Genomic DNA, 121,896 nt, shown 5'->3' with positions numbered 1-121,896 from the left:
AAGTGAGTAGATTGAGCATAAAAATCTCTACAATCAATGTTCAGTAACATTTCCACCTAAAATTGAAAATTAGCTCGAAATTCCAGAAAATAAGATTATTCAATTGCAAACTGTTGATTCTATTAAATCATTCACTATGAAGAGATAGCAGACCTCGTGTGTCTGCAGCGCTATTGTCCTGTCACCAGCTGGCTCAGATCTTAGAATAGTAGACTTGAGATGCGTGTGAACACTAGCGTCAGTTGATCAATTTTCATAACGGCAAGGAAAGTTGTGTGAGTGCGCCACACCAGATTTTTTTGTGTTGAATTGAAGTAGAGGAAGGGTTCAATTTTAATGTTTCAATAATTTCCAGACAATGGAACAATTACAAATATTGAGACTTAACACCTACAAGTTCAATGATCCTTATTCTCTACAAATGGACAATTCTCTTCATCTCCTTCTGATAAGACTGATCACTCCTTGAACTGCCTATTCCACCGCTTCTCAACTCATAATTCATATTTGAGAGAACTAGGTATCTCACAGTTCTGAGTGTAAATGTTTTATTGCCGAGACCAAACCGCAGTAAGAATCAAGAAATAACACGTTAACAATCACGCACTAACAATAAATCAAAATATTGCCGTCTGGAATCGAATATCCTTCAAATTCAGGATTTATGAGCTCACCGTGAACTAGACATTCGAACAATGGAAAGAATTTAATTGTAGTAGAAAATCTGAGATCAATTAATCCCCTTTTTTCTAATTGCGGCTTCAGCATCCTCTTTTACCACTAGCTTAAGGAGACCATCATAACTTATTATTCAACAGTTAGTTTCACTTGATACTGGCAGCATTCCTCATGAATAACAATAATGCTTCCCATTGAACCAATGCTGACAGTTTGAAAAGAATCTCACTATTAGTGTTCTTTGTTATTTATTCTCTTTTACGTATACAGTACGAGTAGGTACTACATAATTCGAAATTTGGACAGGAGTGCTTCATTCAATTCTTCTTCTATTTTCGAATCCAGTTAATATTTTTTCAAAGATGAATTTATGTTTCACTGAGCTAAGATAAGCTAACCAATGGCACCTTCTTTTCAAACTTAAAATTGACTCCTGAAGTGAAATAGAAGTGAAGTGGATCTGGAACTGAAATGGAAAGAACTATGATTATTGGAAGACTTATGTAAGGAAGGTCTTATCTTAATATAGATGAAATACATTTCTTACAACGATAAAGCTACTGACTTTGTGATAGCAATCAAGTATTGTGGTACGCATGTAGATGGAAAGATGAGTTTTTACAGACGAAGGCATCATAAACGTCTATTACGTATTGTGTTGTAGCTCATCTGGCTACAAACAAAAATGAGTAAATTCCATGGAACACTTGTTAATAAATTCAATGATGACATTGAAATGTTATTAGCCTTTTAACCCCTTAAACCATTCAACTGTACGGTTCTTGTGATACCTTAATATTATCAACATTTAAATTAACAGTCATTTTTCAAGTTTTAAAGGAAGTTATAACAACCGTAGATATTTTGTTATGTCTTTGAACTTCTATGATGATGAGCAAGACTATTCAGGAGTTCATGTGAATCATTGTAATATTTTTATCTATTTAAAGTACGTTTATTAGAATGGGATAATAATATATTATAATTATCATCTTTGCTGGGTTTGAAGGGTTGTGAGCGTTTTTGCTCACATAAGAAATGTTTTTTTTTTTATTGCGGACGATGCCCACATGAGCTTTTTGCTTTTGCGTGGGTAATGGGAAGTGGGAGGGTGAATTATGAGATGATCGAACGTCCATGCCTATTCGATTGGATTCGGCGGGATTCGAACCCGCGACCAGGTAACACTACCAGGCTGAAGGATGCAACGCCTTATAGTTTAAAGAAAATATTTCTTTATCACAGTTATGGAATGATTCGAAGATTACTAGGACTTTCCCGACTAAGAATTAATGAAAAATGAGAAATAGAATTGCAACAAAATAATATGAAAAACGAATCTAGTTAGTCCTTTATTACATTCGTAGTAAAAATCACATTATATCCACTGAAATAATGAAAATGCGGATTTTAAATAGCATTCTACAATGCTGTCATAGTTTTCAGATGATAAAAATCGTGGTATTATTATAATCCAACACATTTATTGGAAGTACTTGAATGTTGAAACACAAAGTAGGCTACTTATAGGTATAGTATTATTGTGTTACGTTGATGTTTATGTACAACAGTAGTGGATAGATTATGTTGAATCGTGGAAAGAGAATACGAATAGAGGATTTATTGTATGGGGTAAATGGAAAAAACAACAATTTCTCAAATTGCGTTGTAATTCTCAAATAATGTTCAGATTTACTTGATAATGTACGATGAACCTTCAGATGAAAAGTATTATTGTAGATTGCAGAATACGAAAACTGAAACATTTGTATTCCCCACGTTTTCATAACGAGAAGTTATAAATTTATTTTACAAATTTGTATTACATGAAATTGTGGAATACTCGATTGAAGTCATAGGAATGAATTGTTACATAGTTTTATCATTATGATTTGCAGTCTCATGAATAGATTTGCTTTTCAACTCATCATCTTTTGACATTTCCAAAGGTTGTCCTCTGAACTCTTGAATAGGAAATAAAAGTTTCATTATGCTCTGAAAATTCTGTTATAGCTATTATATAGAACGGGTTCAGCCTATCTTGAAAGATTAATAATAAAGTTAAACAACAAACAAAACTTTGGTCATCTATTCAACTAATATAGTTTACTGAATAAAACAGAGTTGAACAGAAGAATTGACGTATTCCATCAAAACTTTAGTAACCGAACTATAATAACATAGATACACACCAAACGTACATTTCCTTGATTTTTTTGAGTTCTATTCTGTATTACTTTTCCTTTTTGTTTTGAACTTGGAGATAATGTAGATAAGTACCGTAAGCTGGTATCAAAGAAACGTCTTCATGAACTAGTTTTTTTCGAATTTCCCACTCAAAATAATATAAAAAATAATTGCGGTATGGCATTTTAACTTAGTAGAGCACTTGTACGGCTAAGCAGTATTAACACTGTAACTTGGGCTACATTAATTTCACCAAGGCTTCAAGTAAAGCAATTCAAACAGTTAATTTTATGGATGTATAACAACTGTAATACATATATTGAAAATGCTCATTAAAAATCCAATGTAGTATTTATTGAATATAACTGATTTGCACCTTGTCTTTTATGCAAGTCTCCATTATATCAATAGGGCCATTCAAATTTTCCGCCGCATCTTGCCTCTCTCTGTCATGGCTGCCCATGTTCAATTCGTAACAGGAATAGCGGCCACTCAGCCACTCTATAGTTTACTATAGTTTAGCTCGTTGTTCAATTGAGATTAATGCTAACTGAAGCATTTTGGTTGCACAAAAAAGAAATTTCAAGAGATAACGCCGAATCGACGTAAAAAATTTCAACAGGCCATTCACGGGGAATTAAATTCAACTAACGCCGATTAGGTACCTACCTACTGATATCTGTCTTCCAAAATTAGTTTTTGGTAAAAAAACTACAGAATTTAAAAGTATGAGCTAAATATATGAATGAATTTCATCCGTTAATAAAATAGAAAAGAGTATTTAGATGATATTAGCATTCAAAATTAGATTCTAATTTTTTAGGTTAGTTTTCGATCTTCTTCAACAACACTGGCGACAGATAGAACATTTTTATGGTGCATGCGTAATGAATAGTCACCGCTTCAATAACATAACCTCGCTTTTTTGCCATTTGTTTAGAATAAATTATAATAATTTTGATAACATCACTGTCGGATAAATTACAGTGTTGCCGGATTGTGAAACTGTTAAAATCTTGGTTAGCTAACCGGAAAACTTAATCAGAATTAAAAACTAACCGATCTTTGTGGAACAGAAATGAATCCATAAAACTAACGCTGATTTGTTAATCGGCGTTAATGTCCATATTTAACAGACATACGTGCAACTGGCCCATAGTTTTGAAATTTCGTTTTCCTGATGCAATGTATAGGCCTACATGTGGCATGCATTATTAATTTTTCAGCTAGAACAGCTTTTTGAAGTGCTAAATAAACGTCTACAGTTTCATCAATGCTGTATCGGCAATATGAAAACGCATGCAGTTAATATGTCTTTGAATAAAGGTGTTGATATTTACATAAAGAAATTATTCTCTTCCATTTTTATTTGATAAAAATTTCAAAATTATTCGAGCCCTGATATAATGACTGACTCACTGTACAGTCAGTCGAAAATTTTAATACTCGAATGAGGGGTATTTTGGCAAGCTGAGCAAAAAAATAAGGTCATATGCACCTTTTCGTTATATCTTCAAATGAAAAATGAGTTTTGTGGGTTGTCAAAACTCCCTCAGAAAGGGAAACTATTCAACTTACTCTATCTTTTAGTAAAATAACAATGATCATCCATCCATCTATTATCTTCTATACTATAATGAAGGAGAGAACTGGATTATACACGTATACAGGTGTAAAGTAGTATAGGAAAATTATGTTTGACGCATCATCACGTCTGAACTACTGGACTGATTAACTTGAAATTTTGCTTATAGATTCTTGCTTAACCGAGGATGGTTATGAACCTATTTTAAATTCTTCAATATTTGATTACATCAAGTTTTCAGTTTGTCAAGTTTCAATATTTGTCATGCTTTCAGTTGTTGTAAGGAAGCAGCAGAAAATTTCTCTTAAAAGGGAAATTAGAAGATAGGTATGATTGGGGATCCTTTTCGAATGATAAAAACAGGTTTTCCGTCGCACCCAAATTTTTTCCGCCATTTTGAATCCAGCTTTTTTTTTTAATTAAAAGGTGGTCATATATGATACATGATTCCGATACAGGATTTCCAGAGAAAAGGTATGGTGAAAACCGCACATCGATATCTCAAACCTTTCAAAATGTATTCTCATTCATATCTATCATCTTCTATATTACTATAATAGAGGAAAGAACTGGCTTAAAGACGTATACACGTGTAGAGGATAGGGAAATTATGTTTGACGCATCATCACGTCTGATCTACTGGACTGATTTACTTGAAATGCTGCTTATAAATTCTTAATCAACCGAGGATTCTTATAGGCCTATTTTCAATTCTTCTGGATTTCATTACGTCAAGTTTTAAAATAGACCCTTGCGAAGCACGGGTTATTTGCTAGTGTTTCGAAGCAAGTTACGAAAGAGGATGAATGCCAGGAAGACTGAGTTTGCATTTTTTCACCAACAATGTACTTTACTGTGAAAAGTTGTATTTTATCAAAAATATACTGTAAAACCTAGTGAGAAGTTGTTTCAATTTCAATTATTGTATTGTGCCTATTGTTGTTTACCATCCAGAATCAATGGTGAATACACACGAGATATTGAAGATTATTGAAGATACCGTATATTAATTCAATGAGAAATTAGGGAAACGGTTGGCTACGAGGTCGTAATCTTGGTTGTCCGAGGTATCTTGAATCTTATCTCTCAGATAAGTTGAGAGGTATAAGGATGATACTCCTGTTGGATAGGTGACCACTTGAAGAACTTGTTATAATAAATAATGTATAATTTTAAAAAAGTCGACTATATAATTGATCATTTAATGAATCTTATCGTTTTCGGAACCCTCCTAAAGCTGTAGGTTCACTCATTTCCCATTATCCTTCCTATCAAGCAAAAGCTGGAGAATATGTAGGTGCCACTCTCTGAAAAAAAAAATACAAATTTACTTCATTAGGCCTAGTTATATTACATGATAAACAAATTAGAAGAATATGAGTAGAATGAGAAGAATAAAAGGAGAGAATTAACTCAAATTCTCCTTTTATTTGAAGAATAAAAATTAGAATAAAAAAGTACATAGTATTATAGAATGGATCTTGAGTGAAATTAATTTAAAAGTTTTCTCAATTTGAATGCTTCTTGGTCAGCTGAGGCTTAGGGGATCAATACACCGTAATCTAGATATCTAAGGGGTGGCAAAATCAAAGTAATCAAGGGCGCAAGATCTCAAAATAGCTATAAACACAACTACATCACTTCTTGGTTGGATGGACGGGCCAAACCGTGACTAACGAAAAACATACACAAAATCTTTTGTGTGTATTCAGATAAAGGATAATATCCATTACCTGCATGGGAGAAATGCATGAAGATCGCAAATCTCGAAAGCACATGCTCTTTGCAAATGTCAAGGTCCTTGGTCCACCGTAACATTTCACATTATATGATTGGAAACAAAATTCTCGAATGTAATTATTATGATTAGCATCTCGGCACAGTATACGATGGAATGATTTAAATAGCATATTCTCACACAGAGGATTGTAGATATTGATGATGCCCTTTTGACAATGATTGACTGGAGTCTTGTTGTCCATGCGTAGATGAAATATGTTCAGATGTAAATTATGCGCGATTAATTGACAATTAATTCATTGAAAGTACAGTAATGTTGTGGATACATGTTTACATTTTGGAATAATAATGGGATAAAATTAAATGGCAATTGTTGGCAACTATCGTGAAATGAAGTTTTGAAAAGGTGAGAGATGTGCAACTTATCATAATTCATGATTTACTAGTAACGTATGTTATTTAAAATAAAAAACAAACTATCGTATCTCTCAATCTATGATTCCTCCTAATTGAATATTTAGATATACTCAATTATTGCCTTGCACCTTATATCATAATAATTTATGATTTACTAGTTTAATAATTAAAATCAAAAATAAACTACCATATCTCAATTTAAGATTCCTTCTAATTCAATATCGCACCTTATACTATTGATTTTTTTTCCAATAAGTACTATCAAACACACCGAACAAATCAACTTTTAGATCTGTTGCTACTTATTTTTCCTTTATATATTCTATAATATATATCTACTAGCTGGCCCGGCGAACTTCGTACCGCCAAATAGTTAATGCATCTCATTGCAAACTTTAGCTGGATGCAAACCTTAGGAGCTTTGGAGGAGCGATGCGGCATTTTGCATCGAGGTGCTTCTTTGCATCTTGCTCATAATTATTGGTTTGAATGGAAGAACTCACACACACTGAATCGGACATGGCGTCGAACGGTGTGATAAGGCAATCTCCATAAGATCAACTGTTTGTATCACCAAGCCGCGCCTCCTCAGGTGTGCTTAGACTTAGCTTAATTTGATGTACTATATTTTTATGAAAATTATCCAACAATCAGTATTTTATATCGCAATATGGACTTCCTATGGGCTTAGCTAGTTGTATAGCAGTTTGTATTTTTATATATAGTTGTATGCAGCTTGCTGGGGAATTGAATGGCATATCTCCTTGCTGCTGATTTTCCCGTGCATATTCTAAATTTACAGCATTTCGAGTTCTACGACCCAAGTTTGGATGTCGTTCGTACCGCGGCATTATTATTAAAATTAAAATCTTGTGCATCAGTAGAAAGGAATTTGAAAAACATATTATCTACGACGGCTGTTGGATGACGCAATGATTACAACAGCTGATTTTTATTTCTGTGTGTGGCCAGCTCACAATAATATTCTTCCATAAGGATCACATGTAAACTTTGAAGGACCATAGGAAAGAATCCTGAAGTCTGATCATAAATTTGATAGGCCATAAACCTGCTCCTGAACATAAAAACACAACTAAACAAAAATAATCAAATTCGGTGCACACATAAAAAAGTTATTGAACGTCAAAATTTGAGGCTCGATTTTTATTTATATAGATTAGCTCTGATAGGCATTTTCTCTGTCTATATAGCAGAAAGCACCAACTTGATTATTGTTATAGTCCTTTCATTAGAAATAGGCCTACTAGGTCTACTTTGAGTGTTTTCATCCTACTTCTTCAAAGTCATTGATATTGGAATATTGTTTGTCACCTTACAAATCAACGAATTAGCTATGAACGAGAAGTGGGGTCGGAGATTTCTTAGGAATAAAGTATACGTTTATAAGTAATCTCGTAAATTTGGCTTGGGACTGAGTATCCTTGTTCATCGACGACAAATGTATACTCAAACGTTTAGTACTATAACTAACTCATGATATTCTGAAACTCATTTGAAAAACTATTCAAATTATACATTTGATTTGTTAGAGCAAATCTCAAACAGCAAGTAGCACTAGGTACCCAGGCAATACCCAGCAATCTCATATTTGAAAAATTAAAATTCATAAACTAAGACAAACCTATGCTCGAAATGTGATACAGCTTCAAAATCCATCTTGCGTTACAATTGAATGGTTGTGCTACTATTCACTACCACGCCCTTAGCCAATCACAAGCAAGCAATGAAGGACGTGATCAAATTTTCTAATAACCAATGAGGTAATGGGGTAGCAGAGATTGGGTTGTCTTAACAACAACTAATCGGAGTTGAGTTACAGAAAATTCAACCAATGAAAAACTAGCCAATAGTATAGTAGCGTCTACGTTATCATGGCTGAATGATCGAATGATAGTTGAGTATGAGAGAAATAATCTGATAACAAGCTGCACGATGATATAGTATGTTAATTATGTAAAGTTATTATAAGCATTACTCATAATTTATGCAATTTTGTTCTAATTGTAGGCCTCTAATTGTTTTTTGGCAATGAAGGTACATAGTTTTAAAGTAGTAATATCGTTGGCATCAAGACTGTTGATAATAGTTGAGTATAGAGAGGGAATTAAACAAGTCCCAAGCTGATCAATCGGAGAATAGAAACAATCACAATCTTTTGATTGATGATTTGACTTTCGCAATTTTGATGTTATTACGATGGCTGATGGGAGATTACTACTAAAGCACTGAACCAATCACACACTTATCGATAAGAGAATAAAAATTTCGTTGTTGGTGACAGATAATAGGAGTTACATGAGAAAATATTCAATGAATCACAAGCATTAGGAGAGTAGCAGCTCTATCGTCATGACTGTAACAAATATTAATTTAGTAAGAGAGAATCACGAGCTGACCATTGAGAGAGTGGCAATTTCGTCAAATTAACGACAGCCAATAGTAAATTGGTTGTCATCATAGTAAATGTCGTCATATTAACGACAGCCAAATTAACGACAGCCAACAGTTGTCGAGTAGGAGACAATCACAAATTTAGCTATGATAGGGTAGCTGCGATGAGAATATAATACTTTCCATTATACTTTATAGTGTATTATAATCTCTCTATTCATATTAGTTCTAATTATAGTAGTTAATTTTTTCTATGGTAGCAGTTAGCAGCTTCGTTGTCAGGGTGACAGCCAATGAGAGTTGAGTAAAAGTATTTCACCAATCAAAAGATGACCAATAGGAGAGTAGCAACTCCATTGTCAAAATAACACTTATGAATAAGAATTGAGAAAGAGAGTTCAACCAATCACAAGCTTACTACTCGGGGAGCGTCAATTTCGTTGTCTTGGCAACTGTTAACAGAAGTTGAGTGAGGGAATTTTACCAATCTCGAGTAATTATTCATCGATAGAAACTGAAAACCAGTCAACGTCATAAAATAATTTTTTCACATTATGCTTATCTACTTTGACTACCTGTTATAGTATACTGAGAACTCATTATTATTCAAGCGTATCAATTCAAGTTTTTCAAAGGAATTTTCTCGCTTCTGGTCTTACAATACAACTAATTTACTGAAAAAAATTGATAAGTTACTGGTTATGTTCACTTTGAGGCTTTTGTGAGCTCTGGCTATTCTCTTCCATTTCTCATTTTTTCTCTCAGCCCTTCGCCACCAGGGAGTTTGCACCCAAGGTTCCAGGCCTCACAGGATTATTGGGAAATCCAACCCAGTGCTCCGCTAAGACTATTCTTTATAAATACAGCCCTGTACTTCTTCAAGACTATTGCTTTATAGACACAGCGCTGTGTTTTGTGAAAATTGATTTTGAAATCGCTTCTACAACCGACCTGAGGATACTTCTCCAAGATGAATTAACCATCCTGACACTGTGATCAGTCTGATCATAGGTTATTGATTGGTTATCAATTTGTTATTGATTATTAATTTCAATTGATTATTGATTGGATATAAGAGGTTATTGAATAATAGGATCATAAAACACGATTTTAAGGGTTATTCCATTGTGGGAGGAGATGGCTTGTGATAGAATATTGCATCAAAAAACCATTCTTTGAAGATGATTATTGCTTTGAGATAACTGATTACTTCATAGATCAATCACTCCCCTTTATCACAATTACTGTATAAACTAGGCTATATCTTTGATATAGTATAACTTTACCCTGTATGACCATATGAACCATATCAATGACCATATTATCTTTCTGAGCATGATACAATATAATGAGCATAGAACTAATTTTATTCAAAATAATTATTATTCTTCCTAAATGATAATTGCTCTTAGATAACTAATTACTTCATTGATTGTCCATTGTGTGGACATAGATCAACTATGACTGTCTGTCTAGTAACTCTATTTACGAGGTAGTTCTGTGACGATCAAATCTGTCTAGTTACTCTGTGGTACGAGGTAGTTCAGTGACGATCTAGCCAATTGTTCTCTCAAAGAGTGCGATGATAAATGAACATGAAGATCAGAAGCACCTTCCAGACAGGAAGGACAGAGCCTTCAAAGGTCGCCGGTGGACCATCCTCACCACACTGACACACCAACACACACACACACACACGCAGAATCCCCCATCAATGATGTTCACAGGTGGGTGGGAGTATAGACCGCACCGTACTGTCTATATAAACACTTTCACTCTCAAACACCGCTTGATGTTTTGTTCATCTCCTTCTATTATTTTCTTTGTGGTACACGGCTCCTCTTCATCTTCGTACTTTTTCTGGAAAACTCGCCAGCACACCCCGCGTGGTGTGGCTCCAATTAATAAATTGTGTACATATTTCAACCCCTAAAGTTCTCAACCCCTTGTGTAGGTTGTTGTGTGAACATGTTAAATAGACTGCACGTCTGAAGAGACTTTGTGGAGAATTGATTTTTGTGTAATCAGAAGAAGAAGAATCAACCGGCGTGAGGGGTGTGCTTCATCAAGGTAAATTGATAAAATTTTTATTATGAGATAACACTCAATTTTTGAAATATTCAAATCGTTACAATCCTGAAACCTAATGAATGATTAGATTTCATTAGGTTCATTTTTCTTTCTGGTGATAGTGGGAATTATAATATTGTATCTTTCTCATATACAGTATTTTATATTAATGCTATTTGATCATTTATATTCCATATATAATAATAATTCTTTAAGCATCTTCTGGGGCTATGCTGATTTTCTAGGGCTACTCAATATTTCTTCGACTGAATGAACTAGTACCCTTAAAAAATATGTATCACCTATAAATTTATTTTTTCAACTTCACTCAAAATATAATAAGGTTCTGGAGTTTATAAGGTTTCAGGCCATCTTCAAATCGAATCCCCTGAAAACCAATAATATCTGTAGTTTCATTAACCTTTTCAAATATCGATATTTTGTAAAGACAAATGAGAAATGTTCATGTTCATAGATCCTAGAATCAACGAATTCCTACGTAGAATTTTCTTGGGGTAATTATAGATCTCAAGAGATGCTGAAGGAGCATACCTGAAAATTTCTAAAAAGGAGAACCTTAGAAATAATGTCTTTGTGATTCAACTCTGTTTGCACAATTTCATTGTGAGCTTCTGTTGTGCATCCTGTCTTTTACATTGTTATCATAAAAATATAATCGAAATGAATTTATAGAATTATATTTATTATAAGAAAATGAATAGAATTATTTGATAAAAATGATATTTCACTCCACGCATTTAGAGTTAAGCACTCCCCACGATATAATAGGAGAAATTTGCAATTCAAGACTTCAAATCCTTATTGTGAATCCAGTGGAAATGATCCGTTCACTGGAAATGTTTTGAATCAAATCGCTTGAAAACATAAATATGATCACTAGGTATACTATAGAATCCCTATAGGACACGTTTCTCGTCGGTCCCGGCTGCTTAAAAAGCAGTCGTTAGGTCATGAGGCCCTGAAATTGATCAGATGCGACCTGAAAACTCGGACAACAGACCTGAACCAGCTAGGTCACTCTATATTATTATTATAGAAGCCCATGCGTAATCCTGGAGCCTGAAACATTTTATTCAGTTCTAACTGAAGTTATTATTTACCAATATCACAAGAGAATCGATATGTGGTCATTAATAAGATGTACTCTTATGAACAAGAGTTCGCTTTAAACGTGAAAAATAAGTTGCAATAAGCCCAGAATAGATGGAGTGATTTTCATTGGGACCTGAAGAGAGTTAAAAACAACTCTCCAATGAATGAAGCTCAGATAACTGAGTTGCATCTGTGTCAGACTTACATGACTTCTTGGTACTCCTGTTTAAAGTGTGACCGCTTGAGGCCAGCTCCAGTAACTGACAGTATTAATCGTAAAGAATTTCCTCCTCGAATATTTCCCTCTGAAACTTCAAGTCAATTAATATTTCATTGTCTTTGAATAAAGGTGTTGATATTTACATGAAGAAATTATTCCCTTCCATTTTTATTTAATTAAAATTTCAAAATTATTCGAGCCCTGATAGAATGACTGACTCACTTGTACAGTCAGTCGAAAATTTTAATATTGGAATGAGGGTATTTTAGCAAGCTGAGCAAAAAATGAGGTCCTATGCACCTTTTTGTTATATCTTCAAATGAAAAATGAGTTTTGTGGGTTGTCAAAACTCCCTCTGAAAGGGAAACTATTCAACTTATTCTATCTTTTAGTAAAATAACAATAATCATCCATCCATCTATCCTCTTCTATACTATAAAAAAGAAAATTACACCTGTAAAGTATAGGAAAATTATGTTTGACGCATCATCACGTCTGAACTACTGGACTGATTAACTTGAAATTTTGCATATAGATCCTTGCTCAACCGAGGATGGTTATAGGCCTATTTTCAATTCTTCAAGATTTGATTACATCAAGTTTTCAGTTTGTCAAGTTTTCAATTATTTGTCATGCTTCCAGTTGTATGGAAGCAGCTGAACATTTCTCTTAAAAAGGAAATTAGAAGATAGGTATGTTTGGGGATCCTTTTCGAATGATAAAAACAGGTTTACCGTCGCACCAAATTTTTTCCGCCATTTTGGAACCGCCATTTTGAATCCAACTTCTTTTTTCAATTGAAAGGTGAGAATATGATAGGCTACATGATTCCGATACAGGATTTCCAGAGAAAAGGTATGGTGAAAACAGCACATCGATATCTCAAACCTTTCAAAATTTATTCTCATTCATTTCCTTTATTATAGTATAGAACTGGCTTAAACACGTATACACGTGTAAAGGATGGGAAAATTATGTTTGACGCATCATCACATGGACTACTGGACTGATTTACTTGATATGTTGCATATAAATTTTCAATCAACCGAGGATTCTTATAGGCCTGTTTTCAATTCTTCTAGATTTCTATACGTCAAGTTTTCAGTTTGTCAAGTTTTAAAATAGACCCTTGCGAAGCACGGGTTTACCTGCTAGTTATACATAATATAATTATAATACAATATTGTATTCATCAATTATAAATCATTCACACTTTTCGATCCATTTATCTTAATTTTTTGTTCCACTGAGTATACTTACTCATTTGTTTCAAAACTAATGTTGAACCAAAACTTCCATGGATGGGTGACCGCTTGTTGATTACATGAACTTCAAGTCATGTCCCCCTATCCCAGTGGTTCGGAACCCCCCGAAATTTCAGTTTCTCTGATTGAAAACATTGTTATTACACAACTATTGGTTGTCTACTAGCAACCAGAATGACACCAAATTAGCAAGAACACCTTTTTGATTTTCTAAACTTTAAATTTCAATATTATTCTTACTCATGTCTTGGACTCATGTAGGAGATATCCTCAGAAACATTATTAGTAGACTCTCTCATTTTATATCCATTTACCAACAACATTCAAGTATAGAAGCAACAGACTTTGACGCTAAAAACTGTTTCCGACTTAGAAATTCAAAGATTTCTTGATTGCCTCCCGGCTCCCAGGATTTGAAATTAACGTCCTCACATCTTCTATTTTCTCGACATTGTTATCGCACAAGTCTCAGACTCAAGCTAGAGTCATCCTCAGGAAAAACTCTGTAAACATCCTCAGTAAACTCTGACAGCTGCTAGCCAGGATGTCCAGGCATCACAACTCTCCAATTAGGCTATTTAACGTTTAATTTTGAAGATCCTCCAACATCCATGAAATTTCCCTGAAGCCTCAGCATTAATAGCTCCATTCATGGCTATTTTTGTTACCTTTCGAAATATTTTAAGACCTAATATTCTCTGTTCTTGATTTCTACAATTTTTGATTCGTACTCGTATAAATATGAATAAAATACATTCAAATATTTTTCCTGATAATTATAAGACCAAGGCTTCTATCTATTTTAATGTTATTATAGAGAATTAAATTTTAAGGAAGAGTAGCAGATAACCTTTGCTCTGGAAGGGCCTAGTTAAAAACTTGACAAACTGGAAACTTGACGTACTGAAATATTGAAGAATTTAACATAGGCCTATAACAATTCTCGTCAGATTAAGAATTTGATCTTCTTAAAATGTATGAATTCAGGGCTACTCATATTTATTTATAAAATATAATTATAGTACCCTTTTTTGAAGTTAATCAAATATTTTTTACTTTCAATCTATTATTTTATTAATTTCAAAAAAGGTTCTATAATTCTATTTTATAAATAAGAATCTAATATACGCAAAATTTCAAGTTAATTAGGCCAGTAGTTCAGACGTGATGATGCGTCATTCGTGAATTTCCTATCCTGTACGTGAATAGCCAAATTTTTCCTCATTATATTGTAGAAGGATCTTCATAATTACCTAATTACCTATCATAATTAGAATTAACCAATCAGTAGAGACTATCACTCAAGGAATACTATGAACTCGGAAGTGATACAAGACAGCGGTCCTTAACCTATGACTTCCTGCAATTATTGCAACAAGTTCAAACAGATGAGATGAACATTTGTCAAAGTTCTCTCGAGGTAAATGAGTTACGTAGTTTATACAACACTGGTTGTGGGAGTACTAAAGCCTACTAGGCTTATAATGCTTAGGCGCTGCATGTTGTCTTTGCTTGCGCACTTTTTCAACTTTCTAAGGTGCATTTTACTCCCTCTTATTCTCCTTCTTCTTCTTCTTCTTCTTCTTCTTCTTCTTCTCTTCTTCTTCTTCTTCTTCTTCTTCTTCCTCTTCTTCTTCTGTTTCTTTACGTAAGTTGGACGCATCTTGAGTAAATTTATCTTCACCAAAGATGAAGCACAGCACAAGTTGGCGTCTATTTCGGTATATTTTATATGGCGGAGTCAGCCACGCCGTAAGTGCAAACTCATCTCCACATATCCAGGCTCAGATCAGGAAGTTCGGTGTAAGACTCTTTCTTTTATTGGGCAAATCAAAACATCAAATTGTTGTTGTATTTTTCTCCAGAACCGGTTAAAGATGGTTGCATCAGGGGGTCAATGAGGGGACTTCGGGGATTCTTCAAAGTTATCTGAGACTTATTCAGTTTTTTGCATAAAATTGTGATAACACCTTCTCATAATATCTGTTATTGCTATTGGATAATATTGATTTGGGGTATCAGTGAACATTATTTGTGGAAAATATTGATACTGTCATCTCAAAATATATTGTCTTGTTGCGAAGTATTTTGTAAACAGTGGACAGAATTTGGGTCGAGTTATGAAGATAGACCGGATTATACAACTGACAAATAGTGACATTCACGTTATAATATCAATGGAAATAATAGGACGGACGGCCGAGTTGCCAATTCGCTGTGTCCACCGCCTTCTATGGCTGTGATAATCTAAGTTATACCGGTATTCAATGATCTAATGATTTTTGTCAATGATGATAGATCCTATCTCAAATTCGTCAAGAAAATTTATATCTTAATTTTTATAAATGCGATTGAAGTTTGAAGCTCATTACATTTATTTACAGCGAAAGATAGATTTGGCTGCGATTCGGAGCTGGAAAAGGATGGAGTTATGTGCTTTGTCTAATCACAGACAAAGATAGCAAACCAATGTTAATCAGGGGCTGACTGTAGCATGACGCTCACTAAGGTTCTATTGATACTATTCGTGTCTGCGATGCCTTATGAAAAAAGAGTTTGTAAACTCCTTTCCAATTAGGAGCTACTAGCCGTCAGGCTCGCTTCGCTCGCCATATCCGTCTAGCCAGGGGGCTCCGCCCCTGGACCCCCGACTGAATCGTCCAAAAATGAGATCAGCGGGCTCGCTTCGCTCGCCTGCATGTAGACCTCAGCGAAGCCTCTGTACCGAATTCTGGACCCCCGACTGTAATGTCCAAAAATGAGATCAGCGGGCTCGCTTCGCTCGCCTGCATGTAGACCTCAGCGGAACCTCTGTACCGAATTTGAACGTATTATGTCAATTTGATCTCGAAAAACACCTGTTACTATATCGGCGTATCTTTGGCGAACAAAATTCTTCCACCTCAGCTAAACCTGTGTACTAAATTTTTTTAAATATATTTCCATCAATTATTGAAAAAGGTGAGGTAACGCAGAAAAGCTGAGAAAACGCTAATTTTGGGCGTATCTTTGGCGTTATTTCAAATTCCTTCTAACACAACATTATTGCACCCCAGCTGAGATTAAATTTGAACATTTTCTGTTTATTTGTTCTCAATAAAGCTGAGAAAACGCTAAAAAACGCAGATTTTGGGCGTATCTTTGGAATTTTTTCCAAATCCGTTTTATTGCGCCTCTAAAGGGCAACTGAACACACCTACCAAATTTGAAATGTTATGTCATGTTTTTATCATATGTTAGGACGATCCAGTCGGGGGTCCAGACTAAACGTCTGGCTAAACGGATATGGCGAGCGAAGCGAGCCTGACGGCTAGTAATTTAATATTCCCAGGAATTGAAGTAGCAGTACCCAATCAATTTTTCCGCGATAAATCAGTACCTCCTAAATAGGTATTTAGGAGGTACTGGATAAATTAGTATTTAGGAGGTCCTGGATAAATGCATTTCAATCTTCAACTTGGTGCCAACCTAACAAAGCCAACTCAACTTAATGCCAACCTGACAAAATTTTAATTTAGTCACCAGAACCACTGTTTCGAAGGGGTACTCTCTTTAGATTATAGTTCTATATTAACATATGGTATGGACATTTTAATTATAATTTTAAAATATTGGAATAAGGTGAATATCATGCTAAAAGAACTTTAAACCCTTAAAAACCACCCTTAGAGTTAAAATATCGCCAAAAGATTTCTTAGTGCGCCTTTAAAGGGCCAACTGAACATACCTAACAAATTTGAACGTTTTCGGTCCGGTAGATTTTTAGTTCTGCGAGTGAGTGAGTGAGTGAGTGAGTCAGTCAGTGAGTGAGTGCCATTTCGCTTTTATATAATAAATAGATAGATAGATTACATTAAAAGGTATAATAGAATAATACAACAGTGTCCACATGGGGGGATCCCCAAAAAGGTCAGAAAAGGACAGGTAACTAGACTGCCTATATGGTTTCAAAATAATCATATAATTGAATTCTAGATAAATCAAATCATTATCACACATTTTATGATAGCCGGATTTGAACTCTTTTAGCATTTTAATCTCATTAAATAAAAATGGAGTGAGATTCCGTTCTCATTGTGTGGAATGAAAGAAGGCTTCTTAAAATGTATGTATTCAGGGCAACTTATTTTTATTTATAAAATAGCATCATAAATATTTATAGGGTACTATGATGCTATTTTATGAAAAAGACTATATCTATTTCTAAAAAATAAATTTTCTTCATATAAAAATAAAATGGGTATAAATATAACAACTTATTATTTTGAGTTATGAGTAGTATTCTGAATTGAGACACTACTTTAAATAAAAGTTTTTAATGACGATAATTTGATTATCTAATTAGGGTAATTTCAGAGCTTTCAAGCAATCGAATATCCTGAATACTCATGACAATACTCTATAATATGCACTTGAATACATAATAATTAGAGTTATTGAGTCATCACTAATCAAATCATGGAATAAATACAGGGGATGGAAATAGACATAATTGAAGCTCCTATCTTCTCAATATATTTGATTGGATAAGATAAATTTGATTGTGTATCTCCATTAATTTGAAACGTGCGACATTTTACTTTGCTACTCAACTGTATTAGAACCTCACTCATTCTCTCTCTCTCTCTCTCTATCTATCTATCTATATCTCTCTCTGAGTGAGGGCAGAATTTGTCTCCTAGGATTAAAATGAAGGAAGCAATTCAATTTTATTCACTCTCTCTCTTTCTCTCTCTCTTGTTTTGATTGATCAATTAATCAATTAATCAGTCAACAGTCAATCTCTCTCTCATCTCAGTGCGGTATTTTTGAAAACGTTCTTAGCGAAGCACGCTCTAGTGAAACATTCAAAATTATCATTCTCTACTGTCAATGAGCTAATAGACGACTTGATAAAAGTATAAATAATAGAAACAATGTTCATTTGAATGAGCAAACTCAAGTCTGTAATAAAAACACTACTTCTTAACCTTTGAACTCATCGCAAACACGCTCACGTATTGATAGATTGAACTCGACTCGAGTAGTTGTGAAATAGTTCAGCTCAGTCGTTCATTGGAATAAGGTAAAACCTATACATTGTGTTCCCTTAAAAGGAAAAATCAATCGGGTTCTCTCCATTTAAACGTTCACCTCAGATTAGAGTGATATCACTCAGTGGCAGTGGACTATTTATAGTATATTTCCTCATACCATAGAACAGTGTGATGCACATATGAATCCAGGCCTCTTTTGTTCAATGTGAACTCATTGTTTATCAATCAGGAAATCAACACCAATCAATCAACCAGTATGTCAATAATAGATCAATGGGTTTCTTATATAGAAAATCCAACTTTTTGCAAAATTTCAAGCTAGAAACATGGTTAATCCTTCATAATTCTACAAAGATGAAATTTATAACGTAAGTCAATTTACTGTGATTAGATAGAACATTTCTGTATGAAATATGAATGAATATTATTGTAATTTCTTCTTTCGTGATAAATAATGTTTTATGCTTTTGTACTCCAGAGCGAAGCTCGGTTCCCGATATTATTTCAAAAACGAAGTAGTTAAATAAAAAAATACATGAGATGAGCACTATAGGTATTCATTATCCAATTCACCTTCAATTTCTCGGGAAAAATAAATTTTTAATTCTTTGATCTATACTGAAATAGCAGTGATATTCTAATTTATTGATATAAGTGGTTACAACTGATTTGATTACGGAAGATGAAAAGTTTGGCGTGGGAGTGAAACTCTTCGACAAACATTTTTCAAGTAGCGCTTGTTCTTGAAGCACTTATGATACTATAAACTTCAAAGCATTGAAAAAAAGAAGAAGTATCACGATAGATATTAAAATATTGTTATTTTTGAACTAGTTGCAAGCAAATCCTCAATCATTCACATAGGTCATAAAGTCGTCATATCTATGAAAATAATATGATCATGTTATTCCTGAATCATTTCTATAATCATCAACATCTATATGATACTATCCATATTAGAGAATACTGTTAAAAATGTTCGTTTGAGACAAGAAATACAAAACGGCCATAAAAGAGCCAACTTTGAAGAAGTTAAACTCGAGAAAATTTCAAGCGGGAAAAGTTGATTGAAAGAATAATAACGTTCTATAACTAACATGTAATAAATGTTCAATCTAACATGTAATAAATTTAAAGCAGGATTGTAGGTGGAAATCACTGATTTTTACCTTGAAGTAAAGTTATTTTTATTTCATACTTCAACATACTCTTAACATACTTTACGAGTTACATACTACGAGCATGCCAAGACTCATTTCAATAATCAACTGCACTCGAATTATAAATTTTCCACTATTAAATATCACTTTCAGAAGTTTGATAAGTGTTAGTGATACGTGTGAATGATATCCTGGTCATAGATCATTTGAGTTATATTTCTCATTAATAGATGGTAATAATCAAATTACCGTTTCGATGAGGCGTATAATTTCATGGCTCTTCCAATGAGTTTTTTTATATATTTGTAAGATGGTGAACTGCAAAGTTTACTATGTATAATTGAGATATCGATTCGGATTATCCATAATGTTACTTTATAAGGCTACAGAAGTTGATTACTATCAACTTCAAGTAGTAGTCCAGTAGATGAGTAGATCATATAGTGGAGCCAATTAATCGGATTAAATAGCAATCAAATGAATGTAATTGCTCAGGAAGTCTGTTTTATAAAATTGAAAATGTTGAGTTGATTACTATCTTGCACTTGAAGTATGGAATAATTAATGCCATTAATAGGTTTTATAGTTGCCTATTTCTGTTTCAAACGTCAAGACTTATCTATTTCATGATAGTCTGTTTATTTTATAAAAATTATATGAAACATATTTATCATAATAATTGTACATTATCAATAATTATATTTATTTTTCATCGATTAGATTTTTGCTACTGTATTCATTAGTTGAATTAAATCATAGGCGTACGTTGGCATACATTGGATTCCATTATTAAAAGATTCCAGTTGATGTTATTTGAATTAATCAGTAATGGTCTGGCCAGAGAATTCGAACTGTAGCGCCAAAATCCCAGACTGCAGTTCTGCCAATAGCAGGCTTGTGTTTGCGCCAGCGCAGACCGTCCAGCTGTTTTTGGCCTTGTCGATGTTAAAGCCCAGTCCATCTTGTTTCGTCAGCCCGTCTTGTTGTGCAAGACCGAATTTGTATTTTGTCATGTAATTTCGATCAGAAATTTTCTTGTAAATAATTGTTTGAGTGTAGTGTGTGTGAATTATGAATATAACAGCGTAAATAGTATTGAATTGAATTAATTTGAATCGGATTTGAATTTATAAAGAATCCAGTTTGAGCTTTGTTCGAAACACAGTGTATGACCTGCAAGTTGAACACAGAATCAACGCGAAAAGGCAGCCCGGAAATAAACCTGTCTTTTCCCAGATTTCATCCCACCCTGAATCTGACCAAAACACCTAATAAAGGTTTCGAAGGGCAAGTAGACAAGATTGGAATCAATCTGGTGAGTTTTTGCTCTTTTATTGTTCATTAATGCAGAGTTTAACTGTACAAATAACCTGGCTCAAATTGAAGATTAAATTTTGCCCCTTGTTTGTATTTGATTATTTGAATAGTAAACTACAGTCCTCTGCTAGCTCTAGCCTGAGCTTTGTTCAGAACAAGTAATAAGGTAACTAAAAGATCTGATCGCTTTGCAAAGATTTTGGGTTCAAACTGTTTATTTAAAAATAGTATTAAAAAAATATAAATTTCATCACATGCACAGAGATGAATAATAAGATTTGTTTTGGTTTAGTATACTTTTAAACAATAAACTTCTAGAGAAATTCTTTTTGGCATTGAAAAATGACAATGCCATCAGTCTAAATTTTACACTTTTCAATAATTTCTATAATTCCGAATGTCTTGATCAATGAATGACCAGGCACTCCTCGATGGATCGCGTCGTAAGCACAAACACTATGATCGTCATATACTTTGTCTAATTGTCACAGAATAAATAAAAGTTCAGAAGATTGGCATGAGTCGGTGGTATTGGGATCAGGTCACTCAGTTGACATCTAAATAATCGTTCATACTATAATAGCTCCTCTCAATCAATCACCGAAAAAATAAAACTAATTTATAGACCTCGAATTTTGAACGCAAGTTGATGATGAAACATTCAGTTGTGGATTAATGCTATCCTACAAAAATCTGGTGTGGCGCACTCACACAACTTTCCTTGCCGTTATAAAAATTTATCACCTGACGCTAGTGTATACGCGCATCTCAAGTCTACTATTCAGAGATCTGCCAGCTGGTGACAGGACAATAACGCTGGAGACACACGAAGTCTGCTATCTCTTCATAGTGAATGATTTAATAGAATCAACAGTTGCGACAGTTTGCATTATTGAATAAACACATTTTCTCGAATTTCGAGCTTATTTCCAATTTTAGGTGAAAATGTCACTGAACATTAATTGAAGAGATTTTTATGCTCAATCCTTTCCACTTAATTTGTTTTGTTTAAATTGTATCTGAAGCCTAATAATTCGGAATCTGAAATCACAATTTGCATTGATGGGGCGGACCTGCTGAAATTTTCACAGATATGGGACTTGTGGCAGTTGATAGAACTTATCAATGACTATTTTAGGTATAAATTTGATGAAAATCGTTGGAGCCGTTTTCGAGAAAATCGCGAAAACCCTGTTTTTGACAACATTTTTGCCATTTTAGCCGCCATCTTGAATTGGATTTGTTCGAGTCGGATCCTTATAGGGAAAGGACCTTAAGTTCCAAATTTCAAGTCATTCCGTTAATTGGGAGATTAGATATCGTGTACACAGACGCACATACACACACACACACACACACACACACACACACACACACACACACACACACACACACACACACACACACACACACACACACACACACACACACACCAATACCCAAAAACCACTTTTTTGGATTCAGTGGTTCTTGAAACGTATAGAAATTTAGAAATTGGGGTACCTTAATTTTTTTCGGAAAGCAATACTTTCCTTACCTATGGTAATAGGGCAAGGAAAGTAAAAACACTAGAAATTGGACATAAAATCTTTCATTTGGTTATAAGTTTTTCCAAACATTTCGAATCCAGATATCTCTGGTGTTGATATTAGATTTTATGACTTGTAAATTGTAGTCTCTCACAGCCCAGGTTTTCAAAATCCAGGGCTAGTTATAATTCGGGGTAATTGCGAATCTAGTGAAATATAGACAAGATATGATTAGCTCTTTCAAGATAGTTGGTTGGTGCAATCACATACAAATATACGAACAATATTTATACTGCTCAATTATATTAAATAATGATATGAAGTTGAAGAATATTTCGAAATATTTGAACTACATTTGTGATTTTAGTTGTTGCAATCAACCAATAATCCGATCAGAGTTTTTCTCAATTTTCTCACACCTACTCACCCATTATAATCCAAAGAGGAAGCATAAATTATTAACAATGATGATTATTACGTCGATTATGGCGCTATTACTGCATCCAGCGAGTATTAGCATTAGCACAGAACCTTCAGGCTTCCTTCCATAATGGCAAAGTTAATGATTTATATCTCCCTCTTAATAACAGGCGGCAACGTGTTTTTGCAAAGCTGCCCTGCCTTTATATCTATATTCACTGATATCACGTCCATTAGTTCTCCAGCATCTATATCTATATATACAATACATGCACTTGTTCTGTTGCTTTCATATCTGTATTCACTGTAAAAACGGCCATTAGTTCTACAGCATCTATATCTATATATGCGATACATGCACTTGTTCTGCAGTTCTTGCTGTTAAGGATCTCACACGTGAGTATTTTAAGCTTAACCAAGAAGTATTGAACCAAGAACTCTATACAGAGAGACTCTGCAGAGATTTATCTGGAATTCTGCCAGAATAAATTGTAATTACAGTGGATTCTGGTGCTCAAACCACACGTAAATCATTACTTTTCTTAAGCACTAGGTTTATATTCTTCAAATGTGTTTCCACTTTACGGTACTTTATTGTACTCATTGGAAAAAGTTCATAGCTTTGGATTATAAAGTACTGTAATAGGTAAACGCATCATATGTATCTACTCTTCCCCCAGTGAATAATACTTTCAGAATACACAATATATGATTCATGAGTTGTAAAATCGCTTCCCGGTGGTTCGGAACCCACCTTAAACGGTAGGTTCATTCATCTCTCATTATCATCCGCCTCATTGCTCACGCACAAGCCTGGAGCTCATGAAGGGCATCATCATCCACTAAAAAGAAAAAATACAAGTAATTCACAATAGTAATATTCTCAAAAAGGGTACTAAGATTTTTATTTTTTCTCTCTATTTCTATAAAAGTAGCCCTATACAGAAAAGAGATAAATAGTTTTGTTGTATATTTAGCTCCATTTCTATGCCGTTTTACTCACGAGCAAAGCTCGGCCCCCCAGATATTGAAAAAAAAGAATGAAAAGGTTTTATGTAAAGAGTGAAGAGGAAACTCGTGGTTATTATAGAAAATAAGAAAAATGATAAAATAAGAGGAGGGAAGGTGTACAGATTACAAAGCGGGATATGATCTCATGAAAAAGGATATAACGATAAGATGAGCATTATTTTGCACTCAATAATAAAACTAGCTTCGAATGCTTGAAATCCTATAAGATACATAATTTGTCATTAAAAACGGAGGACATAAATTTTGATACATTTCCACATGTGGATATTCCATGCAGACTTTCCTGACATAGCCTAATGCTCTACAACAAGGAAATAAAGTTGTATAAAATCGAATATTTATAAAGTAAAGAGGATTCTCTATTTCATATTATCAAATGAAAGGATATAGGTGAAGGTACATTCAGCCATACATACAGCTGAGCGGTTGAAGATTATTCAAATGTGTACAGTCAGGAAAAAAGGCACAGAAGGATGAGGATGAATAAACAATACAAAAAAGAGAAGAGAATGAAAAAGAAGAAAAGAGGAGAAACACGAAGAGACGGTTATGAAGAGAACGGACATAAAATAATTTATATTATTCTGAAATTTTGAAAAATATTTTTCTAACGGAACTTCCTATTTTCAACGCTGTGAAGATACTAATTTTTATTTATGAAATAGAATTACAGTACCCTTTTTTGAAATTAATAAAATAATAGTTAAAATAAAAACTAGTTTCAGTGATCCACACCATCTTCAGGTTTAAAAAATAAATTCACTCATTCTTATATGTTTCTCAATTTTTTGGAGAATAAAATTTTCAATATTTTCCCCAATAAAATGAAGAGATTCAAAAATGTCTTTGTTGGAAGAATCACTTTGCAAGTGATTCGATCTTCTTCTTCGAATCAACTACAGATCATCCTTTACAAAATGGTTAGAAGACAATTTCAGAAGTCAAAGCTTCAGATAAAAACCATAAAAAACCTTCTACCATAGTTATTTCAAAGCTGACGTTGTCATCAGATAACCACTAAGCCACCAGTAGGCCTACACTTGGTCAAATCAACATCTTCCCACACTTGAAGAGGCAGCAGTTGGATACTTTAGTTAAAAGTTACAGCAGCATCATCAACATAACTATTAAACCTGTTTGATTTTCGACCCTGATTGGTGCTGAGTAGGACAGCAGACTAGATGTTATAAAATATTATGCAATAGAGAAGACCAACAAGATAGACATGCGTATTACACTGGAGGCTTGTCGTATCTAAAACAAAGGAGTGTGGAGAAAAGGAATCTGCGGGTGAAGGAAGGGAGAGTGAATGAGAAAAAGGGAAAGAATAGAAGGGGAGAAGAGTTTGATAAATAGAAAAGGAGAATCAAAAGAGAACAAGGAAGGTTTGAGAAAACGAAAAATTTATAAAGAAAGATCGAGTCTAAGAAAGAGTTGAAGATGAAGAAAAGGTAGAGAAAATTAGACGATTACAAGAAGGTGGTAAAATATATAAAAGGGACATTGTAGAGAAGGCAAAGCAGCAAAATGACAAAGAAGAATGGATAAGAAGGAAAGAAGTGGAGCAGGAGATAGAAGATACCAATTAGACATGTAGAAAAGAGAAGCGGCAGAATGGAAGAGAATAGGGAAGGGGAAGGATAGCAAGAAATGGGTATGGGACTAATGGGAGAAAATGAGAAAAGTAGAAATTGTAGATATAAATATAAATATGATAAGAACTTATTGAGTAGAAGAAGCGACAGGAGGTAGAAGAAGAAGATGGATGCAGGAAAAGCTTAGATTGTTGGAATAAATTGATGAAATGAGATTGTTAGAAAAGAAGAGACGATGAAATGGAGAAGGATTAAATAAAGAATCAGAAGTGTATACCGTGGGGAAAATTTGAAGGAAGAGAATAAATTAAAAAACCCAAATGAACATGGGAAATCAGATTATAAATCCATTAACGTGAAACAAACTTATTTGAGTGGCAAGTAATGGAGAAGAATGAAAAAAGCTAAAAATAGAATCAAGTTGAATAAAAATAGCGAAAAATATAAATACGATGAAGTAAGCACAGAAATAGAAAACAAAAAAAAAATCAGTTTATAATCCATCAAGAGTGAAGCGGGCATATTTGAAAGGCAAGTAACGTTGAGAATTAAGATTCAGAAGAAGAAGATAAGGAAGAAGAAGACAGAAAGAAGTGAAGAAATGGGAAAATACACAAGGAAAAAAGAAGAATTCAGTTTATTAAAATATCAACAGTGAGACAAGCAAGTAAATTCCAGTGTCTATTCACTGTAAAGATTGTACAACCCGATTGACCAGCTCAATCTCTTCTATATCTGTTTAGGCATATCAGTTATATAGTTAGCATGCAATGTTCAAAATATCTGACGCCTGTCCATTGGAATAGCAGTAGTTTTATTACTAGAATTTGGACATCGAATAAATTATTCACAAATAAACTATGAGCAATAGGGTCATGGCCATCTTCTGCTAACAGGTTGATTGATATTGATGGTATTTCTGAGCGTCTAATAAAATTAAATTGCTAGTAAAAATACAGCTATTTATTATTTTATTACTAATCCACCTGTCACTCATTGGTGATAAGATATGAGACGTCTTGTTTTGAGCAATATCAGGGAACAATGGCGTAACTTGCATCCCATTCAAGGTGCGAATAGTATGTGTAAGTCGCGGTCGATGCCACGATATCACTGGCAATTATAAAAACATTTGGAGTCATCGATATAAATATAAAATATAGGTATAAAGGGTCGATAACGTGCTGAAATCTACACATCGACCTTAGGCTAGCTACACACACACACATCGATGTTTGAACGTACGATTTTTTGCTGTCCTTATAAATTCTCTAAGATTAAACAGATGATGTCAAGTTCCGTTTAATCTAATAGAATTCATAAAGACGGAATAGAATTCATAACATACAATTCATTTAATCTAATAGAATTCATATAGAACAAAAAATCTTACGTCCAAACATCAATGTGTGTGTAACTGGCTTTACTGTTCTGTTTGAAACATTAGGCTAGCTACACACTCATCGATTTTTGTTCGTACGATTTTTTTCCGTCCTTATGAATTTTATTAAATTAAACAGATGATGTTTGTCAAGTTTCGTTTAATGTGATAGAATTCATAAGGACGGAAAAATATCTTACGAACAAAAATAATTGCTAAAGTGTGTGTGTAACTGGCTTTACTCAACTCTTCTTTTCTCAAATGGTATACTACTTGTACTAGACCAATCTGATTGAAAAGGCAGCAACTAATAAGCTGAATACTATAAGAATGTCATAATTATCAAGGATGGTTCAGTTTGAATACTTTGGAGATCGGGATGGAATGTCAAGTTTTGACATCTTTCTAAAAAAACTACATCTAGTATTTCATATAATAGAACTACTCGGAAAAAATTGTTCAGATCATACGAAAAAAATCTAGGAAAGAGCATTCTACGAATTAAAATCTTCGTTACTATTGCAATGCAGCCGATTTAGTGAATTGTGAATAAATAATTAATCGGTCTTATCATCACAAATCCTAAGCTAGGAATGCAGTCCTGCAAGTCTTGGAGACTTCTGAGATGTGTTTCTGTCAATTAATTTCCTCTACTCACGAAGGGGAAGAGAGAAAGAATGAGAAGAAGAAGAAGAAGAAGAAGAAGAAGAAGAAGAAGAATTTTCTCTTCCACTCAATTCCGATCGGTGGAAATTTCCGTTTGTAGGTTGGGACTTGGATTGGTCAATCCACTCATGCAAATGAGATTAATAGTGTCAAGTGGTCTTGATTGATCTGGAAGGTCTGTGGTTGATAAGTGGTCTGGGAGGTAACAGAATGGAAAAGGCAGAAGAGTGTGAAGACGATGGAAAGAAAAGAAGAAGAATAAGAGGAGGGTAAAAATACGAAGTGATGGTATAGAAAAGAGAGAATGATTGGAGATATAAAGGAAGGAAGAAAGAGAGAGAGTGGAACAGAGAGATAATATGGACAAGATCACGAACAAGATATGCAGGAGCGAAAGAGTGCGAAAAAATTACAAGAACAGATGAGAGTTAAAGAAATGGATAAGAAACAGGAGAAGATGAAATAAGAGATTGAGGAAAAAAGAAGAGGAAGAAAAAAAGAAAAAAGAGAATGAAGTAAAGAAGGAGGAGAAGAAAAAAGTAAAAGAATATGAAGGAGAAAAAAGAAATCTCTTATGAAAAAAGTAAAGCGGATTTAGAGACATCGACGAAGATTTTTAAGAAACACAAGAAAAGGAACAGGAGATGAACGAGAATAGAGGCAAACAGGAAATGAAAGAACTAGTAGAAGAGAAGAAAAACTAAAGGGAGTAGAAGTGGAAGATTGAAAAAGAGGAGAAAAGAAGTATGAATAGTGGAAAGAGTTGAAGTACAAGTCATAGATGAAGGTAGGAATGGTCATGAAGAAGAACGTAAAAAAGGAGAAAAGGAGATTACTCTTAAAAACTAGAAGAAGAAATACAATCAAAGATTGGAAGAGTAGTTGTCAGCTCACTAAATTTCGATTAATTGTTTTGAGAAAACTATTGCATTATAAAAAATTGAATGTTTGTAATTTGTGAAGTTCAGTGAAGTAAGGCAAGTTATAGGCTTTCAGGAATCGATTACAGGAACATTGCAAATACATAGAATGCAATAATTAATAGCTGGATGATCATCAATGACGCAATTGAGTCCTGTGAAAGGTTACTCCCGAACAAAATGTCTGTAATGACAAAAATTACAAGCGAGTGATTTTTCATGGAAAAGCCTCTGCAATTTCAAATTGAATTATCACTGAATCTGTCGTCCACTAAAATACTACATAAAAAACGATTTGGTGCAACTTCAAAATGCTTCAAAAGTTCAGTCATTCAATTACTATAATCATGTCCCTGGATAGCGAAAAAATTATAATTACACTCTTGTTCCCCGAAAAACGTTTTAAAATTCAATAGCAATTACCATGGTGTCGGGTAGCATGTATTTCTATCTTCTTCCAACACATGCCCTCTTCTTTTCTCCCTGTATTAAAGCCGTCATTTTCAATAAATGTCAAGGTGAGAGTTCTTTTTGTGTAATATTTTCATCGACGCATGACGCATCTCGTAATAGCCTAGGGAATTCCTGTCTATTGCCTGATAGCAATTATAATTTCTCTGAAAGCTGGTCAATAAATTCTCTTCTCCATTCAACTGAAGCGATTGACTAGACAGAATATTAGTACAAGCTTCTATCCTGTTGTAATACATCTCAAAACACAAAGATAAAAATTGGTTGTATATGAGTATTTTAATCCCAGACAGGGCGACTTCAGTATTAAATTGTTTTGAATCAAATCTAGTTTAGTTACATCAAAATCAATTTTGTGAGATTTCTAATTATCTCATATTACACCACAGATAAACAATTTTCAATTATGGCTAGCATTTCAATGTAATCTTCTAGATTTTTATGAATGGCAGACAAAAGTGTTTGAATCGTGGCTGTTTGTTCAAGTGAAGAGTAGGAGAATATTCATTGTGTTAAGAGGGCATCCAGGATCAGATTCTAAGCCCAAATCTTCGACTTTGAGCGTTTTTTCTAATATTTTTTCAAGAATGATCAAGACGGAGTTTAGGTGGCTCTTTTAGTCTTGCGATCTAAGAAGTTGTACACTTCCCAGTTACAGCTACCATCTAGTGACAGCATTTGAAACTTAAGTCTATCAATTGTTGACCAATCAGGGAAGAGTAACAGTAGATGGATTCTGATACTTTGAAGCCACTTTTTTGCTCCAAACCCCCTCCCCCCTCTCGCCCCTCGTCCATCCTGCCTCCCCTTCCCCCCGCCCAATGGGTGGGGGGTGTTCTAAAAATAGATTTCCTCTTCCCCCTGTCCAGTGGTGATGAGGGGGATGAAAAGAGAGAGATATATCTTTCTATCTCTCTCTCTTTCTAAAAATAGATTTCCCCTTCCCCTTGACCAGTGATGATGAGGGGGATGAAAAGAGAGAGATATATCTTTCTCTATCCCCTTCCCCTTGTCCAGTGGAGATGAGGGGGATGAAAAGAGAGAGATATATCTTTCTCTAACCCCTTCCCCAGTATAGATGAGGGGGGTGAAGAAAGTGAGGGAAAAAATAATTTCCCTTTGAGGGGGAAAAATTCCCATGCTGACAGATTGAAGTGAATCCTTTTCTCTAATGCTATACTGACAGATTGAAGTGAATCCTTCACTTTATTGCTATGCTGACAGATTCAAGCGAATCCTTCACTCTACATCTATACTGACAGATTAAAGTGAATCCCTCTCTCATATCTATACTGTCATATTAAAGTGAATCCAGAGAGAGAGAGAGAGAGAGAGAGAGAGAGGTCAATGACTCTCTCTCTACATCTATTGCTTAATAATCGATTGCTATACTGTCATATTAAAGTGAATCCTTCTCTCACATCTATACTCTCATATTAAAGTGAATCTCTACAATAATCTAAGTTCCTTTACATTTTTTATCTGCAATATCATACAAGCATTTCCAAAGTTCATCGGAATTTTTAACAACAGATAATGGCGAATCATTTGTACAATCATGATGTAGATGCCCGTTGTCTAGTATATCGAACAGTTCGAATATTTCAGATAAAATTGGAAAGTGTACATTTTCTGTTTTTGTTCATGGTAAATCAGCATCTTGACATCCTGTTGAAAATTTAATATTCTTAGCAATTGAATCAAATTCGTTAAATGAAATTCCCATCAAGAGACGAGTTAATTTTTTGAATTTTGAAAAACCATAACACTGTATGTTAATGGCTTCCCAGATTTTTGGCATGTGTCTCTGTTCTATAAATTGATGAGATGCACGTGTTGTACCTACAACTTGAAGGGGCTCGTGTCTCGCTTGTATAAAAAAGATCGCACCACACGCATTGTTGTTGTCAACTCTAGCTCTAAGCAGCTACTAAACTAAAAGTGAGTAGGATATTGGAATGAAATATCATTTGAAGGCAGAAAACTTTTATCTACACATTCCACCACAACTATTCATAATTTCATCTTCAATTTTAATTAACTTATCTATACAAAAATTATGAGGACTATAATAACATAGATAGTCTCTTATGTCATTTAAATTAACCGTGCTTAGAAAAATGTCTTTCAATTGTTTCGCCAAACTATAATTTTCACGAGTTGATTTCCTAATTGCACTTCCACACTCATCATACCAATCAATACAGTTTTTTAACCTCACTTCCAACTCCTTGTCAGCAGCCAACCACTTTCTCGGATCCATGATAAGCGAATGAACAAAACTAAGTGTAGGCTGGCACTATTATAGAGTAATTAAGTGGTCTTTCTTCATTAATTGCCGACATACAACATGTATGTGCTTTATGCAGTCTCAATGCATGCATGCAATAAACACACTGAATCTCTTTTCCATTGTAGAAGAATCCATAACGAGCAAAGTTTCTTTTCTGCGAATTTGTGTACATCGTCGCCATTTTCATACTTTGCATTCGATGGTTTTCGCACATGAAATTATTTGTTTGATACATATTTTTAAACAACAAAGAATTATAATGTTGAGCACTGAACAAAGCACACCGGCCATCTGGTATATTTTTATGAATGTTACATACAGCATAACACCATGAACTAGTGAAAAAGCTGAAATCGGGTTTTGCAAAATCCTCTGTATACATTGAACGTTAGTATGTAATCTTCTTAAAAACTTTGCTTGCCCCCTCATCTCCACTGGGCAAGGGGAAGGGGATAGAGAGAGAGAGAGAGAGAGAGAGAGAGAGAGAGAGAGAGAGAGAGAAAGAAAGAAAGATATATCTCTCTCTTTTCATCCCCCTCATCTCCACTTGGCAAGGGGAAGGGGAAATCTATTTTTAGAAAGAGAGAGAGAGAGAAAGATATATCTCTCTCTTTTCATCCCCCTCATCTCCACTGGACAGGGGGAAAGGGAAATCTATTTTTAGAACACCCCCCACCCTCTGGGCGGGGAGAAGGGGAGGCGGGATGGACGAGGGTGAGAGGGGGGAGGGGGTTTTGGAGCAAAAAAGTGGCTTCAAAGTATCAGAATCCATCTACTAGTAACTACAAAATAATGATCTACAGGTGCTTAAGGGTGTAGTTAAAGTATGAATCTATTAGTAGTTTTATTGTTTTTTCTGATAAATAATAATCGATTTCTCACCTGTCATTGATCGCAAAAAGCTCAAACCTTCAAACCACAGAAATTTACGATGATCTCCCTTTTACACGACGCAAACTTAGCGCAAACCAGCCAGGTTTGCGTTAATATCGTTGTCTTGTAGACCGGGCATAAGTCTATTAATTGTTGACCAATCAGGGAAGAGTAACTACAAAATAATGATATACAGGTGATTGAAGATGTAGTTAAAGTATGAATCTATTAGTAGTTTTATTGTTTTTCCTCTAATAATTGTTGACCAATTTGTATTTAAAGTTAAAAATTGGTCAACAATTATTAGAGGAGTTACCTCCTGCTACTTATGCTTTTACTATTCGGGAATGGAATAGTGAGGGCTACTCGTATAAGCCTGTTTTCCATTTCCAATCATTTTATGACTTTGTATTTTATCATTGTTTCAAAAAAAATCATGAACTATTTCTTATACCAGTGATTATATTATAACTTTATAAGTATTCTTTTCTAGTATTCTCTCCTCAATGCTTGTACGTTTCAACATCTTCAATCCCCCTTCACTAAAACATTTTTTAACGTTTCACCATTTTCCTACTTCCTCCAATCCAACCGTTAACCTCGAAAGCATGAGGCTCTTATTAAAATTTTATCAACTCGATTTGATTTTTTTCTGTAATTTTCAGGAGAGATCAAGTGAAGAGGAGCAATGTGGACTACCAGTGCGGTTGTCCTCACTGTTTTCCTGCAGGTAATTATATTTTAATTAATTAATAAATTAATTATATTTTAATTTTAATCAATATTAGAACTTTCGAAAATATCATGGAACAGCTGTAGAACAGTTCTATGATAAGAGCTCCATTCATATTTATTTGGACTCATATTCGATATCAGAAGATCGTGCCAACATAATAATAATCTGTAGTAATTTCAATGAAACTTATGAAATTGACAGAGATTATTCTTTTCTTTAAAGCTCACAGTGTTCTTTCCGTTAGAATAGTATTGTTCGTGAAATGTAATATTTCTTCGAGAGAAACCCAACTTGAGAATCTAGAAATGAGGCACACAATCTATGAGGACCTATTACAACCAGTGAGTGAGTATATACATACATTACATTCTATACTCACTGATTACACCTGTAGTTTATGAATAATCAAGATGTTCCGACTTACAAGATTGGCTGAATGAATATATTTCCATAGCTCTTGAAACTCATCAACATATTTCTAGCAATAACAACTCTATTTCCAAACTCAACATCGTCATTATAAATCACTAGCAAGAACCCGTGCTTCGCAAGGATCTATTTTAAAACTTGACAAAATGGAAACTTGACGTAATGAAACTTTGAAGAATTGAGAATAGGCCTATAACCATCCTTGGTTGATTAAGAATCTATAAGCAAAATGTCAAGTTAATTAGTCCAGTAGTTCAGACGTGATGATGCGTCAAACATAATTTTCCTATCCCGTACGTGCATAAGCCAGCTCTTTACTTTATATAATTATTATAGATATAGTTAACGACTGCAAGAGATAGGACTGTGGAACAGAATAGTGGTGAAACTATGATAGCGCCAGAAGTGTCTCAAACACAATAGTAGGTACTACATGAACTTTTTGAAAGTGATTTGAAAAAATGTTAAAACAACAGAACTGAATCCTTATCATTCTACCTTCATTTAGAGAGACTTTTGTTTGATCCGAATGGAAATCTATTTATAAAAAATGAATGTCTGTTTGTGTGTTTGTTTGTATGTTTGTTTGTTCCCTGTAGACTTGATAACTTCTTGACATAACGCCATGAAACTTTGGGAATATGTTGTGTGAATATTGGGGATGGTTTCTGAGCAGAAATTTTAATAGGGGGGCTAATAATAATTATTTATTAATCCATTTTAAAGACATATGATTACAATTCGCCGTGCAGTTCGCTCCACAATATTTCTGCTATCCATCATAAGTGGAAAACATGCGAACATGAATACAGAAGTATCGGCAATTTTTTATTTGATTAAATTCATGTTTTGAAGAATTCATTGTTACGATTGATAAATTGATAGGAGCTTATAAATATTTTCTAATTCAAATGAAATAACTTCTGAAAAAAATAATGATTGGATAAATACCAATATTGAATTATTGTTGACCAAGAACTCAGTACATAGATAATTCATTCAACTAATTCTGTATTGATGAAATTATAATCATTTTCTCTATTGATAATCAATTTCATCAACTAACTGCAAAAAGGACTTAAATTTCCATGAATTTATTAATAGAATTATATAAATCTAAAGTGTAGGTCATAAATCTAGATTCACAAAGAGTTCAATTCTTGTTGGCAAGATAGATGTTATTCAATGCAGAAATCATTGTTATTTTACTAAAAGATAGGATAAAATGAATAGTTCTCTTCCAGGGGGAGTTTTGACAACCAACAAAACCCATTTTTCATTTGAAGAAATAATATCAAAAAGGTGCATATATAGGACCTTACTTTTTTGTTCAGCTTGCAAAAATACACCCCTCATTTTAATATTAAAATTTTAGACTAACTGTACAGTGAGTCAATCATTCTATCAAGGCTTGAATAATTTTGAAATTTTAATTAAATAAAAATGGTAGAGAATATTATCATGTAGATATCAACACCTTTATTTTAAGACATATTAACTGCATGCGTTTTCATATTGCCGATACAGCATTCATAAAACTGTAGACGTTTATTTAGCAGTCTCAAAAAACTGTTCTAGCTGAGAAATTAATCATACCTACATGCCACGTGTAGGCTTATACATTGCATCAGGAAAACGAAGTTCAAAACTATGGTTTTCCTAAACATATGTTTTTGAGATAATTTCTTTGATGCAGCTGTTTCACATTCACCATTATAAATAATATTATACAGAGTTTGTGAAAATAAAAATATTTATTGATTTCCAAAACAATACTATTATTATATAATGATAATAATTAATTATTAAAACAATACTTTTATTATATCAATAATATAATAATAATATTATTAAACATATTCATCAATTATCAGAACAATATTATTGAGGTTGAGTGGAATCAGGTAGAAAGCAATAATAGAACAGATGTTCTTTTTTGAATTTCTATCATATTATTTTGTTATTTCCAATGATTACAGCATATGTTAGAATATCACATGTCAATAAATAAATTATTTCATTCCCATATGGCACTCACCTTACCATGTTCATAACCTTACTTAATAGGATTCTTTTTCATCCTTTGAAACCCTTAGAGGCAAAATATCTCAAAATCCGTTCTTAGTGTGCGTCCAGTATGTTTGAAGAATATTTTTGCAAAGTTTCAAGTCTGTAGGACAATTAGTTTGAGCTGTAGTGTGATTTTACATCAAAATTTTCGAAAAATGCCCTCTCCTGGACCCCCCTGTGCTACTGATCGAATTTTTTCTGCATAGATCTAATTTTTTTTCGTAGCTGAACAAAAAAGTTCCTCATGACTTTGCTGTGCAATGAGCGGTTAAAAAGTACAAAATTTTTGGGGGGGCCCAGCTCCCTCAGGGGGGCAAATTTCTGAAAATCCTTCTTAGTGGATGTTTTCAGGCTACCATAAACAATCGTGCAAAATTTCAAGTTTTTAGGCTCAGTAGTTTGGGCTGTGGTGTGATTTCAGTCTGTCTTGGCTTAGCCTTTTATAAGTATAGAGATGACTGGTTTCATGCCTAGTTCTTCAAACTCTATTCCCAACACAACATCAGCTATATGAATCGATTTCATGCCTAGTTCTCCCAACTCTAGTAAGTTTATCAATATTAAATCGACCATATTTTCAACTATAACATTTGGCTGAATGGATGAATTTCCAGGAGTAGTTAGTTCTTGAACAGTTGTCGATTGGTAAAATATTCTGTATCACACACTCAACTTAACATCAGCCATATCAATTAATTTCCATGACTAGTTTTTTTTTTTATAATATTACAGTAAGTATTCCATTAATTATTATTGTAGCTCATCAATAAAACAGTAACTCTTTCTTTGACCATACATCAGCCATTCAAATGAGTTTTCTTGACTGGTTATTCCAATTCTATTCTATCAAAACAATAATTTCCAACCCAACTCAACTTTAGTATCATGAATCAATGTTCACTAGCTATTTCTCAACAACTCTAGTAGCTCTGCAACTCTAGTAGCTTTGCAACTCTAGTAGCTTGAGTAGCTCAGTACAATTAGCAACTCCAGTAAATCATCAGAACATGGTGTCTCTTCAAACGCAACATAATCAATTTTCACCAGAACCTCCCGCAACTCTAGTCCATCAATAAAACAATAACCAAAGTCAACATCATCTGAATGAATTAATTTCCACGAGGCTCTCATCAGAGTCGATGTTTTGCTCATCCGAAAGTTACACGTGATGATGAGGAGGGTATTGCACTGCACACGAGACTCGGATGAAATATTAGTTGGAGAGTTGACTAGTTTGGGGACCCAGTGCAGACTCACTTCGAACTGCCAGCAATTGTTGAATGGGAGGCTGTGACGTAAACTATGAGGAGGGCTGACAGTGTAGAGTGAGTGTCACTATAGAAAGTGCAGGACCCCTGTATTAGTGGGAGTTTCTCGACATATTATTCGCCAGACCTGGGTGAGGCTCATCTCAGATGTGTGAGCCCTATTGTTCCATGCCATCCTATAATTCAACATGTCCAATCATTCATGCTGACTTTGAACAGAGAAAGTTCCTACCATTAATTCCGATGTTCACCTCCATCCAATACATGTGTGGATTATGGCTGGATTACTATAATCATTATGATGCTAATGATTGTTATTCAGTCTATTCTATGAATAAACTTAACAATTGATTTCTTTCTGCGGAAATAATTTGTTCTCAAACCGTCAAACGCACCAAGTTACTTGATAGTTCATTTGAAATGAATGAGGTTCATACTAAATGTGAATAATATAATCCATACTAAATGAATGGAATTATCAATGTGAACTTATTACAATATGAACTTACTTACAATATTCAATTTCATTTATTCATTCATACAATAAACACATTATCCAATTAGAAGGGAGAGGACAAATTTGTGAATAATTGACCTCATAATGAATGAACTTATAGATTCATTTTTCTGCGGTGTAAATTTATTTCCTATTGTTTTAGAACTCTTATTGATTGATTGATGTAAAGGTTATTAAATCCTGAATTCCTACAATAATTTAATAATACTGATATGATATAATATAATATACTAATCCATCTTTTCATATAATAGAGTCAACCGTTTATGCTATCAATATTGACTCGCGCTTCGCGCCCTGCACCCACAGTAGGGTGGGTTAGCATTCTCCGCGCTTCGCGCTCCGGCTGGGAGGGGGCTTCGCCCGCCCAATCGCCATTTATGACTGTATAGGGTTGAGTAGCAACCCTAAAATTCACATCATTGGTAACCCTTAAATCTTGGGGTACCCTACCCCAAAATTCGTTTCGAAGTACTTGTGCTATAGTGTCAAATACTTGTTTCATGATTAATTTAGTGATTGATGAACAATTTTATGATTTCAAAATTCAGAGTTAACTCATCATCCATTTGTTTCTCTTTTTGTGGAGAGTTACTGCAGAAGGGTTGTTATTTTATCCGCTTCAGTACAAGTTAGCTACGTGGATATTTACTAATATTGCAACACGCTATTCAGTGGTAGAATGCTTCGTCGTTGACAACTCATGATTTTGGTTCTTTCAAAGTAAACGCTGGAAACCCCCATTTTGTCATTTACGATTTCCCGTGCTTGTATGAATCCCAATGTTGACAAATTCCAGTAATTTAAAAACAAACTTTAATATTCAGCTTTACAAGAAACGATTCTGATGATTTGGTAATAAACCAATACAATACCTTGAGACAATATGACTTGAGAAATCATGATACTTTGCTTGTATCAAAATCTACATCAGAGAACCAGCATCAATATTTTGTAGTCATGTTTTGAAAATCCTTCAACTCCTAGTTTCTCAATGCGAAACATCGATAAAAACCTGTTGATTCGTGTGAACATCTCAGGTTATCAGCCAAAATACCAATTCACCAAAACTACTAACATTTCCACATGATTATTATAATAATGGACAACTAATAACCTTAAATAACACACATAGAAGGTGATTATTTATGTGGTCGATCATATATCAATTTATATGTCTGCTAGATTTGCAGTTGAGTAATGGTGATGAATTATGGAGGTAGAATACATATTATGTATTTTGCTATCAATGTGAGAACATGTTTGCTGAGAATACGAGATTCGCCTTTCGTTAATATTGCCTGAAGTTCAAAGGTTATAAGATAATGAGAGCCTGCTATGGATAAGTACGCTCAATATCCTTGTTCTTGGAATCTTTATCTCTAATGGAATTTGTGATTGGAAAATTGAAGAAAAATTTTTTCATTTTATTTTTGATTTGGTTGCACACCTTTTCTTGTTTTTAAAATTTCCATTTATAGTGGAATGTGTGATGAAAAAATTAAAATAAAATTTCTTGGTTTAATTTCCGAGAAGGTTGCACACATTTTCTTGGATACAACCAACCCTAGTCCCTAGTAGCTTCGAAATCTTTATGAAAAATTTCAAGTAATAGGTTTGATAGTTCAGGAGTGATGATGCGTAAAACATGAATATGATACGTAAAACATGAATATGATTCGTAAAACATGAATATGATTCGTAAAACATGAATATGTTGCGTGAAACATATTCCCATATCCCGTGCATGTTATGATATGATATGATACGCCCCCTGTGGGTTGGGGGAGCTTTGAGTCGAACATTGTACTCAAAACTTTGTTGTAAACCAGAATACACCCAAAGTATCTCTGCTTGTCGTAGGAGACGACTAAAAGGGACCCCCTTTCCACAGCCCTCCTTCTCTTTCTTAATATGCTTTGGAACTTTTCATTTCTAGAATGGAATTTTTTTTCGTGCATGTTAATTTCATTTCTTTATTTTATTAATAGTATGGATAATACTCTGCATATTATATCAATCCATATTTAAATTGTTAATTTTCAAATCGCAGCTAGTTATGAATAAGAAATATACATATTTGAATCGTTTTCACGTACGAGGAGATAGCAAGTTGACAAGGAAAATATTCTACTTTCTCTAATAGACTGATTCCGACTCAATTTCCAATCAAAATCATCTCACTAACAGTTCACTGAATTAGTCGAAGACAAGTATGTCGAATGATGAATTTATCTATCGAAAAGATTTATATTTATTCTAATATTTCACTCACACTATATACAGAGTCTCCAATAAGATGCATCAGCTGAAACCATAAAAGGAGTGGTTAACATGACGTAATAGCCTAGAGCTATAACCAGGAAAAAATTAATCTCCAAAGAAAATAATTCGATGCATCTCCTTGAATCTCTCCATGTTTCTTACAGGGGATCCTCAATTCCATAATAACAATTATGTAATAGTACGTCAGGAGAGATACGGGACAGATTCGAAATTTATTACAGTTTTTGAACAGTGGTAGGATTTGAAATTGACCTTTACAAGAGAGACAAAATATTATATGTAATTGAATAGCATAAAAGATCATCATCATAAAATGAGGGATGATGCAACATTTGATGTGTACTTAGATCACTGTCCAGATTTAAGTTCAATTAACTTCCACTTAAAAGTGGTAGGTAGTTACCGATTAGTTATTTTATAGCATGATCCTAAAATTCTGTGTGTTATGTGCTTGAGTTATTTTGAGATACAAAGTTTGAAGTTACATAACAGGTAGATTTATAGCTTTGTTGGAGAAGAGATCAAATTACTACCATAGAGTAAATATGTTTAATATCATTTGTCCATGAGTAACATGAGTAGTAAACTCAGCCAGGATCAAAATGCAGCTAGATTCATTACGTACAATAGTTGACGGGTGCATTCAACAATTAGTAGTTGATTAGGGTTAAGATGAATGGAGTATTTATTTCTTGACTACTGTGAAACTGTACTTTCACTTGATCATTTTATTATTATTCGATGCTCTTGTTGGCTTGAAATACTATTATTAGTTGTATTTCAAGTGAACAAATGGTTTGAGGAGATATGAGAATTAAATTTTAGAGTCATGAATTTTAAAGTTGAGTGCAACGTACCATGCTATATGGATGACTCACATTCAGGTTACTCCACTTGTACGATTAAACTTGAGAACCAGTTTTAACTTGAAATTTGATCTATGGTATGGACTTGGCACCAGTTTTCAGTGTCTTGGCCACACAACTATGTTGTAATGGGATGTTAACTTTATTTTATTTTTCTATGTGTAAATAACATCTTCTATAGTTCAGCTATGATGTGGGGAAAAACTTTCAACATTCTTGATTGATCCGATACTGTCATTTTTTGGGGGTGATACGATGTTGAAAATAAAATCCATCCGTTTCAGTTCTTGAGAGCTATAAATTTGTGAAAATTTGTTTCAACACAACAAAACTGTAAAGCTGATACAAAACTGTTAAACTAACTCATCAAAGTCGATGAAGAAAAGATAATTGAAAGATGAAAACTATCATTTTGGTGCATTTTCTTTCACTCATCATTACTGATCGTGAACCACATGTTTAGTGATATTCAATACTTATAAATAATACCAATGCTTATTACAACTAATGCTGACAATTTGAAGTAGATCCCACAATTCCATGGATATTCAGATCAATAGAGATTTCTGCTCAATCATACAAATAAAATATGGTAATTTATCATCAATAATATTTATGACAGAGTATTGAAAAGTTGAAATAAGCAAGTCTTATAAGTAAATTTCAAATTAGTCATTAATTTGAGAGCTGTGTTGAGCTTGATTTTCCAAAACCATGAAATACATGGGAATTAAGATAATTCTCTAGAATCATTGGATTATGAAAATGTTTGTGATTTTGCAATAATTATTTGTTCTTGTAGTTGAAAAGTCACAATTTTTTTCATTCTTCTCCTGTTAACCTTCTTGTGTTCTCCCTCCTCCTCAATTGTATCTCTTCTCCACAAATTCTACTCCTCCTGTCCTCCGCTTCAGAAAACTAATGCTGTAGCTACGAACACTATCTTGCTCATATTGCGCAAAATGTATTGAATTTTTCAATATCATAGTTTTAATATGAATAAGTGAATTTGGTTGCTCAAGGATTATCACTTCGATTATCTTTCAACGTTTTCAATTAATCGAACATTACCATCTTCATTTTATTATTTTGATTTCACGACCAAATTAATAACATGTGCAGCTATTCACCTACTTAGATATCGTGCGTCTGTGATAACCCAAAAATTATATTACAATGTTTTCCCTTTTAGGACATTTATTACTCTATTACAGCCTAAATCTGCTATAACACCCCAACGCTCACATCTTCATGATCATGTTCACTATGATTATTTCTATTCTTTAATGGCATATTGTACACTATCTGGCATATTCACTACTCTAAAAGCCAAAGTCATAACGAGAGTCATTACTATTGTGTTAAACCAGCAAATGACCTTTTCGAACCCGGTGTTCATAGACTATATTACTATATACTACAGTCTCATTTGAACTTTCTTTATCACATTATTCACCTCTCTTTTCCTCTATGTCATGTCTCCTTACTCAGTTTTTTCACTTATAATTAGTTAAAAATATTCTTTTTATTCCATTTTTTCCTGCCGTAAACGTCACTTTACATTATATTTTACTCATATTATCTATCTCCTCCTATTAGAAAATAATATTGTCTTTCTTTTGATTTGTTCGTTACATAGATTTAACCTTTACTAGCCGTCAGGCTCGCTTCGCTCGCCATATCTGCCTAGCCAGGGGGCGGAGCCCCCTGGATCTCCGACTGGATCGTCCAAAAATGAGATCAGCGGCCTCGCTTCGCTCAAATTTTTCATTTGAGCATGCTTCATTCCATCAGAAAGTCAAAGTACTGAGAAAACGCAGAAAAGCTGAGAAAAACGTTGATTTTGGGCATATCTTTGATGAAATATTGAAGTCACCTCATCACAAAATTTTTAGACCTCTGTACAAAATTTGAACATTTTCTGTCTATTACTTGATGAAAGAACTGAGAAAACGCAAAAAAACGCTAATTTTGGGCGTATCTTTTGCGTTATTTCAAATTCCTTCTAACACAACATTATTACACCCTAGCTTAGCGTCTGTACTGAAATTGAACATTTTCTGTTCATTAATTTGATTTTGGGCGTATGTTTGGAAAATTTCCCAAATCCGTTCTTAGTGCGCCTCTAAAGGGCCAACTGAACATACCTACCAAATTTGAACATATTTGGTCCGGTAGAGTTTTAGTTCTGCGAGTGAGTGAGTGAGTGAGTCAGTCAGTGAGTGAGTGCCATTTCGCTTTTATCATCCTTTATTTTCCTATTCTTCCAATTCTTATTTCTTGCCATCTCCCTCATCATCTTCTTGTCATCATTATCTGTCTTTCCCTTTATCCTCTGCACTTTTTCTCCAGCATTATTTTTTTCTCATATTTTATGCCATCCACTGCACAGAGAATACTTTTCTTTTTACCTTCTCTATCTTTCTCTTTTCTTCCACAGTTTTTTTTCCAACGTTCTCTGTCTTTGTCCTTATCACATGCACACATTTTTTCCTAAAGTTTTGATTATCCACATTTTCTATCCTTTCCTTCATCGTCTGCACGTATTTCCTCCTTCAGTATCGTAACTTTCTTCTCACATTTTCTGTCTCTCCCTTAAACATTTTCCTTACTTTTGCCTTTTCCCACCTAATTCACTCATCCTTTTTTCCAAATTTTTTCTTTCTCCCTTTACCCTCTGCACATCATTTTCCTCCCACAATATATTTATTCTCAACATTTGCAGTCTTTCCCTCCATCCTCTGCAGGTCGTTTCATCTTTATATCACTTATATAATCTTTTCTCTCACATTTCTGTCTCCTTCTTCATCCACTGCACATTGCACATTGCATTATTTTGACCTTTCTTGAGTTCCGAGTAACTTGAATATGCCCACATACTATTCACACTATAATCACTAATACATTAAGCTTAATTTGAATATCAACTGTACGCAGAGCACCATAATACAGTTCTATACCATATTATCTACCAGCCTATACAGCCACATATAAATGTAGTAACTAAAATATCAACTGTACGCATAACACCATAATACATCTCTATACAATTTTATTTGCTAACCTATAAAGCTACATATGAACGCAGTAACTAAAATATCAACATAGCCCAATAATACCGTATTATCTGCTAACCTAGCAAGCCTAGTAGTCGGCAATCAGTAGCCTCAGCATAGATACCATCGATAAAGCAACAGGTCGTGCAACAAAAATGTAAATGTTGCTTCATCATTGCTGCCTCTAATGTTAACATTTTCAACCTGACAATGTTTCAGAAGATGCTACCAGACAAACTCATAGAAACCTCGTTAGCAGTGTTACACTGTACATTGTATTCAGTCATTGCTCCTTCTTTTTCTTTTTCTTAATCTTATTCAACTCATTCTTCTTCTACTTCTTGTTCTTGTTCTTGTTCTTCTTCTTCTTCTTCTTCTTCTTCTTCTTCTTCTCCTTCTTCTTCTTCTTCTTCTTCCTCTTCTACTTCTCCTCCTCCTTCTCCTCCTTCATCCCCTCCTCCTCATCTACACCCTCTTCCTTTTCCTCCTCCACTCCTTATTTTCATCCTTCTTCTCCTCCTACTCTTATTCTACTCACTCATTCTAGATTATAGTTGCATGCTCCTGTCTCATGAACTGTGACGTCACTACTATCTCAGTTCGATAGTAGTTATAGTACAATGAAGGTGACCTCAATGAGAGTTTAAGTTCAACTCGAAGCGACCCAACTGTAATAACTGTAGAATCAATCAATCAATCAAGAATTTTCTTAATTCCACAATACAGTAAGTGCAAAAATGATAAGTAATATAACATATGAAATACAAAATAACTTGAATTAGGGTTTCATATTATAGATTACGGAATGAGCCTACATGGGCATGGTCACTGTGGTCTGTGGGTAAACTCGAAGAACAGGTATTCCATAGAGACTCTATACTAGGCTTATCTTTCATAATAAGTGATGTCACATAGAATATTGGGAAATTAATTGAGAGGAAGTGATGTTGAGGTTAGATTTCAGGGTATAGGCCTACGAATACGGATTTGATGAGAGGAAAGGAGACGAAAGTGAGAAGAGCAGAGACTTCCCAAAAAAATCTATTCAAAAGAGCGTGAAATGAAATGAAATGAGATGAGCAAATATCGAAAGATGTGGATAACTGTATATTAATACTAATTAAGTGACTGAGAAAAATGATAAAGTTATTCTTAGGACGTTTATAGGACATGTAAGATTATTAGTTCATTTTCAAATCGACTGGAAATCCAATGTGCGGAAGAACTGTTCAAAGTTATGAGATAATCCACAAATTATTCTTTCTCACAACTACTGTTCTTGTGAGCAGTTTTTAATGTACTATCACAAAGTAGGAGAACATTCTATTTCTCTACTATTCTATTCCTATTCTCTGTGTTACTATTAACTCCTCTGTACTTTAGCCCATCCACAGCCTTTGAAATGCCTCTTCATTCGTCATTTTCAAAATCATCCACAACATTTCTATTGCGCAAATGAGAATCATTGTTTTCAAGGATGTGTAAAAATAGGATGAAATTGAAGAAGAAAAGGGAAAATACATCATTTCCATGCTACACATTAACTTCCATCACAAACAGAAATATATGTGTTTTATTACAATCACACGATTTTTATCAACCTTCCATTCTCAAAACCCCTTTCCAAAGTCGCTTCTATGCCACGACCTTTTTTCAGCCAATTGCCATAAAATAAATGAGCGTCCGGTGCGGTGAGAGTACCTCAATACCTTGACATTCTCCACGCACATCTCGATTCCCAACGAAAATGCCAACAATAAACAGTACAATAATTATTTGCATCAATTTAGTTGAGATGTTACCGCTTTCTTATATCTTTTTTATCGTTTTGCACTTTTCGGATGTCCAATTACTTATTTCAGAAGGATTGGTAGAAAAGAATAGAGAATTATGGGGACGGAGAAGAAGAGTAGGGGTGGGTGGGAAGGGGGGCGAAGGAAGTAGTGGAAGAGAAGGAGAAGAAGAAGAGGGAGGAGAAGGAGGATGAGGAGGATGGGGATGATGAGGAGGATGAGGAGGATGAGGGGTAGGATGAGGAGGAGGATGAGGTGGATGAGGAACAGGAGGAGAAGAAGGTAATATTATACAGCGTGAGAGGGAGAGAAATAGATTATTTTCTGTAATAAGAGGGGAAGGAGACTGAGAAAAATCCACTATTACTTATTCTTTTGCCCTTTTGACCAAACGGATATGACACTCACAGGTCAAAAGGTTGTACTATTATAATTTACCTGAACTTTACAGAGTACGTATTTCTCAGTAGAAGTACTGTCTGATCAGATCGTGAAGAACATTATTTGACGGCAAACTACTTTTCCCATTACCGTTAACAGCCTCTGCTTTCAATCACTCGTAAATAGCTGCTAAAAAATGCTAATTCAGAAACGGTGTTGCTAATTTTTGTTTGTGGACTTGCTGGTCTTGAGTTGATTTGCAGTTAAGCTTGTTAAGCGTTTTAGTTGAATGAATAAATCTGACAGAATTTCCACTGAGGTTAAGTATGTCCTACAAACATAGTGACTGTTCAAATGAGCTATTATTCGTGCAGAACAAATACTGAAATGGAAAAATCCATCAGTTAGTAACTGGTACTTGGGCAAGACATCAATTTCAAAAATAAAGGGTCACTAACGGAGAAGTCTTATTTCGAGAAAATTGTTTCTGAAGTAAACATTTGGACTATATTGTATTTCGCTACTCTATAGACCCAATATATTATGTATATTAACAAGAAATTACAATCAAAATCTAAGTACCTTCTTTTTAAAATTTTACCATACAGTAAAGATACCGTTTAAACTTAGATTATTTGTCTTTGATTTCACTCACAACATGTTTCAACATTGATGTCAGTTTAAGTGAGTGAATAGATAAACTATTACTCACTTGATAATTAAAACAATGTTGGAAAATGTTGTGAGTAAAATTCAGAAGAAAATGGTACTCAGATTTATATTTCTTGATAATTAACAGCAGCCCTAACAAAAAAAGGTATATATTATAAATTATATAAGCTACTTCATAGATACATGCCATCATCAGAATTGGCAGGGGCGAAGATGCACTACTGTGATGTTCCCCAACATCTCCTCGTCACTTGTTTATTACTGTCAATATAATCTCATTTTCTCTAAATAAATGATCGTTTTTTAATCTATTATATCTCCAATTATCTCAGATTCAATCAAAAATATTGTTTATGATATCCGAAACAAGTTACATAACTCCAATATTCAATTAAGAATATTATTTATCTAGTCTAATATAACATTTACGAGTGTACTGGTATAACATCTACAGCGAGATCTACTCTAAACTGTCAGCATTCCTTGTATATAACATCAATGCTTCACATGCAACCAATGCTGACAGCATAGAGTGAATCTCACTTTACTATGAAATACACTTCACATTAAATTTATTCTGCAAGCAGTCATCAAAATCCTCATCATCAGTCGTAATAGCAGACTACTGTGCATAAACAAATACACCGCGGAAAAAGGTCAAAATAAATTGAGTGCCTTATTACATGTTACGGCCATGTATTTCAGGCAACCCCGAATAGGTTGAAGATACACGTACCGTTGATGTAATACCGTATCGCCAGGGTAATAAATAATAATGGGGGGTTAATTTAGTGACTAGTACATAGTAAACAACGTGCAGTTTGATGTATTTGGATGTGTATGCATTTTTATGTAGTTGCAAGAATGACTGTTCCCATGACCTCGGAAGAATGCATCTTTCTTGGTGCACTTCTGTTACGCATCTCAGCATCTGCATTGTTCAACGTAATCATAAAAGAGAGAGAGAGAAATGGTGAGAGAAAGGAAGAAAGGGAGACAGTGGGTGAATAAGAATAAAAGAAAGAAAGAGAAATGAGAGGGCGTGATAGAAAGTGATATAAAAAGGAGTAAGAAAGAGAAAGACGGAGAAAGTGATGAGGGTGATGAAACGGAGGAATACAAAAGAGATGAACTTACGAGGAAGATAAATTTTGACATTTGCAGTGAAAATGTCAGTTCAGTTTCTATGTTTTGTTTTGATGAAATGCGGATTACGCCAATCAGTAGTGACGAGGGGCGTAGAGTATTGTTCAGTCTTTATTATTCTATGAATGGCAGTCCTATGTGAATGGTCAGTTGTATGGGTTATGCAAAAACAGAGCGGAAATATTGTACAAGAAATTCTGAGCACTTTTGAACATCTCAAGCTTAGCTTGATATCGTAATACTTTCTATGAATGTCATTAATTTACAAAATTTATTTTCTTATAATTTCTAATAAATTATTTTCTATAAAGTCTATAGTTTGTTAACACAATATGAGGGAACCCTTATTTAACAAATCTTTTTCAATAACTCAACGAAAACTTAATTTACATTAATATGAAGTTCATATCTGTAGCTTTTTGTGGCAGATTTCAGGCCACAGTACACGAACTTCTGAATGTACATGCATACCAGGCTAATAGTTGAAGTAATAGTAAAGCAGTATAACCCTGATATTAAGAATTGAGAATACCCTGATAGAAAACTACAAATAAATAAGTATAATACCACTATTATACTACAACTTCTTACTTAGTTTCGTGGATACTTAATGAATAACATACATTTTTATCTTGAATGTACTGTACCTTCAGGCAGACCCTGTTGCAGTTAGAGGTTTGTACCATTGATTAGATACGATATACTTCACAGTGAATACAGTAGCATAGTTGTCTGGTTGATAATAAATTAAATGATGTTATAATTTACAGGCAATAAGAAAAGAGAGCGAATTCTGGTGTTGGAAGTTTAACAGAAAAGTTTAAATTTAATAAGAAACCTTAAAATGAAAATTATACAACATTAATACATTGTGATCCAATTGTAATGTTAATTGGATTACAATTACAATGCTATTGCAGCAATAAATTCAAGCAATTGAAAAAATTGTGACTAATTGAATTGATGAGTTGAAGCCTTCTGTTAGCTGTCATAAAAAGAAGAAGAAGGAGGAGGATTAGTAGGAGGAGGCAATAAACATTGAAGTAACTCCTCTGTGAAATAACTGGTCACGCTAATTTCACAGTTCCTTCCGGCGCAGAGGAGCAAGAGAGAAAAGAACTAAAAGGAGAATTGAAAAAATGCTACACACTAGTAAAGCACTTTGAAAAGACAGAGATGGAGACAATGATCGAGAACCATCTCTTATCTTAGAGCATTAAATAGCCGAGATAGCCCCGCTGTTAACAATTGTTTCCTACTAGTTATCTTTGTTCTCCTTTAAAAATTCTTTTCCTTCTTCGTTTACTTTTCGGTTTTATTATCGATGTTTATCATCTGCACGATTTGAAATCCTTTGTTTGAATTCGAAGGAATGAGAAGTGAATAGTAGGAGGACCTCCACAAATTTGACTGAGATATATATTTGTTTCCGACCAGGACCTCCCTGTACTCAACTACTACAATTATTTCTTTCAACTGAATTTATTGTCTATTGTAGTTGGAGTAATTGAGATGATGGAGGAGTATTTTACTTCTGGAATTTTATTCATTCAATTGTATTCATTTCATTTTGCAGTAGAAGTGCATTATTGAAATAAAGGATAAACAAGTACGTACATCAATTGAGGTTGGGCTCAAGTACAAGCAGGTGGAGTAATCAATGCACCCGCTCTCTATAGTCTACCAAATTAACATATCGTGCTAAATTGGTGGTACAGTATCCTGCATTATCATAGAGTAAATATACCGTTTCTAGATACCTGGATTATCAATTTGTCTCTGGTATTATTATGATGGTATCGTTTGTAACACTATACTATTAATGTTCCTCGATCAGGATCCCTGGAGGGGTCCTTCGATTGCTTCTTCAGTAGGGAACTATATTTTTGTAGTCACGATTATTTCACCGAAGTCAATACAGAGATTCATTTCCCAAATTGTTCTGTTGAAGCAATATTCATTCAATCAGTCGGAGAAAATATGGTGTGATCTCCGATATTCATTTATTTATTTATTCATTTATTGTATAAAACACTATAATCATAATACAATTATGACATTGGAGGAAAAACTAGGGTGAGCCTGTACTATTTCTCTACAAAAAATTTGATAGAATGTTAATGTTGTCCAAAAGTTAAGGTTATGTAATCACACACTGCTTCGTCACTTGATTTTCGGTCCAGGAATAATGCATTGAAAATTTTGAAGGTTGATGTTACACTCTAAATGAACCGCAGAATGAATCACAATAAATTGTGTTAAAATTTTAAATGAGATATCGAGGACAGTGATGTAAGGATGAATGTAATTATTTATATTCTTGACTCACTGATCGGGAATTGAAAACCTCATTACGTCATTTGGATGGATTAAGATTCATATAGAGCAAAATTTCCCCTTAGAAACAATTTTTGTCCATTTGGATGCTTCAAATATGATATCTTGTATTTCTAGCACATTATATTGTATATATTGAAACGTATCTAGGTAGTTGAGACAGAAACTACTTGAGTTTCTATTTACATCTTTGAAACTGATTAAAGCTCTCTACTCTCACTAATAACTAGTAACATACTTCAAAACTATCTCTTGCCCATAATGGAACAGCTTTTATCATTTTCATCACCGATGGATTCTAATTTGTATAAATTATCTCTTCTCGTTATCAACAGCTTTGAAAAGGAGAGATTATAGCTCTATTAGTTGAGATATTCATCCAAACCTTAACATCTATTCATCTTCTTTATTTTTTAGGTGGAGTTCTTGATGCAATTGAATCCAAAAAAATATGACAGGGAAGGTCTCATCTCTAGTATATTTAGATTTTTCAGAGTTTCCATAACTCTTCAATATTCTAAACTTGACTTTATTGCTTTCACTTCCAAAAATTGACAATTTGTGTTTCCATATTAGTCGTTTATTGTTTCAAGGATGAGAAATTTATCAAGAATTGAGGACTCTGAAAATTCTTAGGAAAAGTTTTATAATTTGAAACTGTTCGATTCCTTCACATGACTCGACTAATATAGATAATCATGGTAAAGTACATAAAACAATTTAGGATGTATATTTCCTTTTCCAAAAGATAACACAATAAGATAAAAAATTACAAAATAAGTTTCTATTAAATTACTGTGTAATTGTTATGGTACACAATCATGTTTCTCTTCATTCAATTTTTGTCACGAGCAGAAGAATAATATATACATGTGAGTTGTAAGAGAAGATGGAAAATATCAAGCTAGGACACCAAGAGAGCAATGGTACTGTACTCTAGTACAAGGATATCAAGATAGTATAATGGTGTTAGAAATGCACGATTGCATATACTGTAATTTCACGCACAACACCCACGTGGAGAAATGAATAACGACACTTCTCTTATTCTCTCCCCAAACTAATTAAATTTGTTCAGTAGTAGGTGGGTATACTGAGAACATCATTATTGCCATTATTCTATGATTATGACAGAAAATAAGTTTACGAGAGGTTAAGAGGTCATCCAGTCAGAAACTACACAAAAATTATACCTGCTGGCGATTTGGTAAGAAAGCATTATTCCTTCTGTTACAGAAGAATATTATTCGTGATGACTCCTAGGAGAAATCAAATGAGTTATTAAATGAAATTAGTGTCACTAGTGTAATGGCATACAATTGAATTAATAGTTACGTTGATAAGGAAAGAAATTAGGCTAGTAGTATTATTTTTCATGCAATCAAAACAATAGTTGAGTAAGCTTGCTCAAGCAATAAACTCACTGATGGTTGTTCTAGAAGAGTATTGAATGAAATGAATTTTTTCAATGTGGAATTTTCATTCATAATATTTCAATTGCAACTCTATTCTTCTAATATTTCTCTATAAGTTATCTTTACTATAATAAAGGAAAGAACTGGTTCATACACGTACGGGATAGGAAAATAATGTTTGACGCATCATCACGTCTGAACTGCTGGACTGATTTACTTGAAATTTTGCATATAGATTCTTGATTAACCGAGGATTGTTATAGGCCAATTTTCAATCCTTCAAGATTTTATAATGCAAATTTTTTATATAGACCCTTGCGTAACACGGCTTTACCTGCTAGTATTGAATATGATGTTCATATGAGTAGAAAAGTGTTGGATAGCTTGTGTGTGGGTGAAACGATGAGAAATGATGAACTGATTTGAAATCTATGCGCTTCGCGGGATTCAGTCCATAGAAGTTTAATGACAAGCCTTGGCCAAAGCAGTAGGCTACGCAAAATTCAAGTTACTATGGAATAGCTTCCAAACGAACCTTGAAAGGGAATTGAAGAATTCACGAAAGAAATTGATATCTACATTACAGTGATTGGTGTAATCAGAGACGAATGAATAATAATATTCTTTTCCCTATGATATAAAATAAGAGTGATTAAATAAATAAGGGGTACAAGGGTAACTAGGTATTTGATTGCAGGGGTATAATACTATTATAGGGGTGATGAGTACAGTATAAGGGGTGTAACATTGTTTATTTCCATGCTTCCATTTTTCAGCGTATAAAAACTTGTAAAATCTCAAATAGCTTATACCAAGATATACACCGTACATGATAACATATAGAACGACTTGTAACGGTGTAATTTGGGCTTACAATATTTGCCTTTTGTTATATAATACATATAAATACTCACCAGCTCAATAAAAGAGCTCAAACCAATATCTGCTCCAAGATATTACATTCGGCCGATGCAGCATATAGATCTGCAATCCTTACCGTCACTCCCGCTGCTCCAATCTCTGAAGAAGTTGATGAGATAGAGATTGGAGCAGCGGGACCAATGTCATCCAAATCCAAAAATCCAAGTCAATGAAAAATCCAAGGCATTTTACTGAATTCACTGACACTTTGTCATGAATTATACATAGGATCCTATCAAGAAGTATTAATGAAGTATCTCCTACGTGTAGGCTATCTATCTATCAACTAGAAAGTGGGATAAAATATTATACACCATTAAAAACCTCTCTAGAGACTGCATCTAGGATTTGTAGCCTCGCTAAGTATATGGAACTTTAAATTTAAATAGATAATGGATAGAACTCAGGTGACATAGGATTTGCCCATGAATTGATAGATACGTCTGGCTGATTAAGGAGACAATGATATTCATCTGTGCAGACAGACATAGATTGCATAATCGAGCATGCACACGTGAGTGGAAATGAAGAAAAGAGAGAGAAGATTTGGAAAGAAGAGGAGAGAAGAGAAGTCATTCATCACCCAAAACGCAAATTGACGACACGCCAGAGAAACAGAGAAAGTACTTTCTCAGCTAGCTTGTCAACTTCGCCAGTCTTTGACTCGAATTCTTCTTCTTCTTCTTCTTCTTCTTCTTCTTTTTCTTCTTTTCTTATCCTGTGTTTCCTATTCGATTATATAATTTCCATCTCCTTTACATGTGCTCTTCATCTTCTTGCTCTTCTTAGTCTTCAATAATATTTCGTTGTAATTTATTGTTTCACTTGGTTTTATTTCTATGCCATATTCACCTTTCTTCCTCATTGGTATGCTATTTTCTCTCACTTTTCATACCTTATTTAATCATCTTCTCCAGTTCTATTCATGTCTTTCTGAATTGGATACTGCTCTCCCTAGATCTTCATTCCTCCCTTGAGAGCAAATTCCTTACACTCTGGAATCCTCTGTGATTCTTCACTCTTTTCTTGTTACTGTACCTCATTCTTTGATGATTGTATTCCTGTCTTCATACTCTATCATCTCCTTTTCTAACCTTCTCGTCTCCAACATTTTCATCTCTCCTCGTTATTCCATCGTCACACCCAGGTTTTCTGCTTCTTGTAGTACCTATTACTGTTCTTATTTCTCCTCATATTTTTTTTGTACATCTTTTCATCAATCACATTTTTGACTTCTTTTCATTATTTCTCTTCATCATCTTCTAGCTTATGTTAATTTCCTCACCTATCCTTTCATCTCTCTCTTCTCCTCCTGTTTAAAATTATTCATCTTCATGCTCTTTCACTTCATGTTTTTCCTCTTAATCTCCTTCCTGTTCACACTTCTCTTTCTCATCTTCTTCTTCTTCATCATTCTCATCTTCTCAAACTTCCTTCAACCTATAACACATATATAACACACGCCCACACCAATATCAAACCTGATGATAGGCGATCCGTCAACCCCATCTAATTAATATCACCCATTGTTTTCTGATATGGTGACAAACATAGCCAATAAGCATTCATCATAAACAGTGACTCTACTTAATGCATCTCCAAACGCAATTTAAAGTCGCTTACTTGGTGATAAGCTCATAATTAAGCACCCATGACTTAAAAATTGTGAGGCTTAGGGCTGATTAAGCGCGTTATGCAATAACTTGATTCGTTTAACGGTGAATTGATAAGCGTGGGATTCCCGACATAATAAGTTCACCACCTCTCATTACGGAGTGACTTTCTGCTAATGGATGCTGTTTCGAATAATCAATCTAACAGACACATCACACATCAGTTATGTAACCTTTGAATACTTTTATGGCATCAACTGGCTTATTTGCTTCAATTGAAATCAACTTTCAAATAAAATTGTAGGCCTATTAATTTAAAGAGATTTGCAAATGGAATCATTGTTTGAATATTCGAGTATGAGTTGTTCTTGGAGTTCTCCAAGGAATCCTGCACTCAACCAACTGATCCAACTAAGCTAACTAATCCAACTGTCTAAACTAACTGATCTAACTAATTAAACTAACTAATCAATTCTCCCAAAGTTGACCTCTAAAAATATTATTGCTAGGTTTTGCGAAGAGTTTATTATTGTTGTTATACATATCTCAATATAGATTAATATCCATCTTATAATTTTTGCGAGAAGTGTTTTTGAATTCTTTTAAAATGTTGCTGATATTCTCCTTCAACATATTTTATCAACTCTGTGCATATTCCATCAACATTATTCATATAAAACGGGTGTAATAATAATTAATAATTTTCAATCCAATAATGTGGATGAAAAATCAGAAGGTTTTAACAGTGCACACCCGTAAACAACATTAAAAAACTTTTTATATCTGAAGTATATTTCACAATTTGGTGAAAGTTTTCAAATCCACATACATTCAAGAGCTCAAAATCAATCAGCATGAAAAAATTGTTCAATTCGAAAATGATGAAAATCAGTTTACATATGAATTTAATTCCTTGTGCATTAATTCTGGTCACATACAATATCACTTCATACAAGTTTAGAAAAAGTAACAAAAAGAAAAGTCAATCTACTTGAAACTAACTAATAATATATTCTTCCTTATTCAGCTGATGCAATAGTGTATCCGATTTCTAATTTTAGATGGTGCAAGTACATGGATTTTCTTCACATCAATATGACTAACTTAGTACAAAAAGAGTTGAGCAAGGTAAAAATTTATCCAACACATAATATATTGGTTACCGTACATTCTGCATTGAAACAAACATTACTAAATTATTAAACTTACGTACTGTATGACACGAAGTTTATTGGAACAAGGCTCTCATAAATCTACCAAAGAACTTTGCTGAATGATTATCTGGTGTACTCTTCATTAACATGAGGATTCCATGTTTCCAAGTGAAACACTACCATTAAATTATTCATTGTGAGTCTTTTTTAGAGTCTATAAGAAATTTTACGGCATACGGTTGCCTTGTTGATGTGACTTATCTCCGATAAAGACTGAACTAACGTGAATTATGAAGGCAGAGCTAATTTAAAACTAAGTTTTTACAATTTGACTTAGAAATGGTCAAGGTGATCGTGAGTTTGAAATAAATCTATGATTTAGAGTGTGTTCATAGTATATTCGCACGTGTAAAGACTGGCCTTGAACTCAGTTTACAATGTGCTGGAACTGAAACCAGCGATTAACCCAACAGGTGATTAGATTAGATGTCTCGCAGTTAGATTTTATTTAAATTCTAAGACCGTTATGTATTGTCGTGCCGTGAGTCCATTGCGTGGTATCACATGAGCCGATTTGGTATCCTCAACATTCTTCAATATGGGTACTCTTTTTTTAACATGTGATTTGGTTTATTCTCGTTCACTTGAGAATCAATTCGAAGGAAACTTTCTCAATCTATGAAAAATGTAGATTCTATTTTGATGTTCCATTGAGATTTGAATTACTGAAAGCTAACAGATTTATTTTGATAATTTTCTTAAAAATGAATCTAAATGCAACAACTATTGAAGCCCAAGAGCTTGAATTTTACCCTTATATGCTAAGAGGAAAATTAGGTAAGTACTTAATCCTGCTCGATTCACAATTCAAATAGAAATAAAAATTTGAAAAAAGAGATTGGAGATAACTTATTATTTTAATACACTCGGGTCTTTCTTATATCAGTTGCGTGTTCCCACATTCATTAGATGAAGGTGTGTCTGGTGGGATGGTAGGGATGCTGCAGATTATTGTAATTTTTTATCGTTATCAAATATCACTAAAACTGGAGTTTCAGGTAGGAGGTAGGTTTCAAGACAGCGTAAAGCCGTAAAGTGATGCTGATAATTGATAATAGGTGAGCCGGCCTGAGGTGGTCACCTGATTAACATGAATACCGAATGACCGTCGCTTATCTAAAATGATAGGTCACAGGTCACACTAACAGGCTACAGATCAATTACTTTCCTACTGTATTTTCATTACTTAGTTTTCGAGTAATCATTTCAAATCTCTAAAACATTTTAAAATCCTTTTCATTCAAAGATAAGAATCGTCTCCTAACAAGAAAAGAATTATGAGTTTTTTGAAGTGATCCTGAATTCAGATCAGTCCAGAAAATTAGAGTATTGTTGCCAAATTCATTGTTCTCTTTCGGTATCAGTCAGAGATCTGTGTGCTCTATTACACAACTCTGCGCAAATTATTCTGGTCACGAATGGCCAGTGCAAAATGCAAACCACATTCGAATTCGCAAAGTACCTCAACAGGATGTGGAGCATGTTGAACCAATTAGTCTACAACTACATACTGTCCGAGTGTGTTGGGTCCCGAATACTGAGGAAAAATTTGAAAGAATTGAGCATAGTCAAAAGCTTTAAATAGATTAAATTTTGGAGTTTCGATTTTAGCATGTTGAAGTGGAAACTGAGAATAAAATTTACCGATTCCCCAGTTATTAATATGTTACTAAAGAATAAGAGCACAGAACTTGATTAATTTTATACCTTTAACAAATTGGAAGAAACTTATGGATGCTTTCTGTATTCTGGTACTATTATGTTATTATGTTGGTTATGGTTCGTTCAATTACGTGCAATATAATTCACAATGCATTCTAATTGTTATTGAGTAGAGCAGTGGACTCTTGGAATCGTGTGATTTTGATCATAAGATCATCAATAATCGATTCATAGTGACACGCTTTACATATTAGGTATTGGAAACTCGAAAGTATTTTTATTGATCATTGAGAAAATTTTCTACTTCTGTATGACAGGGTACAGAAGCACAAGAAGTATTATTTATTTTAATATTAGGCATATTAATTGATAGATCAAGATTATAATCAGGAAATAAATGTAGGGAATTTATTAACATTCCAGTATCAAAGGAGTTATGGCTAAAATATTTTTGTGTCTCATTTGCTATCCGTCAAATTCTTGTATTGACGTTCACTGAATATAAAAGTTGATTGTACTCACTTTTCATCAATAAATTAATTTCGCTTCGACTTGGATAGATGGAATGGGAGGTCAACTAGACCAAGTAGAACAGATAGATAGACAAGACAGATCGGATAACTGCATAGACATAACGGCATTCACATTGTTGGGATACTTTGAAATTTGAGCCTAGTGTGTCTTCACTCTCCAGCATCTCAAACTAGACAAATTTGTACCAGCATTCAATCAAATTATTGCAACCAAGATATTATATACTGACCATTATAATCTATTCTCAACCGCCATTAGCACAAAACCACCCCCTCTGAATGAACAAGCAATTTTTAACCAATCTTTGATAGTGTCCAATACCCCATCATAATCTATTATCCATTGAAGTTTGTAACTCCATGCTTCTTAGCTTCTTTCTACCAAAATTGTTTTTCTTTGTTTGAAAAAAGAGACCAACAGATTTTTAAAAATTGAGAAGGATCACTTCTGCATCTACATATTTATAACATTAACAGTGAAATTTTGAGTTTCACTACATTTACATAAGTACTTAATCTGGTGCCTAGTTATATTGCTCTGATTTAACGTTCCTGACGTGGAAATCCTCCTCTAACAGCTCTATTCTGTTCTATGTTCAATGGTGTTTAACAGTCACTTATTTCGTTCAAATAATTTCAAAGCGCTACTTGCTATTCAGCAGTGAGAACCACTTCAAACTGTCAGCATTAGTTGAATGGATAGCATTACTGTCATTTATATTAGGAATGCTGTAAGTAAATCTCACTATGGCAGTGAGTGCTAATGCATTTTCTCGCGTGAGCTACCGGAAAACTGAAGGAAGATGAGTTGGAGGAAATGACCTCGAGATGACCTTGAGCGGGATCACTCTCAAGGTCACTAGCCGTGACCTTGGCCCGGTTTCTCATCTAACGGAGCATGCGCAAACGGTTCGCGCATGTTTTCTAATGATGTGCGCTTGCTCCGACATTAGGCTAATTGCTCTTCTTAATGTTCTTTTCTTCTGTGAACATCTCTAAATGAACTTTAATTGCATTATTCGCGAACATGAATGAGTATGTCATTAGATGAGTGAACGTGGGAGCAGTTCTACCGGTAAATCATCGCGTGAACTTCCTTCCTTCAATAATTGTGTGATGCAATATATTAATATGCTTGGAGTACAATGCACTCAAGCAATGAATATTTAAAATCGCATGCATCTGTTCAAAATATTTTTGTTTTTGCAAATAAATATCGATCTCGATTAACCTGTCTCATATACCTGTCTGCTCCTCACACTGCAATGTTTCCAACGCACCATATTCAGAAGTTCAAATTTCAATCTGTTCAATTAAGTTTGAATACTTCCTGTATCAATATCAATCAAAACTGAAATCTTTCAAAGACTTACAAATCTATTCAAACCTATGTTGTTGAAGTATTTCTCAGTCAATAAATCATCAATCCAAATGAACCAGAATGGGCCATGATGAGAGTGATTTTTTTAATTTCAAGCAGAGTACTGCCTAGACAGAAAAAGAGTAGATCGAATTTTCAAACCAAAAGATTAGAACTGACTAGTTGAAATGGTATTAGCAGTGAGAATAATGTGCTTAAAAGCTAGGAGACACAATGCTAAAGTAGAAAGAATGTTGGATGAGATTCTATAATATGAATGATAGAATTACATGAGGATATTGTACTTTTATAGAAAAAAATTGAATATAATATATACTGAACCTCTCCAAATCACCAATCATAACTGTGGAAATATTTTGAACAACGGAAAAATGAATTTCAATCGCCTTGTAAAGGATAGAGGCACGGCCTAACTTATAAGGAAGGAGATATTTCAAATACTAGTATTCGAATACTTGTTTTCGAGGAATCCTACCTGAAAAAGAAGCTTGAATGACTGAGATTTCATCACTGTATGCAACAATATCTGTGCATAATATACATTTGTAAGTACTGTAGTACAATAAAGGGTAGTGAATAGTTGAAACTGAAAGCTGCCTCAAAAACTCTTTCCTTCAAATTCCTATGAATACAAGTAGTAGTTATTGATTCAGCTCTCTTATCAGCTTACCAGTTTATTGGAGTCCTGTGTATATAAGTAAAGTATGTATGTGTGTGATATACTATTAGTATATGATATGATCAGTATGTGTGTGAGTTTGTGACCCAATGACCGTTGCTGTCAGACTCTCGTCACATGACCTCCCCAGTGACCTCTTACGCAAAAGCTGGTCGTCCACTTTACCTTTTTTCGTAATTGAATTCATCGTGTAGATTCTGTTTTGATGACACCTACTGTTCGGTGAATGAATTTTTTATCGCCTTCTGTAAGATATACTCAAAAGAAACTGTCTCCATTCCATTGCCTTTGAATAAAAATATCCATCAATCCTCCCCATTCATTCAATTAATGCTGAAAGCCTGAAATGAATACTAGTATAGTTTGCTCATTGCCAAAACACTGACACGGATTATAGGATAAGATTTTTGGAATATAATATTATTATTTCTAGACTCTGAGCGAATAACTTTTGCTTGCAAAAGCACAAATATAATGATAGGTAGCTTGTATAACATCGATAACTCTGGATAATCCTGATTAGTAATAATTCTGTGAAACGTAGAATACTTTATAGTTGACTTCTTGAACTGCTCCTTAGTTGGATTTCACGTGAAATATTATCACTGTGTACAGTGATAAGAAGTTTGTCTTATTGTTTCCCATTACGAATATCAGCAAATAGGCTATTTGTATGATAAATGGTATTCGTAGAAATAAACACAACGGAAATGGACCAAGTGATTTTTTTGCCAAATGAAAATTCTCGATATTTATTTCATTATTAAATCAATACATTTTCCTTTGTTTGATCTTCTTCAATTTCTTATTGATTTTCTGAATTATTTTCGGCTCGATCACTAGCTCCAATTCAGTATTGGGATGAATAATTGGACAATATTGAACATTTTTTGAATTTTAATTAGCTCATATTAATTATTTTAATACATATTAATACAATATACCAATTAATACCAATAACATATTAATAATTTTTAACAATTATTTTACATTTCTTCAACTTGAATATTGGTCAATAATTAGATGATTTGACAATATTTTTACGTCTACAACACCAAAATTGGACAATATTTGATATTTTTCGAATTTTGAATTTATATTCCAGATCACCAGATCAACTTTCTTCAGCTTCAATATTGGACATCCATTTATTCGACAATATTGGAACTTCTTCAACTCCTATATTAGACAATAATTGAATAATCCAACAATACTGTAAAAATTTTGATTTTCGATTGATTTTATGAACTATTTTTGGTTTGATTTGTAGGTGGCCACATCTCACGAGCGCCTGGAGCTCGGTGTGGACCCTGCCGTGGAGACAGCCGACGAGTTGCTGCTAGAAGAAGGCGGGAGCCACACTGGCGACGGAGTGGTGATGATGAGTCGCCGCACACGTCAGTCACACCACCACCAACACGTGTTGCATCACAGCCTCGAGGCACAGTGTGGCCGTGACTCGGTCGATGTCTCGCTCCAGTTCGACGAGCCCTTTAACGGCATCGTCTACACCAAGGGACACTTCAACGATCCCAAATGCAGGTCAGAGATACGACAATAAATCAATAATACAGTTAGTTTTCAAAAATAATCGATCCTAAGTGCAGGACAGATAGTCAATCTATCAATAAATTATTCATTGCTCTCTCTCTCTCTCTCTCCACTGTGAATAGATGAATAGAACACTGTTGAATAGATGCATTTTCGTTTAGTGTATGTATTATTATGCATCTTACATTTTTTGTTAATTATTTTAGAGTTATTGTCACAAAGTGAATTTTTGTGACGGATAGAGAGCCGTTGTCCAGCATAAAATTAGTGAAATTATTCTATTTTAGAATAGGAATAGGATCGTCTGCCAGATACATTTTGTTAGATTTGTAGTTGTGTATACATTATCACTATTGCCGTCAACCCCTTTAAATTAGCAGCATTCGTATCATCTAAACGATAAGCGGCTACCGAGTCGGGCCAGTATCGCTCTTCATGAAATTTCTGGAATAGAAATATTGTTTACCGGCCTGAATTAGTGTAGTAATTAGTATCAGTGTCGTCATTAGCTGCACCCTTATCATCAGCACTAGTGGATTCAAACCCTGTCACATGACTAGTGGCGTGATCGTCTTTTCAGACTCCCATTGGTCAGCAAGCCCCTTTTCCCCCGGCCTCCTAACTTTCAGCGACCCGGTGTGGCTTCAAGGAGACCTGGGAGAGAGTCAGTTGTTCGGTGGTTGAGCGTGAGATCGGGTCGCGAATCTCCTCTCCTTACGACGTTACCGACACTAATTATTATTCTATCTTGTGTTAACGTAGAATATTGTAGGTCGAGTTCCGAACAACTCGGAGTTAGAATTCCCTTGTGGGTTTTTCTTTCTTGTCAGCTATTTTTCCCGAATTCGTATCACTGGGGGTGAACGAATTATTCTTGGTTTTGAAACCTGTAAGGGATCTCAAGTTTGAGCTACAAACAGTTGAGTGGGGAAATTTAGCTAGGCTTTTAAGCAAATTATTTTGAGGGCTTAATTCTTAAGTCTCGACTCTGTCGCTTCACGACGTTTAAGTTTAGTGCGGGAATTTGTTTGCTATTCTCCGTATTTAATTCTGCAGTGATTCAGGTAACTGTATGTTAGGACTGGTCACTTGTGTGCATTTCCTCTTCTGTAATAAGGTAATCTCAGTTTTTTTAGGGATGTATTTTCCTTATTAATTTTCATACTATAGAGTGGCCCTGTATTTTAAATTCACTTAGCAGTTTCTGACTTGCTGTAATTCCAAGTAGGAAAAGCCCAATCCTTTTCCTAGAGAACTCAGGTGCAGCTTGAGCTCTTCCTCGCCGAAGTTTCTAGACTGCGGCAACCTTTCTCTTTCTCTCTCTTAACTTTCCCTATTCTATAATCCTTCTAGCTCTCAGGTACAGCTTGAGAACGTCCTCGCCGAAGTCCTCAGACTGCGGCATCCTTTCTCTTACTTTCTCTTCACTTTCCCTATTCTATAATCCTTCTAGCTCTCAGGTACAGCTTGAGGACTTCCTCGCCGAAGTTTCTAGACTGCGGCATCCTTTCTCTTTCTCTCTCTTCACTTTCCCTATTCTAAAATCCTTCCTGCTCTCAGGTACAGCTTGAGAACGTCCTTGTCGAAGTCACAGACTGCGACGCTACCTGCTCTCAGGTCCAGCTTGAGAACGTCCTTGTTGAAGTCACAGACTGCAACGCTTCCTGCTCTCAGGTACAGCTTGAGAACGTCCTCGCCGAAGTCCCCAGACTGCGGCATCCTTTCTCTTACTCTCTATTCACTTTCCCTATTCTATAATCCTTCTAGCTCTCAGGTACAGCTTGAGGACTTCCTCGCCGAAGTTTCTAGACTGCGGCATCCTTTCTCTTTCTCTCTCTTCACTTTCCCTATTCTAAAATCCTTCCTGCTCTCAGGTCCAACTTGAGAACGTCCTTGTCGAAGTCACAGACTGCGACGCTACCTGCTCTCAGGTCCAGCTTGAGAACGTCCTTGTCGAAGTCACAGACTGCGACGCTACCTGCTCTCAGGTCCAGCTTGAGAACGTCCTTGTTGAAGTCACAGACTGCAACGCTTCCTGCTCTCAGGTACAGCTTGAGAACGTCCTCGCCGAAGTCCCCAGACTGCGGCATCCTTTCTCTTACTTTCTCTTCACTTTCCCTATTCTAAAATCCTTCTAGCTCTCAGGTACAGCTTGAGGACTTCCTCGCCGAAGTTTCTAGACTGCGGCATCCTTTCTCTTTCTCTCTCTTCACTTTCCCTATTCTAAAATCCTTCCAGCTCTCAGGTACAGCTTGAGAACGTCCTTGTCGAAGTCACAGACTGCGACGCTTCCCGCTCTCAGGTGCAGCTTGAGAACGTCCTTGTTGAAGTCACAGACTGCAACGCTTCCTGCTCTCAGGTACAACTTGAGAACGTCCTTGTCGAAGTCACAGACTGCGACGCTTCCCACTCTCAGGTGCAGCTTGAGAACGTCCTTGTCGAAGTCACAGACTGCGACGCTTCCTGCTCTCAGGTACAGCTTGAGAACGTCCTTGTTGAAGTCACAGACTGCAACGCTTCCTGCTCTCAGGTACAACTTGAGAACGTCCTTGTCGAAGTCACAGACTGCGACGCTTCCCACTCTCAGGTGCAGCTTGAGAACGTCCTTGTCGAAGTCACAGACTGCGACGCTTCCTGCTCTCAGGTACAGCTTGAGAACGTCCTTGTTGAAGTCACAGACTGCAACGCTTCCTGCTCTCAGGTACAACTTGAGAACGTCCTTGTCGAAGTCACAGACTGCGACGCTTCCCACTCTCAGGTGCAGCTTGAGAACGTCCTTGTCGAAGTCACAGACTGCGACGCTTTCTGCTCTCAGGTACAGCTTGAGAACGTCCTTGTTGAAGTCACAGACTGCAACACTTCCTGCTCTCAGGTACAGCTTGAGAACGTCCTTGTCGAAGTCACAGACTGCGACGCTTCCCGCTCTCAGGTACAGCTTGAGAACGTCCTTGTTGAAGTCACAGACTGCAACACTTCCTGCTCTCAGGTACAACTTGAGAACGTCCTCGCCGAAGTCCCCAGACTGCGGCATCCTCTCTCTTCCTTCCTCTAAATTTTTCCTGCCCTGTATATTGCGAGATCTCAGTTCCAGACTAGAGATCGTTCCCGTCGCGGTCCTCAGACCAGCGAGAAGCTTAGGAGAATCCTTGTAAGCCCTTCCCTATCCTCTCATAATAGTCGACATACTGACTATTAATTTAAAAGCGTTTCGGACGATTGAGAGTGATTCCCATACCCTTAAGGGCAGTTACAGATTGGCCCTTAATAACCGGCGCGCTGTCATCAGATTAGCGCGGAAATCCTGTTTAGCAGTTTCAGAATTGCTGAAAATCCTTTCGCAGCTGCAGGCTCGCGATTCAGAAATCCGACACCCGAAACCTCATCCATTGAGCTTTAGTTATCATAAAATTGTAATTGATATACTGTATTTAACTAGCAGGTTCAGCTTGCTGAGAACTTTATCGCGATTCACAGATCGCGAGTTATTGAACCAAACCCCATTAGTTACAGGAAGGAACAATCCTATTAACGAATCTCCATTCCCCAGGCCCGATAAAATATTCCCTATACCTCTAACTCGGTATACCATATCCTGTACCTTATATCACTTGCACCTCTCCAATCATATTGATCTAATACCGGGTGCGCAGGTTCAGTCTGCACACCGACAGCCCGCAGTCTCAGATTGCGAAAACCGTAACAAAAATTCTATATCATTCCTTGTTAAACTCCATCCCGAGTTCCTCCACCTACAACCTTTATTCCGGGCTTGCAGGTACAGCTTTGCTCGCCGTCAACTCGCAGTTGGCTCAGATTGCGTACTACCTTTACAAATATAATTATTTGTGGGGATCTGATATCCGGATCCGTATCCTTGGTTAAGGTTACCTCAATTCTCCCTAACACCCAACCTGAATTCCAAGAGCCGAGGGCCGAATCGGCCAACAACGGCACGGGCACACACACTTCCCTTCAAATTAAATACCTCCCGCCAAAGACAGAGGGTAAAGAATCAGGACAGGGGGAGAAGTGTAGGTCCAGTATCTCCACCAGTCAATACGGTCACCGACCCCGACCCATACCCGGCTGTAGCTAGTCCGCGTCGTAGCAATACTTCGCAATTATTAGAAAACCTAGAGGGTGGAATAGGACTTTCTAATATTATATAGAATTATTATCTAAATATTATCATATCTCTTATTATTATGAGAATGTAATAGAATAATTTATGTTATGTAGCTGTGTTATAAGTTAAGATGATTTGTAAAACTATAATTTTGTAACCATGTTACCATAGGCGACAAGCCTAGTAACGATTGTAAAATAAAATCTATCTATCTATCTATCTATCTCTCTCTCTCTCTCGAATCACAAATACAGCTAATACAACAACCAATTTGAGCGTTTACTTCAAATAAATCAAACCAATCAATCAATTCATTTTCAACATACATAATAATAAATAGATTACAATAGAATAGTTACTAAACAGTCACACTGTTCTGGGAGACTTTAATGATCCCAAGTGCAGATATAAAAGCAATTCAGCAAAACATATAGAAAACATATTCCACAATAAAACAATTACTTAAGATTTACTTCCACTCAATTTCAATGTGATGCATTCTGAACAAACTTGACATTTTCCTCACAATCTTAATGTTATATTTTTGAGAAAAAACATATACTCTGGTGCTTGCGACAAGAAAGATCAATCTCAATCCTGGATCTGCACTTGTACACTATGCTGATTGGAAGCTGACTAAAACAGTCCATGGACTAATGAGAGAATAAAAACAGTGTATATTATTCATTCTATTGGTACACAGATTCAATAATACAACTTCAATCACACTACAATTCATTCTGCTTCTCGATTTTTTATTTTTCAGTCTATTAGATTAGATTAGAGTTTCTGATTTTTGTATGTTTCAATACATACATCAGAGAAGGTTCAGCATAGAACTGCTCTCTCAATTTTTTTTATAAATGATTGATTGTGACAGATCCAAGTCATTTTATTCAACATGGATATCTACTACAACATCACCTTCATTACAACACAAATGGAGAGGTTTTTCTTACATAAAATTCAATATCCAAAATAACAAATCCTCCCAGTTCAAGAGAATGATAGGGAAATCAACTTTGTTAAACCTCTGGTTTCCTTGTGACTCATGATCAAAAATAGCTGCATAAGGAATTTGGAGGGTCATGAACTTAAATTGTGGTCAAGTAGTAACAGGGGAACCCACTTAATGTTTGGTTAGACTGGTAGTTTATCAAGCATTTACTTGCGGTTATAAGAGTCTTGCGGTTTAACAATAGTGGTAGCAAGATAATAAATCTAGTGTCTAGAAAAGAGTAAATCATAATCGTAACTACTGCGTAATATCTCAGGTCTAGCAGAAGAAGTTTGAACCTCTAGTCTACGTTTTGATTCATTGTTGACTCATCAGGAGAGAGAATACTTATTCATGAATTCGGACTTACTCGAAATTGTTCGTTACTCAGTTGCTACTGACATCTACCGACAGACTTCAGGATGAAGGCTCAAATTAACTTCAACCAATCAGTAGAAAGGAGGCGGGGCTTGCGATCTGAGCGGTTTTACTCCACCCTGCAGCTACTACCATTCAGTGGCAGAATTTGAAACTGAGTAGCGATTGATTAGTGGACAAACAGGGAAAAGTAGGCGAAGCTAAAAAATAATCAACTGTTTGAAGTGATAGAAGATATTGTAATGGTTCACGGAATTCAATGAATTTTAAAAGTTGTTTTCAATAACTGAATCCAATCACTGTCAATGCAATTTAGTCATTAGCTATCATAAACTACTGACATCCAAGATGAATGAGTCGACTCGAAATGACATTATTTTTTGTTATATTTTCCTCATACACCAATTCTCCATTTTCAATATTGATTGAGATTGAGGTTCTCCAATAAATTGAAGATATTCATAGAATATGAATCTATAAGACATGATTCTTTATTGCTTATGTCCAAAGATTGATTACCGACCTTCTCTAATTATTATTCATAATTTTTTTGGCAATCAATTATTTCACATTTCTTCACCCACGCTGCTGGTGGAAGCTCCTACAAACTTCATCCTAAACCAACTGGTTTTCCCTTGTCAAGCAGGATCTTCCCGAGAGTCGGCCCTCGGTGCAAAGGTTAAGCCTGCAGCGAAAATACTTCACGTTCGAATTCATGCACAGTTATGCAACTGACTCTATTAAATTGCAGACATCTCGGGAGATCCTCTTTCCAGTTATGTGCGAAAAACTTATGCAAAGCGCTCACTATCATAATAAGCGAGCGAGTATGATTACGGCGTCGATAGCAAAACGTGTCTCATCCCGTAAATTAAGTTTGTCTGGGACGTGTCTACGTGAGCTAGAATAACTTGGTTGTTGGCTGGAACGGTAAGCTTTCGCACAGACTGGAAATGCCATGTGAAAATGTAAGCTAAAATCAGAATAAGGTATGTGGTTTGTAGAAACCCTTGGATGCGACCCTCGGTTGGCCTACTTGCATTTGCTTTATGAACTTGAACAGCTGATTTTCTAATGTCAATGGGAATAATTGTAAACATAGATATACAATCATCTCCAGTAATATTATATTGTTGTACCATACCCAAAGACTCTTATCTTCCATTCACAAACCAACACACTCTAAAATGTATTACTGTTACACGTGCTCTAGTACATGGGTTTCCCATAGCTGAGTAGGTTAATTTCCGAAAAGAAATACAATTTATTTATATTTTTAGTAAATTTCATATATTGTATTTTTGAATATTATGTACATTTAATTGATTAGATTGTTTTGTATTTCAATGGGAATAAAATTTATTATCATTTATTGTGAAGATAAATGATCAAGCAATCAGTATTAGAAGTCAATTGTTGTTCCATTTCCATTGAATTATCCCTTCATTTATTGAAGGAATAGAGAATCAAGCAATCAATTGGAAGTCAATTTATTGTTGTTGTTCCATTTCCAGTGACTTTTCTTTCTTCACTCATTGTAAAAATAGAGAAGCAAGTGCGATAATACTATCTTTGTAGTTTGGTTGGAGATAGAATATATTGTGATATAAGTGAAAACGGTTCAAGAGTTGAAGTATGGGGCTTCGAAACATGCTATTGGCTTATTGATCTCACTAAACCATTGAATTTGATAATGCCTAATTTGTATGACTGATTTTAATCTAATATCTTATAGTATAATCTTGCCTGATTCAATCTTCTCATGAATCAAGCATAACTTGAATTTTCAGATTTCCATAATGTCCCATTCATTCATTATATGACAATCATTATAATATGATATCAGTATATGATAAAATTCCAATATTGATCGTTATGATTCATCCCAATACCCAAAACCCCTATCCAAGTTTCAGATCAACATCTAAGTTTCAGATTCAGATTCACACATTGTTTGTAGAGAAACTACCGCATTCACATCTGATAATGTAGAATGAGAAGATATTCCTGCCTTAATTGTATTACATAATAGTAAAATACATAAGATTGTTCTCCACACTTTCATGAGGGAAAAATCACAAACCGATTACTCAATGATTGAGTAGTCTGATAGAGTCATTTATATGGTAATCGAAAGTGAGAAGATGAACAAAAACTGCGGTAAGAATCTTTTAAGAAGGTAGGCTACAAGTTATTCGGGATACCTCTCAATTAACTTTTAGTACCTGCTACATTCTCCACCAAATCTGTTACTTTTAAGTGTTATCTATAATCTCCAAACTTCATTGTATGGTGTGGTACGAGTAACAACATATTCGATAATCGTATCTCAATAGAAAGTGCGGACACTTCAAAAGACTCGAGAGAGGGTAGTTATTTATTAGAGGAAGGATATTTTTATCCTGTAAGAGAAGTGGATGAAAATTACTCTAAGGGACAGTTTGAGCATGTTCTGTATGGTTATTGTCATTGGTTAATGGTTAAAATCATCAACATTATACATTAACATGATATCATGAGTATGATCATCAAAGATAGAGGAGAAAGAGTAAGGCTATGAATATGAATATGAAAATCAATGAATATGATTATCATTGAAAGAGAAAGAAGAGTAAGGCTCTCATATTCATAAATAACATAGACGATTGCATAAGAAATAAGAGGATCCAAACAAATTGATCCTACAGAATGAACTAAACAGATTCCCAAATTCACACAACATAAACAAATTCATGCTCGAGAGTTATTGATTCAATACTGTTTCATTCTTGGAAGATATTTAAAATTAGTATGTTTATCTAAATTTTAAAACGATTTTCACGATGTACAAAATGATATTCATATTCTTTGGAGATGTCACGAAGTAAATGAACTCGCTAGGCCTACAACCGAATGGAATAACCCAGTGAAAGTCTCACCGACCTTAAAAGGCTTGATAACTGTTAACCACTTGTTTGCACAAATAAGGATCAATGCACACACATTCGAAGGCAACGATGCTTAGTCAAATCCAGCTTAAACGCTTCATTTATTCAAGTCGATTTGGTTGCCAAATTCTAAAACCTGTTCCCGATTCAAAAGATGCTCGCCGAGTATTTGTTTATGTTTGTGCTATGCTAAGAGACAAAAGATGTCATCAATGATTGTTATGTAAAGGGTATCATGATTGTATCGTGGTTGAGCAGGAAAGGATGAGCTCTTTATGTGAATAATATCAATGGCTGTTATGTAAAGTTATGAGGACGTTAATAACTTGGATGAAGGGCTGTTTAAATACGTTTTGAAAGTATGCATACTATAATATCAATTGTAATACAATAAGTCTAAATCATATTTGAAAACAGCTCTGTAAATTAAAATTGGTTGGGATTTAATAAAAAAGGGTATTTGATAACTTTATCTATTGTATTTCAACAATAGATTAATTCGGTAGCCCTCAAATGTAAAGTGAGTAGCCTACTTATTATCAATTATTACTTGGGGTTGTGAAAAAATGGCTGAAATAGAGAACTGATTGATGTTCTATGTATCATTGAAAACAGAGGGTATTATAATGTGACATATTTGCTTGGTCGATTACAGTTCTAGTTTCACAAAATCATAGAAGCTATAACCATGGAATATATAATTAGAAGTATAACAGTTGTACAGTTATGAGTTACAAAAAACAGGCTGGAAAATTATGTACGATGAATGATGAATGAAAATGGTGGAATATATTCATTGGAAAATTGAGATTGAATTCAGAAATATTTGAGTTCACTGCTTAGGAGACCGAAGACGTTCCAAATTTATGAGGGTAATTTGTATCTACGAGTGAATGCTGAAGAAAATATCACAGTGAAATCCTTGAAAATCTACCATGGGAAATCAATCAATCTAGCTTAATAACCTGCATTTTCAGTTTCTCTCTATGAATTGACATTCAACATATTTTTGACCTTTAGCTCACATTCATTGTTTCTGTATGTTTCTCATAGAAAAAGCTTCTGTTCATCAAAAATGACCGTACTCATTCAACCAACTTAAAAGGTCTTGTGAAAGTATATTATATTATTCTGCTGTAGATGTTTATTCCATAACCTTTTTTGAAATCCTTCAACGAAACGTGAAACATTTTTACTATGTTCATCTAATTGAGTTGATAGACGATTGATCATCTACTCTTAAAGGGCAAGTATGACTGTTTGAGGGATATTCATTCGAAATCCATTCACTCTGAAACAATGAACGTCTTGAATATCATTACGAACAATTAAACAACTGATAATAATAGTTACTCAATGAATCATCCAACCGTGTAATATTAGAATTTGTCTGTGTAACAATAGGCTATTGAGAGATTCCATTCATAACTTTGTAGACTTAATTTTCCAAAATGTAAACGACTGTTCATATTGTAGTAACTCATAAAAGTGATTTATGGAGTATCATTTCACACTTGAGTAGGAACGCTAAGTTATTTGATGGAATGTTGTCATTGAAATATCATCACCTGAAAGAGGATCATAGATTTCCATTGGATTTTGAGCACGAAGGGATTAGAATTCGAGGAATTTTCTTCGTTCTCTGTTCAAAGTTTATGTTAGTTCAAAATGCGTTGAAGTGTTTAACTATCATCCATTGAAGAAGATACTGATCAAGGTATTGTATCATTTCAGGAATGTGTGTTCAGGAATTCATTATTTGTTTGAAAAGTAACGCTATTCAGATGCTAGATGCTCCTGGTAATTAAACGGGGATGACAGTTCATGAATCCATGAGGCAGGACATTTGAAAAGGAATAAATTTAAAAATGTTCTGTGATATTCAAAGCTCACCCGGATAATCTCGATCAATGAGTTGTCAGAAAGGTGGATATCAGACTGTATACACATCCCCCACTCCAACTATGGAATAACTGACGTATGTGTAAGTAGAGCAAACAGGATTCAGTGGATTCAGTCTTATACAATTTGATACATGACAACATAGCATTCCCTGCCAACATGGCAGATTACAGATGAGCTAACAAATCCTATAGATTAATAAACTGTAATGAACCACAGGCGACCAAACAGGAACAGCACATAAGAATGAACAGGTTATCAAATCAAAATCTAATTTTTATTTGTCTCGAAAACAATTACAATTACAATAATTATAAAATAAAGAAGTAAAATACAATATAAAATGAAGAATCAAATACTGTTAAATATAATGAAATGTAAATATATTAATTGGAAAGTCCCTGCAAGGTTCGAACAAACCTGAGCGCAGAGGAAATCAGTGGAAACTGGAAATCGTCAGCTTTTCCTGTAGTTCGGGTCTTGAAAAGGTGCCGAATTCTCAGAGACCAATATTGAATATCACTGACCTACCCAATCCATACGAACTTGACTTGATCTTGTGCCAATAAACTTAGCTGTTCACTGAACTGGTTTAGAGTTTGTTGACAGGAGTTCGCTAAATAAACTGGTTCAGTGTTGACGGATGTAGTGCCCAGCGACTACACTAGATGTCAGGGCAGTCGACCAATACCGTTTTATTAGTGAATGGAGCACACAACTCCCATTCATGAAATTAATAGTATCGCACGATTCATGAATGAATGTGTCGGGTCCGTGACCTTGATACACATTCATTCTTTTGACCTCGCCATGGATCACGTTCAATTTATTACGTTACCACTTTCTTTTGAAGACTAGAAAAATTGCTGCTCTTCGTCTTCTTGGTATTGTTTCGTTTTTCTTTTTATTCCTTTATTTTATTTTTGTTCTCTGCAGTTTGTGGAAGAAAGTCAATCGATTTCAATTGTAATAGATTTGATTGTAATTTTGATTCTGAATAGAAGCATTTGAAATAGAAGTTACCCAAGGTAATAAGGATTCAACTGACGTTAGCTTAAGTTGAGAGGTGAGACGAACATGGTGATATTATAATGGGAATATCATCAGCTTTATTACACAAGAATTATAAGCATTATTCTTTTTAGATTATCATCTCACGCGAGATGAAGGAAAGGATAATAATCTAATAATCTAAAGATAAGATAATAATCTAAAAGAATATTATGTTATCAAGCATTATTCTATTAGATTAATGCTTAATTTAGATTGCGTATCTAACACAAATTTAACATGCTTCAACATTATAATAATAAATTGATGAAAATGCAATAAATTAAAATAAGACTTATTTGGGAATTAATAGAGATTCATGATCATAACAAGTCCAATCAGTTTGCAGGGAGACATTACTCTATGAACTTGAACCAAGAAAGGGTTAAAGTGAATCTCATAATCGAGAGCCATGCATTCACCCTTATGCGAGATGAAGGAAGGGATATCAAAGAATTAGAAAATTGAGATTTTGGAAAAACTTAACTATGTGAAGATGTTTCAAACACAAATAATACGTTCTGGCCATCTAGTTACCCAAGTGGTCAAATGATGACTGATGAATGATGTATATCATATGAATCAAATTATCTCCATCCAATGAGATGTATCACATCTAATAAGATAACATAAAATAAAACATGAATATCTATAATCAAACACGTATTTATCACAGATTAGCAGGTAACCCGTGCTTTGCACCGGGAAAAATTTGGTGTTGTAAAATGCAATCTCCCGATGTCCAGGAAACATGAGAAAATAAAATAATTTTTCTTCAAAACTATGTGGATAATCACAAATTGAATTAAATTTGTTTTGATTATTGAATTAATTAATAGGAGAGGAAATAAGTCTATGTCCATCCTCGGCAAGTTAGGAGTTTTCATGCAGATTTTCAAGTTAATCAGTTCAGTAGTTCAGACGTCATTATGCGTCATTCGAGTATCACCTATCCCGTACATATTGGTATATGCCATACATGTATATTGTTTCCTTTATTATATTATAGATTATTTTGAATTACTATTTATTGCATAGTTTTCTATTGCATTGTAGCATAAAGGAAAGATACCGTCAAAATTGCATTATTCTTCTCTGATTGTAGTTATAGTGCCAAGAACTTATAATAGTGTAGAGGCTACAAGGCCAATTTACAAGGTGCACTCCACAAGCAATGAATCATACAATCTGGAAAAATAAAGCAGAAGATATAACCTGCCAAGATTTAAATCATATCTCTCCATATGAGACTTGTTCAAGTTATGTAACTGTTAGTAGGTACTCTTTGTGTGAGAATAGAATAAGTGTGTACTACAAATCACGGTATGGAAATTTCATATTCCGATTAGATTCTCATAAAGTAAACTTGAATCTTTTTTACTAAAGGCATTGGAAAATTACAGATCGCTCCACCACCAACAACAAAATAATGCCGAAGGCATTTTTAGATGATAAGAAATAAAAAATCAAAGACAGACAGAAGATGTAGTAGAAAAGTGAAAGCGGTTAACATTGAAAAAGATGTTGGATTCCAGTAACAAGCACTGTGTGATTAATACCTCATCGTTGTAAGATATTCTTTCTCAATGTCTGCTCATCATTTGTGTCCTACTCTTTTTTATTTTCATTCATGTAATACGGTTGCAGCACTGCACCTGCAACATGAATTCTCAATCAGAGTACTGTATTTCGAAAAGTCTATTCCAATTCGCGCTTGGAAAAATCGTTAACAAATTTTGTTGAAAAAATATTGAGTAATTACTCTTATCTATTTTGGATGACAATATCCCCTTGCTGAATGAATAGTTCACATTGTTAGGTAGAAAACTAACACACAAAGTATGAACATAATTAAATTTCCTGATTGACCAAGATTTCGAAGACTAAATCGAATTCATATTTATTTCGCAAAATATCTTTATCCTCAATAATTCATCTCTTTCCAAGATTCCTAGAATATCTCCCATCTCTAGTCATCAGTCACAATAAATTATAATTGCTGATGAATGTCATAGTTTCCAATATCCTAGACTGTTATAAAACGATGAGATTTTGAGCCGTGAATCCTCTCCCACTATTTGGAGAATAGATTCTGTTTAAAAATGTGACAAATTCTGTTTACACAATATGTAATGAAATCTGTTCATCCGCAAAGTGATAATATAAATCTTGTTCATACACAATGCCTTGCATTAACAACCTGGAATTCCATTTTTTCAAATCATCGATCATAATTGTTTTGTCTCTGAAAACTGTCAAAACATACATCTGCCAGCTCACTACAAGAATACTCTGCTATACGAATTCACATCCGTCCATGATATATCGAAGAAGTACTTGATTTCGAATGATGAGCTCTACGTCATGTCTTTCAGCTTGCTACAAGCTCCAATCAAACATGTCGACGTATTTCGAAACGTCAATGTCATTTTGCAGAAATGAAACTCTATCCTTTATCACATTTGAAATCTTTCATTGTGTATTGACAATTGATAACTTCTCCATAGATCAAATAATGAGGTTGTATGTATGTTTTCAATTTTCATAATGAATAATTTTTTGATAATAATTTTATAAATTAATCATGACAATCAACTGTGAGCATCTGATTTTTGTGAACAGCTCATGAAATTAGTTGAATACAGTAAATTAAATTAAAATCAAATCCTGACTAATTGATTGGTATGTCGGTTCCTGAGTTAATAGATTTTCAGGTTAGCCAGCCTCGAATATATAAGAGCAGTAAAATATGTCCATATATTACTCCAATTACGACATTCACGTATATCATGGATGAGCAACAAGAATTCAATGTTGCCTAAGACCCTAGAATCTACCCATTTGAATAAAAATACTGTTTCCAAAAAGCTCGGAAAAATGTTTCTTGTGAAGGTGAACTGTGAATTCAGTTGGCCAATCCTTGCAATTCTATAAGGCAATTAATTATCTAATGCTCCTGAAGATGACCAACAATTGCAGCAGATAGCCATCTGATGTTTGTTTGGTTTGAAATCCATCAAGCATTTTAATGAGTCAGACGCATTACTACCGGCCAGATCTCACAAACCAGATAAAAATGATGCAGTGAGGTTCACGTCGAACTGTCAGCAGCACTGTTTGAGTGGGAAGCATTGATGCTTATTGGAAGGCATAGTGACAGTTCCAAGAGAATCTCTCATGAGATAAATGATCATTAGCCCTGTTTGCGAGCCTTATAAGCCCATTGTTGTACTGGTGGTCTTCTTCCAATAGAATCAACGCTAAATTGATGTTTGAGACCTACTTTCAGAATAAGTGTAATACTTGATGAAACGAGACAAATAGAGAAGAAAAGGAGGGAGAAGAATGAGAGGAAGAAGAAGGAGAAGAGGAAGAAGACGGAGGAGATGAAGAAGAAGGAGAAGAGGAAGGAAAAGTAGAAAAGAAAGAGGAAGAAGAAGAGAAAGAAGAAGAAGGAGAAGAAGAAGAAGGAGAAGAAGAAGAAGAAAAAGAATAAGAAAAAGAAGGAGAAAAATAAGAAGAAAAAGAAGAAGAATTCTATTGAGATCTGTCTTTCAGACTGAAGGAGCTAACGATGACGAAGAAGAACTCAACGTACACAAAAAATATCTGAACTTTAAGAAGAAGACTAAAAATAGACTTACTAAGAAACTAACTGGAGAAGCTGATTGGTACAGTGTACAAATATGACAAACTCACAAGTAAAACTGCACATCTCATCTAAATACATCATTCAATAATTTTATTATCAGAAGGAGAAGGAGAAGAGAGAAAAGATGAGGAAGTGGAAAAAGAAGACTTGGGATATATGGGTGATGAGACAAGTAGAGGATGAGGAGAGAAGAGGGAGAGCTGAGTGATAAGAGGTGAAGATGGAAGAAAAGATAAGGTGAGGAAGTAGGAAAACGCAGAACGCAGAAAAGACGAAGGAAGAGCTACAAGAAGAAAATAATAAGTGTATAAAGTATGTATAAAGTAGTGTATAAAGTACGTAGGGAACTTAGAAGATTAATAATACCAAAATAGGAGACTGAGAAAAAGGAGAAAGAACAAATTATTTGAAGGCGTAGAAAATAGGATATCTAGGCTAGGAGGAAAAGATAGAAGAAGGATGAAACAAAAAGAAGAGAATGAAAACAAGAAGATCCAGGAACAGTCAAGCGTGTAATAGTTCCATTGTGAAGTCTGATTTAGATAAGGAAAAAAGAAGAGATCAAGATAAGATGAGACTAAAAGAATGGCTTTGTTGTTTTAAGTGTATCCGTACAGTGTTGGCCTAACCACTTAATAAATTGCAGTTCACCGCTTGAGAAGGTATCGATGATATACTACTACCGTCTACCAGTCATACTAACTACAGTTCGTTACTACACTTCACCATAGAATGATGAGAGAACTACAGATAACTTATAGGAAAAACTCTTTTTTCATCTTATGTGTCTTTACTGTAGTGCAGAGATAATATACAGAGTGTGGGACCCAAGTGGGCTACTTCAGGCTGCACACCTTGCATAATATCTTGATAGTATAGTAATTCATGACTCATTTATCAAAATAATATTATATTACAGGCTGGTAATTATTATTATTACAGGCTGGGACACGAATGAGACACTAGTGAGACACTATTGGTGACTGTGTGTAAAGCAGGCTGGGACATCAGTGAGACACCAATGATGTTAAGATACCAAATTGTGGTGTTCCAACCAGGTGTGATTCGAGCCTGAGAAGCATTTGAACCAATTTAATGATACATCAAAGGTATTATTTGAGTTTTCAAGGAGAAGAATTTCAACCAGGAGTAGAATGATTCTCTTCAAACAGGGAAGTTTTGTTGGTATGAATATTTATTGTGGGAAAATAAGTCCAAGCTGATGTGGATCCCAATCTTTATATTGTAGTGAAATTTCTGTTTCAAGATTGAATTCTTCAAAGAGGGAATTTTGGTTGGTATGAATTGTGGGAAAATTAGTCCAAGCTGATGCGGATTCCAATCTTCATATTAGAGTGAAATATCTGTTTTAAGATTGAATTCTTATAAGAGGAGGGATGATGATATTTTCTATTTGACAAATTCGTGACTACATGAGTTAATGTTTTTTATTGCATTGGTTCATTTTCATAATAATTGATCTGATATTAAATGCACTCTACTAAGATTTTTATTTTATTATTACTATTTGACCGATTCCTCATTCGATATAAAAATTTGAAAATCTGTTATTTGATATATTGATATTAATTCTGAAATTTCTGCTCCAATATTTACGTATACATTTATATGTTTTATCTTACAGCTACTATTATTATTATTCACATTCATTCAGTTTAATGTTTCTGATTCGCTGATATCTTTCATTCTTGTTTCATCTTATTCCGCCAATATTAGTTACAATCTTACTGATCAATCTTACAATCTTATTGATTTGATATTCCCACTTAAAAACTAAATACTATGCGGATTTCTCATTTGATATTACATTTTTATATTTTTTTTATTCATGAATGAATATTTTGATAGATTCCTGACTTGATACTTCTATTCTGCAGATTCTATTCTCACTTCTATTTTGTCCATTCACTTCCATATCTGCAGATTTAATTCCCTCTTGAAAATTCATGATTGAATACTCTTGTAGATTCTGATAGTAATATCTTACCTATATCCTGCTGATTTCTGATTTGATCTCGATAAATCCATTTTTAATATTTCTGGTAACATTTTCCACTCTCACATATTTCCTTCTACCGGATCTCTGATTCTATTCTATTTATTCAATTCATCCATCGATCGATCATTCTGTGATTATTTGCTTACGTCATTGATGAATGAAAATGAATCATTTGTTCTATCTCTCATTATGTGTTCATCTCATTGATGAACAAAATGAATGGAATAATTAATTATTGTATTTGTTTTGTAAAGATTCGTCCGATCTGTTTTATCTGATCTTTATCTGTGTTATCCTAATTATGGGTTTATCTGATTAATGAATGAAATTGATGGAATTTTATTATTTCTGTTCAGATTCGTGCGATCCGGCTCAGGCCAGCAGCAGTACCGCTTCGAGGTTCCACTGAAGCTGTGCGGAGTGAGGTCATCGCGGGAGATCATCCTCATCCTGCAGACGGATGACACCGTCCAGGAGTTGTGGGACGTCGCTCGTCGCGTCTCCTGTCCGGGACTTATCACTGGTAGGGATGACTATTATATTCTGTTATTTGTTAATTTGTAATCCAATGTAACTTCTTATGTAAAGAGTTGTGTGAACCTGGAGTAATAACTCCACTGTTGTTAAATGCATTATAATCAAATAATCAATCAATCAATCATTATACAATTGATTGCAGGGCCCGGCGGCAAACGGGAGAAGACCGTCTACTTCAAACCGATCACAGTTGACATGCTAGAAGTCACCTCAGTTGGCATGGAGTCAGGAACCATCGAATGCTGGATGGACATACAACGAGGAACCTATCCTTCGGTATTGGTTCCATTTTCCATTACTCAAACTTCCTTCTGAATACGTGAACAAAACAGAAACCTTTAAAAACCATCAGTTCTAGTGAGAGATGTTCATCTTCAAGTGGGAGTAAATTTTAAAAGTAGGAATTCCATGAATGGCAGCTTTGTTACCATGGTTCTGATCCTCAAATGTTTCTCTCGGCCCAATTTTTATGTACTTTAAGAACTTCAAGGCAACACTTTGTATGATCCAAGTGTTTCAAGTACAATACAACATCTGCGGAAACCATTAGTAAAATATGCATTGGCTGAATTTTTTGCCCTTAGAAATTTCGCGCTCTCTACGCGAACCGGGACCTGAATCTACATATCACTGCTCAAAAATATGGCTTTGCTTCATGCTTATCAATCTCAACTTTATACTTCTTCTTTTCTAATAACCCGCCCCACTTACCATGTTCACCGCCGCTCTAAATAGGTCATTTGTTGTGCGATTAAACGCTCAACTTCATAATTATGTAAAAATATATACTCACACAGAACCATAAATTTTGTCTCGTGAATAATAATACTTCTCATACATTTCTCATTGTGTGTCATTTAAATCATCTCTGATATTCATCATTTGAATGTATTATAATGTATAATCTCTGATACTCTGAATTTCCTCCAACTCTGACACTCATATTTGGTTTTGCAGCTGTCTCCCATCACTGACGTCATCAAGATAGGTGAGACACTGACTGTCCTAGTCTACATAAAGGACAGAGAGAACAAGTTTGATGTCCTGGTCCGTGACTGTTGGGCTTATGACTCCGAGGACTACGACAGTCCCGACACTACAAAGCTCCAGCTCACTGATGTCAATGGATGTCCTAAGTAAGTAAATTGAATTGAATTAATTAATTAATTATTCACTCTGTATGTGGATGTATTTTAATGAATGAATGATATTTCAGAGCTCAAAATATTTATGTGTTCTCATAGAATTAATTTGTGATTTTGAAGTTTGTTTCATGTTTTTACGAAAGTTTTATTATCAATCTATCTAAATTTAAAATAGTTTGTTTCATCCTGATTTGTATATTCATATTGATGATTTGGTGGACAAATTGAAATGGTCATAACCTACATAATATTTGGACAATTTAAGACAAAATTAGGAAATTGGAGAAGTTCTGTGCAATAGCCTGTTTTTTCTTTTCCTAGAACAGTATTGTTCACTCTAATAAATAAATTCATTGCACTCATTAAAGTAGCCTACTATGATGATCGATTTCTATTCAACTTTGGGGTTTTCCTCTAATAGAAGCAATACAATTAGCTTAAGCATAACTCTATAATTGGAAATGATGATTTTAAATATCTGAAAGGATTCATTGTTATGAATATCTTATGGAAAAATGTTTTTCGTTGCATAGAATTAATCTATATTGATAAAACAAACTAATAATGAATTTTTTGGTGCAAAGAGACTGAGTTAGTCGCGTATGAAGAATACACCACTGTAAATCTCTAAATACAGTACCTAACTTTAAGACAGTTACACACACATCGATTTTTGGACGATCGTTTTTTCACCATCCTTATGAATTCTATCAGATTGAACGGTACTTGACAAACATCATCTGTTTAATCTACTAGAATTTATAAGGACGGCAAAAAATCATACGTCCAGAAATCAATGTGTGTGTAACTAGCCTTAGTAGCGGTGAAGATCGATGCCACAAAACAGATGTTGAAAGCATGAAGAGTTATTGATATAGATATAAATAATTATATGGATATAAGGAACGCTAGCGATCTGAAATCTTCATATCGACCGTACTGTTGTGTTCGTACCCAGTAGGCTGATCCTAGAAGCAGAGAGAATATGGACAGCCGACCCAAGCCAGTGACACCAGAGCTGCCAGTTCAGTCCAGACGCCGTTCTCCCCCTGCTTGCTTTCAGTAACAGTATCCCAACGTTAGTTGACTGATCTGTCTACTAACTTTGACAGTAGCCTACTGTGAGAACACTTGATGAGGTTAGAGTTGGGCCCAAATTTTGACAAATGAATGATGTTTTTCATAGAAGAATAGAAATCTATTATACATGCAGTATGAAATACTCTCTCTACTCTTTTAATGATCACTTTTACAATTACCCTGAAAGTGCAATTTTTAAATGTGCTAACATGTTAAAAAATTCTGTTCACCTTCATTAGTACTCAAGAATAATATTCTAATTCTCAATATAATTTCTATAACGCCATAGAGTTTTCATTCGTTTTCATCTTTGGAATTTTCAAAGTTTTCTCTATGATTCCCCTTGAAAATCTTGGGAGTCAATTCTCGTGAAGATATTCTGCCTCATGTTGTGGTTCTCGGCACAGTAGAACGTTAATAATTTGCTGCATGGAGTTGATCTCCTTGGTTTGTACATGACATCCTTATATTTATTTCTACCATGACACAGGAGAAGGAGTCTATACTATAATATTTTATGGTTAATAGTATTCTTCTATAGTAAATAGTTTCGATATTTATAATTTTTATTTGTTTGACACAGGAAAAGGAAGTTGATTCATTATTGGCAGCAAACCACTCAGTCTGAGGGCAACGGAGCAACTGTCATTTCGCATACAAATTTGACAGCATTCAAGTTTCCCGACAAGCAACAAGTGTTCTTGACTTGTAACATTGAGGTGCAGTGGATAATATCAATATTTATAATCAGAAATCCAATTTCTATGATCATTCTTAAGCTGCGACCAGGCCTGCACCAAAGTTATTATACACACAACAAAATTTTAATAGCTTAATCCTTATAGGTTTTATTAGATTTAACGGAACTTGACAAACAAATATACATAATGTGAATCATGTGTATTATAATATGTAAAAACACTTCACTCACATGGGCTACTTTTAAACAAATTAATAAAAACAATATAACAATTTTCAACTTGAAAATGACCTAAGTTAGGATCAAAACTAGTAAGTTGTTGAACTATTTAAGAGTTTTTAAAAAGTATAGGGTACTACAAGATTTTTATATTGTTTTTATTAATTATTTATTTATTCACAATGGAGACAACGGGTTTCCCCAAATATGTCTCCTTTACAATAAAAATCTTACAAATTCAAATGAAAAAAATGATGAAAAATAATACAAATTAAAGATAATATAATACTTATGCAAAAATAAATAATACAGATAACGAAAATAGTACCTAACTCAAGAAATAAAAAGATTTCAAATACTCAAGGAGAAAAGTGAAAATAAAAAATATAAAGAATTCAAAAATGTCAAAACTTATTTTGCTAAAATGAAAATTGAAGAACCATTGAAGATTGACCATTGTTGATTGAAGAATCAACAAATAATAAACAAAAATTTTAAGAATAATATGCTCTAATTTAAGTATGATCTAATAGAATCTATAAGGATCAAGCTATTAACATTTTGTTAATAGCTTTGGTGTAAGGCAGCTGAATACTCTAAATTTACAGTTTGTCTTTAATTTGTAATAACTGGATTGAAAAAAATGATTTCTTAAATTTTACATGAATCAAGATATTCTATTCTATTTTGATTTCTGGAGCATGCTGTTTTATGTTATAAGTAATATTGAGGTGAAAAAGTAATTATAGCCTACAAATATTGTCAAATCCTCAAAAATTGAGTTAATTCAAAAACCATACGGTACTCAAGTTTCAACGCTATACTTGGCATCATCTTCAGTGGAAACTGAGGATTTGAAAAATACAGAATTAGAAGTGAACATATAGCAGGTGTGGTAACATTTCAAAAATACAATATCAGAGTGTGTTGACAGAAAAAATATTACAAATTGCTATAATAAAGACAAGATTCAATGTTGAAAACTAGTAAAATAAACATAAAACAAAAAAAATACAAATTTTTCTTAACAATATTAAGATCAGATTTCTAACCAACGACAAGATAGTCATGAATGAGAGGTTGGAATGGGATAATCTAAATTATAATTGTCAGAGTGAATTAATAGAAAACTATTATAAAATTCTGTAATAATGACAATTAATGAGAATTTAATATTATCAGAGTGATTAAAATTAGAGGAAACCTATTACAAGATGCTGTAATATAGATGACATTTAATGGTGAAAACCATCAAAATGAAAAAAGGATAAAATTATATACAAAAATTTATAAAAATATTGAGATCAATGAAGATCAGATCTCTAACCAACAGGAGTCATGTATAATAGGTTGGAATTTGATAACACAAGAGAATGAGTGAAACAGGTATGTTGAATATTACAAGATTAATAATAATAATAATAAAGTTTTGGTTTGCTAAATGAATAAAATAAGAATTCCTACCAATGAAATAAATGATACATCCAATGGTGATGGTGATACCTAGGCTTACTGAATGGGACTAGTGCGAGTGGAATGAATTAAATAGATCCATAGGAAGACATACAGAAAATCAAACTTACACATTATTGAACAATTAGACTATGTAGACTACTACCAATATAATCAAATATAAGATTTATATTCAAAGATGAAGGGTCAAAATACTAACTTATAAGGTGTAATGACTTCTTCTTTTTCGATAGCACTACAGCCCAAATCAAGCCCTGGCCTCCTCAATACTGCGCCTCCATCCATCACGATCTCTTGCCTTCATTCTCCAATTCCTGATGGGAAGAAGTTCTGCAGCATCCTTTGAGATGCCATCCACCCATCTCAGTCTTGGCTTTCCCACCGGTCTTCTGCCTCCCGGTTGTCCCACATATATTTTTCTGGGAGATCGAGTGTCTGGCATCCACTCCACATGCCCTGCCCATCTTAAGCGGTTCAGTCTGACATATACAGACAGGGGCGGCTCTTTATAAAGTGCAGCTAATTCATTGTTTCTTATTCGCCAGACACCCTCATCACATACAGGTCCGTATATTCTACACAGCTTTTCCCTTTGCCAGCGGTCTAGAGTTGCTGCAGCCTTGGATCAAACTCCAACCTATTATACATGACTCGTGTTGGTTAGAGATCTGATCTTCATTGATCTCAATATTTTTATAAATTTTTGTATATAATTTTATTCTTTTTTCATTTTGATGGTTTTCACCATTGAATGTCATCTATATTACAGCATCTTGTAATAGGTTTCCTTAAATTTTAATCACTCTGATAATTAAATTCTAGATTATCTCATTCCCACCTCTATTCATGACTCCTGTTGGTTGAAATTCTAATCTCTATTGATCCTATATTGTTATGAAATTTTGATATTATTTTAGTATTTTCAAGCATTAATTTTGTCGTTATTACAGCATTTTATAATAGTTTTCTATTAATTCACTCTGACAATTATATTTTAGATTACCCCATTCCAACCTCTCATTCATGACTATCTTGTCGTTGGTTAGAAATCTGATCTTAATATTGTTAAGAAAAGTTTATATTTTATTTTTGTTTCATGTTAATGTTATTAGTTTACAATATTGAATTTTGTCTTTATTATCGCAATTTGTAATATTTTATCTGTCAACACACTCTGATATTATATTTTTGAAATGGTTCTGAAAACAGTATAAATTCTATCAAAGTAATATTATTTGATTGATGAATATGTATCTTGGAACATTGTGAAGTATTCAGCATTCCTTATCATGAACTATCACTGGAGTATACTCGCCTTGGGCCCCTCAAGGCGAGTATACAGTTATGAGCCTTGAGGATTCTAAACTATAAAAATCATGCATAGTGTGTGAACATAGTTGGTGTCAAAACGGCCATAAATAACATAAGAAACTCATTTGGGGAATAAATTATTTATCAAATGTAATTAATACTCTTCAAAGTAGATGTATAGATAATACAGTGATTCAAGAAGAAGCTGACAATTTGAATTCTTTGAATGTGAATTTTACAAAAATCTTCTGATTTGCACATTTCCAATGAATGGAATGAAGGTTAGGTTGGGTTGAGCTCTGTATTTTCCTGTTTACCTGATAAAATGAGTTGTTTGAGATATGTATTATTGAAATTCAGGCACCAGTATGCAGTTGTCAGTAGTATGCAGAATATGGACAGATTTAGTTGGAAGGCTGCAAACCAATCAAACGATTGAGCTGAACTAGAAGATGCAGTACTTATTAAGGAATGATATCAAATGCATGTAAAATTTTGCTTGTTTCAGTTATGCACTGGCCAATGCTCAGGAGGATGCAATGAGCTTGAAGGTCCAAGTACAACACAACCAGCAGTGCAATGCTACCCAGGCTCAACAGACCCAAGGTGCCCTCAGATAGGAAACAGACCTGGTCCACCAACTACACTAGCGCCTATCTGTTACCCTGGATCTCAAGATCCCAGGTGTCCAAGACCACCTTCAACTACTCAAGGACCAAACTGCTACCCAGGATCACAGGACCCGAGGTGTCCAAGACCACCAACCACTACAGTCAGGCCTCCAGTATGTTATCCAGGATCCCAAGATCCCAGATGCCCAAGACCACCAGCAACACCACCACCTACTAGGCCGCCAAACTGCTATCCAGGGTCAACAGATCCCAGATGTCCTCCACCTCCTCCTCCATCAACAACATCTGGGCCGAATTGCTATCCTGGATCAAATGACCCTAGATGTCCAAGACCACCAACCACATCAGTCAGACCTCCAGTGTGTTATCCAGGATCTCAAGATCCCAGATGTCCTCAACCACCTTCAACACCTGCACCAACTAGGCCACCTGTATGCTATCCAGGATCAACAGATCCCAGATGTCCTCCACCACCAACTACAGTTCGTCCTCCAGTGTGTTATCCAGGGTCAAATGATCCCAGATGTCCAACTATAACTACTCTCAGACCTCCTCCACCAACTCAACCACCAACCACGAGTGGACCAAATTGCTATCCTGGATCAAATGATCCCAGATGTCCAAGACCACCAACTACAACCATCAGGCCTCCTGTGTGCTATCCAGGGTCTCAGGATCCCAGATGTCCTCAACCACCTACGACTCCAGCACCAACTAGGCCACCTGTATGCTATCCAGGATCAACAGATCCCAGATGTCCTCCTCCTCCTTCAACTACAGTTCGACCTCCAGTGTGTTATCCAGGTTCAAATGATCCCAGATGTCCAACAATTACTACTCCTAGACCGCAACCACCAACCCAACCACCAACCACCAGTGGACCAAATTGCTATCCTGGATCGAATGATCCTAGATGTCCAAGACCACCAACTACAACAGTCAGACCTCCAGCGTGTTATCCAGGATCCCAGGATCCCCGATGTCCCCAACCTCCTTCAACACCTGCACCAACTAGGCCACCTGTATGCTATCCAGGATCAGTAGATCCAAGATGTCCTCCACCTCCTCCAACTACTGCTCGACCACCAGTATGTTATCCTGGATCACAGGATCCTAGATGTCCAACAATCACTACTACAAGACCGCCACCACCAACCCAACCACCAACCACCAGTGGACCAAATTGCTATATTGGATCAAATGATCCTAGATGTCCAAGACCACCAACCACAACAGTCAGGCCTCCAGTGTGCTATCCAGGGTCGCAGGATCCTCGATGTCCTCAGCCTCCTTCAACACCTGCTCCAAGTAGGCCACCATTATGCTATCCAGGATCAACAGATCCAAGATGTCCTACACCATCTCCTCCTCCTCAACCTCCAACTACAGTACGACCACCTGTCTGTTATCCAGGATCTATTGATCCAAGATGTCCAAAACCTCCACCAACTTCAAGACCACCCTCCACATACCTTCCTCCTGCGACTGAACCAGTCAATACATACCCACCATCAACACCAGCTCCAAGTCGGCCACCAGTATGTTATCCAGGTTCCAATGACCCTAGATGTCCAACACAACCTCCCACAAGACCTCCCACATACCCAACACCAACAAGACCATCACCACCCACACCACCTACAACAGTAAATCCTCCAATATGCTATCCTGGATCCAATGATCCAAGATGTCCTACTAGACCACCTACACCTACAACTCCAGCACCACCTAGGCCACCTCAATGCTACCAAGGATCCAATGATCCAAGATGTCCACAAACTACTTCTAGACCTCCACAATGCTACCCTGGATCGAATGATCCAAGATGTCCTACTAGACCACCTACACCTACAACTCCAGCACCACCTAGGCCACCTCAATGCTATCAAGGATCCAATGATCCAAGATGTCCACAAACTACTCCTAGACCTCCACAATGCTACCCTGGATCAAATGATCCAAGATGTCCTACTAGACCACCTACACCTACAACTCCAGCTCCACCTAGGCCACCTCAATGCTACCAAGGATCCAATGATCCAAGATGTCCACAAACTACTCCTAGACCTCCACAATGCTACCCTGGATCAATGATCCAAGATGTCCTACTAGACCACCTACACCTACAACTCCAGCTCCACCTAGGCCACCTCAATGCTACCAAGGATCCAATGATCCAAGATGTCCACAAACTACTCCTAGACCTCCACAATGCTACCCTGGATCAAATGATCCAAGATGTCCTACTAGACCACCTACACCTACAACTCCAGCACCACCTAGGCCACCTCAATGCTACCAAGGATCCAATGATCCAAGATGTCCACAAACTACTCCCAGACCTCCACAATGCTACCCTGGATCAAATGATCCAAGATGTCCTACTAGACCACCTACACCTACAACTCCAGCTCCACCTAGGCCACCTCAATGCTACCAAGGATCCAATGATCCAAGATGTCCACAAACTACTCCTAGACCTCCACAATGCTACCCTGGATCAAATGATCCAAGATGTCCTACTAGACCACCTACACCTACAACTCCAGCACCACCTAGGCCACCTCAATGCTACCCAGGATCAAATGATCCAAGATGTCCACAAACTACTCCCAGTCCTCCCCAATGCTACCCTGGATCTAATGATCCAAGATGTCCTCAAACAACTCCTACCCCACCACAATGCTATCCAGGATCAATTAATCCACAGTGCCCCACTTATCCTACATCCCCCAGACCTCCAGCAACATATTTACCACCTTCAACATCAATCCAGACAAGACCACCTACAACACAAGGTCCTAACTGCTATCCAGGATCAACTGATCCGAGATGTCCAAAACCAATCCCAACAAGACCTCCCACAACATCTGGTCCAGTCTGTTATCCAGGATCAACTGATCCAAGATGTCCTACACCAATACCTACAAGACCACCCACAACATCTGGTCCAGTCTGTTATCAGGGTTCGAATGATCCAAGATGCCCCACACCAATACCCACAAGACCTCCCACAACATCTGGTCCAATTTGTTATCCAGGATCAACTGATCCAAGATGTCCCACACCAATACCAACAAGACCTCCCACAACATCTGGTCCAGTCTGTTATCCGGGAGCAACTGATCCAAGATGTCCCACACCAATACCAACAAGGCCCCCCACAACATCTGGTCCAGTCTGTTATCCAGGATCAAGTGATCCAAGATGTCCCACACCAATACCAACAAGACCTCCCACAACATCTGGACCAGTCTGTTATCCAGGATCAACTGATCCAAGATGTCCCACACCAATACCAACAAGGCCCCCTACAACATCTGGTCCAGTATGTTATCCAGGTTCAAAGGATCCAAGATGTCCCACACCGATACCCACAAGACCTCCCACAACATCTGGTCCAGTTTGTTATCCAGGATCAACTGATCCAAGATGTCCCACACCAATACCAACAAGGCCCCCCACAACATCTGGTCCAGTCTGTTATCCAGGATCAAATGATCCAAGATGTCCCACACCAATACCCACAAGACCTCCCACAACATCTGGTCCAGTTTGTTATCCAGGATCAACTGATCCAAGATGTCCCACACCAATACCAACCAGGCCTCCCACAACATCTGGTCCAGTCTGTTATCCAGGATCAACTGATCCAAGATGTCCCACACCAACACCAACAAGACCTCCCACAACATCTGGTCCAGTCTGTTATCCGGGATCAACTGATCCTAGATGTCCACAACCACCACCAAGACCTACTTTGCCACCTAGACCTCCACCAACATCCACTGTACCACCTAATTACACACCAGTTGTATGTTTCTGTAATGGGACCACATCAAAACCAATTGTACCTCCTCTATGCTACCCTGGTTCAACTGATCCCAGGTGTCCTCAGATTATACACTCTCCTGACTGTCCTCCTGGTTCAAAAGACCCGAGATGTCCTCAAATTATTTATCCCCCTCCTGACTGTTATCCTGGGTCTCCTGATCCAAGGTGTCCAGAATATTCACCTTCAGGTATCATTGGCACTGGTGTTAGCACTCCATCACCTACTGCCAAACCCGATTGCTATCCTGGTTCGACTGATCCGAGATGTTCTTCTACAACATCTCGACCAAGTAGCACAGTGGTGTTCCCTTCACCTTCACCCTCCCCCCCAAACTGTTTCCCAGGTTCCACTGATATCAGATGTCCCAAACCTTCACCCTCCCCCCCAAACTGTTTTACAGGCTCCACTGATCCTAGGTGCCCAAGACCTTCACCCTCTCCCAGACCTCCCTCACCATCAGAGTGTTATCCTGGATCACCAAACCCTCTCTGTCCTAGACCTGAGCATCCTTCTTCAACCAAATTCCCCCCAACATACTTGCCTCCTGTCCCATCTAGTCAATGCTTTCCAGGCAGCACAGATCCCCAATGTAATGAAGTCAATCAGAATCCCAGGATTCATGAAGAGGAATCTGAGAATGTGCCTACCAGTTTGAATCCTCCAGTATGCTTCCCAGGCAGCAGAGATCCCAGATGCAGCAGGAGAGATTCCACTGCTGGCAGCTCTGACGATCTCAGAATCCAAAATGGAGCAAATGATGACTTCCATGCTAAAGATGCTGATCCGAGATATCATGCATTTCATTCATGTGAGTAATATTGATTCTGAATTCCCTCTCATAATATTTTCATGAATTCCCCCTCACAAATGTTCACTCTATCACAACTTTCTCCAAAATTTTTCCTCATTTCAAAGTCGAATACTACTTGGTCATATATAATCATGTTTATTTCTCTATTCTCATATTAAACTCTCCAAGAAAATTTTCTCGGTTGTATTGAGTTGGACCACTAACTGTAGATCACCGACTTTTGTAAATTTAGGGTTTCCTGAAAATATTTTTTCAGCATTTTCATCATTCTGAAGTTGTGGTATGCTACAATAGTGAGGTCGACGTTATAATTACAGTGAAGAAAGGTAGGAGAACAACGTTGTCAAGTTTCTATACAAGCCTATTATTTGACTCCATTATGCCACACTGAATGTACACAGCTGTTACTCAATTCATCCCATTAAATTTGATTTCATCAATTTCAGTTTTCATTTCCTTGATAAAATAATGAATCTCATGTCAAATTAATTCAACTAATTATTCGATTCAAAACTTTGCTTCCATAACTGAAAACAGACAGATTTTTATTCTCATACAAACCTGAAATGGCGGCTATTTAAAAAGATGTGATACACCTATCTGAATTTAAAATAACAGAAATTGAGTTATAAAGTAGGTTTTCCATCTCAATTTCTCTAAAAGATCATAGCAGATAGAAATCCCATTTATAATAAGATAATTCCAATGGAAATAATCCTGAAATAAACTTTTGATATTATCTATACCGAAACCGTAGCCTAGTAGGCCTTACCTATACCGTAGGCTAACTGAAGCATGGGCAATAATGGTTAACTTTAGTTATCAACTTTTAAAGTGTCATTATATAATGACCGTACACCGTCATTATAACGTAGACCTCACTATAATGATGACACTGTGACATCAAGCAAAACAACAAAGAAAGGGTTATCATGTAGAATGGGCTTGATTATATAAATTATAATCCAAATCATATATTCAGAAGAGATTCCTACTGTATTCGAGAACTCCAATTTTATACAATATATTGGGACCGAACCGAATCTGGTAAGTAATATATCTTGATAACTGCAGTTTTCACAGAAAAATGGGAAATCTGAAAAAGTGATAAGAGTATATCATTGAATTATTTTCTCCAATTATTATATCCGTTTTACTTCTACAATGACCTAAACTTTGCTGGAAGAGTGTTAATGCTTTACAAACTTATATGAAATTCGTGGAAATTTGTGGGAACTCACTTTGTAATCGTTTTCTAATAACAGTTTCTCTTGTAAGAATTAATTGAAAGCAAGCTCTCGCTTTTGACTCACTCAAGGCCAAAGTCGTTGTCTGTCTGTGTGTATGTTCCACAATAACTTTAGAAAGAATAGATAAATTAGCTTCAAATTTTGAACACGTATTCTTCAAACCTTTTTACAAGTCAAGTCCGTTGGACAACAAAGTTTACTTACTCCTTCTCCCTTTTCAGGATATGAAAATAACATTGAAAGTACATAGGAAAAAATTTGTTCTCATTTAGTCAGCTGAAGAATTCATTACATGCAATTACTACAGTTTTTTTTTTCATTTATCAATCCATAACATCAGCTTAGGTTATTTTGGAGATATCACACACACACTCCTTTATGCGCTGACACATGATTTCAGCTGATTAATATAGGCCTACAACAAAATTTTTGTCATAGTCATTCAATCTCAGCTGTTTTCCATGCATGAAATCAAGCCGGTAAACAGCTGTTTGCAGAACAGATAAACGTATGTTTCTCATTACAGCATACTCTACTGTGATGAAACCATATGTTTTCTTTACAGTCGAGTATGTTTCCTAGTTCCGAAATAGGAACAGCAAAACTGCTACAAAAAACCACCTTCAGCGCGCTTCAGGTGTAAGTTTTGTCAACTTCCACAAGATTCCTGATTCGGAGTTTGTAAACTAGGTTATGTTTATAGAATGCATGCTTGTAGTAACTTCAGCACAAGCAGGTAATGTTTTCTATTTCTCAATTTATTCTTTTTCATATTATTATGACAAAAATAGTTTACGCTACTTGGACGTGAATGTCTTTTGCAGTGCTCAAGTAAAACATTATTCTTGCCTGCAAAAGACCCCTTCCCGTCCGTGACGTAAGATAAAGATACTATTACGAATTTTGCATCAACAAACTGATACGGGCTGAGATATCAATGTGCCGTTTTCGCCATTTACTTTCTCTTGCAAATCTGTATCGAAATAAATGTATCACATGACACCCTTCTCATTTAAAAAAATGAATTTGGTAAGAAAAATGTAAAATTTTGAGGGTCAAAGATGTTGAAGCGACAGAGTAATTTTTCATTTCATATAGGATCCCCAATGAAACCTTCTTTCAAATTATTCTTGTTAGAGAAATACTTGGCTGTTTCCATGATTTTCATCAACAACTCTGTATATTCAAAAGTTGCGAGTTTCAAATATTAAAATACAACAGTTCTTGAGCGAGTTCTCTAGCACAGGGGGTCACTAGTAATTGTTTGCGGAGGTTTAGGCTCAATTTATATAGATTATCCTCTCTTCCGTTCAACACTTGATAACTTAGTTTGAAACTGTGTAACCTGAAAATAATATCACTGGATATATTATGCTGAAGGATAATCATTCTGAATAACAATTTTTCTTTTAAGGTGGTTATTTTCCTATTTGCATAAACATCCGTTCACACTCTAAATCAATTATACTCACTTCTTAGTTAAGAGTGTAAGGTGGGTGACCCCCTCATTACGCAGTGTATGTAACTGTTCAGCACAAAAATGATATCCCTGTTTGTGCTTAACAATCGTAATAGTCCATGAATAAAAATATCTGTTCATATCTAATTTGTTTGTAAAGTTCCGTGCTATCCGAAATGTAACACAAGATAATGTAAAGTTTATGATAATACAATCTGAAGAGTGTGATAGAGGATAGAATGTAATGATTAGTCTGTAAAGAGTATTAATTTTAGTTGAGTATGTTAAATGCGATATGCGTAATCTGTTTCTCACTTCTGCTTTTCCAAATTTTTAGGGCAGTATCAAAATACCCACAACGCTCGCAGAAATCTGGTGAGGCGCAGATCAGAACATCGAGTTGAGCAAGAGAGACGAACAGACAGCGCGTCAACCGGCGAGAGAAAGAAAAGAGATCTGACTGAGATGGTTAAAGAAGAGGAAACATCATTGAACGGCAGCAGTGCTCTAATTGGTTCATTTGTCTTTGCTGTTTTCGCCGCTATTCTCGTTCTGATTGGCTATCGAGTTACAAGGATTAGACAGAGACAGAGAACAATCACAGTTGAGGCAGCTCCCATCAGATAGTGCAATAATGGACTCATGTCAACCTCGCCAACAAACCTATCAGTTGTTATGTTGTTTGAAATGCAACTAAGTGATATTTCAGTGGGAGAACCTGAGCTCATTTGGAGTTTAAGAAGATAAAACATGTGAAAAGAATGGAAAAATACATGCATCTGCTTGACGATCTGAAGGCGATTGCTATGAAACATAGCAAACATTTGATTTCACAGTTTAGCTTTGAATGTCTTGCTTTTCTTTTGATCATAGACTTGATTTCCTGTATGAATTGGTGAATAAAATTGAATCAATTTATTTTGTGGAATAAAATAGGATAAAAAGGCAGATGCAAAAAAATGATTAATTATTTGTCTCGAATTTTAGTGGGACTATTCTTTTTATGGACCAATAATCATAGAAACATCTTATCTTGAGTATACAGCTATTTCCAGAAGACAATTTTGAATCTATAGACTTTGAAATAAAATTAGTTGCTCAGTTCCTCCCTCAATTCATTGCTGCATTTTGAATGACATAACTCTATACAAACCATGACATGTCCAATTGACTCTCATAGCTTTACTTTTTTACATTTGTTTTGTATTTGTTGTAGAAATTTAGATGAGCAATATCATGAAATATGTGAGGTGTTTGCAAAGATTCATAAATAGTATACTGAAATTAAGATAAGACAAAGCAGTCTTCACTAACAATCGAAAAATTCAAATTCTAGAACTGGTCTCTATTTTCCAAATAATATTGTTAAATGACAATATCCTGAAAGAATGTATCATTTTAACATTGAAATAATAAAATCAAAAACCAATTAATGTCATGAAATAATCAAATACCAATTTTCTTCAAAGAAAAGTGCCATATTGTATTTTATAATTTTTAAGCACCATTATCTTCCATGTATAAAGGTTTTCTATCGGTGTAAATAATCAGTACTTGTGAATCATACAGGTTCATTATTAAGAATCAACAACAAATTTTCTCATCGAATGAGGAATTTTTAAGATTCTCCTTGAATGAAAATAATAATTGATGATTTATCATTCTCCAAATTGTAATTCCGTCCAAATTCTCATATACTTTGATATTATATCTATTTCAAAATATAAAATGTTGATATCTTTGTCTAGTACAAATATTTGTCTGAATCATACATTAAATGTGCAATGAAAAACTTATAGATTGATAAAAAGCTCAAATCTTGCAATGCCTGATGGGATTTAGAAAAAAGTCCCTTCTTTAGTTTTCTTCCAAATAGATTGTGACGTATTTTGTAATTCATGTATATATTACAGTGATGAATATATTCCACTGCAGCAATTTTTAAATGGTGTTTTTATTTGCTTCCAATATCATCAAACGCTTCAAGCTGGAATTTTCTCAAGGCTTTTCAATATTTATTGTGTGAAGATTTTTGCTGTTCCAGCTCATAAAAATCACATTACTGGGATAGTATATCCCAGATAGTAAATGTGATAGTAATCACATTTATGGGATAGTATGTGATGTGTGTCAATGAACAAATTTCAGTTAACCGTTATTTCAAAAGACTTAAGTTGTTGATCAACTTCTTGATAAGGGCTACACTTATTGATCTGGAAATTAAAAATCTGCGTATCCTTTTTTTGACCGAGCGAAGTGAGGTCTAAGATTCAAGTCGACGGTTTTGCATTTCTCTCTATGTTTAAATGTTTATATTTATGTTTATACGTTCCCCATTTACGGTGAAACAAAGCAATAGATTTTCATGAAATTCGACAGGTATGTTTATTTTTGAATTTCGCGTCGACGTATATATGAGGTTTTTTGAAATTTTGTAGTTTAAGGATAATATAAGAAGAAAAGAAGTCTCCTTCGAACGCCAATATTACCGTAGAAATCAGAGTATAGAATTATTGATCATGGATTATTAATTGCATGCAATGACTCATGCAATTGATATCTCGATGTACTTTGGTAAAAAATCAGCTGTCGGGTGTGCAGTTATAAACCACAGCCTCCTCTTATACTGTCATCAGAGTAAATCCTGTCTGTATGTCGTGTCGGCAAGATATCGGTGTGAAAACGGCTAATGGGTGTTGGGGTTGATGTATCAAAAATGCTAACATCAAAAGCTAATCTTCTTCAAGACAAACTGGCAACAGGTCTGCCCAAGTTCAAAGCAGAGAAAGGTAGAGAGAGAATACTATCTTATTTTAGTTATAAATTCCATGCGTTATTACATGCAATCAATAGCTCATAAGATAGTGCATAAAAATTGCATTCAATGAGGCATGCAATTAATAGTCCTCACAACAGCTTTTTACCAAGTTACATTTAGATATTAATTGCATGCAATTAATAATCCACTCGACAGCTGATTCCTGATGAATAATTCTATAATCTAATTTTTACGGTAATATTAGCGTTAGAAGGAGACTTCTTTTCCTTTTGTATTATCCTTGAAATGCAAAATTTCGAAAAACCCTATATGATATACGTCGACGCGAAATTCAAAAAGGAACACACCTGTCAAATTTTATGAAAATCTATTGCCGCGTTTCGCTGCAAATGCGGAACATAAATAAATAAATAAATGAAGAGAAATGCAAACCCGTCGACTTGAATCTTAGACCTCACTTCGCTCGGTCAATTAATTGCATTCAATGAGGCATGCAATTGATAACTCGAAATAGCACAGTATTTATTCCCGACTTTTCTCTGCTTTCAACTCTGTAAGCTTTTAATGATAGTAGCATAGTTGTTTACAACAAATTATTAGCATTGTCGGTACAACAACCCAAACAGCCATTAGCTGTTTTCACATCAATATCTTGCTGACAGGACATTATTTACTCTGATTGACAGTATTAGAGAAGGCTGTGGTTCATAACTGCGCGAAGTCTACTGTTCACAGAACTACAAATATTTTTATACTTTCATCCACATGTTTCAACATATGTCATGTCCACTCACTTGAAAATCAAGAAAATCTCACATTAAATATCGGGGCACCGAACTTGACTCGTTATTCATTTATTGACTTTTGATAAACCGAACAAAATTCTTTAAAATGATTGGGGGAGTACTAACAGGCACAGCCAAAAACTTCTTCTTTCCCGAATTTTGATTTATACACTATAAATAGTCCAGAAAGTAGGTTATGTTTCATACACTTGAATTCAGGTTCAATTTTCTGTTCAAACATTTTGAAACAAAAAAATTATAATTTATATTAAATACAAACCAAATTGAATAACAGAATAACACTCACTAATCACTTGAAATTGTCAAATAATGATCAACTTTGAAAGTTATGATATACTCTAGTTCAGGAGGATTATCATGTCAACAAATCAGATTATGTTGATCAAATTGATTAAATTGTCTTGGTAGATGAAATTTCTCGCTGATTGATTATGATTACACAGCTGGAAATAATTCTGTCTCTCTCCCACACAGACACACACATCTTCTGTTATCGAGAGACGACGAAATTATCATCTGTTTTCCAAGGATGAATTATCCTTTTAATGTCGTTCAGCGAGTTTTCCAAAGAATAGGACCTAGTGCAATCGAATCTTTATATCATAAACCTACTATGTTCCAAATTTCGTGAAAATCGTTAGAGCCGTTTTCGAGATCCGTGAAACATAAATAACCAGATATAAAAATAGCCAGATATAAAAATAACCAGATATGAAAATAACCAGATATAATAATAACCAGATATAAGAAGAACCAGATTGATACAGAAATTGCTTGCTTATTATAATAGGATATGCTGGAACATGTTGTGAATAAAAGTTTTTCAAGAGAAGGTTACTTGAATTTTTAATTTCCAGTTGAATTGTTTATGTATGTGCATCAATAATATTCTTTACTCCACTCTATTTGGAAAGCATATCAAGATAACATACGAGATGTCGGTAAAATTGAATCTGCAAAATGAACGAAGCTCAGTTAAACCTGCTATCGAAACATTCCAGAAATATATCTCTGACCAATCATAAGGGGCCAGTAGGAGGAATCACCATCAAGTGGCTGCTGTCAAATGAAGTGAATTAACACTTAATTTTAACAGTATCTCAAGTCTCTTCACTTATGAAAAAGTTCACTCTACAAACTTGATCGAAAATCAATGTAGTAACGCATAATATTAGGCTATAAGAACTTTTCTTACTATAGCAGTGATGAACGATCTGCAGAAATATTTCTACCCTAGCAAGAGTAAAGTGTAAATAAAATGGGAATAAGTACTCATCCACAATAGAATTATTAAAAGTAAAAGAGAAGATTCGTATGGATTTCGTTGGTGGGGAGTCCCTTGCAGGAAGGTCCCACTTTTCCTGAATATCCTATTATTTTAAGCGAGCAATCTCTGTATTTATTTATATGGCTATATGGTTATATATTTTTGTCCAACGGATCTCGAAAACGGCTCCAACGAAATTTGAAACATAGTAGGTCTGTGATATAAAAATTCGATTGTACTAGGTCTCTTCCCTGGGAAAACTCGATGAATGACATGAAAAGGATAATAATTATTCATCCTTGGAAAAACATACGATTACATCGATAACAGATATACGAGTTCCTGTGTGGGAGAGAGACAGAATTATGATCAGCTGTTGAATCAATCAGCTTATCTCACGAGAAATATTATCTAGAAATTTTAATCGACTTGATCAAAATAATCTGATTTGTTGACATGACATGGCATCATTTCAAATTAGAGTATATCATAATTTTCAAAGTTAATCATTTCAGAATTGGTTTGTAAACAATCCAAATTAGAACTTTTCTGTTTCCAATTAATGTTTGGACTGAAAATTGGACCTGAATTCAAGTGTATGGAAAATAGCGTACTTTTTGGACTATTTATAGTGTATAAATCAAAATTCGGGGAAGAAATAGTTTTTTGGCTGTGCCTGTTGATCCTTCCCAAATCAATTGAAAGAATTGTGTTCGGTGTGTCAATAAATAAATGTAAACTATGCTTCTATGCTTTTGTACTCTGGTGCGAAGCTTGGTGCCCCGATATTATTATTTAAGCCGTCAATGGGCCTTACGACTGTCATACTTCAGCCAGGACCGACGATTTAACGTGCTCATTCGATAACACGGGAGTGATCTGGTTAAAAAACAATTGGTAATGAGAGGATTTGAAACCGGGATCTCTAAGCTGCTAGGCAAGCACTCTATCCACTAGACCACGGATCACTTTAATAGAATAATCGATAAACTGCTATGGAATTGACGTGTTGTGAGGAAGACACCATATTTCCACGGACTTTTCTAAGATCAATTTCCTAGTTCGGAATCTAGAAGAATCTTTAATTCAAATTGTACTCGTATTTCGAAGTTTTCCTTTTTTATTTCAATTGAAATCAAATAAAAATCAAATAATATAATATCAAATTCACCAATTGAAATGGGACCAGGTTGCCTGGGATACAACTTACAAACCAGACAAATCTGAGATGTGAAGAAAGAGCCATTTTCATGAGCCAATTCTCCCAGATGCAAAATGGAAATTTTGTCGCAATAAATAAACGTACTTTGGCATGATAACGCAAGTATTCTTCCTTGAAAAAAAAACACACTTTTTCGTAGCAGGAAATGTAAAAGAAGCACTTGGAATATCTGAATGAGCACATTCACTACGTGACTCAAGTTGCTAATTTCCAAAAACCCCCATAAGTCTTGCAGATCTTGGCTAGAGCCGAATATTTCCCCTATTAAAAAACTGAAAACATCTCGAGAATTGCTTCAGATTCCATAACATATTATGGTATGAACGAGGATTTTAGATACTGAATTCCTTCTGTTCTGTAGACGATGTGATCAAACTTGCCAATAAATCGCTGAGTGATTTATTTGTTAATTCAAGTCCTAACAAAGGAATTGTTCTGCGTAGAATAAATAGGCTACTGCATGAATGGAATGTGAGAGGAGAATAAATTAAATGCTCCAATTTCTATGGTACATGATCATGGAACTAAAGGTTACTATCATGAACTATAAAGCTGGGTTTACACCAAAGCTATTAACAAAATGTTAATAACTCAATCCTTAAAGATTCTATTAGATTGAACGGAACTTGACAAACACTCATATGTTCATCATGTGCATGATAAGCTATATTCAAACTAATAGGATCTATAATGATTAAGTTATTAACATTTTGTTAATAACTTTGGTGTAAGCGCAGCTTAAGTCAAAAAGTAAGATAATAGAAAACCTGTTGATGTTTAATGAATATCAAATATATATTCAAGAATATTATATATAATATATAATATAAATATATATATATATATATATATATATATTATATATATATATATATATATATATATATATATATATATATAAGTAACTTATCATCAAAGAAAACTGGTAAATCCTCAACTATATCTCTTCAGAGCTCAAAATAATAACATAATAGCATAGAGAGACAATAGCGTAAGTTATGCTATTGTTTCTTTATGATAATAGTCTGCCGACGTAAAAAATATCACAAAATTTCAGAAAAAATATTTTGCAGAACTACTCCTTCAAATATTCTAGAAACTATTCATTCTTTTGATCCTCATACTATTTCTGAACTATTCTCAAAAATTATCATGAACCTAATCTCAACTATCACCCTCTCTCCATCCATCTCAGGCGATTAACATGGTCTATCATAGTTGATGGTATAATATTTTCTTGTTCAACCGAAATTCTCTCAGACTTACTTGAACTAAGTCTCATGAGATAAGATTCGTTACTGTATTTCTTCAGGGATTCAAGTTGAGTATAATCACATCAAACTAATAGGAGTCATTTCTAAGCTACCTGATAAAATAGAAATGGTAATGGAATAATGAATCTAAATAATTGGACAACTGGATTTTATCCTCAAATTTATTATCTGTAAAGAATAGTGAAAATATTTTGTTGAGTGTGTAGTGTAAGATTTGTTCCAAGATGGACTGGAATAGTTGTAGTATAGTTTAAAAGTGTTAAGTTTTCACTTTTTCATATTACAGACGTTACCATGATAGTCTCATGAACTAAAAGTATTTTCTTCAACAAATCGACCAAAATCTTTATCTAGGCTATTAATCCGTTTTTTCTTATCTGGAGCTTGGCGTACTTTCATGAGGCAAGATGAGAATAGCCCAGCTCACCTGACAGCCTAATAAGTTTCTTAGCCTAGTTTCGAGTAGGGCTGTGTATTGTAGTTGGATAAGGGCGCAGAATTGGGGTGTTAGTGGGGCCTTAACGAGGCGCTAAGTGGCTTTTGCCGTGCCACCCAACAATTAAGAAGCTGCGGCGCGACTTATTAAACAAATAATTTAATTTTAATAGCCATAATTGGGGCGAGCTTACATAATTGGCTCGATGATAAAAGCCGTAATGGGGTGAGGTGTTTTGAAGGAGAGGTAGGGGTAGTTTTAAGGGTGATAGGGCACACAAACTTGAGCACCTGTAGGGCTTAAGCCGCGAACGCCCTTTCACGTAAACCCGTAAACCCGCCTCCTTACAATCTAGTAATTTATGCCAGCGCGTAGATTGTCTCGCTAGCCTGGTGGGTATGATGATGACATGCACAGCTTTGGGATGGAGAAGAGAGAGAAGATGATAATTATGATGAGAGAAAGGAGGGAGGATTGAAGGAAGAGTGGAATGAAATAAAGAATAGAAGAATGTAGAGAGGTAGAGGATTGAAAACAATTGGGTAAGAGAGATTATGCAGAGAAGATGGACAGTGAAAGTGTTAAAATGGAAAGTGATAAAAAGAGAAGAGAGATAAGAATGAATAAAGAAAGGTACATGAGAAAGGTAGAAGGAAAATAGATGAATGTTAGAAGAGATGTATTCAAGAGGAAGAATAAGAGGAGCAGAGGATGGAAAACAGGAGAGAAAAAGAAGGTTGAGAAAAAATTAAAAAGGAGGAGGAAAATAGGGAGTATAAACAGACAAGAATATGTATTATATGTCATATTAAATAGGAATGAATTTGTGAGTGATGAGGATATGACACAAGAAAAGAACACGTAGGTGGCGAAGAGGTTGGAGGTGAGGTGAAGAAAACGAGAAAGCTGACAATGGAAGACCAACATGAGAATCCCAGAATCAGAAGATGGTAGTGGATAGGTGAGAAAGAGCAATAGATTTCCAAGCAGAGAGAGAGAGAAAATAATGTAGACGATGATGGAGAGCTTGGCGAGAGGAAGAAGGGATTTGAGAAAGAGGAATAGAAATGGAAGAGGAAATGACAAGATATAAAGGTAGGTAGGAGGAAAAATAATGTGAAACAAGAATAGAGTGTGTATGGAAAAAGGAAACACAGAGGTCAAAGTGTTGAAGAAGCTGATTTCTATGTAAAGTATGGGAGGGAAAAGAAAAAAGTTGAAGAAGGGAAGTATGAATGTAAAGTATAATCAGGAGTGGCTAATGATTAGTAAGAAGAAAAGAATAACATACAAGTAGAAAGGAATCAAGAAGGAGAAGAAGCAGAGTAAAATGGAAAGGAAAATAAGGGAGAGAGAGAGAGTGTGAGTGAGTAAATGAGAGAGAATGAGAAAGAGTGACTGATCAGGAGTTAGGGAGAGCAGCGTGATTTTCTTAATCACCGCTGTTGGAAACTGTTTCTTGAACGTGTCGGAGATATTCTTGTGCCACGTTTTGAATAATTACCGGTCTGCGCGCTGATAATAACCTAACCAAGTTTCAACCACACTTTAATCGCTAGTTTAAGTTAAACATGAGCTTGGTAACTCAATTCAAAATTAACTAGCTAATAAGAAACGTTCTAGTTATAGACTTTAGTTCTTCATTTTATTCTACTCTTGAAAGTTCCATTATTCTACCAACATTAAGTTGTTCAGTAACCTGGTATTTAGATTTTCCATGCTCTTGTCTGTCGATTAGTATTCTGTATAAATAGAATCCTGTAATTTTTAACAATATCATTTCATACTTTTTCCATTTATTGACGGTTTTATATACTAAGAAAGTATTATACGAGTATCTAAATACCTGCAATTATCTATTTTCAATTACTTTATTGGGCTTAAAATGGAATCTATCATGGATATTCTTCTAACATGAATTCAACCCTACTATCATTTGGGGGAAAAACTTGGAATAATGTGAGTATTTATTTGATCATTACTGTTTCAAAAATTTTAAGAAAAAGTCTGGTAGAATCATCAGATTTTATTTCTTACTCATGATTTTTAATTTCTCCAATGCACCTTTTCAATTGGTCACAGACTACAATTTGTTTCTATACAGATCTATGAAGAATAAAATTCTATATATAGTTAATGAATTATGTAAGAATAGAAACAGATAACAGCAGAGAAAACTCCTATAATGCTATTATTAATTCTGTGATAACAGTTATCGTGATGAATCAATGATATCAATGTTACAAAGGGAGAAACATTTCCCTATTACTTAATTTGGTCAAAATCGATTCAATTTTTGTTTTCTGCAAAAATGATGTACGTATATGGTGATTTTCTTTCATTGCTCCTTAGTAATGTTCTCAATATAGTCTAAAGTTATCTCTGTTTTTAGCATAGTCACATCTATTTCTGTAAAAATCAAAGCACAATGTTTGCTCTACTCTAGCAGACTCAATAATAATAGGGGGATGTAACAGAGATTTTTCATTGGTATCCCAATGACTTCAAACCAGTGTAACAATGATGTTACACTGATGTAACCGCGACCCTCGGTGTGTTTCGTGACCAGTCGATGGACACCCGGGGATGTTAACGACATGGCAAATGACACCGGACAACAGTAAACCCCCGCAACCGTGCAGTTGCATCGATTTGTGACTCCTTGTCACGCGAGCACCGAGCAGTAAGCACTGCTTATCGCGCCACTTTGTCACGTGACCAATGACCGGATGTCTTGCACTTGGGACGAAGAACCTAGTGAAATTCACTTCAAATTGCCAGCATTTCTTATCAATAACATCAGTGTTTTCCATCCAACAAATGCTGACAATTTGTAAGTTGATACCATGGGGCTAATGTCTCGGGGAACAGAGTGTGACAACGATTTCGACCTGAGTGGTTGCGCGGTGGGGGGTGGAAGAAATTGTTGTTGTTTTGAGGGAGTCGAGGGGTGATTGCTTTTGAAATTGTTGATAGGTTGTATTTCCATCACTGGGAGGAAATGAGATAGGATTACATCTAGATTTATGTTGAGTAGTTGTTGGTAGATACAAATGTAGAAAAATTTTATCTGAATACATCACGATTTTATTTTATTTTATTTTATACATCACTATTTTCTTCCCATTTACACGATTCTACCCATATTTATACACACGGGATATTAACACATGGGATATTTACCCATTTTACATACCAATTTTTTCTGATTCTATTTTAGACACCACGGCTGTCGACAACTTCAACATAAGAAACATACTGAAATATAAACTACTCTCACAACTGAAATATACAATAAATTTAAAGCTCAGGAGATTCTCATACATTGTGCAACTTCCATTCACATTTCAGCAATACTTTGCTATATTATTACATGATTGTCAAACCAGACCCAATAATATAGCTACAAGAAGAAGGGACTGTGTGGTAGGCAGGCTATATGGTAATGAGGCTATCAGGTACAGTAGTGAGACTATCAGGTAAGCTATTATGTAGTGAGGATGAGGTATGACTCATGTTGTGATGTGGTTTGTTCAACAATCATGAGCAACTCTTGACCTGCCTTGATAAGGAGACATAGTAGTTTCTGTGGCTAAGTTTTGGAATATCGTTGAACATGATTTATTAAGACAAGAAAAAAAGATTAATTGGATTTCTAAATTTGTATATTCCATCCCCAAATCATGTGAATCTGTTAGTAATAAAATGCGAGTAATCTTTGTGAATAACATGTTTTTATTCTGAGAGATTGAAAATGGAATGAAGATATAATGAGACTGATTTTGAATGAACTCAACACGACATTAATAAGAAAGCAGAAACCTTTTTCACTGAGAAAATGATCGATCAACAACATTTTCCCAAAAATAACTAGGACAGCGCACAACAGCTTCAATTAATAAGTTTTTATAGTTACTGGTGTAAATTCGTTGACAGATTGCCTGATCAACAACCCACATCTAAATTTCTACCACCCTTAGCAGTGTTACAGTGACCCTTATTTGTAGATTAGACCTGTCAGTTTCGGTTAAAATCCGAGAGTAACCTTGGTGGCACGCAATCTCAGCTCCAACTACTCTCTTACCCTCTTTCACAACCCCTTCATCTAACCTGACTCCCCCAACTTCCCCACCCAACCTTCTTTCACAGCACAAATCCACTATTTCGGACAACCCTTATTGCCATTTATATTATTCTTATCTCTATGTCTTGACCTCCCTCGTTACAAGGGTGAAACAGCTTAATTGCGTCGTAGGCTACCCTCAGGATATACTTTTCTCGCTCACCCTCGGTGCTATCTTTCGACATTTACTGGACACTCTGTGTGCAAAGAATTACGACACTTTCACGTGATAGGTTGCCACTCGTTAGGCTAAAGTTTAACAATCATTTCAGGCGGTAAATTTGAATTGTTCCACTCTGGAGATTTTAACGAGCAAACGCTTTAATTTCTCTATTCATGGCTGGAATGAATTAATCATGTCGTGAATTCAATAGTGAATGAGGATTATTCATCGTCTGAATGGTTCAATGATCATCCATTTTGATGTAATTAATCATGCAAATACAATTGCCATGGAACAATTTTTTTACTTTTTATCCTAATAAGTAAGAAGAGAAGCTTCAAATTTGGGATGTGCTTCGTTCCCTATGACCTTGATTAAAAATTTATCAAATAATAAAGACTATTGCCTAAGTAGATTGGTTTAAATGATCATTACTAAAGTCAATGCTCGAATATTTGGGATGGAGTGCAAGACAGCCCAGAAGCCATATCCATTACCCAGATATCATGGGGTACCCATCACCCCATACCCAGATGCCATTGGTCATCAGTTGTTGATCAACCAAGGAAGAGCTCTGCCATTGGTCCCGGAAAGACAGATAGATAATTATGAGCATTGTTTAAAAACAACAAATGAGGAATATCATGTAATCAACAAAACCAAATAATAATAAAGAGTAAGTTAATTAGTACTCCTATATTCCCTCACCTCACCTCACAACACCAACCAACAAGAAAGAAGGTTAAATGTTAGTAAGTCTCCATTTGAGCAACGCTGACTGTTTTGCGTGAATCAGGTCATACTAATTCTATTATTTTTCCTTACAAAACTGTCAATACATGTTTATCATGCAGAATAGTTGGTTGTTGACGCTGTCAGTGTAATTACTCATAGTGCAGGTGGCCGATCATCAATCTTAATAGAGGCATAAATAACGACCGCAAATGATGTGAATGATGGTGATGACGATGTCATTTATCGGCAGAAATTGCCTGACTTGCAGCAAATTAGGTCTGGTGAATGAACCCCAGAGTTGGCAGTAATAGTGAGGGGGAAGGATGGGAGAAAGGTGTGAAGGAAGATCCTGACGCGACGCCGCTAGATTAATTTATGAGATGTAGATAAGAGAAAGTTGGCGAAAGGTTACCCCCTGTTGAGGGGGTTTTGGCTTCATTAGTTCACCCCGCTTCGAAGGCTACCCCTCGCCTAGCACCTTTCACCACACACTATACCTGGGTCGGAAGGGATTTGATGAAGGGACTCAAGGTGAGGTTTTTCATCGTATTCATGATATTCTTATTTCTCCAATTATCAACTGTTTCTTGAATTCTTCTTATTAGTTCTCTATTCAATTATTCAATTCAATTCAATTCAATTCAATTAATTCATTCACACACACATACAAGATAAAAACAAATTAACGAAATGAATAAATTCAAAACAAACAACAACAATCACAATAAAACAAAATAAAAGAATAGTGGTGAAAAGAAGAGTAGAAGATTGAAGAATTTTCCAACTATGGTTATCCATGTACCTTCAATTCAATTGCATAATTCAATGCCCTTCTTCATTATAGTATCCATGTCAAGTATAGAACCCGCGCCCCACTTATCATGCAGAGTTCCGATAGTACCCATATTTTTGTTGGGGATATGGGAGAAGTGGTGATAGTGGGACAGATCACAAAACGGACATGTGTGGTATGCACCATTCTACTCCATTGTCATCATTGATCATATCGGAACGGAACGGGATCGGGAAGCTGCATGATGAGTGTGAGTCGGGCTTGAGGTAGTACCTTGAGCTTTGCTCAAGATTATGAAGTTATCTTGTTGTATCCAGAGAGAATGTATACTTATTACGTACTCTCTGGTCGTATCTCCCATGTCAATTTTTTTATACTTCTTTCTATATGAACACCAGTCACCATTTTCATTCTATGTTTCTCCTTTTTATTTATTTTTTATTTATTTACAATGCAAATAACACTAATGGAATAACATTGAAAGATAAAATAATAAGGTAGTACTTGTGCTATTTTTCTTACAAATTTATAGGTGACAAAGTCCAAGATAAGGTTAGAATTTCACGTGTACAATTTTTATAAAATGTTGGTCCAAAATAAACATTAAAACTATAAATTTTTCCTTTTTACATCTTCTGTAGTGATAATCAAAAGTATATCCATGGAATGGTGTATAGAATCGATGTTTGTGGATTAGATGGAATGAAGAAAGATACCTTTTTCTTAGAATGGACGTTTGAACATTTCAAACTTCGCCATTCATATTGATACATCAAAACATCCTATCATTATCTATCATTATCATTATGAAGTAATATTATTATGATCATTCGGACTAATTCTCACTCAAAACGGGCGTCAAGTTTTCTCATTTCCAATAATTTTATGATTATGAGTTTTTGTTGAATAAATTATTTAATGATTGGCCTCCATTTTCACATTATTTAATGGTTTTACAATAATTATCAATGCTACATTCTCAGATTTTATGAACCTTGCATGTACTAATTCACATAAATTAATCTAATCTCATATTTTTTATTCAATTTCCACTCTTTTCATTCTCTTCTCGACCCATGTTTTCCGCTTTCCATCTCATTCCTCGACCAAATGATTGGTTCGACCGAACAGAGGCACGCTGAAGAATGAGGTCAATGCTCCGAAGCCAGGGCCAGCTATTTCTGGTTCTGGATCATTGTCTGAAGAGACCCTCCAAATTATTCGACAGCAAATCGAGGAATCCGTGCATAATGCCGTTTCAATGGCTGTGAAGTCTATTTTCGAGGAACTTCAAGCATTGAAGGAGGAGAACAAACAGCTGCATGATAGAATTCGTGAGCTGGAGGTGTCTTGTCACCTGAAGGTCGACGACCTCGAGCAATACGGGCGCCGACATTCAATACGTATTTTTGGGATCCTGGAGAGCCACAAAGAAGACACGGACCTGCTGGCGCTTGATCTCTTCAACAAGAAGCTGAACGTGCCCATGACTCTGGCGGATGTCAACCGCTTGCATCGCGTTGGAAGGCGTCAACCACCTCAACAAGGGCAAGCGAAACCTAAGGACCGACCCATCATAGTTCGACTCTGCAGCTACTGGAATAGGAAAATGATCTTCGACGCTAAGAGGAAGCTGAAGGGTTCCGGCGTCACCATTCGCGAGGATCTGACTGCGGAGTGTCTCAAGATCCTCAACGCTGCGGCCGACTGTCATGGGCATGGGAATGTCTGGTTATCGGACGGGAGGATCAAGATCTGTATCTGCAAGGGAGGATCCAAGAGGGTCCACACAGTCGAGAGGATGACCGACCTTCAAGAAAATAAAGGTAAATTAAATCATTTCAGGATTTGATGACTAAGATGCCCTTCACTACAATAATAGGAAATTCGTATTAATACATTTCACAGTAAATATACCTTGGCATTTTTCATGAGCTTGCTTTCTGTTCTATAAATGAATCTTTTCACTGCTATTTATGATTTTATATGAGGCAATTATTTCAAACTAAGGAGATCCACATCCGTTAATACTGATTAATAATTTATCTTGATATTAATTCCCAAAACTATGTTCAATGCATCAACGACTATACTCCAGAGGGTACTTAGAGAATCATTATCTCTATTCTTACAAAAAATTATTACATCTCTTACCAAAATTATTTCCATAATTAATAATTTTCGAAATGCTGAATTTCAAATAAATTGGATGATTAACATACGTTATAGATATAGATGTAATCTATAGGTATAGATAGTAATCTCTTCTAAATTAGGTGTACATAATGATATCTTCTACTATTGCCACAGCTCGAACAATAGAAGCTCATGTGTGAAGAATTATTAATAGAACAGAGGGGTGGGTAGTCTGTTCATATGCTTATATAGGGGCTGTGTTTCATTTAACGTTATCTTAGTCATTCATCACTAAAATATTACAGTACTCAATTCACTACTTTTATCGTTATTGCAACTCCCAATAGTTAATTATACTTATAATACTATGTATAATATTTTTCATACTTCACCGTTCAATCCTATTTAAAACTATCTAAAATAATCTAGCACTTTCTCCATCGTCTCCTCTACTTCTTATTTTTCTTTCTCATTTCTCTTCTTGATCTTATATTTATAATGATTACTAGAATATTGTTGTAATTTTTATTATAAGTGTTGTGATTTTTGCGATGATGATTATTATTCTTTTCTATTCTTCTTCTTCTTTCTTCTTCTTCTTCTTCTTCTTCTTCTTCTTCTTCTTCTTCTTCTTCTCTTTCTTTTTCATTTCTTCTTCTTCTTTCCTTGATTAATTCAAGATCACAATACGATGTTCTATTTCTTATTCTGTAGTTCGGTTTCATAAGTTCTTCTCAATTTGTGCACATTCCTTCATTCTCTTCTCTTCTTCCCTATTATTATCATTATTTTCCCTGTGATTTTTTCCACTAGCTATCCAGCATGTTTAAATGTTCATTTCTCTTTCTATATCTGTTTCTCTTCCTACCTTTTCTCTTTCCATCTGATAACTTTTTACTAATATCCATATTTGATATTCGATTCTTTCCCACATTAAATATCATACTATTCCTCTTCAATTTTATGCAAATATTATTCATCATCAGTTGTATTATGTATCTTTTCTCTATTGATAACTTTCTTCAAAGATTTTTCGTTTTTCTGCTGGCTTTTTCTTCTCTTTTTCGGTTTTTACTGGATCCCTTTTCGCTCTATCTCCACCTTGAACACGATCTTCCACTACTGGATTCCATCTCTCTCTACCTTCACTTGGACCCGATTTTTAGTAGGCCACTACTGGATACCTACTCGCTCTATCACCACTTGGACTAGATCTCTCACTACCAGTTCTTCATCTTATTCACCATTAGGATTATTCATCACCGGAACTCCACACATCTACATCTTATTGTGTTTAGTAAATTTTTTGAACTAGTGTTTTAAATAGTGAAGGGAGCCGAACTGTCAAGGCATACTGAATGCACTCGAATCAAGAGACTTTCTCATTTAGGTTGAGTTCTATCAGTTGCATCCCCCTTTTTCCCGTCATGTGTCGTTCTGAGGTCGGTTCACGATTGGTCTGCTGCTTCCATGATGCCTCTCACTGACACGTCAGCTCGCTCGCCCTCAAGTAGGTATGATTATTTCAATAATAGTAACAATGACGCAGGTATGTTTCTAGCAAATAAGCTCCACTCTTTCAAAAAACTTTTCAAGGCTGCTCACCTTAACGTGCAATCCCTCAGCTGCCACATTGATGAACTCAGAGCAATCTTCCGTTTTCAGGACTTCAATATAATCGGAATTTCCAAATCATTTTTGAAGCCTAGTATTTCATAAAATTTTGTTGCATTGCCTGGATATAATCTTTTCCGGAATGATAGATTAAATAAAGCTTGTGGAGGTGTAGCAATTTATGTGAAAGATGGTATCAAAACAAAAGTTTTAATCACATCTAAACAAGAGTATTGTTCCAGACCAGAGTTTATGCTACTTGAATTATCCTTATCTAGTACTGATAAATTACTCGTTGGTATCTGTTATCACCCACCAAAAATAGGTCATTTAACAGATTTCGAAAATGCCTTGCTTTCTCTTATGCCTTGTTATAACCGTATACTAGTTATGGGGGATATGAACACCGACTTGAACATGACAAATCGTAACTTTGACTACTTTCAACTGACTACAATTTTCCAATGCCTAAACATGACTATTTTACCTCTCGATCCAACTCATCATACTAATGAATCAGACACACTCATTGACTTTCTCATTGTTAGTGATCACAATGAGGTTGTTCAAGCAGGCCAAATCTCAGTCCCAGCTACTTCTAGACATGATTTGATCTACTGTGTACTTTCCCCATAAGATACTCAAGCCAGAACAGGAAATTATCACTTATAGAGACTTCAAAAACTTTGATGAAGCCGCCTTCCTGACTGATGTGGCTCAGACTCCATGGCATCAAATTGAAGCATTACCCTCAGTTGATGACATGGTCAAGACTTTCGAGAATTGGACTTTGACTTTGTATGACAAACATGCACCTTATGTGACAAGGAGGATTAATAAAAAACGACGAGTACCGTGGATGACTGGAGACATACTTAAGATGATGGGACGTAGAGACAAAGCACATAGAAAATTTAAAAAGACATTTGACTTGAACAGTTTGATTGAGTATAGGAGCCTTAGAGTTAAACAGGAATTACGGAACTCAAAGATTGGGTACTTGAATTCGTTCATGACAAACAATAGACAAGACTCTAAATCACTTTGGCAGGGAATAAAAGAATTCGGGTTTGGCAAACAGAAATCGAATCCCCAAATTGACTTACCATTGAACAATATTAATGACCATTTCGTTTCACACTCTAACCAACGCGACGAAGTTGTCATTGCTAATCATATCGATAGTCTTGAAGAGCAGGTTACAAACTTAGATTTACCAATTACTGATCAATTTCATTTCCATCCAATCTCAGAAGAAGACACTTTCAGAGCAATTCAACGTATTCATAGTAATGCTATGGGTGTAGACAAACTTCCTATTAAATTTATCAAGAAGATGTTATTTGCTGTTTTACCAACCATTACATACATTTTCAACAAGTCACTTGAAGAAGGCATTTTCCCTGAAAACTGGAAGTTTGCTCTGGTTCGCCCTCTAAATAAAGTTCCATCACCCAATAAAGTTGAGGATTTTAGACCAATCAGTATTTTACCTGCATTGTCCAAAGTGCTAGAAAGACTCATTCATGCTCAAGTTGTAAAATTTCTAGACAACAATAGTAAGCTCATAACTTTCAATCAGGCTTTAGAAAATTCCATTCAACTGAGACAGCTCTGCTTCGTGTCACTGATGATATAAGGTTAGCTATGGACCAAAGAAAATGCACCATCCTCACCCTATTTGATTTTTCTAAAGCATTCGATACTGTTGATCATACAGTCCTTCTGAATAAGTTGGCTATTCTTGGTTTCAGTCACAACTCGTTAGTTTGGTTCAAATCCTATCTATTAGGTAGGAAACAATGTGTATCTGTCGGTGACAAAAAGTCAACTTGGAAAAACGTTATGCATGGAGTACCACATGGTTCAATTTTAGGCCCTCTCCTCTTCACTTTGTATGCCAATGACCTTTCTTCCATTATCAAATTCTCCAGTTTCCATACTTATGCAGACGACCTTCAAATCTATTTAAGCTGTCCCATTACAAAAATTAATGAACCAGTTGGAATAATGAATCAGGATATCAATTCGATAGTGGAATGGACAAAGAAAAATGGCCCTAAGCTTAATCCCATCAAAACACAAACCATTATAATTGGATATTCCCCTCTTATAAACAATATTGACTTTGAATCGATTTACAAAATTAGTGTAGACGGTAATGACATTCCTTACTGTATCTCAGTTAAAAATTTAGGAATTATTATGATTAATACTCTTGACTGGTCAGAACAAGTGAACAAAACTTGTAAAAAGGTATTCTCAGCCATGCATGCATTGAAGAAAATAACGATCTTAACGATATGCAAGTCACTCTGAATGATAAACTACAGCGTTGCCAAAATTATTGTCTACGTTTCGTCTACTCTCTCCAACGTCATGATCATATCACCCCAGCCCACATTGCTAGTTCAACATTAAAGCTACCCGATGAAAGACTTTTTCGAATAGTCAAGCTTGTTAGAGATATCTTGAAATACGGTAATCCGAACTATTTTAAAGATGATTTCAAATTTGTCTCTGAAGGTAGGAGGATAGATGCTTCACATACTAGAACCGGAGAAAGTACTTTAAGGATACCCAATCATCGAACTACTATTTCCACAAAATCCTTCTTAGTCAGTGCCTGTCGTGCATGGAATGGGAATGCACTTCCTGTTTCTATAAGGTCTATCGAGTGCCGAGCGAGTTTCATCCTGACTTTAAAAAAAACATCTTTTGGAACAAATGACTGAAGCTGTCCGGCGCTAGAACGATCACATGACAACCATTCCTCACCCATTCCACCAATATAAACCTTTAAACCTGTTATAAAACGAATTATATATATATATATATATATATATATATATAATATATATATATATAATATATAAACTCATGTTATTTCAATCATCCACTGCATACTGCTGTATATTACTGAAAGTTGATAACCCTGATCTACTTTCAGCCTACTTCATTTTATTAATCAGTTATTTGATCTTATCTACCTATATAATTATTTTACTTCATCATTTTTCTGTTTTTTTTTCTCTTAAATATTCATATTGATTAAAACTTTTACAATATTTCCATAAATAGATAAATCCTTAGTTTAATGAATTAAATTAACGTTTTGGTAGAGAGTTAGTGGGGAGGATATTTTTAATATTCTTTCCGAAGAATGGACATTGATGTGTCCAAAGCTCCGCCAATTTATGTAGATGCATAACAATTTAATTATTATCTATAGTTATTATATTTCAAATTGCTTTTTCATATCATATATAGTTCAATAATTATTTTCTTAGTCTATATTATGTAAATTCATCTATAATTTTGCTGTATTGTAAGCTATTGTATATAAGTGTATAAGCCAGTATATATTGTAATCTACATGAATAAAGTACTCAATCAATCAATCAATCCTCCTCACACCTTCCTGGTCTTACTCATATCCACTCCTGATTCTTCCTCACTCTTTCTTGCTCCCTTCCAATCACATATTGTCCGTTTCCATATTGAATTTCTCCTCATTCTCATGTTTCATCACTTTGTACCGGCTTCATTCTCTCATGATTGAGAACATTCTTCAGCTTTCTCCTCCCAGCCTCTCCATCATTCGTTAAGTTCATTCTGAAGAATCGCTCATATCTGCCCAGAATAGCTGTATACTGCCCAGAATCTATCTCTCTCACATACACACAATCTATTCACACAGATACAGAGACAGCATACACTCACTCTATTCAAACTAGAATTTTCTTTCTCCCACTTCTCATCACTTCTCTATTCTTTTCTTCTAGTTCTTCACTCTGCTTTTACCTTTCACTTTCCCAATTTACTCTCTCTTCCTCTCCATTTTTCTCTCTCTCGGTCTCTCTATCTCGATCTCTCACTCTCTCTATCTATCTCTCTTCTTCCATCACTTTCCTATTCTTTCTTCTAGTTTTCGGCTCTCCTCCTACCTTTCTCTCTCCCAATTTACTCTCTCTCTTCATTTCTCTGACCCATTTCCTCTCTATCCATCTCTGTTCTTGTAATCTTTCACTTCTCTCATGTCCAAGGCCACCAGCAGTAACGAGCTACAACAGAAGAAAGACGAGATTCTAAAGTTTTAGCTGAGGCACAAGGCACGAGTGAAGTCACAAGGACTTGAGTAGCTGCTTAGTGCTGCTGCTTGGGCCATGCTTCATTAGCGAGCACAGCTCATCAAAATGATTAAATCCCTGAATTTTCCTTATCCTATACAGCGAGCTTGAACTGTGAGCATCCCTTTCAAATGGGAATGCCTCCCATTCAACCTGTGTTGACAGTTGAAAGTGAATCTCGTCAGTGAGGTCTGAGAATGTGGCATCCGTTGAATAAGATAACTGAACTGTTGTTTTGAGAAGTTGGCTGGTGTACTTGCCAGAAGTATTGTTGCGAAGTTTGGATCACTCGAGTGCTGATGATGTGGATTCCTTGTGCTCGGCGCTTGATTACTTGATTTCAACTCATCAAACTTCGAGGCATTTGGTGATTCTGGTATCTGTATCGAAGTGAGCTGTACATCCATTCCATAGAACTAAACTCGAATCAATTTCCGATTCTATTGGTGCTTCTAATAACCTGAGCTGTAAACCAATCCCGTAGAACTGAATTCCAATCAATTTTCGATTATGGTTATTCTAATATTAAGTTACCTATCTTGATTCATGGAGAAATTGGAAAGTTTTTTCTTACAGTTACTTTGAAAAGTGACAATTCCTGCACTGATTACAGAACGCAAAGAATCACTTTTCCGCACTAGTGCGCAAAGTGATTACTTTGGGTACTCCAGATTTGCAACATGGCAACACAAAATAGTTGGTGGGTTATATGGAGGATTAGTGCACGAAAACAAAAATTAAGTTGGTAACAATGACTGTGATTAGATTTAGATAAGAATCAGTTCAATGGCTACCCTAAATTTATGATAAAATCCTAATCTAGAAATCCAACACAAGAATAATGTTCATATAAATCATAATTGAATAATCATCATTTATGACTTCTCATCATTTAATAATAAATAATAGTTCTTTTCTATTGATAATTATTATTTCAACTGCAATCAATGAGAAAAGTACCAAATATACATTAAAAAATTCGAATTTTGAGGTTAAATAATTACCGTTCGATATCCATATAAATGAAAATAATAAAAAACATAAGAATACTACAATAAATATTCTCTGTTGTCTATGTTATTTTTATAAATATTTTTCAGTTTACTTTGAGCATTTTTCTCGGTAATTTGAGCAAAAGGCGTGTATTGTGAATGCGATTTTTTTCTATCTGTATTTTTTCTGATTCTGGAATGAATAAAAATGAGAACTTCAGCTGAGAATTTTCAACTTCAACTGGATTATTCATTTTTAAATTAATGAATTAAGGTTGTTATTAATAACAGCATCACACAGACAAACATTTGAAGGATTTCAGCCATCATTTTACCGATAATTACCCACTTTTAATATTCAATGTTAATTGTAGGAAAAATTTAATGTGAAATACATGCGCAAAGCTCCTCTGCTGCACTCAAGAAACCATTCCGTTTCTTTCGGTGAAGCAAACTGTCACTTTGCGCACTAGTTGCACAAAAAACTAATTCTGAATAATTGTTTCATAACTGGAAACTACCATAGACAGAACAAAGAATAGAGAGAGAAAGGAATAAGTGGGGTATCTTCACTTTTGTATAATATTAAGCTGATTGATCATTCAATTCCTCTATGGCCACAAATTAGTTTAATTCGAGCAAGAATTCAAGCATTCACATAATTTTCTTTCCAAAAATAGTAACGATAATAGCATAGCTGTTATACTTCAAGCATAGATTCTTCTCAGAGAAAGTATATCAGAACCGCAAGCTTCATTTTTAGTTTCAGGTTCAAGATCTTTTGAGGTATAAGCATTTAGACTCAACTGAGCCCATTTAAGATTGGGATCAAAATGATCAATACGGTATTGTTCGTTTGATAAATATGAAGTAGTTGAATATGGTGAACTCGTTATCCATTTTTCATTTCGGATGATGCCCACGTTAACTTTTCTTGTGCGTGTGTGAATTGATAATATGATGAAATGTCCATGACATCGGCGGGATTTGAACCCACGATTTGAACCCAACTCTAGCCCTGCGGTGCTAGCAGACCGAGGTTTGTAATGCTCCTTACCACTAGACAACCCGGCCGGCATTCATCGAAATCATCTCTGAAATATAAATTCAATTTCAAAACTACAGAAGTAGAAACTCAAACGAATTCCATCTACTATTTGAGACTGCATGATTAAACTTGGAGAAAATTCGTTTTCATTCGAATCATGTGTAACATTATGAGATGATAATCGTGAATTTATTGCCAATCGTCAATTAAAATATACAACACATATTACAAACTCTTCATAATATGACATATCATTAAAAAACATAGTTACTCATACATATACTTCAATAGAATTCAAATAAAATCCAGGCATCACCAGCAAAAAGAAAATTTTTGCCCGCTGGTGAGAGTTGCAAAACAGTAAAAGAAAAACAATTCCTCATATAATTCTATCAATTCAATAGTTTTCAATATTAGAAACCATTTAAGTCACAATCACAATCAATCAGAGTTAGTTATTACAAATAAGTTTCAACAACATCGATTATATTGAGTGAAATTAGAATTATTAGATTTCCAAGATTTCATCATTCAAATCGTAATGTTATTCGTGATCTCCCTTGGGAGTTCCGAACAGTAATCAGTGTTATTAGTATTATTGGTATTGGTGATATCTAGTTCCCGTTCTAGTTCTATTGATCTAGCCTGTTATTGATCTGTGACTTATCTCATCAATGTCTGTATTTGAGCTCAGCTTTGCCAAGATATTGTTCAAGGTAATCAGACCGTGACATCTGTGATAAGGATGAGCACTGTGATTGGATTCTCTCTCTCTTCCTCTGTCCTTTACTCACTGTCTGTTTCTCTAATTGACCAACTCATATAACTCAGCAACTTGCTAAGCTACCAAATCTTACTTCACTTATTAACACACTAATTCGTAGTTACTCTCTCTTTCTCTATCTATATCATACATTCGCTTACTTACTATTTTCTCAACTAACTAATTTATCTCTATTCTTACTCTTTCTATCTCTCTATAATCATACATTCGCTTACTCACTATTTTCTCAGCTTACTAATTTTACTCATCAACTTGCTGAGATTCTAACTCATCAACTCAGTAATATTCTCTGTCACTCACTCATTAACATGAATTCATTGCATTCATTAATTTCGCATGCTATTATATTATCGTTTTTTACGTAAAAAATGAAGACACTCATTCCATTCTATCATGACAGATAGGAATATGATCGAATACTGTAGTTTAATTCATGAAAACAATCACTCTCAGAACTCTCAAAACCTATTTATATTTGATACAACAAGTGGATGAAAAAAGTTTGATATGTTTCTGCTATGAATAAATATTTTTGAATATTGTGATAATATTCTCTATGAACTACGCCCTGCACACATTCGGATCACACACAAACATGTAGCTTGTAATAATAGAAATTCTTCCTAAAGTTGCTCTCATATCTTCATATTACAAGTCATCTGAAAGAAAAAATGGTGCAATTCTCATTTCCAATGAGATCATAGATTTTGTATACAAAGTACTGTTTGTGGTGAAATTCAATCAAGTCGATATCCTCTCCCACTTCTGCGAGGTATAATATCATCTTGGAAAATATGAGAGCACAGTTCACACACATTCAAAGCAGCCGCTCGTATTTTATCCGAGTTTACATTCGATTTCACCACTGAGTTACGTCTCTGTCGTTTACCTCTTAGTTTTGGCTCTTCTACGAATGAGAAGAAAGCGGAATAAAGAGAGAGGTCAAAGGGAGCTTCCGATGTTTTATATGGGCGCGCTATTCAAATTCGAGTTTTTCTGCAGACGCCAGAGATGCTCGCAGCTCGCAAACAATTTATCTAAATATTCTTTTCTTGGTATCGCGTTCGCTATTCTTGAAGTTGTCAGTGAGCTCTTCATAGGATGCACAATGGGAAGGAGGAATCATGTGCGATAAGATGAATAGAGAGGGCATGTTGTGAAGAATAAGTAAGAATGAAGATTTTGCTTGAGAGATGACCTTTGATATGGTTGGAGCTTACCTTTCAGGTAATCTCATTACTCAATATTTTGAGAAATTAGAAGGGGGTCGAAATTAAGCTCGATTATTGTGAATACTAAAAGGATATGGTTAGTTTCCATCATAGAATGAAACAATCTATGAAAATGAGATAATCTATAGGCATAAGTCTACTCTGCTCTCATTTGAAGAAGGGTAAACCCTTTTTATAGTATAATAAATGTTATAGTTAATGAACTATAATACTTATTCATGATAGTGAATAGCCATTTAATATTTATATTCATCTTCATTCACTTGGAAGGGCACAATTCATAATATAATATTTATATGTGAGCATGATTTTTTCGTAATGTATAACTTGACCTCTTCTCCTCATCGAATAATATATGATGATACGGAATATTGGAGATATGGTATTCGGCCAGACGCTTAGGAGTTGAGTCTTCAGCAAATCATCATACGAATATAAAGAAAATAATTGAAAATCTCAGTACCCTTTTTTAAAAATATATTATCACGACATGTTTCGGTCAATTATGCCATTATCAAGTGATATGAATTAAATAAATAAATACTAATGGAAGACTCTTATTTTGATCATATGTTAGTGTATTCATATGTTTTTATGAACTAGGACTTTAAATTTTGGGTTTAAATTCGCATGATTCTATCAAAAATGGGGTTATTGGTGTCTAATTGGATCAAGTTTATTATTTTATCTCTGTTTAATTTTGCTGCTTTATAAATATGAAATTCTTCTTTGACATTCAGTTTTTGACTTTTATTACCATAATTAAGTATTTTCATATTGGAATTTATATCTGTAAAATTATGGCCTGAATCTATCAAGTGTTCAGCAAATGCCGACTTTTGTGTATAATTTTTAGATTTTAGTGCTTGGATATGTTCTCGAAACCTGATATGGAAATTTCTACCCGTTTGCCCGATATAGAATTTGTCGCAATCACTACATCTAAGTTCATAGATACCAGATTTTTTAAACTTATCTTGCTGTACATTTGAATTTGATTTCTTTTTTATCAGTTCGAATGCATTATTTGTTGTCCTATAACCTAGAATGAATTTATTTTTTGTAAAGGTTTTTCTTATAGCTTTATTAAATTTTGTGTTATATGGAACACAAATATATTCTTTATTTCCTACATTTCCTTGATTATTTTGAGTTCTATTCTGTATTAATTTTCCTTTTTGTTTGTGAATCATTCTATCAATAGTTTTGGTATTATATCCATTTGTTATTGCCATATATTTTATTATTTTCTTCTCTTTTCTATAATTATATTTTGACATGGGAATATTTATTAGCCTATATATCATTGCATTGAAAGTTGAAATTTTTTGTTGCCAAGGATGATTTGAATCTCAAATTTGATCAGGTTATTTGTCTAACATATACATGAACAATTTAGAAAAATCTAAAATAATGAATGATAATAATCCTCTAAAGAAAAATATTATTTATTGGCACAGATATGTTGATGATATAATATGTCTGTATAATAATGAAGATAAAACACATGAAGATTTTGAATTATATTTAAATTCAATATCACCTTCTATAAAATTTACGATGGAAGCTCAAGAACATGAAATAAATTTTCTTGATTTAACGATTAGTATGAAAGATAACAAACATGATTTTAGCATTTATAGAAAACCCACACATACAGATTGTATTATTCCTAGAGATTCAAATCATCCTTGGCAACAAAAAATTTCAACTTTCAATGCAATGATATATAGGCTAATAAATATTCCCATGTCAAAATATAATTATAGAAAAGAGAAGAAAATAATAAAATATATGGCAATAACAAATGGATATAATACCAAAACTATTGATAGAATGATTCACAAACAAAAAGGAAAATTAATACAGAATAGAACTCAAAATAATCAAGGAAATGTAGGAAATAAAGAATATATTTGTGTTCCATATAACACAAAATTTAATAAAGCTATAAGAAAAACCTTTACAAAAAAAAAATTCATTCTAGTTATAGGACAACAAATAATGCATTCGAACTGATAAAAAAGAAATCAAATTCAAATGTACAGCAAGATAAGTTTAAAAAATCTGGTATCTATGAACTTAGATGTAGTGATTGCGACAAATTCTATATCGGGCAAACGGGTAGAAATTTCCATATCAGGTTTCGAGAACATATCCAAGCACTAAAATCTAAAAATTATACACAAAAGTCGGCATTTGCTGAACACTTGATAGATTCAGGCCATAATTTTACAGATATAAATTCCAATATGAAAATACTTAATTATGGTAATAAAAGTCAAAAACTGAATGTCAAAGAAGAATTTCATATTTATAAAGCAGCAAAATTAAACAGAGATAAAATAATAAACTTGATCCAATTAGACACCAATAACCCCATTTTTGATAGAATCATGCGAATTTAAACCCAAAATTTAAAGTCCTAGTTCATAAAAACATATGAATACACTAACATATGATCAAAATAAGAGTCTTCCATTAGTATTTATTTATTTAATTCATATCACTTGATAATGGCATAATTGACCGAAACATGTCGTGATAATATATTTTTAAAAAAGGGTACTGAGATTTTCAATTATTTTCTTTATATTTATATTACAAGTAGCCCTATACAGGAAAGAGATAAATAAGACATCATACGAATATTTTGTTCATATTAATCATCACTCTAAATCTCGACTTCTGATCGTGATTTGAATGGGAATTTTCCATATAATAATATGATAAACGTTATTATAATGAAGGAATGAATCGGCTTATACATGTAGGGGATAGGAAATTGACGAATGACTCATCATCACGTCTGAACTACTGAACTGATTATCTTGAAATTTTGCATAATATAGATAAATATTGAAGATTTTTCAATTTACAATTTGACTTCCGAAATTTAGTTTCTATTTTCAATTCAAATTTTGAAAATTTCAGATTTTAAATCTACCGAGAATGATTATAGGCCTATTCTAGATCCTTCAAGATTTTAGTAAGTCATCTTTTAAGTTTTTAATTAGACCTTTGCGGAGCACTGGTCACCTGTTAGTTGAAGATATTTGTCCGCCAGTTTTCTCATTTATTTTGTGATTCATTAAACACTAATCAAATTATTTCTTTGAGGCATTTTCTTGATCTTTCTACAGTATATTCTTCATCTCTCATCCGATTCCTTCATTTTGCTGTTAATCCTTATTAATCTATACACTTTTCACCCCTCCTACTCCTCTCTACTTGCAATGGAACTATTCCTATCCATATCTCCACCCCTACTTTCCACTTCCTTCTCTTTTTTCTGCTTCCCCTCCATCACTTCTTACTCATCCTTTCCCCTCTCCACAGTTTTTACCTTCTCATAATCCTCTTTTCCTCCAGCGTCTCCACCATCTCCTAATCCTTCACCTTCTTTTTATTCTCGTTCCCCCAATTCCTCACTGTTATCATCCTCTCCCTCACACTTTCTTCCATCATTCTCATTCCCTCACACTCCTTCCCACAACACCTTTCACAAATTCCTCTTCTCCACCTTCTAAGATTCCATCAGTTTCTCCCTGATCATCACTCTCACGTCAATGCCTGGTTTCTCAGTCGGTGGTAGCTATCCTATCCTACTGAGATCCACTTCAGTCGGTCAGAATTGGGTGAATGGAAAGCATCAATGCTTTTCGTAAGGAATGGTGACAGTCCGTCACTAGAGTCTATGATCCTTCCACTCAGGGGAGATTTTAGGGACAGTGCACAGAGCAGAGAGCACAGCTCAGGTGATTAGGAGAGGAAGACAAGCCTAATTAGCTGTGATTACTCTTCTTGACGCTCTCCCACTATATATACATTCATACTGTTGCAGTACATATATACATTACAACCCCTTATCAGGATCTGAACTCTTGGAATCCCTTTCATGATGCTCTCTTTGCTCTCTGCTCACTTTCAACTGTCACCATCCCTCAACAAT

General features: G+C 34.9%; 1 protein-coding gene across 1 annotated transcript; it reads left to right on the top strand.

Annotated features, from left to right (window-relative positions):
- Positions 1 to 10,782: 10,782 nt before the first annotated feature.
- On the top strand, positions 10,783 to 94,356 carry LOC111057566 (mucin-2-like). The gene is given in 10 exon segments (XM_039438923.1): positions 10,783 to 11,089; positions 33,046 to 33,110; positions 60,626 to 60,897; positions 78,315 to 78,481; positions 78,638 to 78,771; positions 79,453 to 79,631; positions 81,304 to 81,439; positions 84,932 to 87,139; positions 87,142 to 89,698; positions 92,748 to 94,356. Coding segments are annotated over 9 exon segments (5,985 nt in total). The 5' UTR covers positions 10,783 to 11,089; positions 33,046 to 33,068; the 3' UTR covers positions 93,038 to 94,356.
- Positions 94,357 to 121,896: the final 27,540 nt, after the last annotated feature.

The sequence above is a fragment of the Nilaparvata lugens genome, chromosome 12 (assembly GCF_014356525.2).
Source record: "Nilaparvata lugens isolate BPH chromosome 12, ASM1435652v1, whole genome shotgun sequence".
NCBI lineage: Eukaryota > Metazoa > Arthropoda > Insecta > Hemiptera > Delphacidae > Nilaparvata > Nilaparvata lugens.
The sequence above is the reverse complement of the archived record's forward strand: the minus strand, read 5'-3'. Positions and strand labels throughout refer to the sequence as shown.